This window comes from Boleophthalmus pectinirostris, unplaced genomic scaffold (assembly GCF_026225935.1).
Source record: "Boleophthalmus pectinirostris isolate CB_2022bp ecotype Guang Dong unplaced genomic scaffold, ASM2622593v1 HiC_scaffold_17, whole genome shotgun sequence".
Lineage (NCBI taxonomy): Eukaryota > Metazoa > Chordata > Actinopteri > Gobiiformes > Gobiidae > Boleophthalmus > Boleophthalmus pectinirostris.
Window position 1 is genome coordinate 18,929,138 of NW_026571115.1, and position 144,179 is coordinate 19,073,316.

Genomic DNA, 144,179 nt, shown 5'->3' on the forward strand with positions numbered 1-144,179 from the left:
TTTTTTTTTTCCCCCAAGGTTTTTGAATACAACACCTACAGATGTAGCAGGATCTGAAGAGGAGAATGAGACAATTTGGCAAAAATGTGATTTAGGCAGGTATATGAGGCTGGCGATATGGAGAATGCTAGAAGTAGATTTTACTGTGCAATATATGAGTATACTTTAACATGTGCTAAAAACTAATGAACAGTTTTTAAAAAATTATAACATGCATTAATCTGTCATTACATCTGTAGCCCAAGTATGGGTCTAGACTAGAATGCAAATTCATGTTCCAGTTAGGGTAGCGCCCTGTTGTTATTTATAAGACTAATAAAATTAATTAAATTAATTAATTAATTAAACGATGCATCATAGTCTCAGATGAGTTTGGATGAGTTTAGATCTAATGAAATGGGGCTATGGGGGTACATAGGTCATCTCCCCCGTGGAGCTAAACCGAGCAGCTGCTCTGACTCATCTGACTGAAATGAGACTGCCAATCTGCGTGACCCCTCTGACCTCCATCAATCACACGCTGCATTCTAGTGTCTTGCCCAAGAGCATAAAAACAGTATTCACAGGATTAGGATTCCAACCACCAATCTTCAGTATACTGAGCCTCTGTTGACTATTTTTGATTATTATTATTAGTATTATTTGACTTTTCCAGATGTTTTATTTGCTGGACAAGCAGAGTTAACAACAGAGTTAACAGGCTGCTAAGCAGGGCCCAGGCTTATGTTTCCTTAGTGGAATTTGCCTGTTTCTAGAGCACAGAAGAGTACATTGGACACGTGCTCTGAGAGTGGTACACTGTGGGTCACTGGCTCACTGTACCAGGACAGTCACATGAGGCCTGCACACCTGACATGTGCTATGACTTCTCCAGTTTTTCATTCATCTTATCAGAGATATATTTTTTGAAAGATGATTTATTGTTTGTCTGTAAAGTATTTGTGTTTCTCACACATTCTGGCTATAGTGGCACATTCCTATTCAATATGCAAGAAGTAGTAATGCTAACTTCTCACTATCAGAATAGTCATTTTTATGTCTAAATGTGCTGTTTGCTTTTGTTTATTTCACAACTTGTTTCAGACTGTGGGGGTGAAAATTAGACTGGGGGCCCACCTTGTCTGCTGTATCCACTTGCTGCATACTTGACATGAATGCCTAGCTGTTTGAAATGATGAGAGAGACCAAAGCACTGAATACTGTAAAAGATCAATGCAAAGCAGTATGGTAGTCCTATCAGTGGTCCACGTGCGGCGAAGGTGCTAGTCCATGTGTGCAGTGCTTCAAAGAAATCACGTGCCAAACAGAGAACAGTCAGGGTATAGGAAGTACCTCATTACGCTGCACATGGAGGGGCATTTGCACCATGCCATTATTGCTTTTTAATGTATTCCTCTATTGAAGAAGTGCGTCATTTAGCCCTTTAGTGCAAAATCTTAGTTGGATACAAATATGCTGCCCTAAAATATTTGGAAATACTTTAAAGACTTTGGCCTGTATTGCATGTTTAGTTTCATGTAGTATTGTGCATATTGCACAAAATCAACTTTTAACCCTTGTGCTTATTGAAAAAATGCAGTGAAGGAGCTCTTAACTTGAAAACTACCACTTCATGACATCACAAGGTGGAAAAGAACATGTTGATCTTTGGAGATGTAATGTGAATGAAACAAAACCCAACTCCAGGTATTGTTTTGATGAGGTAATACCATTCTATCATGGCTTAAATCTCACAAGAGTTTCTTAAAAAAAAAAAAAAAAAGGATGTTTCACAAGGAACAAAGCTTTTTCTCTCATCATTAGTTTATTCAAAGTTGTATTTTGAGTGAATAATACATGTTTGAGTAATCAATCAAAGCATTTTCCTGCTCTCGAGGCATATATACTGGGTAAACTTGTTTTCACCTACCCCATATCCCCACTCACAGCCCTGTAAAAAAATTAATAAAATTCAGACCTCGGGTCTTACACACAAAAATGGTTGTGCAGCAATACAGACTCAGTTGTAAATACCAGAAGAAAAAACACACATGGCATGTGCTGCCATTAGAGAAAGTACAGGGGAAAGTACCTGCTGCTGTAGATGGGAGACAAGCAGATGGTTTACAGGTTACAAAGTAAATCTTTAAATGAAGGTTTTGGGATCTGTACTGAAGACTAAATATACATCTAAAAATGTGTTGTTTTATTAAATTTTTTGTCTTATTTGAAGATATGTTTCTGGTGCCGATATTACGAGAGCAGCCCAGTCTCTAGGTTGTACCAAAGAGCACAAAGTAACGAGAGGTTGCATTCGGGTCCCTAAATCATTATGGAATCTCATTTTAGAAAATAACGATTAAAGTCCTGCTCTGACCTACGGCTGTTTCCAAAATGGTGCAAAATAACATTGAAAGTGCTATAAAGTAATCATGGAATAGGAATGGGCTTGTTGACAAAACATCACCTCAGAAACATATTCAGATTGAAGGTGCTTGAACCGTATCAACAGTGCTTTATTTTGTTGTGTAGTGTGGTGTAATCCTGTTGTCTTTAAAACGATCCTATCAGCCACACACTACCATGGGCTGTTTGTAAGAATTGCTTGAGATTAACACTGATTTTGACCTTTTTTCAATATTTAACTGAAGTGCATCAACAGAAAAAGCAAAGAAACAGTAAACAGTATTTGATACATTTTTTAATGTTATATATGTGTTAGGTAGGGTCTGCATTAGAATTGTTAATATCAGTAGTAGATATATAAGGTTATACAATCTGATTTAATTTGCATTGAATGTTACTAAACATGTGAACGAATATTTTGCCAGTTTACTATATGATTCCATTTTTATTTTACTTATGTGCATAGGGATCTTCAAAATGGCCAGCGATTGTCTGATGTACCACACGCCAGAAATCCCATTCCCAATCATAAATGTGTTCATGTCTAAGAATGTAAGTGCCATCTAGTGGTGAGGCAGTGTGTGCTAACCTGAATATGACTAGTCACAGCAAGACAGGATATTGGACTATTAAGTACAGTGTTCATCTACTGCAGCTAAATGTAACAGTCTTGTCCCTACAACATAATTAGACTGAGTGTATCTGGTACAATTATTGAAAAAAAGTTTGTTAGAGTAAAAGTGGTTCTAAACTAATCAGTGAAGTCCACGTGTTTATACTTATTGAGCAGCCTATGTGGCCAACTTAGCTCTGATTTTAATTGGCTGCTGCCTCCTGATTTCCCCCTGAGTCAGTTACTGTCAGTGGAAGTGTGTGTGTCCATGTGTTTCCCAGCGGGTTGCCAGAATCACGTGGAGATTATCAGCCTAGAAGAGCAGACCAGACTCTTGACATTTATGTGTGCAGGTCACTTATGCTCTTCACTGTTCAAGAACTTTGTCAAAGAAAAATAGATGGCAATTTGGGGCTTCAAGTCACGCCACAAATGCTCTATGAATTTGAGAACATTGTGAATAAAAATACAGAAACAGGTGACACACAAATCACGTTTTTGCCTTAAATGTGGATTTGGACATAACTTCGTGGCATTTCAGTGAAGAAAAACATTGCATCTTTATCATGGTACCTTAATCTCAAGGGTGATTTGTTATTTACTCAAGTACATTTATTTGACCAACTGTTTCATAAAATTTTACTTTTTATACAACAAACCTTTTTTCCTACTTGAGTAATAGTAGCAAGGATAGGCTACTAATAGTGAAGTAGGCTGCAGTTGAATTTGGATTTTATATTTCTTTCATTTTGGGTCTAATATTAGGTTGTGTGGATTATTTAATGTGTTGCCATCGCATTATCCTCAAATTATAAATCAGATGTTATGTCCATACAGTTACTCTTCCATTTATTTTTACTTGAGTAACTTATTGGACCACAGTACATTTCTACTACAACAGCCTTGATGGGTAACATATTCTGATTAAAACAAACACACACAAAAACAAAAACTGAGTCCTGCATAGAGCTACATTGTAATGGTTCTCACTAGTATTTCCTTTTAATCAAGTGAGCTCTACTGCATTATCACATTATCTTTAAAGAGCCTCTTCACAATGTCCATGGACACACTCCACTATCCTCAAAATACATGGATAATGGTTGTAAAGTGGCAAGATCTATAAATAATTAAAGACATGCTTTCAATACAAGGTCATTGTTTGTGATGTGTCTAACTTTACGTGCATCTGTGTCATTGTATGAGAGCTTAATGGTAATTGTCTTTTTCCAGGAATACTTTGAAGTAAATCAAAAACAAGTGAAAAGAAAACAGTATAATGAAAAATACATTTACCATGGAGACCCCATAATCTTTCACTTTTGTATGAGATAATCTTTTCAAATTGGAACTAGAGAAAATTCTATTTTATTTATTTATTGTAACTTTTATGCAAAGTAGAAATTAAAATTTAGCCTTAATGTTCTTATCCTGAACAAGCAATGATAGGCACTCCCATGTGAAGACACTGCTGAACACAAGAAAATGTTACTTTTATGTTGTTTTGTTTGTTTGTTTGTTGTTTTTTCTCCACATTTTTGCAAATGATCCGTGTATCCCTGACAATGTGTGAAGAATCCCTTAGTCGTCCAGGTAGAATCCATGGCTATCCATGACAATGTTATGGTCTAAATGAAAAAAGAAAGTTCTCATTGCTTTCAGTTCCCTTCTTATCCCTTCTCCTTATATTATTGGTAAACAAACTTGGAACATGCAGTCATCAGCCACACTGATTATTCACATGTAGACACACATTTATGTCCTTCGTTTTATAGTGGATTAAAGTTATAGTAGCCCAAAAGAAATATTTGAGAAAGATATATAGGCTACACTAAAATGTGCATCAAAGCATGAGCACTGCATTTTTCAGCTGTCTTGTTTTACGTTGTTTGTTTTTTTAAAAAAAAAAATACTCAGAGTAGTACAATACTATTAGGCTGCTACAACTACCATTGGCCTCTACTCTACTCTACTCTACAGCCTACTCGTGGATTTAGTGTTCTGTGAAACTGTGGACACTAGATGGCACACAAAGTCTTTGCAACTTTAAAATATGTTTCCAGTTAGAGCGGAGCAGCACCGCCATCTAGTGGTTTTACTATGTCTGTGCACTTTCAACTTTGTAGATACATTTATAACGTTTCTTCCACATGCCTATACATTTCAACAATTTATAATATAAGTTAGAGTGAAATAATGGAATGGAATGGAAATAATGGCATACAGTTGATTATAATCTTGTACTTTTTGTCGGGTTGAATTAAAGGTGAAATGTTTTGAGCCTTTAAAAATCATGCTGCTGATGTGATCTGTGGGTGTAACACGGGGCTGCTGTGACAGAGTTTTTTAGCTTTAGCCTCAGCTGTTGTTATGAAGTGAGGACCTGCTCCTTCAGACAGCTGCAGGAGCCAGAGGGTACATGTTATTACTGCACTCCTACTTGCGGTGTAGTACTGTAAGAGCTGGAAATTACATTTAAACTGTTCTGAGGTAAAGGAGAGTGTACTCTGAAATACAAATAGGAAGAAACAATGTCACTTATAATCAGCTTTGAATTAGACTCAATATGCATTCTAGCAAGTTTTGAAAGATTCAGATTTATATTTTTGATCACAGCAAAAAATAAATTGCTCATAAAATTCTCAAAACACACACTAAATGTTTTAGGTCTTAATACAATGTACAGGAGATATTCAGTGATGAGAATACATGAACAATTTGACAAAAACCTTACATTTCTAAGTCAGTCAATGATGCACGATCCATTCTGGTATTTTCAGATCTGGTTAAATGTGGCTTTATACACACCTACCTTTTTATATGCAAATTTTAATGGTCCTAAATACTTACATATGTTTAAAATGTAAAGATCCCTACTTTAAATCCAATGCATAGATCTACTTATAATTGAGGAAAAGTTAAGCCATCACCAAAGTATGCCTTATTTTCCACTAAAATGACTTGAATGTGAGGACACATGCAGTGCCAACCTGACTTGTGATGTGGTTAATAGGTGGAAAGCCCCACAGGATCAACTTAAAAATAATTCTTTCCAAGCTTACACAAATCAAAATGTGTGATGATTTTGTTAGCTTAATATAGAAATTATCTTATGACCTTTAAGTCTTGTGGGCAGTGGGTGTGTGGCATCGTAGAATTATGGTGAAAGTTTTTCTGGATTGCGTTCAAAAGTGCTGACGAGGCAAGACTAAACAGAGGGGAGAACAGTTGAAAGATGAGCACATGTGTGGAGTCCTCCTAGGAGCTGTCAGGAGGGATTAGGCCTGGGTACTGTTACACTCACACATGCACGATGGCTACAACACTATCCATATGTTTAGTGTTGTAGATTAATATACGGTATTGTAAGAGCTTACATTTTCATGGTCTCCTCAACAAAAAATCCCCCATCAAAACAAAAAAATTCCCCCCCATAGTTTGGAATAATTTGCATCTATTTTGCATGCGCTTCTTGGTGGACTTTCTCTATTACTAATTACAAATAGTACCCTGATTTTAAGCAAAAATTGTAGCTCCTATAGTACATTAGTCCCCAAAACCTATTTGTGCAATGATTGGTATTAAACATTTACTTTTATTTTAATGACTGCTGGTAGGGATTGAGCCAAAAATGACCAAAAAAAATGCTATAAGCCCCTAACCTTAGATTTGGAAGAAAAAAAAAAAGAAAGTTTTATTGTTTATATTTGTGGTTTGCCAATTAATTTACACTATATTTTCATAGTAAACATCAGGGAAATAGAAATAGCGGTAAAAACATCCTGGTTTATATTGAACTTATTTTTGCTTGTCCAATTCAAATGTTTTTAGCTTTCCTCAGGCCCACTGTAAAATATATTTACAAAACTTCATAATTTCTTCACCCTAATTTTTACACATTTAAGCCATTGTATCATTTCCAAACAAGTAAAAAAGATGTATACATTTAAACATTTTTGTCTATTACAAAATGTTGTCTTCCTGTTAAACATTTAGCTTTGTGATCATATTTCCAAAGCGTTCTAACCTATGGTAACATATTCTTTTCGTCATACATGTGCCTCGCTGTGCCACGTGCTTCCTCCCCTGCAGTCTTGTTCCCAGGAATATCAAAACACAGAGCAGCACAAGGTTTCTTTTAAACATCTCCCAAAAAAACCAAATCACCTGCACCTCGGATCATATGAGTCTATGTTCCCTTTACAGACAATAACAGAAAGGAAAATATATACTCCATTTGCAACTAATATAATTATTTATACTGAAAAAATGATACGTGTTTATTTTTATTTAATTTTTTCCCTTATTCTTTTATAATGCTGGCCTAAGTTTCTTTAAAAATAAAGTCACTATTCACATCCAAAGACTACAAATTCCATGGAAACTATATTTTGGCCAAGAGGTCAAAGGTGACACTCATTAGCTGCTGGAGTATTCTCACTGGACTTTTCTATATTAGCACTTCTTGACAGGATTTGGCTGTCTTTCTTTTAATGGTAACTTTAAAATCCAACTCTACAATTATTCCTGACCATGTGACATTATGGTTTAAAGCTAATATTGGTTTTCCGTTTTCATTTTGAGGTATAACACAAAGTTTAAGGAAAAAACAGTACCAAACGCATGCCTATATCCGTGGATAATAAAGCAGAGAATTAAGGAGAACTTGTGCATTCAGGACTTGATCTTAAAGTTTGTTTAAGGTTATGCAGCCAGTAAGCAGTTATAATGACACCAAACTGATTGTTATGTGATATCCGTTCATGTTGGCTTTGAATCCAGACCAAGATGTCTTTGTTTTGGAGGTTTTGGCCATTGGTGTCCCATTGAGTGGTGTCTTAATACAGATAATACAGAATTGTTGAAAAGTCAACACAGCCCTGTCAAATTTAATTGTGGTTTATTCAGGCTAAATGACTGTAATTGTCCTGTAAAGCTTTTATTATGGCTAAAATAGGGAGCGGCACTAAGGCTGGACCTCGCTACATGACTTAGCTTGACAAAGTTTGGCTCAACTGTGAATGCAGTGCTCCAATCAAAGTTTCAAAATGCTTAAATTTACTTCAATTTTGGTCAATTATCAGATTCTTCCATGGAATTTTGATATAGTTTATGACAATGTATTAGAAAATTGTGGTCAAAACTTGGTGGGAACTTCTTCTTACCACAAACAAGCACTGTACAACACATAATATGGACTAATTTCCACTTGGTGACCTGTTTTGGGCTTTGTCTTATTTACATAGACTGCTAGGCTAATGTAACTTTACCATGGCCACACGTTTGACTGTTATCGTTTAGCTCAAATATAGCACGCATTTTCATACATTCAAATAAGTGACAGCTCTACTCTGCTCACTGCGCACAGTCAAATCATTATCATTTTTGGACATTAACTATCTTCTCTCAATAAAGTGAACAAATAACCTTCTGCAGTCCAATCATACAGCAGTAGAGGCAAAATGTAACAAAGTAAAAGTTGTAAAGTCCTGTGCGTAAGTTAAAAAATAAATAAATAAATTGGTATGTGCGTAAGTAAAAAAAAAAAAAAAAAAAAAATCAGTATGTGTACTTAACTTAAGTAAATTGTACACTTTTTACTTTTGCTTCACTGCATTTGAGTGAGAGTAGCTGTATTTTCAACTCCATTACATGTTTTAACTGGTCTGAATATTAAAAGTATTTTTATTACAGTTTCAGACGTGCTGAAAAAGATGAGGTGATTCTTTTTAAGTTCATAATTTGAGCAAACAAAATATACAAAGAAAAAGAGCTCGAAAAAGGACTGATTCAGTTGTCTCTGTTGAGCAAAATTTGGCACAAATCTCTATAAAAATCACTACATTTGAAGCCTTGTGAAAGCCTTTTTACTCTTTAAGTAGATTTTTAAACAGACACTTTAATACTTTTACTTAAGTAGATTATATACTTAAGTCTTTTTTTTTTTTGTTGCTCCAGTATCTGTACATTTACTTGAGTAACAAAATTGAATTCTTCTTCGACCACTGTATAGCAGTGATGTTTATATTATAAAACATTCTACTTTTTTCATTCAAGGTTTGCGGTGACTATGAAACAATGAAAAACATGCAGGAAGAGGGTGTATTGAATGAATGAATTCCTAACAAATTAGTTGCTCGATGTTCTCACACTTCTTTTTACAAGTGAGAAACCTGCTTGGAGATCTTTGGTGTTAATGCTGCTTTCCAGAGCCAGGGGTCTAACACTATCAAACTCTCCTACTTCACAGTGTCATGGCAGGAATGAGGTGAGAGGAAAAAAAAAAAAGTAAAAAAAAAAAAAAATCAACCTTTTTCATTCATTCTCACACTCACTCGGCACACCTCTCTTGCTGGCCCCATATTGTTTTATCCTTTGACAATAGATTGGGTTACATAATGAAGCCCCATCCATATCAAAGGCCTGTAGTGGAGGGGATGGACTGGGCCAGACTCCAAGCTCCTTGAGAACGGGCCAAAAGCACATGGGACAGTCCAACTCTCTGCTCTCTGTCATGCCACAAAGCACAGACCACATGTGCTTATGATTGTATGCATTAAACACATATCGCACTAGTCACTTAATATGTTGTGGTTTAGATTTCTTACAATATATTCTCTATGGGCCTGTACTGTAAGATCTAAAGTTACAAGTTGGGTGAAATGTGAGTTAAAGGCGCTCTGTGTAGCTTTTCTGGTGGAGGGTCTGCCACCTGCTTGTTAGTGCTTGGTCAAGATCATGTTCAACACTATGACACTAAACTTAACCATCTCCATGAAGCGAGGTAGTGACACCATCAGGCCAACATATAAAGAGCCTACTCCACTCACAATGTACGGTTTTCAAGATTTTATTTATTTATTTAAGCTCGATAAGTGTAAATCTATACTGTGGAAAATTCCTAGTGCACCTTTAATACAGCACAATTGTATTTATGGTCCAAAGGTCATGGGTCAAGGTTATGTGGTATTCTCTAAAGAATATTAAATGAATCATTAACATCATCTTTATTCCAGACTCATGGTCCATTTTTAAAACAGACAAGGACAGCGACATTACAAAACAAACATTTATGTTTTTAAAAGACAACCATACCAGTGTCTTCACATTTTGGACTGATATCTTATTGCGCTGAATCTCATATTTATGAGTGACATTATTATTTCATTGTCCGATTTGTTCAGCGTACAAATAAAACTGTACATTAAAATTCTTAGTGCAACTTGCAAAGTGTTCACTCATGCAGTAACAAAAGTCTCTGTTGCACTTATCCATCGTGGCCTCCTCAAATGATGATTAATAACGTACTTCATATATATTGTAAACAAACGAAAAGCACATTATACAATATAGCTTACCTATACTTCCAGTTTCTTAGAAGTGCCTGGAAATTAAAAAAAAAAAAAAAAAGCAATGAATAACGCCACTGCAATGTAAAGCTTATGTCTCTCTAACTTGCACTTGTTTATGAATATACAGGCCTACCTTTCAATGATAATGTTTTTGTGACTTAGAAAGTAAGGAACCACATTTGACTAGAATCCTGGTTCACACATGTGCACTTGGTGTATGCAGTACTTTGTCTTGGGTCTCGTCAAAATGGCCATGTTGAGCTGGGGTGCTCCCACTGCGTGCTCTCACAGGTGTCCTCCGTGCCAGCTCTGGTACATTTAAAACTTGGTCCTGCTGTCCACGCGACGCATCCTGCCAAGTCTCTCGCCAACAGCAACAACGCCATCGCACCACAGAACTCTCTCTCCCTCCCTCTTTCCATCTCTCCCTCCATCCCTCTCTACCTGCCTTCCCTTCTGTCCCGTCTTCTCTCCATACTTTGTGTCAAGAGTCTACCTCTGCTTTTACCTACGTGTATTAGTATGAAATATGTTCCTCCCACACGCCACATTCCAGGGTCTCGGAGGATCCCATGTGGAGGATTGTCTCGTTGGTGGAACTTGAGTGGGTGCGGGGGGCTTTGAAAAGGGTAACAATGTGAGTGTGTGTGGGATGGCCCGCAATATGCTAATTCATCATTCACCGCCAGAAAATATGCTCTCCCATTGATATAAAACTCTGCTGAAATAATATTTGGGATACTTTCATTGTTATGGTGAAGCGTCGACACTTAAGATTAATGAGCAACATCGTGTAGTTTTTAGACCTTGAAATAATGTTTTCAAATTTATTTTAGGGGTAGAACAGTTTTCAACAAAATAAACTATTTCACAGGCTTAATGCTATCCTTCATCACCGTGTAAATGGTGAAGGAGGATGTAGCTTACAAATAACTTTTTAAAACACTTGTAGTATTTACTAGACAGGTTAGAGAACAGAGTAAAAGTAGGGTACAGAGTGAGGAGAGACATTCAGCAAGCTCAGCATTCGATTTCACATCTAAACCCATAGAGCTAGAGTCAGTACCCACTTCCCATTAATTTTTCAGACTTAAAAATACATAAATAAATACATACATACATAAATAATAAAAATCAGTGTAAAACTTTATAAATAAGTACACTATTAAAACTTTCCTCTGAATTTAAAGTTTTAAATGTGTTTTTGGACTGAATACAACCGCGATATGTATATTAGTTGGCACACAGTTGGTTAGCTTTTGTTCTGCCTTTAAATTATAAAATATGTACAATATTCTGGAGCCATTATGTATTGTCTAGCACTGCTAACAAATAGTTCTGACAATACCATAAGAAATACATTACACAGACTGGCGCATATTATGAGCAATTAGACTGTTCAATTGTTGAGGATTTGATTCCCATTAATCTTTGCTGTTATCATTGTTTTATAATGAAAAACAAGCATCTTATATTGTAAAAAAAAAAACTTCTTAAGATCCTAAGAACTCACAGGAGCAAAAGTGACATTTTAATAGTAAAAGATCCCAAATGTCGGTTGCTCTGGTGGAACCGCAGCACAGATCTGTCCTGTCTTTGATCAGCAGGCAGACAGGAAGTGTGAGGCTCAGGGAAAGATGGAGGCAGTACATGACGATGGAGGCCCGCCACAGTTCACCAAAAGCACAAAGCTGCCACAATAAAAAACACAGACGTACTTCCCAATCAACAAGTCCTAAAGCTGTGCAGGAAAGATGAGCAGCCATGTCGCCACCACCACGTTCGCGACCGATATGTGCCAAGAGAAAGTGAAAAGGAGTGAACAAATGAAAAAATTAAGTGAAAGACTGCGGACAACTGTTCAGAGAATGCACAAGCACCAGATGTCAAACTGTAACTGAGCACTGTGTGTTTGTACCACTTGCATTGTGTGCACCTGGGACAACTTAAAGCATCTCTTTTTAAGCAAAGGTGAAAGTAAATATATACTTTTCATGTACATTCCCAAACATGTTTGTGTAAGTTTATGTGGTGTTTGATGTGTTTGTGAGGATGGAGTAGTCAACAGTTGGAAATAGAGTGAATAGTAGAATTTTCTGGTGTATTTTGGCACTGTAACTAGTAATTATATCACAAATATAGTAATGATGTAGTATATGTTTAGTAAAAGGTTTTGTGGTACAGTGTTACAAAAAATTGCTGTAACTCACAATTGTGTAGAAGAAGTTGGCAAAGGTTGTACTAAGTGTAGATGTTGTGTACTCAAATCATTTTCTTGTTCGTGTTTTTACTAAGTTGTGTTATAGCAGGACATTTTTTCCAATCACTTCAATTGATACAGTTTATGATTATTTATCTGTATTAAAGTAACAAACTAAAACAAGCTCATAACACAAAGCTGAAAGTTTCTCTTATCAGAAAAGTAGTAAAAGAAATGTGACCCTCGTCTGACTTCCCCTAGTGCAGTAATCCGTCTCCATCTGGCAACAAGCAGGTTGAAAATAATTATTTATTTTTTAATTGTATTTCTTACGCACAAAAAACATTGTTAGTGGACTGCTTTTTTTCTCTCACTTTTTTGAGCACTCAGACCTATGGCATCAAACTACTTGATATACTTTCTTTATGAGTATTTATAATATAGATATGGAAGAAATGAGTCCACTAAATATTACTGGGTTACAATCTAAACACTTTGAAATTATTATACCACCACTCATAGTTTAGGCGAGATTAAAAGTTCACCGTTTATATGTAAAGGATTTACTACCTGCTTGTTTCCGTGAACATGATATTGCTTAGCCTGGAATGTTCCATTATATGGCATTAAACATATCTATCTCCATGGAGTTAAGCAAACGTTATTGGAAAGATCTGAGGCGAAGCAACCCAGCTCACAGTAAAAATACATATTTCTTACATATTATATTTTTAGTAATAAAATTATCTATAATTGAGGAAACGTAACATAAATGCCATACTGTGGAACATTAGACAAAGTAACAACATCTCCATGCAGAAAAATAAATTGGGTCCCTTTAATGATCAAAATTAACGGTCAAAACACATTTTTTCTCTGTTTTTTTGTTTATAATTTAAAACTCCAGTAGTCATTTATTTTTTGCAGTGAAAACCAACTCAGCAATCATTATCTCGGAACAGGATGAGGCCTGGGTATCTGTGGAGGTAGTCCAGGCTGGAACCATGCTTTATGTCCACTTCATTTCACTTGCAAATCAGCACCACATTCTCAGAATCCTCACAGCTCCCGGCTCTCTCCGCTCTTCCCTGACTCAGCCTGACTATTACCAGGCAAGTTATCCCATTCCCAACAATAGGAAGTGGTCAGGTGGCCAAGCACTGGATGTACCAAGTTCAGTTATTTTCTCTGCAGGATCTGTTCTTCTACTGGCTGGGTACCATAAACAATACCAATAAATGTCTTAATATTAATAATCTTGAAGAAAACCTGCAACAAAAACAACTTACCTTTTTATTGTTGTTGGTTTTTATATATTAACAACATTACTCTGATGAAAGTAATAAAAAATGTGCATAGTTGTCAGTTGTTCCCTTAGCAATTGACAGTTCAAAACTACTGTATGTTGAAAATACTCAAATGGAACCTATACAAAGGAAACTGAAATCCATGATTAGGTATGCAAAAAGTATTATCCACATTAATTAAATAAAATTTTATGTAAAACCCTAATAAAGAAGTTGACATTTGTTTATGTTGTTGTCAATGTTTTGCATTTTGCTTTGCCTATTTTTTTTTTTTTTTAATGCAAAACAATAATAATTAATGGAAATATGGTCTCATTGTATGACATGAAACCATCTTAATGTCAAGGTTTAATTTTGTGTTGTTTTGAAGTGATCGTGTAAAATCCCTCGTTTGTATTCATTCATCTGCTAATTCATTCATTCTGATACAGCCCACATTGCATTCCACACCAATTGCAGCTATTTACAGTATAGGGCTTTTGTACTGGCCCAACGACAAACTGTGGACGCATTCCAAGGAAACAAGACCCAAGCACCCTGAAGAGCCTTTTTGCCTCACTTTTATTCACTCGTGTTATTTCTCAAGAGTTCCTCCTGAAACTATTTGGCAAACATAGTGAAAAAAAGACTTTGAGGGAAGAAAAACAACAAGTCGTTCTTGAGCCACCCACACCCCATCTGCTGTGGTATTATCTCCTTTTATTATCTACAGATTATGATATGATTTCTGCTTCTGCTATTGCTAGAGCCTGCAGTCTAAGTTGTTTTTTGTGATATGAGACAGTGATGGGGGGAAAGAATCCGCCCCTTGCCCTTCCATTTTCTGTCCAATTAATTCCTCTTCGGATAAAAGGACACAATGGGGCCCTTGACCACATAATGAATCATTCAGATTCAGCGACGCGGCCCTGGCACTTGGCTTCTACCCGCCGGTGGTTGCTGGCATGCAGGCTTGTGCCAACTTCAACTTCACCAGTCTACTCATTGGACCCCAAAATCAATGTAAACAATTTGAGGAAGAAATCTGTTATCATATTTTTTTGACCGTAGGTGTAACCAAAATTTGAATTTTAATATTTTGAGTCCTTTGAAAAACACAGTTAATGCAGTTCTCTGAGGATTGTTGGATTGTATTGCATAGTAGTTAGATGAAAATGCATTTTTCAATTTTATATGCGTAATAGAAATTTGCTGGCAAACAATATGACAAAAGCGACAAGTTTCAAGAAAAACATATTTATTTAAAAAATCGACAGCAAATGGGTTAGATGTGCACATGTGAATGCATGTTAATACAACAGCAATAATTTTCACAGCCTCTTAAATTTACAATAATATTATACAAACAGATAAGACAGTATTTGTGGATAGAAATTTTACCTAATTCACAGAATATTAAAAGCCAATGTGATAAAGATATCAAAATAAGTCCAGAGTTCTGTTGTGGGTTACCGATTGTGCGCTGACAGTAAATACATTTTTCAATACTGACAATGTGTGGTCGAAGGCACAGATGTCTTGTGCAAGACTGCAACATTAAATTGGCACTTGATGGTTAATGACACAATCTCATAGACGTAGCCTTTACGTTTCTGGTGCTCAGTAACATCACATAGTAAACAGATACAGTCCAAGTATCATGTGTGAGGATTAGGTCATCAATCTGCAGACAGAGGGCACGTCACACTTTGAGTATAGATGTATGTATATTCTCATATAGAGTGTGTACATGTACAGGAGGTCCAGCTGACATGTCACTCACACACTCTGGTGTTACTTTACCCCATTTCCTTTAACCCCACATCATGACTAATCGCAATTTGCCAAGCATAGCTGTCAGACACCTGTTTTGTCCTGTGCACGTCCATTGGTCCTACTCTGTTCACTTGCAACATGGAATGGAGATGTTTCGAAAAGTCGGAATGATGCGTACTGCCCATCATTAGCTTGTTTTCTGATAAACCATAATTGTAAATAATTAAACCCACATTATATGTATCTGTGTAGTAAAAACAAGAACAGAAAACTTAAGACTTTTATGCCAAAATGTCACTGCAAAATTATTATGAGCAATTTAGTTAAGACAGGAAGCAAATGGTCATTAGTGTACCATAGAACTTAATGGAAAATGGCATTGTCCATAGCATGTCCATTGTATGGCTGTCCCTCTGCCTAAGTGCAGACAAGTCAAGCTGGTCCACATACTGCTGTTTCCTGTAGCTCCGCTCTGGTGGATGTAGGAGACATGTCCTCATGGAGGAGTCTGGCTCAACATTGTTCATAGAACTCTGTATAAAATCAGCAGGCACTTGTAGAGAGTTCACGGCCTACCACCATTGTCTGCTCCTTCATTAGTAGTGCATTGATGTCAGTGAGTGCTGGTTGTGACCCTTAAGGCCGGGACAGAGTGGTGTAGACGGGCTGCTCCCAGCTGGAGGCTGTGGGGCTGTGGGTGGGGGCCATAGACAGGCTGTTGAGGATGGGGCTGCTATAGGGCCTCCTGGAGGAGTGGAAGTACGGGTACTGGTACAAAGTGGAAGGGTATCCAGAGTACGGGTTGTAGTAGTTGGAGCTTTGCAGGTCAGTATAGTCACACTGAGAGCTGGAGAAAGAGGCAGAGGCAGCAGAGGCACTGGAGGAGCCAGAGGCCTGACTGCTGTAGGAGAACTCTGAGTGAGAGGGAGAGTGCTCACTGTAATGACTGGGACTAAGCTGCTCTGTTTTTATGTGCAGCCGATGCTGTCCTGCATCGCCCGCTGATGGGGCAGAGGGCATGGTGCTCTTACGGCTCCACTGTGAGGCATTACCATAAGAGGAACTGTACGGAGCGCCCCCTGCAGACTGACTGTGGTCTGAGGGGAGAGCGGCGGCCACAGCATGGCCATTTAGGGGCAGGTACTGGTCAAACTCATGCACGTCAAAGGTCTCCATGTTACTGATGACATCAGTGCTGAGCTCAGAGATGTCCACGTTACTGAAGTCGATGTTCTGCCGCTCCACCAGGCGGCGGCCCTCATGCTTCAGGTCTGACTTTACTCCATGGTGCAGGTCTGTTTTGGGTGTAGTGGGGGGTGTGGGAGGTCCATGAGGCTGCCCTGTAACCAGGAGTAACAAATGTCAGAAACAGAAGAATAAGACTAGCATATAACCAAGTGCCCTATACCTTATGCATGTGTTCTCATACCTGTGTGCTCCACATGGTGATGTCCGTCTGTGAGGCTGCCCAGCCCCATGCCTGGCTCTGCCTTATACATGTGATGCAGCTCTGCTCCAGCGTCTGAGTCGCTCTGACCAGGCTTCAGGTTCTTCCTTCTGCGGGGCTGGTACTTGTAATCGGGATGGTCTTTCTTATGCTGAACCCGCAGCCGCTCTGCCTCATCAACAAATGGCCTCTTTTCACTCTCTGACAGCAAACTGTTGATATTGAAATATTTTGTTATTATTATTATGTATGACAAATTATCCCAGATCAGTGCTCGAAATAAACAAATCATCATAATTATCATCATCATTATTATTATTCATAAAAACTGAACTTTATGAAAAAACTAAAACATTTAGACTAAAAACAAACTTTGATACATTAATATTAGCCCATGTTATGTATGTTACACTTTACTAATAATATGTAGACTATTTATTTGGTAGGGGGAAAAAGTCTGTGGTGAATTACCGCCATAGTTTGCCGAGAGTCTTGCTGAGCTCCGCGTTGTGAAGATGCGGGTACTGATCGGCCAGTTTCCTGCGCGCAGCCTGAGCCCACACCATGAAGGCATTCATGGGTCTCTTGACGTGCGGCTTGTTCTTCATTGAGCCGTTCCCTCGCACGGGCATGGGCACCAGAGACCAGTCATATCCTTTGAGAACCTGAGACACGGCGTCCCTGATGCACGCCGGAAAGCGCTCATCGTCCTCCACGTCCAACTTCTTCCCCATGCCCCCGTGCAGAGAGCCCTGGCTGTCCGAGCCCGCGGGAGAGGACGGCGCATCGGAGTCAGACTCATCCTGGGACAGCGAGCTGTTTGAGCCGGTGGGACTGCACGGCTGCTCACTCAGACACTTGTCATGATCCTCTGACATTTTCAACATTTTGTATTGAAGTTCGGATGAAAATCCAAATATACCAGGACAAAACTCACATCAAACTGCACACGGCACCGCGGCTTCTCTTTTACGCACAAAGCGCGCTTTACGCACTGTGCGTAACGGTAAATTCCACTTAGGAAAGGTGTAATTAAAGTCCCCGTGCGATCCTGGAGTTGCTCCCGTTTGTTTTCAGCAGTTGAGTCTGATGCGCTGTCATTGGAGGAGCGCGCGCCCAACTTGTGGTCCTGACTGTGAGCATTATCCACACGTTACCGCAACTTGACTCGAAGCCCGCAGAGTGTCTCTCCACCTTCAGCCTGCTATTGGCTGGAATACACCACTACTGTTTTCTTATTGGTTACACATTTTTTATGATAATACAGTTCCGTGTTTTTTTTTCTTCAACATTGCAACCACATCTATACTCATATGTCCATGTCTGAATGGAAACAGATCATTGTTGTCATATGAATTAAACCTTTGTATTTTACAGATTTAGTTGCAACCATACCCACTAGAGAATCAGAGAATCAGTATAACATTTATATAGATAATAATGATGGCCTAAAAGCAAAATGACATGACCTTATAATATAGTTGATCATCAGAATAGTCAACAGCATGTTCATGAAATTGATCAAATTGTACTTATAATAAATTAAATAATCATGCAGCTGACAGGAGTTCTCATCGTGCCCAGTTTAGATATTGAAACATTTGCTTAGGCTTAGTGTAAAACATTTTTATCAAGCACTGCAAACTAAATGTCTTTAGTGATAGATGGTGGGAGTCTAAACTGTTCATTCAGAATAACTTTGACTATGGAATGGTTTGTTTACAGGCGTGCACGTAGCTCCAGCTTTATGACAGAGGATAGTAACTTCCTTTGTTAAAGTGCTGTACTGTGGGATTATAGTTCTCTGTGTGTTTGTTCTGCACCAGTCTGCTCCGGTCCATCTTACTTCAGGTGCCGAGAGCTGCTCTGACCAAAACAATGTGAGGACTTTAAGGAGGAAAAGACCTCAAAATATGGTAGGAAATGCGTTGCCTTTTTTAATAGTACTAGCACATGACAGGTGAATGCTCTACATGTGTTACCTGCTTCGTCTGTTGTTGTTTGCAGTAGACTACTGTAGTTCTATTATTTTTTGAACTTTTAACTATTGCAACATATTTTCTTCCTTATGCATTTAATTGCATATTTAAAGTGGAAGTTTTTTGTTTTTTGTTTTTTTTCTTTCTATACATGTAAATGTCGCTGCTAAATGCTGTAGTCTGGAATAACAAAACACAAAAACAGTTCAATGATCATGACTGGAGTGCTTACCTGTCTTGCTTGTGTCTACTGTATAGCTATAATATTTGTGGATTATTATGATATAATTAATCTAAAATGAATTAATAAATTAAGTTTGCTGACTTCCGCTTTAGAAAACCACGGTGCCCAATCGCCGCCGGGAGCTGACGTTGGTGCAACCTTCAGAACAACAAAGAGCCGTGTCGCTGTTGGCCCCTCCTATGGATAGCTGCAGATAAGTAGGTGATTTTTTTATTTTATTTTTTTTTTCATTTGTACCAAAATAACTATGCGACACTACTGAATCCTATGAGCATCACTGATTAAGAAAATAAAAGAACGAATTAAGTGCCGAGCTGTGGACGTGTGCTAGTGGCTGTAAAAGTGGATTGGCAATATGGCATTAAAAATAAGCAAATAAAGAAGCATGCACAAATAAGTCAAAAAAACATTTTGAGAGGGTAAATGAGAAGGGGAAAGAGCTATAACATGGTTAGAAGTAGAAGTAGAAAACTAATGAAAAACAGGTCCAACATGAAAATTATAATTTTGCTTTGCCAAACTGAATTTTTTCTGGAAAAATACATGAAATCATTTGAGTGACAAGAAATCAGCTGTAAAATAAAGCTAGACACCAGGTCATTTGTTTTTTTCATTAGATCTTTATTTTAAGTGGTAAATACAGAAATGCAGTGCTCTAAATGCTTGCATGTGGATATATTTCTAAAATCATTTGCCTGTCACTCAAACACAGGCAGCAGCTCAGTGATGTGTGTGACTGCATGAGTCAGGGTAAACTTGGCAAACGGAGCAGTGTGTTGTGCCATCACTCTCACCCAGACGAGTCCACGGCCTAACCACATGTGGAAGCTGCTCCCATCCACTAACCAGCCCTGCTTCTGCCTCCACCACATCAAGAACGCTATTCGTATCTCTGCTTTCACACACTCGAGAGCAGGGGAACTGAATCTGACTTTAAAATTACCAGAACTTTTGGGGCCGGAATAGACGCTGTGAAGAGGAAATGTTGGTAGATACTGCTGTGTCAGGACCCAAAACCTATGAGTCTGTTGTTTACAAGCATTTGAAGATTTATTGTTCTAAATCTGTTCAAAGGTCTTACATGTCGTTGCCTCATCAAAAACATACCTGGAGTTGTGTTTTGTTTCATTCACACATGTTTTGGTAATTCTATATTATTAGTCTGTTTAGGTCTCAAAACCTTAAAATTTTCTGTACCTTGTGATGTCATGGGGTGGTAGGGCAATGCCAGGGCAAAAATTATGCAGATGATTCTAGTGAATTTACGATGTTTATAAAACCACAGTAGAGGAATTACCAATACAGGAATTATCACATCATAAGGCGGAAACGTTCCAGTTTGCGGGAAGATCTCAGCCTAAATATGCATGATTTGTGTGTTAAACATGTGTGAATGAAACAAAACACAACTTCAGGTCTGTTTTTTTTTTGTTTTTTGTTTTTTATGAGGAAACAGCATTATAATATAGATCAGAAAATAATGTAATATGGGGCCTTTGGTTATGAAAGAAACATTATTATTCATGTGTTATGAGTCAAATACATAACAAACTGAGAAAACAAACACATCGGTGATTTAACTCGAGCACTGCACAACAGAATATTTTGTGATTGTTACAAAGTACTCTATATACAATCAAGTACAAATAAGCTGTTTACCAAAGAGAATAACTAATTGTAATCCTGCCTTGCTGTGGTTTCTGAAGTAAATTTTCCATACATTTTTTCTATAGATTTTAAAAGACAAACTTTAAAATACTGATCGTTTAATGGCATGACAGTTGATTAGTCTATAGGAAAAATGAATTGGAAAAATACTAGGCCACATGAGTCCCATCATATTCCCCTCCAAGAATCTGTTGTGATTTAGTTGATCACATTTAGTGCAATTTTACATTAAGATACAGCTAATGTAATACTGCAAGTAACTTAAAGGTGCATTATGTCACTTTTCTGGTAGAGGGTCCATCAAATACTTTTCTCCATGGAGATTCCTTTGTCTGGAATGTTTCACACTATGGCATTAAACCTTTCTATCTTCATGGAGACCAAACCAGACTAAGTTACAGGCCAGATCTGTGGAGAGGCAAACCAGATCATGGTCAGAATGTCTGTTTTTTTCTGTGTATCTGAGATACAAAACCACCTGTGACTGAATAAATGTACAGTAGAACAGTTTAATGTCATACTGTGTAACATTCCAGGTACTGCAATGACATATCCATAGAAACAAGCAGGTGACGAACCCCCAACGAAATATTTACATAGTGCACCTTTATGTTAAAAAGTAGTGGTGATGCTACAACATACTGAACAATTATTAACACATATATTTAAATATTTACACATTTTCCAGTAACCACCAAAAGATACTGTTCTTCTTCCTGCAGAGACTAGTCTTAGTGTTTCCCATTTGGTTTGTGGTCGGGTGCATTTCCTTGATTGTCTCTTAAGCACAGGCCTGGGACAGTCAGCCCCCAATCACAAACGGACTTATGGGATATAGTGTCAGGAACCTACCCATGTCCTCTGACCTCACAGCAGTTTCATTTTATTAATCCATACTCCATATTACGCTATTTTCTGATCTATAATATCTGTTATAATGTTGTTTCTTCATCAGAAACATACCTGGAGTTGTGTTTTGTTTAATTCACACATGTTTAACACAAACATCCTGCACACTTACGCTGAATTCTTCTTTCAGGCAGAAAATACAGTAAATAAAGCGCCTCACTGTGTTTTTCAAGTCCATACACCTTCATTAGAATCATTTAGAAAATTTCAGGCTTGGAATTTCTAATAAACAAAAGGTAAAATGTAGCTGTTAAGTTGAAAACTACACCTGCATGACAACACAATAGAATGAGTTTCGTTGTTGTAGTCTAATACTGCAGGATCACAATAAAATGTGTGAATGTAACAAAACACAACTTCAGGTCTGTTTTTGAGGAAGTAACAACATTCTAACATGTCTTAAAGCTCACAAGAATGAATTTTGCATACTATAGGACCTTTAATCATGATCCACTAAGTACAGATTTTATTTCACCTTACTAAAAAAGTATAGTGCCTGGAATGTGATGTGTTGGTGGAAGCAGTTTGGAAACAATTAGCCCGAAATCTCTCAGGGTGTGTTTGGACGTCAGCCATTTTTAGTCCAGAAAAAACCTCTCAAGTACTTCCAGATTATTTGCAGTATTCTCCCTAACAGTTTTGCATGGCAGCCGTTTGTGCATATTTATATCAATTAGGGCTCACTGAGTAGTAGCAAAAAGAAATACTTGTGCTCTTGTAGTTGCAGGTCATGTTGTGATTGCTTGTTTCCTTGAGCTAGCCGATCAGCAGACTGTCAGAGGATATCACATGTGGACTATACATTTCAATAGTGTATAATGACTTCTATTGTATTGGAAAAAGCCCTAAAGGTGAAACTCAAGGTCATTCATTGGGTAGTAAGACAGTATACTGGATGTTGGCTTCTTCTTCTGTGTTTTGCCATTCTCTTCCTCTCATCCTGTTGGCATATGTTCTCAATAAAAACTGTGGTGCGCCCAGTTTTCCATATTGTTGAGGTTTTGATGCGTGGTTCTCATAAATCATCTTCCTAATTTCACTGTGAATTAGAGCTCAAGGGCGTGGAAGTGGAACATAAAAAACACACCAAAGTCCGCCCTCTTGAGTTTACGGGAAAGGGGAGGCAGTAGATCCACAATAGATCTATTTCATGGGGGAACACAGCCTCCTAGCTTTGATATAACCCTGTCCAAGTGGTATCTGTACAATAATAATAACTTTACCTGAAATGTCATCATAATTAGCCATGGCAATTAACGTACAGTGTTAATGTTGAACCTGAAACCTTATCAGATCAATATGAGCAATGGAATATTAGTTTCCTTTTCCGATTGGGCTCGCCAACAAAATGTATCACTATATTTTCATGTCTGTGTTATCCCTCAATTGTCCAGGTAGTTTCCAACTGCAGAAGAAATGTTTGTACTGATTGATGACAATTTTGATTTGTTTGTCTTATTGACCACAGCTACAATAGCTTTTATATACATTTTCCTAAACATAAACAATGCAGACTAATAATTTCCATTTAACACAAATATACTGAAATGTCTTTCTCTGTTCTCTATGCTTTTAGAAAGAGGATTTTCTGTGGACGTCTCAGTTAAAATGACCCATGCAAATCATAAACAATTAAAAAATGACTGAATCTCTATCTTGATTAAGAGTGCAAAGATGTGACACAGTGGCAAAGATGTGTATATGATTTCTTTTTAGTTTTTCCTGTATTTAGGTTGCTTTCGAGTATTTTTTGACTTGCCATCCCTGTGTAATGCTTCCTGACATTAAATCAACCGTCACACAAGCCGATAGCCTCAGGCAGAGCAAAGAGGGAACCACTTGCAGCTCTGTACTACTTCACTATTTCCAACTGCATGATAACGTAGACTGATTCACAGACACAATCTCTGAAAGTTAAGTTGCCTAGTGTTTTATTGTATTCAAGCCATGTTATCACAGCTGTGTGTGGTCTATTCTTGTATTAGCAGAAATAGAATTAGTAGGAATTGCCAGATTTGACTTTTAATGGTTTGATCAGGTTTTTTGTTACTTTTATTCCAGTACTATTCATTATAATCATTACCAGTTCTTCATATTTGAAATATTATGATTTAACAGTATTTCTTGAGTACTTGATACAAAGGTCATAGTACTTCCTGGATCCTTTAAAACCGTGCACAGTCGGAGCAGGGGACAAAAGACCTTGTGGAAGTCCTTGTGGAATATTGAACATAAAGAAGCTTTTATTAGACTTGAAATCTTCTTTTTCTCTCTGAGGAATTTCTCTCTTCAAGATGCTTTTTGGATCTGGACCACTTTCTCCTCCCTTCTTCAGCAGTGTTGTTATACAAGTTGCTAATGTAAACTGCAAATAAATCAAAGTATCTGTTCTCAGCTGACAAAATACAGAAATTATATGATTTCTTGTTCACATTAAAATTTTTACACATTTCTTCTAGTCAAATAGATTTTTGATGCTGCACCTGAGGGGCCTACGTAATAAATGTACATATAAAATTAAATAGATGAATATGATCAACTGCCTCATTTGCAAACCTAAGGTGCATGTTAGGCTTCTCTAGCCTGTAGCTCAGGAGTTATCAGTACCTTTCCACACTATTCCAAATAGCTTGCCAAGGGATTTCTGAATTATAAGTTTTGTGCTGAATAAAATGAGTCAAATTTGATTCATTAAATGCCTGCTATCATTCTAAAAGTTTAGTTTTGACCCCTAACTTTGTACATTAATACAAAATGGGTAATGGTTTTATATGCATCTAACTGCTCCTATCTTATATTTACAGATTTTCTTGCGACTGCTAAAATTAATAGCTAGACATTTCATTTTGTAAAGGTAGCTCACTGGAGGAAAAGGATTGGAGACCCCTGCTGTATGTATACTCATGCATGTTATACTTCATTACAGAGGGTTCAGGACCAGGGACGTCAGCTTGAGGTAAAGCGAAACTACCTAGAGCAATGCAAAGAACAGGCCTTCCAAAGGTAATGTGCATTTATGATTTGTTTATGAGCCCTGAAACATTGTTTGCACCCAGGGCTCAGAGCTCCCTCCTACCTCAGCTCCGGGCTGCCGCTATCCACTATTACTGCAATCTAATCAAAATTGCAGTTTGAAATGAGACCTTGTCCTCAAAGGTCAAAATATCCTGCCTTTGCTTTAGAAAATGTTATTCTTGGATTAGTTGATCAGTTCATATTTCAATCTTCTCTTACAATGCGCTCTCTAAACAAAATGCTATTTTTAAACATATATCACAGATCTAATCACAATCACAATCACAATTCGATTTTTTTCCCCTAAAATCGTGCAGTCTTAATGTGCATGTCATTTGGATAAAGTGGTTTAATAATTGGAGCCAGTGACCTTGACCTCCCTCCAGTCTGATTCTGCTTCATTTACAGCACAGTCTGTTCTTTATGACTCCTTTAAAATAGTGCTGCAGTTAATCTCATAATAATGTCTCTCTCATGTTGCCACCAGCCAGTCTAGGTGAGGACCATAGAGACCGTCAGATATGGGGGTGCCCTGGGGTATGTATACGTAGTTGTGAGACCCTTCTAGACTCTTAAATGTGCCATTCTGCTGCTGTGAAGTAATTGACAAGTTCTAATCCAAAAGCGCTAAATCAGTTGTAAGTGAGAGCGCTGCAAGAATGTTTTGTTAATGGGAAACAAATGTGCCACACTTGGTTTGCAGTTGAATGCCAGACTAGTCCTCTATCATCATGTGCATTTTCATACATGCTTTCCATACACCTCTAAAGGACTCATTTAAATGCTCTGAACTTGTTCAACCTGTCGACTTTGCATATGTGGAAGTGTAACAGAAAAAGACATCAGGTATCATATTATTTTATCAATTAAAAGTTATTGTTGTATTTCATTTCTCAGCTGTTGAAACACCAATATAAGAAATTAGGATACTCTTATTATCTTTTTTATGTTTATTTTACATTCTTATGTTTTATATATAGATATATAGAGAGAGAATTTGAGAATTCACACCTGAATAGGTTACATGCATTGGAGAACAACAGATTCTATGTAACTTTTCTAATGGATGTAATTGTGGTGCCAGTAATGTTCCACTGTATAACATTAAAAATATCTAGCTGGAGACAGTGGTCTGCTGACAATAACATTACATGCAGGACAATGATAGTGACTGCTCACTTTGCCTCTGAATGCTGTTAATCAGCATTTTGTATGTGGTTAAATATAATAAAGGCAGCTGATTTGTGTAAAAATGTCTATGCACCGATACTCTTGCTTGCTTTCAAGATCGGCAGGACCAGGGACAATACAACCTGAATGACAATGGTGGCACTCATGGCAACTTGTGGAATAAGGTGGATCCCCATGAGACTGGAAAAATTGCATTGCATTTTTAACTAGAGAAAAATAAACTCTTCCTCAGGATGATGACTGATCAGAAATGAGTGTGGCAGTGTGTGAGTGTTTAATTTCCTCCACATCACACATTTGATACAATTTGACTTAAAAAAAAAACAATGCTTTCATGATTTAAAGCCACAGGAATTTATAAGACACCAGTCATGACACCTGCTGACTGGAGAATAATCTAGCAAGGTGTTCCAGCAACTGATACACCCAGTGATATTCTTGTATGGAGTTTTGAAGTTTGTGTATCCTCCTCTGTGACAATGATAGACCCCGCTGACCCGTGACACTCTTCGCTCTGCGCATGTCTGCACTGTCCTGTTCTGTGCTCTTCTTCTGTGCAGTTGTGTTTGTGGCGGAGGAAGATTACAAAGAGCTGCTTTGTGAGGCCATGCAGCTGCTGAAATCTGACTAGATCCAGCTGAAGAGAGAAGGGAGCAGGTGGGTCAACAACTCCAGGGCCAGTAAATCAGAGCCCCCTCCCCCATAGACACATCCTATACCCATCACATAATACAACAAATAGTATAATCAGTGTCAAAAACAAACTAGCTATGTAACTGTGTGAAATATGACAAAAGACTGGTGGAGTAAGGAAACTCCAGGCATAGTCTTAGTGATTTTGGTTTAGCGGAGAAATTGTATCATCTAATTGTCTTTCATTTTTAAGACATATATTTTGTATGTTGTGTTTTCAAGTTCAATTCTGGAGTGGACCCCAACTACTTTCTGCTCTCCCTATATCCCTATATTCAGCTCTGCTCTATCCTATAAACATACAAACATGTCTAATATCTAAGTAATGTTATTTTTATTATTGACACTCCAAGTTGCACAAGTTTAAATATGATGTTGTAAATGCTGGTTAAATCCAGTTAGTACAGTTTGATGTTATGTGTGTTACAGAAAGGACTTTAGTGGTTTACATGGTTTTGGTTTTGCTTTGTAACGATCAGTGTCCCTGCACAAGGCCATGTTAAGTGTTGTACAAAGTGTAGGGAGATCCTGTCAGCTTTGCTAGGTCAACATGTTTGCAGGTCAGAGAGCTGCCAAGACGGTGGATTTGTGCATCACAATGAGAACAGTGGTAAGATGAGACTCATCCGGCTTCAGCAGCTCAAAGAAGAGCAGGGACTGGAGACAGCTCAGTACCAGAGAGGACAGGAAGTCTGCACTCATATCAGAGTGGATCACATATCACAGATTATGGTAATATGGGGAGGATTTTCAAATTTAATCCAAAAATGACAGACCTATAAAAATGTGTATGTTAAGCAAATACAAATAGAATTGTTACTTTGCTTTATTTTACCTGGAAGAATCTGTGTTGAGCAGTGCTTGTTTCCAAATTTGTTTGTTTTATTTTTTGTGTTTCAGAATATTTGTATGTAATATGTAATATATGATAAGCTGATGCGTCATTACAAATGTATCTGTATATTGTAAATGAATATGATGACGCAGATAGCATCCTTTACTATTCTTTTCAAACTTTCTCCCTTGAATGTTTAGTAATGGCCTCTCTGATAAAGCATCGCTGTGTGCGTACAAAAGTATGCCCTGAATATGTTTGACAGTTTGCTGCTGAGTGAAAGAGCCCACTGTCCCTCTCACTTAGTATTCTGTCTCTGAACACATGAAGCCATTTGCGTCATGCAAGAAATTGAAGGCAAGATAAAAAATAAATAAAAAATCGTATTGACTTCTCAGTTAATTTCCCTGTTTTTGTTCCAACAAATGCAGAAAGTCTGTAAACAGTCCTATAGAGATGTATGTTGGAAACAGAAATGTGTTTTAAACAGGTATTTGAAGCAGTGGCATAAGAAATATGAATGGTGGTTTGCACCAAATATCTGAAAGCCTCTTAAGGCCAGAGTGTACCATATAATTCTCAAATACAAATCTGCAGATGTCTGTTTGATGTAGAGCCGACAAAATGAGACTTAATTTTTCCATTATTTTTGAATGACTCCCAGGTCAGTGGTCCTATCCCTGGGCTGACCCTGCTGATACCATGTCATTTTCATTAGAACAACTAATGGGGATGAATGAGGTAGATCAGTCAGGCTAACCCCGAAACTGTGGGCCTTAGGAACGGACAGACAACTATTCAATCTTTGGATGCTGGATTAAACTTTCCTGTGCTAAAAGGCAGTGGTGCTAACTACTCTGCCACAAGGACCCTGCTTTGTCAGAATCATAATAAAACAAATGATAACGTCAGTCGTGCACAACATGGATTCAGCTATGGTGGTATAGAGATAAAACAATTCCAGTCATGCAAGAGGTCATTATTAGAAACAAATATTGTTTTTAATTGTCGTTATTGAAGGTCTTTGTAGTTTACTTGTATTCACACTTGAAGCTTAAGATACATATCATTTTATGCCCATAGATCATTCTTGCTTTTCTCCTTTCAACCTCCTTAATGCAGGACTCAGTGCATTGTGGGAAACTGCATTGTCAATCATTTCATAATATTTCCATGACGATGAAATGATTGATCTGTAAACACAGAGCCATCTGGAGCATGCGTTTGTCCACATGTTCCAGAGTGTGGGAAGCTGTAGCAGTGTGTCACTGGTCTATGTCACATCACTGAATATTTCATTGACTGTGCAGGATATGTGGGTGAACTTACAGCATTTTGTCTAACTATCAGTCTTGTAATTTGTGTTAATTTAGTTGACATGTTGTAAGTGTGTAACTCAAGTGATTCTGTTTGGCAGTAATGTTAGTGCCCTTCTGCTTAGTCAGTCCTTTCTTCACTCAAGCCTTTTATAATCTCCTCCATTCTCACATCTGCTTCCTGCAATAGTGTCTCGGGGACATTTCCCGTAAAGTGAGGGCATGGACTTTCACGTTTGAAGAGGGGTTTTGTAGTCCTATTTTGTTTTCAGATTTGGTTTTGGGATTCTCCTCTTCCGGAACACTTTGATATGAATAAAAATGTAGGACAGGGGAAAATGTCATGTTCTTGAAAAAGTAGGATAATGGATGTAACTTGATCATGGAATTAGGTAACAACATACCAGCAGTTAAGTTCTATATGGTAAATAAAGTTTAAATACATAAAGGTTTTCTCTTAAAAAATACCTTTTTTCATTAAAATCTTATTTTAGCAGGGAATTTTCTGAGATTTCCAGAGAACAGAGATAAAGAGAATGGAAGTATAAACTTGGGGTGAACTGTCTTCTCGGCACTCCTCCATAATATTATGTAAGATGATTATTGTAAATTCTATGCACTTGTTTCCAATGAAAGTCTCATAATGTTAACTAGAAACCGACCAAAACATGTTCATCTTTTTGTTGTATGTAACAAGTAGAAAACCTGTCCCACCAGAGCAGAGAAAAGGGAAGTGCCGTGTATGCGCGTGTGTGAGGTAACTGTCAAACTCACACTGCTCATTTCCTTATTCTCACCTAGCTGCAGCTCTCATAGTGTATGTGGAGCCGATAAGCACCAGCCCAAATGGGACACTTTGCATTAAAATGGTTTGCAGCGCTCATTTGTTATTCAAAGCTACAGTACACTCTCTTGCCTGTCTCACCTCATACGCAGCAGCACAACCTTTAGACATGTCACAAACTGGGAAAGTTTTGGCAGCAAAATAAGATGCAAACAAAGGGATTTGCATCTAGCACAGGTTCATTTCAGGTGTAAGTAGGTAAGTAGGTGAGTAGGTGAGTAAAATAATCAGGGAACAGCTACTGCACATTTTAAATATTATAGTTCTACTCAAGAATATTTAAACTGACATAGGTGCCTATTTTTTGAGGTTCTTCATCACTAGCTTACTCAGAGTTGTATTTCAATTGGTCAGTATTGTATATGTTTGAGCAATCATTGTTCTGCATTTGAATGAGTTGAAAATTTATGACTTCACCTCCCCTCTATCTACACCCACATATCTACACTTACTTGTAGTTATTCCAGAGATTCAGAGTCCAAACAGTAAAAACACATAGATAATAAAAATCCACTGTCTGCCATCGTGAAATGCCACTGTGAAGTTCTGGAGTTTTGAACGGGAAGTCAAAGCATGTGTTTCTATTAATAAGCCACAAAGATCAATATTGTGGTTTACATGATTCATTATGAATGAATGCATGCAAATACATTAATGATCTGTGTATCTTATAGTTTAAAGGAACTGTATGTAGCCAGCACTCAGTAAAAAAAGTATTTCAATTAAAACTGAACCTGAGTTACCAGTGCCTTAACCTGCAGAGGACACACGTTTTTCCTAATTCTCAGCATATGGACAGCATATACTGCAGCTACAGAGGCTGCACTAGTACTGATAATAATTGGCTGTAGGTGCTGTGGTTTAAGTAGTGAGGATTCAGATCAGAGAGAGTCATTTAAGGTTTTAATGGACGGGATTTCAGCACTGAAACTGGCAACCGAAATGAAGTTCATTCTGCTTTCTGATTGGGTAGTCATCTTGGAACCAAAACACCAATATAACGTAAACAACTTGGTCATCATGCCCAATGTTTTTGTTTTTGTAATGAAGAGTAACTCAGTATCATAGCTATGACATGGAAAAGGTATATTTTATTTGAATATGTCTACCTTGTATCTGGGGACACAGTTCAGTCCTTACGTACAGTTCCTTTGTTTATTTTTCACTCTCAAATGACTTCACAGTGATAACAGTTGAAATGTATGACTTTAGATGAGGGGGGAGGAAATAGTATCTGGTGAAATCCACTGAGTCAAACAGTTAAAGGGCAGTGTATAATAGTGTTACACTATTTTCTGATCTATGTTATAATGTTACTTCCTCATCGCAAACAAACCTGGAGATGCGTTTTGTTTCATTCACACATTTAACACACAAACTCTCCATATTTAGGCTGAGTTCTTCTCTCAAACAGAAAACTCTATTCCACCTTGTGATATCATGTGGTAATACAGGAAGTGCTCTATTTTGTTTTTAAACTCCATACACCTTTAACAAGAATCATATGGATAATTTTAGTCCTGGAATTGCCAGTCTCTTTTGAACTTAAGGTAAAAGCTGTTAACTTGAAAATTACCACTTCATGACATCACAAGGTGGAATTGAGCATTTTGAGCTTTGGAGATCCAGACAGACTATTAATAAAGGGTTATTCAAACATGTGTGGATGAAACAAAACACAACTCCAGATATGTTTTGGATGAGATAACAGCATTATAACATGGCATACATCTCACAAGAATCCATTTTGTCCAATATAGGGCGTTTATTAGTATTTTTAATGATAAGATGTGTTCTTCTTGCACTTGCGTACACTATTGAAAGTTGTAACCATGTTAAATTCGTTTTCTTCTAGTCATACAAATCTCTCGTCAACTGAAACGTCTATGTTGGCAAAGTCCCTCGCTCTGACTCTTTCACTCAGCGTAATTTCTTAAACATAAAATCCAATTTCGCTGCCACCTCCGCAGTAAGCAGTGTCACATTATACAGCACATTGAGAATGCAAATAAAAAAGCAGACAGACCCAGTGCGTCTGGATTTCTCTCATTACTTCTCTGGCTGTATTGTGTTGCCTGCCAAACACACCGCTCTGCCCCTGTGCTCAGTGTTTTTCCGATTAGACCCGTGCGGACATGGGAAGCAGAGCCGTGCCATGATGGGGTTCAGGTGCCAATAATACAGTTTTTCCTCAAGTGCTTAGAACTGTAAAAACTTAAGTTGATTCCCTAAGACTGAAAGTAATTTAGAGGCAATTAAGGCGGTGAAAAGGTGCAGTGAAGTTTGGGGAAGGGAAGAAAATGATGTGGTCTGCTTAGTATCGGCTATGTGTAACTTTCAATTTGGTCATTTGTATTGGGTGAGGAATTACAGGCTGTGGTTCGCTCAGCGCTTCATGGTGTGTGGGAGACATGATAATATTGGTGGTCAGAAACTTTCCAGAGTGGTCCAGTAAAGGAACACTAGGACAAAGGAAGGACATCTTGGAGTCTTTTATTAATTCAGTCAGATATTCCTCAAGTTATTTCCATGGGAGTGGTGGCCATTGGCTATCCTAGGATCTCTATACTCCCAAGTTTTTTTGTTTTTTTTGTTTTTGTGTAGTCAGTAAGAATAATACAGAGACATGATCAGGTATTGATTGCAAAAGAATGCAAAAACCACACAAACGTCTGCTGACTTTTGCATTAGAAAATTGCAGTGCTCAATGGGAGTGAACGTCATCGCAAGAAAGAGCTGTGCAGTTGTAGGTACCTCCGATGGATAGTTGCACATCACATTAGCGAGTAGTGGATTTTTTATTTCATTTGTGCCAAATTCTATGCATATCACCTTTAAGGAAATAAAATTGGGGAACAAAATAAGTACAGAGCAGTGAGTTTATGCTGGTGTTGGTGAAAATGGTGGTTGATCAGTGCAATAACATCTTGAATAAAGGACTATAAAGATTACTCAAACATGCATGAATCAAACTTCAAGAGGAGTAATGAGAAGGAGAAACAACTTTGACAGTTAAAAGCTCTAAAAAGTCAATTTTGCATAATAGGTCAACTTTCAAACAGTTTTTCTTTATTTGATAGGGACAGTGTGTCTTTTGTGACTCATCCTATGGAAAAGTGTCCTTCCAGAGAATACTATGTGATCTTTCCTTGTAGATGGTGTGTCATTGAGTGGGAAAGGCCCATCACGGCTCCACTGAGGCCCCAGAACAGGCTGTTGATGAAGGGCGAGGCTGTTCTTTAGTGCACCTCTGGAGGACGACCACACAAAACCTGACACTCCTTATCTGACATGAACTGTGCTTTCCCACAACAAATGACCTCATCTACTGCCTCTCTCCATCTTCCCCTCCACATCTTCTACTTCCTCCAGCGCTCTGGTCTCCTGCACTATCTGCCACACCTGATTTATGGTGGTTAGTAGCCGGGTATGGCCTCCTTAAGGTCTTTGACAGCCTTCTTGACAGTTGTCTTGTCCTTCATTCAATCCATATTTTGGGAAACCTCTTGCTCTATCTTCTAGTTCTAGACTTCTTAGTTGAAGTCTCATCTGCTCATTCTTATCCTTTCTCATATCATTTTAACTCCAAGCTCTTCAGTCATCTCCAGCAGGGCAGTTTCTACTTTAATCTTCTGCACTTCCTCCTGGTGTGATCTCTTTTAGTTCTCTACTTCTTGTTGGATTCACAGCTTTTCTGTCTTTGAATCTTATGAAGATGTTTGAAGTTTGGTGAAGTAATGAAATTAAATTAATTTACCTCCCTGGCCAATAATAAATAAAAGATTATTTTAATAACATAGTTATTATTGTTATATAATGCATTTTAACACTTCAAAGAGGTTCATTTTGGTCTTTCTTTTTAACAGACCAGTGTGCTGAGTGTGAATTATGTCAAGATATGTGTAAACAACACACTGGTCTGTTAAGAAGAACCTTTATTTGGCATTTTAACACATTTGAGGCATGTCACCATTAAAGGTTTTTAGAATCAAATACTATTATGCTACATTAGAAATTACTTGTGCACTTTTTGTTCTAATCTTTACCAGTGTTGTTACTGAAATTTCAAACTCATATTCAACACTGAGGGAAAAGACTTGATACTCAAAACCAATTCAGAGAGAATGACAATAGCATGTCATTTTTAACATTAAATCATAGTACTTTCTTTTACATTATCATGTAGTCTTATATGTGTAATGCCTAAGTGGTCCAGGTAGATTGCATAATGGTCCATGGGTGTATGCTGGTCTGTGTGCCTTATTCTTGTTCTGATACAGCTCAAGATCATTCTAAAGCTATTCAGGAAAGGTTCATTTCTGTGATTTTTTACTATTGATAACTGCTCAAATGAGTATCTAGTTTTAATTTCAGTTACCTGATTTTCATTACTAGTTTTGACAACCCTAGTCTTCACAACTTATACCTCTTATTGGAAGAAAAAGAAAGAAATGAGTCTCTCTCTTACAGCATTCACAATTGCAAGCCTTTTGTCACAAGTTAACACCTTCAACAGACAGTGAAACAGTGTTGCTGCTCACTGCTAATCCCAATGCTGCATGCCAGTGTAGGATAGGATAGTGTAAGATTTTCCCAGGATGCCATGGGATCAGAGGGGATGAAACCTAGTACGGAGTCATGAATATGCTTCCACTTATCCACAGGCTCCTTCTTCTCCTCTCTCCTTCACCCCATCTCACCCTGCAGGAAGAGTTTGAAGTGGCGCTCTCTGGACCTGCTTTTCTAAAATGGTTTTCATTTTGTTGTGTCTGGTCTTCTTTGGGCTTTGGCAGAGCCTGGATTTTGAGCTGAAATTTAATCAAGCACTATGTTTGCCGCACCACTAGAGCAGTTTTTATAGATCCTCAAAGTGGCTGCCGGCAACTTCTTACAAGAAGCTAGAATCCCAATGAAACCAAAGAATATAATTGTAAACTGCATGCATATTTATTGCATGCATATGTCTCTAAAGGCTCTCAAATGAGTGCATGAAGTAGTGATGGGCAGAATGATACCAAAATATGAATACTAACTGACTGAGGTAATGGATGATTCTTGTGGAAAAATGACAACACTTAAGATTTACATTTCTTATATTTCTTACATTTCTCAATTTCTCGATCAATTTTTAAAAAAGGTTTATTTGCACATATTTTAAATTTTTACATTACTTAAAAAGAAGTGGAGCTTTAAAATCAAGGTAAAATTCTTTAAAGTAGAGGATTCAGTGCATTTTAATACAAAACTCAATGTTATTAGTATTGGATCAATATTACACTCCTTACCGTAGTATTATTTGGCATCAGATCAATAGAAAAATCACTGGCATCACCCATCACTACTATAAAGTATAATGAATGATACATTTTCATATAATAATTAGTTTTATTCTGGTAATTTTCATTAGTTCATTCTGCTATGTAATACAATATTCTCTTTCACTACGCACCATGTTGTTTCTACCTGAGACGTCACCCACACCCACAGCAGTGCAGGGCCAACCAGACCTAAGCAGTGTGCATGTAACTCAAGTGTTTTATTAGCGAGCGGGCTAACATGGCTAATTGCTTCCTGAGGGAGTGCCCCCCTCCTCTGCCCCACTGATTAACGGCTCGTATTATGTGTCCCGACAACTTTGACAGTATTTTTTCTCTACTTTTTGGTCACAAAAAATGTATTATGGAGCACTGCCACAAATCTCAGGAGCAAACCACCTTTCCAATATTTTAGGGAGCAATCAAACCACTCTGAGCCATTTGGATAATGATTATTGTGTATTACTGTTTAATGGGAATAAATGGCCTGCTTTTAGTGCATTTGTATTACTCATACCACAAAAATAATTCATTAAGTCTCTCTTAAAACATTAGCGCCACATGTTTGGTATTTCTGGTTATGTCATGATTACTCCCTCTTCAGCCAAGAAGCTCATAATGTCTGTTTTTGGGTAAAACAGCTCCAAAAGGTTGTAGTTAGTGTTAGTGTTATTTTATATGCCATAGAATATCTCTTTCATTATTGTTGAGGAGATTACGTTACACCTTTTTTTGTTTAAAACATTTTATAATGTCACATCAAATACATTATTGTGCTTTATTTGATTTGCAGACATTTTAGTAACTCCAACTCTAGAGTGTGTCTGCCTCTCACTACTCCATGTCAGCCCGTTGTAACTCATATAGCTCATCCATGATTTTAAAGTTCTTCACTAGACTTGATCACTAGTCCTGATCATTTCAGTGCTCAAGTTACAACCAGTGTATGTAGCTGACTAACTGAATGTAGCTGCTATTGCTTTTAGCATGAAACGTGTACTTCTTCTTCAGTGTGCAAACAGATGAAGGTGTTGTGCGCGCTACTGCTCTATATGCACAAACAGGTAAGGCCTGGAGGCATTTGCAAGTAGCCATCATGCACACTCCTGCTCACCCACTGCACCAGCCTATACTGTAGAGGGACAGAGGAGCTCATTCTCAAACAGGCTCCTACAGCTCCTCTCACACATTCATAGGGTAATAGATAACCCTATGTCATGTCAATCACTATTTCATTTTTGCACAGTTTTTCCTTGTATATAACTGAGATATATTTGTATTACTATATTTCTATTTCTATTTTTTATTTTTATGTACATATACATTTATATAATTATGCCTTATTTGACAGCAGTCTCGCGCTTTTATTCCCACTTATTTTGAATATATCATCACCATTTATATTTTTGCTCTTTGTTATTATAACATATCTCATTTCTTGAACACACAAAGTTTACCCGTTTGAAGTTCACTTTCTAGTTTTGCTTTCTAGTCTAAAAAAACTCCTTTGAAACATACAGTTTTGTTAGAATTTGTCAGATGTAATTTATGTGTACTGTTATGTGGGTCATTGTATATTGGTGTAAGCCTATAAAAGCACTCATCTGGCGTTTGACCGAATAGTCCCAGAAGGAAGAGAACATATGATGAGTTGATGTTGAGTGGGTGGACAACAGCTCTGCGCCTGCTTAGAATTTCCCTTAGTTTTATTGACTTTGATACATGTGAATTACAGACCCTTTTTATTCTTTACTGAACTTTGGGAACTTATTAAAAATGCTCAAAAGCAACACTTGGTTTCCGGAGTCGTCGTGTGTTGTGTTATGTTTTTGATGAAGCTATTGGGATTGGTGAGCAGATGGCTTTGAAAAGGCTGACAGGATGTATCTGATGTGAAGGCCTGGTTTCATGACTTCCTCACCCTCCTGAGTAACATGTCTCTGAAGGTGCAACAGTTCTCGTATCAGGTCATATCATTTCATCATTACATTTGGCTCAAGTACACCATATTAGATATCTTTCATATCAATCTCTGACACTCCATTTCATTGTGCCTTTGGGACAGCGGCCGTAAAAGGGAAAATACCGTGATTAAGTGGTTTCATGAAAGTATATTCATGGATTCAAGTCAAATTTTAACTAATATAAACATTATTCCTTCTCTCATACATGCTGATAAGCTACGTTTTTAATATTCAAAATATGTGTTTTCAATAAATGTATTCAGTTACCCAACACTGTAAAACTGTCACTCACACACCTGATTCATATGGGAAAGGTTGGTGTCTTGCCTAAGTGCACAACCACAGAATGCACTGTTCACAACTGGGCAAACTATTATGTCGGTGGGGAATACCATTATTTCCTATTTTATTAAGCGCATATTAAACCTAATCTATAAATATCAACACGTGCACTTTAAAAGAAGTTTTTCTTTATAGCTCCTCTTTTTATAAAGGTCAGAAAGTAGGGCATGTGTCAGCAGGTTTAGCGTATATGAATATGCCCTCTGTTTTGCCCTCACATGTGTCTCGTAGTTGTAAAAGTCCAACTCAATAAAACCAGAATCTTATAACATTTGGTATTTTAGTAGAAGTTGGATACAATTATTCAATTACGTTTGAATTAATCAAATGAAACTTGAAGCAAAGCAGCTTAAACATGGCAAACATGGGTCCAGGCTGGTCCAGAGTCATTTTCGCATTAACACAATCACATTTGGAGATAGATGCAACATTCCTTGGCCTTCCTTATTCGATTAGCCTTAATGTCATAAATGCAAGAATGTACTCTGATAAACAGTTAGCAAATACCCACGCTCACTCCTCCATCCCACAAGCCACATTGCACTCCTCAATCTACAATATGGAGTGTAATTATACTAATTTCTGTGAATTGCATTAGCAGGGGTCCGGAGAGAAGAAAGACAGGCAGTGTTTTAGGAGGAGGGTGGCGGACTGGGTGCACCTCAGCGTCCCAGCGCAGAGGGAGGCCCCATGACCCCTGTCTCCCCCCCCTTCCACTGCCCTCAGCTTTGCTCTCTCTCCATATTTTACTCCCACTCCAGTCACCTCAGACTGCACTGAAAGACTCACAGAAACAGGGTTGTGATGTAAACTTCTGGATAGTACAGAATTTCTTTTGCATATTTTTATTTACTAATAATTTTTAAACAGCAGAAACCTCTTGTTTAAAGGGCTCATATTACACTATTTTCTGATTTATGTTATAATGTTGTTTCCTTGCCAAACATAGCTGGATTTGTGTTTTGTTTTATTCACATGTTTAACACACAAACCCTGTATATTTAGGTTCTTAGGTTCTTTAGTTCTTCACTCAAACGGAAAACACTCTGTTCCACCTTGTCATGTGGTAATTCAAGAAATGGTCTGCTTGTCTTCAATAGAAATAGATAAGTGTAATCAATATTATACTGTGGAACATTCTAGGCAAAGCAATGGCATCTCCAGACAATCAGATGACAAACGCTACACCTGAAAAGTTACATAGTGCATCTTTAGTGCAAATAGCTATGGTGTTTGGCTTTTGCATTATTCTTGAAGATGCCATTTCTTCTTGGAATTTAGTTTATGGGAATTTAGTTTATGGGAATGCATGGTTACTCAGTGATAGGACTCTCGCATCACAGCGTCAAGGTCTTAGGTTAGATTCCCAAACTAGACTGGACTATGTGGAATCTAAAAAACACAAGATTGGCTCATTGTTGGTGTGCATAGTGACTCTTTTACATTTTATTGTATTTTGACAAATCAAACACCTTACCACATCTTCACAAAAAAATTTAAAAAAATCTAAAGGTCCTGTTATGCAAATTGGCTCTTGTGAGCTTTAAGCCATGTTAAAATGTGGTTACCTCTTCAAAAAATACCTGGAGTTGTGTTTTGTTTCATTCACACTTGTTTGAGTAACTTTATTATTAGTGATGATCCAGTGGTTCTCGTGAAATTGTAAAATTCTGCTGAAATTCACTGAAACTCAGGATTTTCTTCACACACATTACAGAATGCTTTAATCGCTTAGGGCTTTGACAATCGACAGGTATTTCCCAACCCAAATCTTTTGATACCTGCACTGACGCTTTTGCTTTTTGGTGGTGTGTTGGGATTCTGGTACACGAGCCATGTCGACTGAATGAAAATTAGCTCATCAGTGGAATCATCATCATTAGATCATCAGTGCATATTCGCTCCTAATTGTATATTGTCAAAAAATAAACAATAGAGATAGATTGTAGCCAGGGCTGCACACAGCCACTTAGAAGCCATCAGGGGCAGCACACAGCCTATCAGCAACAGTCAGGGCTGCATGCAGTTGACTCAACCTCTCTACCAACAGTTTTAAATATTTATCAGAAATTAACTTCTCAGTATTCTGTTTGAGTGTAATTTTCAGGACATTTAGGGCTGGATTTGGGATTTGGGATAACAGCTTAGATTTTGGGACTGTCCTGAATTTTTCGAGACTTCTGGACTCCCTACTCACATCACAAGGTGGAACAGAGTGTTTTTGTTTGAGAGAAGAATTCAGCCCAATTATGCAGGGTTTGTGTGTTAATCGTGTGTGTATGAATGAAACAAAACACAAGTATGTATGTATGTGTAGGTATGTCTTTGATGAGGAAACAACATTATAACATAGATCGGAAAATAGCCTTATTTGGACCCTTTAAACTCCAAGTATTTCATTTTGTTGTGGAAATCGTGAATGGTAAATGCTCTTTGGCACTTAGAGGCAGGTCAGACAGGCCTGGCCCGGGGCTGTGGTGGTCCTGGTAGATGTTGGGTGTTCCAGTGGGAAACAGGCGGCCCTCCTCAAAGACATCATTGTCCTGCTGAGGTCACCAGTGTACTACATGAATAAATCAAAGAGGAGAGATCAAGAAGGGGGAAGAGTGGGGATTCATATAGCAATAAATCATCCACCCCCAAACTGAACAATAAATAACTTTGCATTTTTAGCATATTTCCTTTTGGTGAAGTTGTTTTCTCTACCACTGTAATAATGAATCAGATGTGTTAGGCCTAATCTGTTCATTTATGTCAGTGGCTTTATTTGACTTGATTTGATTTGAGACTAGAATTTTCCCTGAAACCAAGGTTGTCACTGATGTTTTGTAATTTGATTTTGGAGCTGTATACTGTAAATCTTATTGACATATTAAGGCTGGGGCTAAATATAGGCAGCTGTGAAATCAAAGATACTAAACTGTCTTCTGGCCTTATATGGCATGACTTGCTCTCTGTAAACATATCAAGGACATGCCATACATCTTGTCTCTTATTATCTGATGGTTTTATCTGGAATAAAAATATTCATTCCGCCAGGGTAAATGCAGCAGAACATATTTTGCTGCTTGACATCCCAGGTGTGTGAGTGTCCCATACAATAACTTCTTATAACCCCATGCATCTGGGCTGGCACATACAAGAGCCTCTGTCCTCCAGCCAGACTCAGTTTGATTCAGTGCTCACTACAGGTGCCACACATCTGCCCCTCGCTCACATCTGCTGAGGTTTGGATAAGTCCACTCAGGGCTGGACTCAAAGACCACACTAACTACATCAGTAGCCACAAAACAAATTGCCTTCAGTGGCTTCTCTACCAAGTGTGACAAGTTAAAAGGATTTTTTTCTCCACAAAATGTCCTCATTATTTGACCAGGCCGCAAGTTCATGAGCAGAGCAGCAGTGGTTAATGGACGTCTGTGTTGCCGTGGGGATGCTAAACAGTCATCACAGTGTTATTGCATTGAACAACCCCCCAACATCTTTCACTAGCAAACACGTCGTGCACATAAGCATGGCTCTGTCTCACTCCAATCACTGTTGGACTAACTCTGAAAAAAGTTTGCCTTCAATATAAGGGGCCATTTACAAACTGTTTTGTATAGGCTAAAGGGGCATTTGTTGTGCCACCCAGTTTGTTGATGCCAATATTTTGGTGCCTATAAATTCTATGATGAAGCAATAAAATAAAATAAAAAATACAATAATAATAAATAATAATAATAATAATAATAATAATAATAATAATAATAATAATAATAATAATCTATTATTATGCTTATGTACATTCTTGATACGTATTTGTGATTGCTTACAGGAATTTTTCTTGTTGTTTATTGTATGTTTTGTATGTTGTTGCTTTGCAATATGATGTTAAAAGAGCAAATTCCTGTTACATAGCTACATAGTGCACTTCCTCTGTCACCTGACTGGATATTTGCATGAGGAAGTATCGTGTACAGCACCTGTGATACATATATTTAATGTTCACTAGTCTCTGTTTTTCAGCTTTTGTCTTTGGGTGGTGGTAATGTTATGAATTTTCAGACTTTAGTCAATATGTTTTTCTAAACAGCCCATTTGTTATGTTTGCCTAAATAATAAATTCATGAATTAATTAATACACTATTTTTATTTAATTATTCATTATTAATACATTTCCTCATTCAATTCTGTTTCCAGTTATGTCTATTGGGACTAGCCTATGTAATCATTCAACAATAATTAGGTTATGATTTGTAGGAGAAATGGATTAAGGGGAAAGGGGAAAGAGTGGGCGTTTATATGAATGGCTTTAGATTTAGTTGACTGAGTGGCAAAGATAGAAGAACGCACTAGCTGACAGCAGAGAGGTGGCAGGAGGAAGTAGTAAATGCTGATTTTGTAACATACATACAATTTCAGCATTTGTTGTGTGAGTCCATCAAATGTTATTGTAACTCTTGTTGTGTGAGTCCAGTGTATGTTATGATAAGTGTTGTCCAGGCAGGTCAGGTGACAGTGCTCCCCCTCCCCGTGTCCCTGTGGGTGGCCTGTTTCTGGACTCTGGGAGGGTCATCTCCGACAGAACATACTGCTTTAGGCTACAGCCCCATGGAGCCATGGGGAATGTTTGTTGGCTGTTGCGTGGATCCTCACATGTGTGCGCACTTGCTGCTTCTGTGCATGTTTTTGGACTTCCTGTGGACATTTGAGCGGGGGAGCAGAAGATGGGGGTGAGGTGACCTTTGACCCTGACCACATGTCCCGGTCTGCGAGTCGATCACCCACACTTCCGCTGGAAACGCCTCTGGGCTTCTCAGGGCCCTTGAGGATCTGCTGAGAAACAGGCTCATCATCATCATAAGACCTAAGATTTTTATTGGAATACTTAGGCCACATATGTGTATATATGCATCAGTGATCATTATTTTCATTACCAAACAGTCTCCATTGCTTTGCCTTTTCCTCAGTATGGCTTTTAGCTGAAGTTTAAGTTTGTATAAAGTGAATTGACTCAAAATATGTAAAAAAAAAAAAAAAAAAAAAAAAAAAAAAGAAGGTTTGCATTTTTCATGCATTTCATGACTTACTTCACTCATGCTAATTATTAAAATATTTCAAAATATAATCAGATACTGTATTTGAATAATATAATATAGTTTAAGTGTGTATTCAAACAGAACATACTTTCATTACACTGCTCTTTCAAACCCAAAATCATATACCTCTGTATTTTTTATACAGGTTGATATGAGTCTGGTCCCCATGCCCTCTGTAATGTCTCAAGCCCAGTGAAACGTGATCGTGCAATCAGATTAGTTTTTTTCAGTGACGCATATGAAACGAAGGAGCGCATGGGTCACCCATCATTTATATATTAAAAAAAAAAAGAATCTCACATAGATTACCAGAGTTTAATGCTTTGCTCATTGCAGAAATCTATAATATTTTTCAGCACCCTTTTTTTTTTTTGCGTCATTTTTTCCAGGTCAGACAGACCATTTCCCTCATTGGCTAATCCACCTCTCAATCAAGCCTATTTGAAAACAGATTCAGTGGTGACCATCTGAACATTATCTTGAAGTATTGAAGAAGTGTGTATTCTGGATCCCAGGCAAGCTGGTATCAGATTGGTCTCTTGCAAACAGTGTTATATACGCTGTTTTCTTAATCCATCATATTATTGTTTAAGATAATTTTCTGTCACTTATCACCACCATCTTCAACTTTGGCTGACCCCTTGACCCAGTGCATCTCTGGGAACACCGTGGTCTCTGTGCACTCACTCAAATAGCTGTAGTCACCAGTGCGAAAGAGGGCAAAGAAAGGCAGCCTTTGACTAGCACTAATCACAACACGTAAAGATGCTGGTCCTTATCAGTATCTGAATTACAAATTATTCAATTATATACATGTCCTCTTCCACTGCCGGTAGTGTGGACTATTTGACTAATATGGTTAAATACAGTTAAATGACATAATCACAGTGGGGGCAATTAGAGCAATGCTTGTCAATAAAAAGGCCAGTTTGTGCTGGCAGAGTGTGTTCCCCTCCATGCTCCCATTTTCACTAATTAAATGTAGGGGTCTGCATTTTGGGTTATTGGATTTATTTGGGTTGATTAGCTGCTGGCATTGACTGATGGTTGGAACAGAGAAGTTGGTGTGCTGGTTGGAGACAGAGTGATCTTGCAGCATGGCGGTGCGTGCATTTTTGTGTCATCTCAGTCTCAGTATTAACTAAATACTACTGAGAAAGAAAAGCAGCCAGGGCCAGTGGGGTTTCTTTGTGCTGATCCAAAATTATTTTGAAGGCACAAAGTAATGTGTAAGAAAGTTACCAAATTAAACATAATTCAGAAAAGTAACTTTTGGATTAGTCCTGATCTAGACCTACATGAAGATGCACATATATCATTATAGTTGGTTAAGGAATCTTATAGTGATGTGGTATAAGTACTTTGAGGAGTTGAGGACTGTGTTGGGCAATAATTACAAAGTAAAGGTGTTTTTGTTAACACAGTAATATAATGTATTACATCTGAACAGTTATTACTGGGTAAGGTTATTATTGCCATTCATAGTGCATTACTTTCTATTGTCTTATTCATAGACATTAGACTGTAAAAAATTAAAACAGCTCGTAGATTATAGTTACAATGTTGTGGGTCTGAACTAGAATAATCTAGTTACTTTTCCAGAGTAAGTTGCCCTACATTGATAGAGGATTTAAAACACACACACATATACTGTACACACACACACACACACACACACACACACACACACACACACACACACAGTTTGGTGGATTTTAGTTAAGTGAATAAAATTGCTCTTGTGAGATGTGGCCAAGAAGGCTCTGGTGAAACCTGACAGGTCATCCCACATCAGATGGATTCACAGAATTACAAAGTCACAAACAAGTATACAATGTGCATTTCAGTGTTTATTCTTGCTGTAAACATGCTGATTGCCATGGTGATTAGTGAGTTTATTTGCTCAGGGTGTGACAGATTGGTCAGTTTGTCACAGGTGCTATAAAAGTTGTTTCTTTGGACACGGCTCATGAACTGTGCAGTTAGATCTGGTCCACTGTTGGCCCTCTTAAATAAACAGAGGAGTGTATGTTGACAATATTGCTCCAACTTCAATATAAAGTCAAATACCTTATAATAAATAAATCTATATTTTCAGATTCTCAATGTCACAGTGCTTTGAAATTATCAAATCATCATATATTATTGCTATTATTATGATTGTGTATTATTTGGAAAGATTTCCTTCCTGTTTCCTGACATGACTTACATTGAATTATATTATAATTGGTGAGCTCTCATAACAAGTGAATTTCTCATCTTTTATCTTTAGAAAATGTTAATGCTCATCTCACAACTTCCTCTTCTTTTTTTTTTCCTGGTGTTCCCGTATTACACAAAATTGACTCTTGTGAGCTTTTAGCCATATTATAATGTATATACAGTATATACATATATATTATAATGTATATACAGTGTGTTTGTAATGTGTAACAACAGTCCATCTTTACTTTATATGACAACCCAATAAACAGTGCGTAGATCTTAATAGTAAATATATCTGCTCTACTCTCAGTGCTTTATTTAGTGAGACCCAACAAATGTCCGAACCAGGAGACAGAATGTGATCCACTGCGAGGCAGGGGGCAGTATTCTGAGTGTGATGTCGTCAGTCGGTGGGGGGCCGTGCTGTTCCTTTGACTGCTCTTTACAGGAACAGAACATTTTAAGACTGCACCCGGACCACAAAACACACACTTTATTTATATATTATTTCAAACTCATGTCTAAATGAAAATTATTGAACCAATCTTAGCAATTATAGTAGCAGTCAAATAAATGAGACATGGCTTCAAAAGTCTGTGCTGGATAGGTGCCAGGCCCTGAGACGTGTCTGTGGCATGAGGTAGTGCATTGGCCCAGTCTCCAGACAGACTGGACTCAGGTGGAGTTTGGAGCTGAGTGTTTACGAGACTATACACTGTTGAAATCCAAGTAATTGTTTATTACTGACCACAGCCAATGGCATTCTGTAGTTTGTGGAGCCCGTGCCTTATAAAAATCAGCTTTGTTTCCTGTCTGGGTTCTATAGTCCACAATCAAAACATAAATATAAGAATTGTAGCGATGTTTTATATTAATGTGTTTTTTCTACCATTGTAAAATATGTTATTAAAAATTATTAGGGTTTCAGTGACACTCTATTGACTTGGCCTGTAAAAATCTGGACTGCAGTCAGTGGGGGAAGATATTTTAAAGTGTGGCGCATGTTCCAATAGCCACTTCCTCAATCAGATGGTAGAATAAATTGTACCCATTAGCAAGGCATAGTGGTCTTAGAATAACAGGGGTCTTGAAACTCGTTAAAATGGCTCGGTTTGGTCACACACTTACCTGTATGGGAGTCTGGCAGACCAATTAGATCCTGTTTTAGAAGAGACCCTCCATCCTCGCGCAGATGGGTGTAAGAGTGCGTCATTGGCCATGCACGTGGACCGCGTCACAGAGCAACGCTAACCCACACAAGCTGCCATTACAGTTACAACAATCACACACCCAGCTGGGGCTCAGATAACTGATTCACCGAGCTTTGTTGTTCTGGTGAGCAAAAAGACAGAGAAATGCATATGTGAAGTTTTGTAATCACACTGACATAGCCACGTCAGTCAAGAAGAGCACTGGGTAATTAAGTATTTCAAATTAATCACTGTAACATTTGTATTATTTAATGTTTTTTTCAAGTTACTACTTTGTGTTGGTCCTGTAAATCTGGATTCATAAAAAGAGTAGTGCTGGTAATGTATCCAAAGTTAAATCTATGACAAATTATTATGCCTTTCAGTAATGTCACCCTCATACCAAGAGTGTCATGTGAAATATTTAATGGAATATTTAAATGGAACATGGAACAAAAATGGAGGGGAAGTATACACTGTACAGTATTTCTGTATTGATCTGTGACGTGTTTTTAACAGTAAACTTTCACTTGATATTGTCTACTGCAGACATGTCAAACTCAGGCCCGGGGACCAAATTTGGTGTGTGATATAATTATATTTGGCCTGCAAGATCATATCAAATATGTATTAGAGTCAGCCCGCCAGCTGCAGATAGACTATAAAGACATTTATTTATTAAGACATATATTTATTTAAAATGTTACTGCTATTTTTTATTATGCTTGTTCGGGATTCAATGTTTAAGCAAAACTATTATTAAACATTTATTTTAATAAGAAAAGGTTTAACATTACTTATCTTGAAAGAAGAGAAAACATGCAGATGTTGTTGAAATGTTTCAGTAAATATTTAGTTTGGCCCACGACTTAATCCCAGTTTTTAATTCTGGCACTCTGTGTGTTTGAGTTTGACACCCCGGTCTACTGTAATTGTAAATCCACATTTTGAGCATTTTGTTATTGTTTTCTCTTGTCCTAGGTTAGTATAGATTCTAAGTTAGGCTATTATCAAAACTAGATACTAATTTGAACAAGTATCAGTACATAGAAAACACATTTGACCTTTCCTGAATAGTTTCCTAATGGTCTTGATCTAAATTAGTTTTATGTAGAAAATGTCATTCTATTTTAAACATTTTTCTGTGTGTGGAATTTGAGTTTGAACATTTAGAACCATGACAACACTACTCAAACCTAAAAAGAATATTATTATATATTTCATAAACCTAAATCTTGTACCAAAACTCCATAATAAAGTGAAATAGTGCAGAGTAAAGGAGCTCAGTCATTTGTGCCGGTCCACACAGCTGCACATAACTGCTCCTGCTGCATCTGTCCCTCATACATCCGTCAGTGCCTCCACATCTGTGCACCCCCCTCCTTCACCCTCTGTCCCCCTCCACCCTCGCACACCCTCCACACGCACACATATGTTACGTTTATATGCTTCTTGGGGACATTGCACAGCGTGGGCCTTGTTTGTCCCATTCCCCCGACCTTACTGCATCTGTAGGTGTTGTTGGCTCTGTCCTTTTTGTATTTTCCCAAAAGCTTTACAAAATCACTAACTTTAACTTGCGTAACTTTTACTTAAATGTTAGTCTTAACCTATTTTAACCCATATCATATCTTGAAATCATGTTGTTATCTAATAGTATACAATTTACGTCACCAGGACCTGATTTTTGTCTCTGTAAGGGAGGCAGGTCCCCATAATGTTTATATAGACTGTAAATGGACACAGCTAACCTGCTCGCTGGCATGTTCCAAATAGGTAGTGTTAACGGGGGCAATTCTGGCTCTGTCGACTATCGTTTCTAATTGACTCTATATTGGAAAATTTTCACCCCTCTCTCTGTAACTGCTGCAGTGAGCCTCATCATTTTGGTATTAAAATATCCATATTAACCTGCTCTACCTGATCCTGGTGTTTGTATTTTGGGGTTTTGTCCATATATAAATCATTACTTCTACCATTGAACTATATAATCATTGTGAGCATCATTTGACCGGAGCTGAACGCTATGGTGTATACAGATTTTAGTCCCCATAATGTAATAGATATCCCGTCACATACACGCACACCCTCCATACCCCACAACACGCTCCCCTCGGCTGCTGGCCCGGTGCCACCCTCCCCTGGACGCCCAGCTGACCGCTAACCTCACAGCGCTACAGTAGGGAATGTGATCCACACTTTTATTTTAAGTGTCTTTTTGATTGAGGGGAAGATGGGGCAACTGCCTGACTGCAGCTAATGGGTCTAATCGCCAAGTCCTTTCACAGTGACACATGCGGAGAGAGCAGCAAATGTGGCATTATGGAGTATTTCTCATCTGTCCAAAATGTGACTTTAAGAAATGAGGGGCTGACTTCAAATAACAGATTGGTGATAACTCAAGCATTTTGTGCTAGTATTATGCATGAGGCAAGTAAGTTGAGTGGATCAGTGGCTCCTTTAAATGTCAAATCAGGTGCAACAGGACAAATAAATAACATTAAATGTTGTATAAGCCATGTTACAATGTTGTTACTTTGTCAAAAAAAAAAAAAAATGGCCAGAATTGTGGTCACAAGGTGAGCTTTGGAGAAGAAGACAAACTAATAATGGAAGAATACTCAAACATGTGTGAATGAAACAAAACACAACTCCGGGTATGTTTTTGCTGAAGTAACAACATGGCTTAAAAGTTACAAAAGTCAATTTTCAACTTTATTGAAATATTTTTTTGTGAAAGAATGTAGATCCTCTTAAAATCCAAATTATTTGCTTTTGCTACACAAAATAAAGGTGACATAACTGGGTAATTTCTTTAAGTGAATTTTAAAACAATTAAATTCGCATTACTAATATAATAAAATAGAGTGTGAGGGTTTGTTCATAATTGTATGTCAGACAGCCTGCGTGCCTAACTTGATGTGATAATGTTGATGATGATGTCTCAGCAGACCCACCACTCCCCCTCCTCTCCTCTCCTTCTCTCCTCTCTCCTCCTCTCCCCCCGTCACCTCCAGCTCACCCCTGGCCCGAGGTCGTGAGTCACCAGCGCAGGGTGAAGTGTGAACAGTGTGGCCCGGGACAGTGCAGAATGACTCCTATTGTTACCCACAGGCCCGAGGCTGCGCTCCCACTCAGGCAGCTATGACCATTTGGACGTGTTTGCAGCCAAGAGTGTCGACGCATGTGGACATGATCATTTGTTTATTCTGCAAAACTTCGCCATGTGCTAAAGTGTGTCCGCACGAGCACGTCACCACGGCAACAAAAGCTTTGAGATGCTCATTTTCATTTGGCATCTGACCTGACACTGACTGTGTGAAGCCTGCCACAAGTGTATTTGTTATTGCAGACTATGGCAGATACTGTACACTAGTATTATTGTAATGTTACGACAGTTTTCACATGTCATTTGTAATAAAAATCTTTATTGAATGTTTAACTTGATTCAGATCATCATAGTAAATAGTGATATGGCAAATTTAAATACAGCATTTTATAATAATATAACACTTTATAATAAATGCACTTTTAATAGCCTTAATAAAACATGAACAAAGACTTAATTCATAATAAGCAAATAGTTTACTAGGAATGATTCAGGCTCTGTCATTAGTCTTGTTCATGCTTTATAGAGACTAACTGTTATTGTTATAAAGTGGGAATACGGTTGTAAATTGGTAGTAAAGAGTTAACCTCTCATATTTCTTTTGCATTCTTCTTGGGTTCAGAAAGTGGGGCGAGGATGAAAAAGTCTGTAATAAGTTTGTCCAACGCCAAACACACTGCCAACAAGCCAGCCAAGACAGGATTAAGTATACTGGATAGGTTTACTCATTTTGCCCCTAATCTCTTATTCCAAAAATATAACAAACGTTTATTTTAATATTTTTCTGAATATGTAAATTATGACATAGTTACTTATGATTTGGGAGTGAATGAAGTCTCTCTTTCGTTCTTAAAGGTGCATTGTGTAACTTTTCTGGTGGAGGGTACGTCAAATGCTTTTCTCCATTGAGATGTTATTGCTTTGTTTGGAATGTTTCACAGTGTGGTATTAAACCTTTTTAAAATGATAGAGACCAAACCAGACTAAGTTACAAGTCAGATTCGTGGAGAGGCGACCCCACTCACAGTCAGAATTCCTGTTTTTCTAGATATTGTTGAGCTATAAAACCACCTAATTGAATAAATGTAAAGAAGAGCTGCTTAATGTCACGCTGTGGAACATTCCAGGCAGAACAAAGACATATCCATAGAAAAAAGCAGGTGACAGACGCCCAACCAAAAAGTTACACAGCGCACCTTTAAATCATCGTTAGCAGTTAGCAGATACTTAATACTACTCCAAAGTTGCCCACACGTTAGCACAGACACACCTGTCACCTGCTTTTATATAAATCCAGTCTGGGTTATAGCTTTTGGATTATTAAACTGTAAAATAATTTTCGTCTCACTTCATCATTGCAGATTGTGCGTAGACATAAGCAAAAACATTCAGTGGGTTCATTAACACTGGAAATGGTTCTGTGGTTGTGCAGAAGCTATCAGAAGTTCTTGGCCACGTGTTGAGTGCAATAATGGTAACAGCTCGGCCCATACTCTCATATAAGACTCCCCAAGTGTGAGGTGTGGAAAGGGCTCTGGCAAAAAGCCTGACCACAGCATTCAATGAGCACTTTGTCTGGCCAATTCACAGCCACCGTACCTGTATGTTATGGAAACATGGTAGCGTTGTCACACACTGGATTTAATAAAATTGTGTTTCTAAAATGAGACTTCTCAGCTATGGTTATGTGGAAATACCCCACCTTTTGGTTTTATAGTCATGTAACCCTCTGTGAGAAACAACAAGGTGATATAAAAAAAAAAAAAACTTGAAATAAAATAGGAACACCATTTGAACTAAATAACGAGTCAGTCCAATAACTACTGCCTACATTTGTGCCACCATATTTATGTATTTTGAATTATCACATAGAAGAGATGGAACTGCCAAATATTACATTTAGAACCATTAGTTTACACATGACTTTTATGATGTGCAAATTAGTGAATTTTGGAAGACTGTAACATAGTCATCAATATAGCTTATAATTCCATTTACGGCTTACTTGTTTGGATAGATTTGCAAGACCACTATTATTTTACTTACTTATAAGTACTTAGTTTTATAAAGTTATTCCATCAACACAGACTTCAACAAGTGTACTCAACAATATTGTATTTGCTAGACTGATGCTGTACACCACTGCAAAACAATAACTTTCTTATTTGCTGTATAATTTTATTTAAAGGTTCTATATTGTGCAAAATTGACTATTGTGAGCTTTAAGCCATGTTAGAATGTTGTTTTGTTTCATTCACACACACACACACACATGTTTAAGTAATCATACATAATGGCTGTAAACATCTCAAAATGCTCTGTTCCACTTTGTGATGTCATGACATGAACAGCTATCTTTTACCTTTTGTTCAGTAGACATTGGTTACTCCAGGGCTAAAATCATCCAAATGATTCTAGTGAAAGTGTATGGAGTTCAAAAACACAGTGAAACACTTCTTGTATAAGACGACATCACAAGGTGGAACAGTGTTTTTTGTTTGTGAGAAGAAATCATCCTAAATGTGCAGGGAATCTGTGTTAAACATGTGTGAATGAAACAAAACTAAACTTTGAGTATGTTTTTGATGAGGCAACAGCAACAACAACATCAAAAAATAGCATAATATGGTCCAGTTTAAGAGTACTTTTTTGTACAGATTTGACGCAAACCCTGGTAAACTGATACTTCCACGGTGAAGGTTTGAGTATGGCATGGCCCACACTTTGTCCATCACATCACAGCCTTTTATTGAAATGCCTGCATGGTGTACGGCAGTTTATTTCTGATAATGACTAAAGCAGACTAGGTCCTGGCAGCCGAGGGGACCCGTGCCAAAGTGGTGAAGGTGACTGTGGTTTTGTACTTGGTTTCCTGACTGTTAGGAGCTTATACAGTTTCATGTCTGAGGCCAGTTGAGCAGTGTTTTAGGGCATGTGTTTACAGCAGGAATGGTGGTGAGATTGGCTGCCTTGTTATGTGGCAGCGTTAGTCAATGTTTAATCCTGTGTTTTCTTGAAATTATCCAGAGCTCATTAAACAACTTAAATATAGTTGGAACAAATTGTGTATAATACCAACGGTAAAAGCCACTTACTAAGTATTTACATGAAATCGTATGAGACAGAGATCAGTGTCTCGTCAACTAAAATATTTTCAGTATAGTTTTTTGTCATATTGTTATGTCACAGTCTTGTATTTTCGCTGACTAAAACTAAAAAAAGGGAACATAATGACTAGATGACGAAATTACATGCATTTTAGTCAACTAAGTGTGACTAAAATGTTTTTGTTGACTAAAAATCAGAAAATGTTTTAGTCAAAATACAAATTAAAGGGACCATATTACACTATTGTCTGATGTATGTTATAATGTTGTTTCCTCATAACAAACATCTGAAGGGTGTTTTGTTTCATTAACACATATTTAACCCACAAATCCTGCATATTTATACTGAGTTCATCTCTCAGACAGAAAACACTTGTGATGTCATGTGGTTATACAGGAAGTGCTCCACTGTGTTTTTAAAATTCATACACCTTCACTAGAATCATATGGGTCATTCCAGGGATTACATCATGACAGAACAAAAGTAAAAGCTATTAACATAAAAACTACTGCTTCATGACATCATAAGGTGGAACAGAGCATTTTGAGTTTTGGAAATGTAAACAGACTAATAATAAAGGATTACTCAAACATTTGCGAATGAAACAAAACACAACTCCAGGTATGTTTTTGAGGAGGTAACAACATTATAACACCATTCTGACATGGCTTAACGCTGACACGAGACAATTTTGCATAATATAAACCTTTGAAACTAAGAAAATGAACACTGGTATGAGATGATACTGCAGATCAGCCACATTGGGTAGCACAGTCCATGTTTATCTCTGTGTATGCACTAAACATATGACAGCACACATGACCCATCCGGCTCCATCTGATAAAATGATGAGCATGTGAACGGAAGTCATTATCTTTCAATGCTGGATTATTTTATAGTCTTAAGATTTCCTACAGAGTTTGTAAAGAACCACCAAGGCTAGGATTCTTATTGATACCAATCTCTTGCTATTTTTTATTACTACTTATTTAGAAGCTTGTTACCATTTTTGAGCTACTGTGTCCAAGTAATTTTCCTTGTGGATCAATAAAGTCTGTCTCAGGCAATATCCGAAAAAAAAAAATCATATTTAATCACATTTTCTTTCATCATATTGATCAGTCTTCAAATTTTGATCCAATTATTTTTTTCTTTTTCAAAACAAATTAATTTGCTGATATTTAACACAAAAAATAGCCAAATTTCTTCCTTCAAAGTCTAAACTTTTTTCCAAACCGCATGCTTATACTGAGAGAGGATTGGCTGTAGAACTCTCAATAAAAAAATATGGTTATGATGATGATGATAAGAGATGACGTGAAATTCTATTAACTACTCAGCCCTACCAGAGGTGCTGAGAAACTGCTTGTGTCTTGTAATAAAATTAGCGGCAGTGACGTTAGACTGTGCAAAGGAGGTAGTTAAATGAGGAAGGTAACAGGTAGCGCCCTACAGGTGGCTGTTTGTTTATTCAGGACTGGGTGTTTTCACAAATCTATTACCAGGGGACTCTGACTGAGAGGTGTGCGCCCCGGACTTCCTGACTTGTCAAAGAGCGCACATTGTGGTTAAACTTGGGGTGTGACAGAAAATCATCATCAAATGAGTTACTGCTACCGGTGATTTGTGCTACAATAGTTTCTTTTAGTTCACTTAGAACAAGATTCTTTTAGAGGGGTATACACGTTCCGGGCACTTAACTAAGAAATTAATTTGATGTTCAGTAGTTAGTGAAATTTCTATATTCCCTGTCTATGTGATTGTGTGGCCATATGGCAAAAAAAGGAAAAAAAAATAGATGGACCATTTTCACAGTTTCACTGTGTCAAATTTTTATGAATTAATTTATTTAAATTTTAGCCCTTCCTTCCTTTATAGTACATGGTATTGAATGGCTGGTATCCCTGATAATGATAAATGTTATTACTGAAACTACTGAAGGCCATTAACACAAAAAGAATAAAGCAGAATAACCACTGTAAACCATTTTAAAGTAAACAGCATCGTTAAAATAGCCAGGCTGGCACCACCTAGTGCCTCTGCTCAATTTCATTTCTCTCTAGCGACTAGGTCAGGAATCAAATACTATAGATGGTTTCGTAAAAACCCTGGAAGTCCAAGTTCGGACACCAGCCAATCAGCGAAGAGCCATATTGTCAGTAGTGTTGTCAAAGATTCCAGAGATCAAGGATTTAAAGCAAGAACAAAGAGAATGTTTGGTGAATTTCATCAAGGGAAAACACGTTATTGCCCTTTTTCCTATGGGATTTGGGAAAAGCTTAATAAACCAGTTAGCCCCGTTAGCGGCGCATTACATACGTGACGACCAAATAGCAACAATTGGTTAAAGGATAAAAAGTACCCGCCTACTGTCAAACAAATGAATTCTAACACTGCAAGGTCAGATGGTTTCTACGAAATGAAACGAAGTGAAACCATCTGATGAATCATTAAAAGGCCTGAGCTCTAACAATCATATAGCAGAATGAACCGATAAACAGCCATAGAAGTTATTTATTGTACCTAGCTCAAATCTTATCGTAACTAAAATAACAAAAAAATATGTCCATTATTGCAAAGAAAATGTGCACATGTGAAATACTGAGCCCAAAAATATATTGTTCCAGCTTTCATATGTTGAACAATAAGTTGATATTAATTCTTACCGTGACAGACCTAGCAAGATACACATTGTACTTTTCTCAAATATTTTGGTAGTACATGTGAAAAAAACATGTTTGCCTATCTAATCTAATTGTACACAGCAGTTTTTCTAATCCGCTTTCAGGAATTGAACTTATGACATTTGGATGCACCATGAAACGATTTGTCATTTTTTGGGTCGTGATCGACGTTGACAAACCTCCCCGAAGCAGACCGTGATGACAACTGCATCTTCTCCTCAGGCTTTCTCCCTCTTGTCCTCATATTTATCTTGACTGTTGTACGGCTAACACATGGAGGGGGACAGAGGGGGGGGGGGGGGGACATCTGAGGTTTATTTAGTCTGTCCCAGAGGACTGTGGTCAAACTCTGCATCTGAAGCTAACAGCAGTGCTTTCTGTTGGGCTGGCGTATTCTCACACACTCCCATACAAACTGGCTGGAGTCCGCCCATCTGTCTGTCACTGAGGCAAAGTTTGTCCACTTTTCTGACCAGAACCTCTTTCACTGGATGTAGTGATATAACTGTATCAGCTCCCATGTGGAATTTCTCGATATGATTTATGATTTTTGTAACTAGTGACTGAAAGTTAAAACTTACATCGTATTTTATTTTCTTTTTGTCTAGTGCCTTGATGATTGAGGAAAGTGTAATCTATTCATTTTTCCATTCATTAAAATATATGAAATTCAAAGTTGTCTATTAACGGACGCTGCTTTACAGATAAGCAATCCAGTACAACTACAAATAAATAAAATCGCCATTAAACACTTATAAAATGACAAAACGTAAAAAATGTAACACAAATGTTTTTTGTTATTAACTATAACGATTGTGCGTTATCTTCCAGGAATCCTCATAAAATTCTTCAACTAAATCCTTGAACTAAACACAGTTCCAGATCTACAACAAAATAATCTCCTTATTTCAAAATATGTTAGTCATCCCTCTAAAATTCCCATTTCTAAACAACCTTATCCTGTGTATCTCTAGAGAATAGATTCCAAAGTGGAAATACATCTAGAGAGGCAAACCAAAAAAACATACCATAGTTTAGTGCAAATAAATGTTTAGTTTTTTATTTTGCATTATTTATCTGACAGGGCAGTGATCATTGTGTGGTGAAGAATGAGGGTATAATGTTGAGTAAAGTAAATAAAGCAGTGAGTGAGCGGTGGGATTGTTTTCATTTTAATTGTAGTTATTTACGTATGTATGTATTTATGCATATTCTTTATTTATTTATTGCTCTGTTCTGTTTTTAAAGTCATGTAAAATAATGTAAAAATAAACATGGGGAAATACATTGCAAACTGTCACGTCTCATGACGCTGGAGCAAGCATGCAAGCTTACACATTTTCATCTGTACTACAAACAATCAGCACATGCCAATTGCACCATTTTAGCCCTTTAAAGGCACCAGTACTACTGCCATTTTTATGTACAGTGTGTCCTCACTGCAGTAGTCTGTTGTGTAGGCCTACAGTACAGTACATGTTGCTTGGTGAGAAACGACTTGATCAGAATCTGCAGAGGAGTTGACTGGTGCCAGGAACACCAACCTGCTTCTATTCTAACATACAAACTATGCACAGGAGCCCAGCTTATATTGCCAAAACACACATTATTGCGAGTGGTGCCAGATCACTGCACTGCCAAAGCTTTCACAGACCAACTGATTTGTCTTTGTTAAAATGGCAGTTAGCAGAGAGCATATAACAACTTAACAAACAGCATTCTTACATTTGTCAGATGGACACTTTGGGTCATTTCCAGTGGATGTACTTCAAATTGCTCACACTCCATTGTTGATTTCATTTAGTGGTACAAGACGCAAGAAAATACCTTGGGGGATTTTTAAGATACACCATTTTAGTGCAATGTGTATGTATGAAAAAGGAAAGTAAGTTGTTGTGCATAATAGCTAAGATTTCTGTTTGAAATTGATTAATAATTGTGCCTGAACTAAAATGTACTTATCTGAAATGTTTAGTAACCGTCGGTGTTGATGTGTTGTCTGGAAAAAGGAAAAGGGGGCAGGTAACATAAGATTACTCTTCTTTCTGCTCCTTTTCATTCATTTCTTGTATGTTTGATATGTGTCTTTTTATACTTTATGCATGAAAAAAATAAACAAATACTAAATACTAAATTGTATGACAAATAATTGCTTACACATACACACATACAAAAGATGCACATGCACATCTATATGTTTTATGCCATAAGTACATGTGGTTGTTATTTAAATGATAATGACATAAAAATATGGAAATTAACTGAAATGTTGGCCAAATCGCCCTTTCTTGTAGTTCTAAAGCAAATATCTATGTATTTATTAATAGTTTCAATGAGCCAAAACAATCAAATGCTGAGTATATGTAACTTCTCTGGTGGTTGCTCCTCCTGCTCCATGGAGATGTTATTGCTTGGCCTGAAATGTTGGACATTAAACCAGTCTAATACTTGATTTCATTACATGTGTTTTTATTGCTCAAAAAAAAAAAAATCCATTCTTACTGTGAAAGGGTTCGTGTCTCCACAGATCTGACCCGTAACTTTGCCTGGAGGCATCACCTAGACTTATGCCATGCTAGGGAACATTCCAGGGGATAAATTAATTACATGGAATTGTGTACAAAAGAGGACAAGCAAGTGAACCTTCATCAGAAAGTTACACAGTGAACCTTTATATAAAAAGTAATGCATTATTTGATATTTGACAACAGTATATTTCAGTTGTATTCCCTGTGCAGCTGGCAGCTATTGAGCTCTGGTCAGACAGGTGCCCTCCGAGTCCTATAACACGGATGTAGTTACACCATGACCCCTAATAGGAAGTGATTTGCCGCCGAATGACCTTTTATAGTGGTTGCTTCCTGTCCCCGTGTTGCCTCGCAGGAAGGAAGGATGCGGTCTGCTGTCCTCGGGCGCTGCTCTCTCTCCTCAGACCAACATGAAGAAAAACTATTATTGATTCCAGACTTTTGAGTTTTTCCCTTTATTTTGTCCCTCTCATCTCAACACCCACTTTATCCTCTGTCATCCTTTTCTCTTCAGTCTTTCCATGCTCTGGTGAGATGAAATAAACTCCACGGATGTTGAAGTGTCACTAATCTTTGTTGATTATACTCGAGAGGGCCAGTAAATGCAATGATTTACAGCTATTTGTTTTCGCCGTTTGTTTGTCTGAGTGTTATTTTATTATCACAATGAACATCTTTTAATGTGGTGTACGGTCCCGGGGTCAGGCTTCTGCGTTGAGTGTCTGGTCTCTTAAATGATGTACATGCAGAAGGAATTACATGGCAACATTTGGGGATGGTTAGGATGTGAACGGGGACTTCCAGACGCACACAAAAGATCAATATCAAATGTCTTTGTTGTTCCTTCGACTGATCCATAAAGCACTGAACAAGTACAAAGGTCAAAGGTTAAGAAGATGATGAGCCGATGTCAGTGTGTTATAAGTACTTCAGTTCATTTGTAGAAATAGTAAAATGCAAAGTATCACCATCACAGTTATAATTAGCTAACTGCTGGAACTGTTTTCAGTTTATTGGTGCTGCAGCTGCTGTATAATACACTTGCTTCCTCAGTGATATATTACATTGAATCTCTATAATTTGTTGCTGATTTACAGGCAATTTAGACTTTTCTGAAACAGTCAAATTTTAGAGATTTTAGTTTGAGCAAGAATAAGTTGAAACATGTCCTGACAAAGAAGAGACAACAAAAAAGTAAGTTTCTGCACTCCTACAGGTGTTCTCAATGACAATGTATCTGCATTGCCACCTAGTGGTAAAGGTCTACCATTGTCTCACCAAAAGGACACCCAAGCCATAATATAAATTTTCCACATTTTACTGTAAAAAAGTGAGGCAATGAAAAGAGAGAGAAATCACCTACTTAAAAGTGTCTAAATTGTTTAAACAGGTGGTGTGAAATCAAATTAAATTTCGAAGGACCTTTATTTTCCAGTTGGTGAGATTTTGTGCAAAGGACAACTTGTATTTACTTTTATTTTAGAATGCACATTATACATTTTTAAGCATTCATCCTCTAATGACACTGGGCAGGCACCTTGGTCAATGCAGCCTGTGTCCAGGATGTAAAAGACCAAATCATAATAAATGTTTTTTGTTTGATTGATTGTTTTCATTGTATTATTTTGTTTGTATTGTACTGTGTGCATTGTATTGTACTGTATGACTAGTGTGAACATGGTCTGGAGCACTCTCTGATTGGTATGTGCTGCTCAGCATTAGCTCCAGCAGCACCTGTCTTTCTGATAATCCGGGCACATCAAAGTGCAACTGCTTGCATAATTGTGTTAGCACGTTTGTTTGGCTAGAAACTCAATCTTTAGTTTGCTATGGTGTTTGCAAAGTGTTACCACCGACCTGTAAGAAGAGAGAGAAAGAGTACAGAAGGTCCTAAACCCCAAAAACAACTGCGGGCTACAGGCTGGGCCCTGGCAGGCAGCGCGCGGTGCGGCGGCCCAGGAGCAGCTAATGAAAAAACAACAGCGCGGTGAAGCTCGTGGAGGCGCGGGGAGCGCGGGGTCACCTCGGACAGTGGCTGCAGCGCCAGTTGTCACAGCCTTAATCCTGCCTGTCCAATGACCTCACCGCTGCTGCTTCTACTGGGGCTGCTGCTCTGGAACATTATGGTGCAAATGTGAGTGCGTGACTTTTCTTAGTTCCATTTAAAGTGTGGAAGTGTACTTTTAACCTCTACTTCAGTAAAAGTACACAACTGAGGAAAAGGTAATACCGTTGTAGATTCTATCACTGTTTGTTTCCTTTTCAAAACCAAAAATACTTGGAGTAGCTTACTGTTAATGGTATTTCCAATACAATACAACTTTAATTTAGTGTTGTATTTAACGTTTATTTAGGCCTGCTTTGTTAAAGATTGCTGTGTTGTAATTGCTTTAGCCATTGTGCAGTGACTCTGAGCGCCTTTATAGATATAGATAGATATAGAAAAAGACATTACAGGTACATTTTATTTCAACATACATGCATGTTTCAGTTTTCCTGTATTCACACACAAATACACCAATGTACTTGAACAAGCAAGGTGGTTGAAGTGTCTTGCACAAGGACACAATGTCAGTTTGCACTGGTCCAAGCGAGATTCAAACCACTGAGCTCTGGGTCCCTGAATCCACTGCATCCCACATAAGTATTCTTCACAATGTACCAAGCCACAGCCCAGATGGAGACTTCACAGATGCAGCTCGGGTAGATTTTGTACTTAATACAGAAGACACCTAGTGCTGTGCATTATCACTGAATGTGTTATTGTTACTAAATACAATCCTAGCAGAGGAGACAACTGTCTCATTTCATTGCATTACAGGAATCTATTGCTCAACTACACCTTGTTACTTGCTTAGTTTGGATCTAGTTACCTTGCCACCCACAGCAGAATAATTTCTAGTAAATTAAACTGATGATTAATTAAAGGTCTTATATTACACAAAAATGACTTTTGTGAATGAATCAAAGTACAACTCCAGGTATGTTTGTGATAAGGAAACAACATTATAACAGATCAGAAAATTGTGTAATATAGGCCCTTTACCAATATATTGTGCCAAATCAGAAACAACACCCCATTATGCACAAACAAGTATAAGCAGAGCTGTGATATAGGCTTAAGTCAATCCCTCCTTGACAAGTCATTACCAACTGTTTAGCATAAATATTTTCAGTAAACACACTAAATCCACTGGTGCCCAATATTGCACCTACTATATGTAACATAATCCGCCGCCACATTCAATCTCAACATTAACAGGCGCAAACACAGATGTACATACTGTCCAAGATGGGCACACATGGATCGACTATAGTGTTTGTGAGAGGGAGCCATGAAAATAAAGGGACACTTGCTTGTTGGCACCTCCCCCAATCACACACGCCGCCTCCACTCCTTCATCCCAGCTGTCACAACTGCAAAAAAGCTCCACAAATACACAGACGCACACACTCGGATTCGCACTCACCCACACGCAGCTCACACCTTTCCCCGCGCACCACACAAGACTCCAGTTGGTGCCCGCGTGCCCACTCCCGGCTGCAGCCAGGGCCAACGTGTGTGCGTGCATGTGTGTGTTGCTCTGTGTGGTGTTGTGTGGCGATTTTGTGGTGTTTGATCTCAGATGTGAAGCCGGGGTCCACCGCTGGTCCTGGGATTGCGTGATATTCTGTTACGTACTGTCGTGAATGATGGGCAGAGCAGTGCACTGTAGAGAAGAGGTTCCAGTGATTACATTACAGGAGAATTTTAATGTCAGATGGTTTTCTATAATTTTTCTTCTCTTTTTATCCGGGGTTGGGGCTGGCACAAAGAGTATATGCTGACATAGTTGTATTACATTAGCTAAGGTAGAGGGAATTGATGGGATGAGGCAGAATTAAAGATGAGACAAGAGATTGGATCCATGACAACAAAACAAGATTTTAATAATTAATTTGTAATACATACATTGTGTGGTTTACAATTTTAGCTCACTTTTTAAAAACATTTTTCAACGTAATATTTTTGTTGTCATTGTGTTTCAAATATAAACATCTCAAAATAAATCTCATGAGGTACGATAATGTTCCTCATGTATTCAATAAAGTAAAGCACGCTATATATGACTTACAGAAAATTTTCTTTAAGGCATATTGAATGTTACATATTGAAAAATACAAAGTAAAACATTAACAATAAAACATTAACATTAACGGTAAAATGTTCAAGTTCATTTGTGGATTTTGCAGAAGTTTGACCAAGCTGCTATACATGTGATTGAGGCTTGGGTCTGTCTCACAACATAATGTTATGGTGCTGTTCTGTGGCATGTTCTAGAGCCAACAAAACAGGTCTGTGTGCTGCATGTGGGCCCTGTGCCACAGTTAGGGCAGCCTCGCTCTCATATACAAACTGGTAACGCATAATCCTAATGGTTGTGTTGCCATGTGTTATCCTGAAGCTAAAAAAGTGCTCTGTCAGAGAATCCTCTCCCTTTGACAGAGCCATGTGGGGCCATAAATCTGTACACAGTGCAGGAGAATATCATTTCAGGAACCACCCCGGATAGGTGTGAATTTATGGCTCTGACATGAACACAACTGTCTATTTCTATTCTCTGTTACAGCCACCAAGCAAGTTTAAGAGAGGTTTAATAAAAAATACAAACTCAATAGGGAAGTGGTGTATTTGTATTTTACACAATTCATTTAACAGACCTTGGCTTTCATAAGGACTCACTTATATTGACCCCCCACTGGTTTAAATCACAGTGAATATTAACCCTGCATCAGTGTGGAAACTGCATAGGATGCAATGATGCAATTGACAAGAAAGACTGTTTTTGTTTTATAAAGAGGAAATAGTGCTGAGTGCTGCACCGTTACCATTCAATGTAAAGGCTCGACAAAATGAGGACATCCAGAGTGAAACAGGTGTAAAGTGACACTTTCACTACAATATGGCAGATTTTATATATATATATAGCCTATTAATATTCACTATCCATCAATACATTTGTATTACATTCATAATGTGTAAAAGTATACACCTCACACCTTCCAGGCACACACCACTGCAATACAGTGAACTGCACGTAATACATGCATTTTGTAAATACACACAGGCACACAAAATACATCTGATTATAGTAATTATTTTATTAGTACCCATGAAATATATGTCTGCTCATTCTGTACATTCTCCTTCATTTGTAAAGTTAAATGTATATGTCTGGTTGCTTAATAATACTGTGAAATGTTTTGCATGTCTGGCAATTATAAAATTAAGATTGTTTTCTTTCTTCAAAAATTACAGCTGATATGTACTTCTTCCAGATTTGTGCAAGACAACATAATAACTATAATACAAATAACAGCACCCAAGGCTCCATTCTGGAAGTTTCCCTGTCACCATTACACACTGTCCCTCATTTCACATGCCTCATGGACCCAATAAGTGCCAGGCTGTCCCAGTGCACCGAGGCCTGCTCTTGCCAAGTCCTGACAAACAGGGTGAAGCTGGCAGGATGCCCTGCTCATCTCCCCCTCGCCCCGCCCTCCGCCCGGGCAGCTGAGGAGGAGAGCTGCCAACACAGCAACAGTTGCTGTGAGTGTGGTTGAGCGATGGCTGGACTGCTGCTGCACGCCCCCTGCCCGCGCTCAGGGCACCTGACCTGGGTAAACTGACAAATGCCTGGCCCAAGGGTGCGGCCGCAAGTGCTCTGACCCCCTAGTGCTTATAGAGTGACCTTTATGACCAAACATGCACAAAGCATTTGGCTATGATTGCAACACTATCACAGGCACACTTCTAACCAACTCAGTTTACAATAACAATAATCTGTTTCATTTGTTTATGCGCAGGGCAGTTGGCGGGGCAAAAATTCTGTTTATGTTGGAGTACATAAACAGAATTTTATGTCATACATATTATATAAAACCATACATGTGTCATACACATACATATAGATAACATATACAGCTGTATTATGTTTAACAGCATAGTTTTGTAGATGCCCTGAACACTCGCACAGATGCCTAATGAGCTCCTAATGAACATGTCAGATTAGTGTGAGTTGACACAGTCTTGAATCTGATTTTGAGACTGCTCTAACTATATGAGCACATTGGTAGTTCAACATAAATACATTATCCAGCTTAACATAAATACATTATTCAGCTTCTTTATTTTTTTTTAATGATTCCTAACATCTTAACATGGCTTTCCCTTCAATCAGAGAAAAAAAGTTTTTTATTGGGACAGTACTAGTATATATTATTTTTTATTAAAGATGCATTTTGTACCTTTTCTGGTGGAGAGTCCATCATCAGTTTGTTTCTGTGGAGATATCATTGCTCTGCCACATTAAACAACTCTGCCTTAGATTTATTGTATTACAGGTGGCTTTATAGCTCAGAAATACCTAGAAAAACAGGCCTTCTGACTTCTCTCTTTCTTCTCCACAGATCTGTCCTATAACTTGGTCTGATATGGTCTCCATGAAGATAGAAAGGTTTGATACCATCTTGAGAAACATGTAGAAAAGCATTAGATGGACCCTCCATGAGAAAATTTAAACAGTAGTAGTGCTTTTATATAGTAACACACAGCTTTTGGTGGTATTTGTATTATGTTGTATGTTACCTTGACATCCAGAGTACCCAGAGTAAAGTTACCACACATCTTGCTACTATGGCGTTGCATGTACAGTACTCTCATGGACAAAATTAACTTGACAAGGCTGCTGCTGACCCTGTTCCCTCCAAAACACCCAGCTGTTGTAGCAGAGGACAGCTGCTCCTGTGGCAGAACCAATCTCAGCTGTCGAGGTGTCGCCGGGGTTGATGGGTAAGTTTGGAGTCCATATTATCTACAACACTGACAAACACACACTGGCTCATGTAGGCTGTAGTTAGGCTCAGTCAGGTGGACAGGGGAAAAATGCTGACTGACACATTTCAAGACAGAGGTCACAGTTGTTGAAGTGTTTACAACTGGATTTTTAGTACACTATGGAGCACAGTAAGACCAGTGTTAATGTATTTAATGTAGTTATTATGGATTTTACCATGTATACAATTTTAATGAGCGGTAAGTGATGGGTCAACAAATAAACTTGGTGTAAATTAGTAACATTTGCTTGATCCAGTGATTTATGTAAATTCTGTAAGGCAGGCCACAAACGTACAACTTAAATCATAAAGGGGTCACTAAACAAACATCACTTTTTCTACACATTTTAAGATGTTTGTAAAATCCCTCACTCCTCCAGGTAGAATCCATGACAAAGGAGAAATTAAATTTGTCAACTGGACGAAATTTGTTTTTTGATCAATACACATTTTGAGATAAATTATAGATTATTTATCCCTAAATTATATAACCACAAGTACTAATTTTTATTTTTATTATTCATTTATTTTTAAATTTTAACAAAGTTCTTGAAACTCCTGGTGAGATATTGGGCTATTTTATAAGTTGGATTGAACGTAAACTTTTGTGACACATCAAAGCCTTTACCTCTTGCCCCTGAAATACATTATTAACATGTTACATTTGTTACATTATATATTCCTACACATCTGTTTTTCAAATATAAGGAAATCCAGAGTGAGTCAAACTATAGACAGATTTTGTCGTAAATCCATATTTGCGATTGCACTCTTGAAAGTTCTTTGGCTGTCTCCAGTAAAGTTAAAGTATAGTTGTCAAAAACTCTACTTACACATGTTCACATACGAATGTCTTGTGTTAGTCATGGACCACAAGTGCAGAGGTCAAAGTTCACGGTGGTTCACTTTTGCCTGGATTCACTTGTGTGGAGAAAGTGGGGTTCTGGGCTTGAATCTTCAAACACACTGTAATAAAGTTGGACAGTTTGGCTCTGGAACACAAAAGCACAAGTATTATGCACAATATCCATACAATATTGCATAACAAAAAAGAAAAATAACAGCATGTCTTTTGTGACCACAGAGGATTTGACTGTAATCAGAAAGTGCTGCCGTTCTTTGTCACAAATCAACCCAATATGTGGACTATGGTGCTTGGGATGATCAAGAATATTATTTACAAACATGAGATTTGCATTATAATAATAATATAATAGATATCATTTGACAATTATATCTCTTTTGAATATATATCCTTTAATTTTATGTTGTTGTTTTTTTTTTTTATTTTAATTGTAGTATAGGCCATATACACATAAAAAAAATATTGGCAGAAAAAGAAAATAGTAATAGTTTAAAAATGTTGTTTTATTTTGTGAGTCAAAGAATATAAACCACATACAGTAATTTAATTGTGCATCATTATAATGTTTTATAACAAATAAAGCTGTGAAGTGAAGCGTGTATATTTATCATCATATCGGTACCTAGAGCGTTCACCCACCTAATAAATTATATACAATACATTTGTCTCCCTCTTGTGGTTTAATTGTGAAATCACAATTCAAACATATTCCACAGGTGGCTCTACTGAGTATGCAAAAAAGATAAAGTTCCTGCTTGAACATCTTCCTTCACCGTGACATCGATTGACCCCATTTAATATCCAATCTTAAGTATAAGTAAATTCAATTCGATTAATTTCTCTCTTCTCTAATTACGTTTTCAGCACCATGGACAGGGCCAATTTGTCCTTGCCTCTTCAGAGCACTCTAAATTACATAAATAAAGACGAATACTCCAGTTTTGAGTTCTGTACACAAAGACAATACATTAGTAAAATACATCAGACGTACAGCGCCCCCATGTCCTGCAGAAGCTGGTAAAAGCCAAATCCTGATTTACACGAGTAGTGCCGACGCTCCTGTCCTGAGAGGAGGACCGTGCGCGGAGCAGGAAGCGGCTCAAGCCTTGTCTGTTTGTTCATTTTTCAGTACCTTAGCGTTCGACCATGTTGTGATGACAAAGACTGAGAAAATCTTTGTTTCTCGCTAGGTTAGGATACTTTTCCGGTTTGTGTTTAGCGCGCGTTGAGCAGTTTGCTTTGGTGCGACTTGCTTTTGAAGTCTTTGTGAGGTTTGAACAGTCAAATCTGCCCGATGTCTCGCAAGAAGACGGCCAAAAGTAAAGCTGGAGCGAACACCCCGTCCACTGGAAGCCCCACCGGGAAAAGCACCGGGAAAATTACGAAGAGTTGCCCTGGAATCGCGCCCTTAAATGGGGTAGTGCATCCCAGCAGACCTCCCATCAGCAACAGCAGCGAGTTTTATGACATTGCTTTCAAGGTAAATCTATGTATTTTCTTATATTACTAAAACACAGAAAATATTTATTTTTTACAGATAAGTTGCATAGCTTGAGCGAGTTTCATTGCGTTGTATTGGTGATTGACTGTGTTGTTTTGATTGCATTCACTTTTACAACCACGTTTATTTACAACAGTAAACCCCTGGCTGCAGCTGTGTCAATAGAGGATCGATTTGAGGCGCCTGTCACTTTTCATCAGCCAACACATTATCATCATCTGTCCTTATGTTTAAGCTTTACAGTATTTCACTCACTATAACCAGGCTGCATATGGACTAAGTACTTCACACAACATCCACATATTACAGTGGAAAATTCCAATTGATCATTTAAATGATTAAAAGGGGAGGAATTTTTACTATTTTGACATATTATTTGCATTGTAACTAACTTAAACACATATGATTGATATTATATTTGCATAGTTCATAAAGCATGGTCTACATCTCCTGCATGTTGTTCCATCTGCGTTGTTCCATTAGTCTATTTATTTTATCTACATCCTCTCTGCCCCAACAGGCTCAGGGGACTTCAGTGTCAGTTTCCTATAACCTCATCAGAAATAATCACATCAAATATTTAACCTCATTATAAGCTAGAAAAACATGGTTTTACAGTACAATCAGAAATAGAATCTTGTGTGCTGGGACGTCATTCATTTAATGTTATTTTAGTTATAGTGCAAATTAAATAATGTTATGCCTCTGCAGGTGATGCTGGTAGGAGACTCTGGTGTGGGGAAGACTTGTCTCCTGGTTCGCTTTAAAGACGGAGCGTTTCTGGCTGGTAGCTTCATCTCCACCGTGGGCATTGACTTCAGAGTAAGTTTAAAACATCACACCAGAAAAATAACACTTGCAGCATCGAAACAGGGCCATGTACTGTGAAATTGGAGTGGGCAATAGGGGCTTTCTGTACACCAAATTCTATCAAATGGGGTATATTGATTTTTTTTTTTAAATGACTGTGGCATATTTTCATTTTATTGCTCTCTGGTTATCAGGGGTGCCTCTCACGTACCAGTATGTACGTAGAAACAGCCTGTTCATAGTGAGCCAAGACCAAACTTGTTCTATAAATCCAAATAAATTCCAGTGTCCAACCAGCAGTCAACTGTGCACCTCATATCACTTCTTTTCATCTGGGATTAATTAAGCATGTTTATCCTTTTTAATGCACAAAATATCCCTTATAGTTAGACTGATACACCATTGTAAATAGTATGTACTTTCAGGTCTTTTATGGGATCCAAACTGGCTCATGCCAAAGAGCCATTCAAAAGACTGGCTCTTTGTATATTTATTTATATGAGAGAAGCCACTATGAGAACTCAGTTATCTACAAAATAATCTGATAAAAATGACCAAGGCTCAGATCTGTTTAAAATACTGTAGTTCCAACTGAGAGTGGGAGTGAGTTTATTCTTTGAAATTATGCATAATCTAAATAAAACTAAAATTTGTCACATTTTTATATATAAATAGTGCTTTTCCACCTACATCAAGGAACCACTCCCATTCCTACACACACACACACACACACACACACACACACACATACACACACTCATATGCCAGTGTACGCAGACTCTCAACACAGACCTTAGTTCTTTTCAAAAATGAGATTTGATTCCAACAGTTAACGTTAAGGAACCATTGAAAAGAGCAGACTCATTCACTAATATCGCATCACTAATTCTAAGTACTTTTGTCATGATTGTCAAGTTAAGTAAAAGAACTGATTATATCAAAAGAGAAGTTATGCCTTATTTATTTGATGAAAAACTAGCTCTATGGCCTTTCCATCATTTCCACTTGAGGTAGGCAAAAAGTGTGAAAAACTCATAAACTCTTGTGCTTTCTCTGCTCTTGTGTCACACTGACTTTCATTGTGTATCACAGCAACATGAATAATTCTTCCTCTAGATGTTTTTGCCAAGAAATAGCCAATGATATTCAAAATCCGCTGTGTCATCATATTTGTAGACATTACTCTTGTTGTTCTCTCCATCTTTTGTTGCCGTATTAAATCCAAATAATGATAAATCCAAATGATTTCTTTCTTTATTTTAGGACTCATCTGCAGATTAATAGATTTTTTATATCTGTGATGCAGCAAAAAACATTTTATGTTTTTCTATCAGACACGAACAACAAAACAAACATCAATTGTGGGTATTTTTAGATATGACAATTTAGGTTGGATTCTTGGTAGAAAGCAATTGACTTTGTGCTGGGATTTGATGGGGTTTGTTAAGCTTTTCTTTTGCTTCTGAGATTAAACCTGCACCTCAGCCTTGTTAAAAGTGTGGTTCATGTTCCATACTTGTTTGTCTCATATCCTGTACAGAGGACGGGGAAAACAGAGGAAGACAGTTGTTTTCTGTCAGATATGTTGAAAATGCATTATGTACGTACGTATTATGTACATGGTGCACCCTCTCCTATTTGTCTATCGGCTTATACTGTCTCTTAAAAGGCTCATATTACACTATCTGGTTTATGTTACAATGTTGTTTCTTCATCAAAAACATAGCCAGAGTTGTGTTTTGTTTCATTTACACATTTAACTCTCAAATCCTGCATATTTAGGCTGAGTTCTTCTCTCAAACAAAACCACTTCCACCTCATGATGTTATGTGGTAATACAGGAAGTGCTCCACTTTGTTTTTAAATTCCATACACCTTCACTAGAATTGTTTGGATGATTTCAGACCTGGAATTGTCAATCTCTATTGAACAAAAGGTAAATGAAGCTGTTAACATGAAAAGTAAGTCTTCATCACATCACAAGGTGGAACAGAGCACTTTGAGCTTTGGAGCTCTAGACAAACAACTAGACTTGTGTTTTTGATGAACAACATTCTAACATGGATTAAAGTTCACAAGAGACAGTTTTGCCTAATATAGGATTTTTATCTAAGATGAAACATTGCTTTACCCTCAAGGTTAGTCCTTTGTCAACATTATTTTAATATTACTGCTCTTAATTTGATCTGTATGGAGCAAACTTACTACATCTTACTTACATAAACTTACTTACATCACATGTCACTGAAAAAAAGTCTTGCATATTTGATAAAAGGTGCTTAATATCTTAAAAACACAAGAAATGAGCGTACGCAGAACATAATTCCATAATTTGACAAATTACATTTGAATCTATCATACTATACTTCTTTGTTGACAGTCTTCAGTTGTAGTACCTCAGTGGAGTTGGAGAGATAGAGAAAAAGTACAACACTGTTGTTTTGGTCGTGCCTCTTAAACATATGGGAGGATGTCACACCCTGATCACAGATGTAGAAGCTGTTAATGAGCCAATAGCACTGAGCAGCAGTGTCGGTTATACTTCTGTCACTTCATTGTCTCCTTTGCATTGTTCAAAACAGATAACATCATGTTCATCCTCATTCGACTCCAAGAGGGTCTCCAATTATATAAACCATCTTTTAAGATTGTGCTAAGTATATGTTGTTATTCATACTTTGCAGAGACATCACGCTGGGGGTGTTGTACATGTATATGTACGGCAGAATGTTCATTAGTTACCATGGTGATACAAGGCATACATTAGGAACCACTGCCAAAAATGTTTTAAAATAATCTGAAAACTCAAGAAAAAATCTAAAATGGATTTAAACAACACAGGAGCCTGTGAATAATATGGGTCTTCATGTTTAGGTGTTTGATTTTCAACAAAAAGGTGAGATTGACTAATTGAAAACTGTTGGCTAATGCTCGCTTCATGTGTGAGATTTTTTTTTTTTTTTTTATAGAATAAAGCTCAAATTAAATAGAGCAGTGCCTACAGTTAGCACACCCCCAGGGATTGTTGATGACATCAGCTGCAAAGTAGCAATTGGCTGTAGGTTTTTTAGGAGTTTTTTTTACATGCATACACACAAGTATAGAGTGACAGTAACATTTGATTCGATTCACAGAAACATAAACAACAACAACAGCTCAAAGAAGCTCTAAAAACTGCAGTTGCAATTAGTCGTGGACAGTTTGTGATGGGCCCTTTATCCATGCTGTCTATTTTCATTCAATTACGCAAACTGATGCTTTCAAGTTCTTTTTGACACCATGTAATTTAATAGAGAATCACAACGCTGCTTGATAGCACTGTTACTTTATTTATAATTTGTACTTGCAAACCATTTTTTTAAGATGTGCATATTTTAATGTTATGTCCTCTTAGTTTTAGTCTCATGTCATAATGTCCAGTTAGTGTTATATCCCTTCTGTGTTTCTGTGTGTGGTGTGGTTGTGGTTCTTGGTAATTAATGAAAAGCAGCTTTGCCTCCTGCTGTCCGAATGTCACTGGGACCCAGAAGCGAGCCCTGAGGAGCTCCATTAATTTTTAAACAGGCCAGGAACGTGGTGGCAAGCAAATAGCCCACGTCTCTGTCACATTAGGAACGCTGAATAAGTAATTGTACTGGATAGGCTTGAGCTTTTTAAAATTTATTCATTTCCTTGTCTGTTTGTTTGAGATTACTGAATGCATTTGCGGCGTCAACACCATCTCACAAATGCCTTGAACTTATACACTCCAGAGGCAGTTATAATGGAAGTATTGCCTGACCCTTATCTGAACTCTATATTCAAATATGAGTTTGTGTTGGATTCCAGCTTGAGGTTGTACTATAGGGATACATTCCAAAACACATGAGTTATCTCCACAAACTAATTTTGCATATTCAGCAAGCAAAACCAATGAACCACTGGCTGGATCGAGAGCATCTGAAGTGCTCTGTTTGATTGCTGTAGCCTGATTTATGGAGATGGTTTTGTCTACAATGACCATCCTAATTAGCTGCATAGGGGATTGACATTGGCTATGAGTCTGGCCCACGTAAGGGATGTATGTAGTGATGTAATGGAGGATATACACAAATCTGACCTGAATTTATCCTGTTGTTAATAAATAATCAAATGCAAATTTAATATCAAATGTGAATTATTGTGTAACATTTAAAATTCATGTAGGATTGCATATAATTATAGTTTATAAATATCCATCATCATTCGGGTTGTACTATTTTGTATGGGGCCGATCTTGACAGTAAATAAGTTCAATACGGAAGATAAAGCCATTTTAAAGCCCCCCTGAGAGAGTCAGTGCATTGTTGACTTGCTGGTGCACATGAAAATTGAACATTTTACACAAATGAACCGACTTTATGTCCCCCCCCCACCAACACTCACTGCATGCACCACTTTTATACTAGGCAATGTGAGTAGAGTGCCTTGTCTTAGGACAAAATAAGATTATTTTATGAAGCCTATGATTTAAAAATAGACTGATTTTATATAAACTATATTTTTTTCAAGGTTTTGTATTCCCTGTTTTCAAACATGTTGCTATATGATCAGGGAACAAATATTGTAATAATCATCTCTTGCACACCAGTGATTGTACAGGGAAACAGTTCAAATCGTGAATCCAATGCTCACTGACCCCATTCACTACAGTAAGTGCTTTAGTCTTTGTAGAGTTGCTCCTGTCCTTGCCAAACTGTGTCCACTACTTACATTACATGACAGCGAATGTGTTCTCAAAGAAGTATTACCCGCAAGCTTGAACTGACTAAAACCACTCAAAATATGAATATAATAATGGTATGAACCTATTTTATGAATCATTGAATATTTATAGAATCTTCAAAGACAATTTAATAGTTTTATATTTGGGTAGAAATCCCAATTCACTGCTCCACTGAATGTGAATATTTATGAGTTTGTTCCCACTGTGACTGAATTAGCAAAAAACAAGCAAAAATATGCAGTCTTCTATACTGGGCCTGATATTTGTCATCTTCTCTTAACATCTCCTGTCCCTGCTCCTGCTGTCAGACCATCTTTGGGTGGTGAGGTTTGAAAACATTACCCAACCCAAACTGAACAAAACTGAAAATACACAAGATAATTTTTCATATATTTCTTCCTGTAAATATAGTCCTTTATAACATTATTGTAGTATTTTATATTTGTAAGAATGCACCAGTGACCAGGTGTTGATTAATGAGAGACGGGCCATGGGCTGTGGGGCAGGCTCTCACCCCAGCACTGATTTATCTATTTATGTCACTGTCTCCCAGAAGGGCTCTTTGTTGGCTTTTAAATGTCTTTTATAAATACTGACCTCGGGCTGCAAAAAAAACAAAAAAAACAAATGGCACAGTCTATTTTAACAGGTTACTTCACAATATATGAAAACATTAAAAAGTGTGCAGAATAGTTACAAGGAAGGCATTATTCCCCTACTCCATTTTTTCCCAAAGACTGGGTCGCGACCCTCAGGTGGGTCGCAAGAGTTTTCTGGGGGGTTGCTTTGTCACGATCTGCATGTCAGTTTGCAATGTACAGTTGCATACATGGATCTGTGACCTTATCGTAATTCTGGATAAGCATTTGATCAGAATATCCTGTCCTCAGTAGAGCCAGTGTTCTTGTGCTTATTCCTTTCATTACTACATATTTGTGTGAACTGGGATTTTCTGTGCTCACAAAAATGAAGCCAAAGCACAGAAACAAACTGAATGCTGCGCCTGATCTGCTACTGCGCTCTCCTCCTGCACCCCAGACTGGAACGTGCCACAAAAATGCAGACAGGCCCACCTATCTCATTAGAAATATTGAAATGTTAAGACATGTTTTGTATCAATTCTAATCTTTTCGCAATTATTTTATTGACTAATTTGTTCCAATATTGCTGGTTCAACTGAATGTTGAAAAAAAAAGAAATGAGCTACATTCAATGTCCAAATAGGCAACTTATGGATCCCCTTTTATTGCTGGTTCTATTACTGTTTTTCATTGTTTAAAACTTGAGTAATACTAATTGTTCAGAGAGACTCGCTCACCCAGTCAACAATAAAATATCCTCATTAATGTTCAATAATGGTCAAATCCACGTTTATTTTGTGACTTATGAATAATGTTTATTGACTTGGGTCACAAAGTTTGGGAAACACTGCACTACACAGTATAAGATCATTGTCAACATCCACATTACCTTGTTCAAATAAACCACTTCTACCTCTTTTTCTGCCTTTACAGTTATGTACTTCGAATCATTATGCAGTTTGATTTAATTCTATCTTGCCTAACAACACTGAAACAAACACAAGAGAAAATATGTGCAGACTTTTAATTACATAAAAGCAAAGTTAACTGGTAAAGAGAGGTAACCTACCCCTGAACTAAACTTTGTAAAACCTGTAAACTTCTTGAAAGAAAATCTCTATTGCCACTTAAAAGTTTCTTGCTGTTTTTCCAGAATAAAGTCATGAACATTGATGGAGTCAAAGTCAAGTTGCAGGTAAGACTATTATTTTTATTTATTTATTTATTTTTTACCATAAAATCTAAAAATGAAATAGTTTTGATTTTGATGCTTGAAGTTATTGATGATCTGATATTATGTTATGCACAGATCTGGGACACAGCTGGACAGGAGCGCTTTCGTAGTGTCACTCATGCGTATTACCGCGATGCTCATGGTGAGACTCACATGCACAAAACCACAGAAAAAATTAAAAATAAAATAATAAAATAATATAATTTAATTCAGTTTATCTTGAATTGTGAAGGCTCTGTCAGTAACTTTCTGTCTTGCCCCTGCCCAGAAAAGTTACATAGCATAACTTAAAAATAAATGTATCTTAAAGAAGTGAGGGTGTCATAACAGCATTTTTACACATTAGTTCCCCTCCCCTGTTTTTATAGATATACTACTTTTGCTTACAAAGACAACATTGTTTTCTTCATAAATTACTTTCAATTATTGTCAGTCACACAACATAGATAAATCTCAATGGTATTTTTCATCATGACCCAAACTTGTTATAGGTGAGGCATATTTATCTCTGTTATATTTGACACTAAATATTGATGAATGAAAATAATGAAAGCTCACAATGAGACCAGCTGCACAAGGCCAACACATATAGTATGATGGAGGAGCTCAGTTATTATCAGAGCCTCACTGGGGCTGTGGATAGAAGAAATATTGCTTAACAAAACTTCTATGGATATGCTGTGTATAAATATTTCATGTTTTCTGGTTGTTGCTAAAAAAGGTGATACTTAATAGGAAATAGAAAAGAAACTTGCAGTGAGACCTTATTGTGCACTTTTGCACAGTCTAATTACTTTACTGAGTCATACTTGTAGAAATTTACAGACATGTTTTAGCAAGATTTTGATCAATTGATTATTATTGGGATAAAAAAATAGAGATATTTATTTTTGTTAATATTTGTAGAATGTTACGGCCCAGCTCGCTAGGGTAGGGGAAAAAAATGGAATAAATTAAGTAATGTTTAACTAACAGGAATGTAAAAGACAAATTAGCAAAACAGGCTAAAATAGGTACAGAAAATAACCTAAATTAAGAAACAAAATAGCAGGATTAACATACGAGTTTTGTGTCAAAAAACGGGCCATGCAGGTGTAAACAAAAACAAGTGATTAAACTAAGGGACACACAACAAAACTAAATCAGAAGTGCCCCAAAGTAAAACCACATAAATCCACAAACAGAATTAAGTGACAAAACAAAAAGGCACAAAACAGAACTTAACTAAACCAGTGTCTAAACACAACAAACAAAGTCAGACACATACTAGTACAAATGAGTGACTAACATGAAAGAGACACACACAAAATGGCAGACTGACCACAAAGACCAACAGTCCAAACAGGTGTGGAGCAACAACTTCAACAGGGGGAGGAGCCTGGAGGTGAGGCAGGATTGGCCAGGTGTAGAAGTACTCCATCAATTAGGGACCAGGGCCCTCACAACAGGAATCCATGGGGACAATAAAGAAATTAAAACACACAAAACAAGTCAAAGAACTGGAACATAGAGATTGACTGATGGGTTCTGTCATCGCCAGTGCTGATACCGATTGTTTAGAATCCAGATCAGCCAATGGTTGATAAACTTGGCAGATATTTTTGGGCTGATATGTAGGGCAAAACTAAATATCGGCCTCTGTTTATGATTTAAGGCCGATTGCCAATATGCATGTGCAAATATTGGCTCTAAATCAGGGGTGTCCAAACTTTTTTCATCAAGGGCCACATATCTAAACACAGATGAAGCAGAGGGCCAATCGAGGGCTGTAGACTGGTGCTCAGTACAGTGAATAATTGAAATATGTGCATTTTTAACATGTTAGAATGATCCATCAGTCTTTATTCATGCTAAGATCCTCAAAACCACACACTAAGTATGAAATATTGGCTTTATCAAGGTAGATTTTCCAAAAACTTGCAGTAAAAAGTTATGTTTTAATTGATGCAAGGTAATTTGGGCCAATTCTCCTGGAAGCCTGAGGGCCAAGAAAAGTTTGTCTGAGGGCCGCATTTGGCCCCCGGGCCATAGTTTGGACATGCCTGCTCTAAATGCTCTAATAGGCTCTTAACAGAAATCTCTAATTTCTTGTGTATAATGTAGCTCCAGTTGTTAGGCATTACGGAGAGTTGTCAGAATACACATCATACATTAAAGAGCCCATATTCAGTTTGTTTCCTCAAACATACCTGGAGTTGTATAGTCCTGTTTTATTTATTAAAGGACTTTTAATGTAGTCGGAGTGCCTTGGATGTTTTTCTTTTTAATATCTGGAGTTGTGTTTTGTTTCATTCCCTCATTTAACACACAAACCTTATGATGTCACGTGGTAATACAGGAAGTGCTCCATTGTGTTTTTAAACTCTATACAACTTCACTAGAATCATTTGGATGATTTCAGATCTGGAATTGACAAACTCTACTGAACTAAACGTAAAAGGCAGCTGTTAACTTGAAAAACTAATAAACCACGATTGCTCAAACATGTGAATGAAACAAATCACAACTCTGCATTTGTTTTTGAGGAGGTAACAGCATTATAACATGGCTTAAAGCTCACAACAATCCATTTTGTGTAATATAGGACCTTTAAACATCAACAACTCCTGTCATGATGTAGAATATTTTGTATACTGAACTAAAACCTGTTCTGTATTCAGTGTTCATCAACAGTTTTGATTGATTCACCAATGAGGTTTTGTTGTTCTGGGGGCTGGTTGACTGAAACAAAACAGCATTCATAAAGTTATTTTCAGTTGCTCTCCCTCCCTCCTTCTTATCTGAGCTTTCATCTCTTCTGCGTCAAGTCTCAGCCCAAGTGCCTTGCTAATTCTTGCCTTTCATTTCCGCTGCCGATTGTTCCTCTGTGTGGTCTTTGCCTTTTGTTTTCTCACAATAATTCTAATCAGACTTCATTCAAACTCTCAGAAGTAAAACATAAACAAACCTTTGTAGGTACATATGTAATAATATTTTACCACAAAGGGTCATTGAAAAGCTCATTGAAAAACAGAAGCCACTGTACTCTATCATTTTCAATATTTCTTTTTGTGGTTGGGCAACGCCTTAGGGATAAATGTTTGCTATATTGAATTGTCTTATGTATTGACCAGTTCTTAATTTCATATTTGTGTGTTGTAGCTTTACTCTTGCTGTATGACGTCACCAACCGTGCATCCTTTGACAACATAAGGGTAGGACAAGTTTGCTCTTTTCTCTTTATCATTATTTAATATTTGTATAATTTTAGAAAAAAAATTCATACTTTTCCTTTATTTATTTATTTACTTATACTGACTAGAAGAAGTAAAACTACTAGATTTATATATGAGCAAATTTGTCTTGTGATAATTTTACTATTTTACACACAAACCCTACAGTTCTTCTCTCAAATACATACACACATACATACATACATACATACATACAGCACTCTGTTCCACCCCTTGTGATGTCATGTGGTAAAGACATGCTCCACTGTGTTTTTAAACTCCATACACCTTCACTAGAATCATTTGGATAATTTCAGCTCTACTGAACTAAAGGTAAAAGGTATTTGTTAAAGGGACAGTCTGGAATTTTGGACATAGGACCTCATTTCCTAGTTAGCCAGAGTGTTGGAGACATGTGGAGACTTTTTAAAATATTCCATCCAGCCCTTGTATTTGCAGAGGTCGCTGGTGCTAGGCTAGTGCATGTCAATGGGCATAGTTAGCCTGCCACTAAAAACAGTCTTACCCACTCCACAAAGCACCCGAAGCAAAACAATTATAACGCCAGACTGTTGATGTAAATGTCTGTGTCGATAGAATAATTTAAGAAGTAAAACCAACCTTGCATTTGAAGGAGTTATGTCTGAGCAGCAGCAGTGAGTTGTACTTCCCGATAGAAAGCTTGGCAGTGGCGGATTGATATCACCGAGCACTTATCTTATTGTCAAAGTAAAATTCTGCTGCTGCTGAGAAACTAGGTCCTCAACATGCAGTGATTCATGCGATGCAGGGTTAGTTTTATTTCAAATATTATTCTATTAACACAGACATTCACATTGACAGTCTGGCATAACAAACAGATTTGCTTTGGGTGTTTTGTGGAGTGGGTAAGATGGTGTTTAGTGGCAGGCTATCTATGGTCATTGACATGCACTAGCCTAGCACCAGTGACTTCTGCAAATACAAGGACTGGATGGAATATTTTAAAAAATGTCTCCACACGTCTCCAACACTCTGGCTAACTAGGAAATGAGACTCTCTGTCTAAAATTCCAGACTGTCCCTTTAACTGGAAAACTCTCTACTCGCTTTCAAACCAAGGTTTAGTTCATTTTCATACTTGACCATTTTGGTTTCTCAATAGCGTTCTTCCTCAGAGTGGTCACTTGATGTTGCTGTGAGATGTGTGCGGTTAGTTGATGTAAACAGGTTTTCTCTGCAGTCCGCCATCTTCATGGCACTATCCCCGGTGTGAGTTTTGTGAGGTTGTTGCCAGTTAAAAATGGTCAATGTGTCAAAACCATATTTTATGTTCTATATATTGGGATGTACGTGCATTTGCTTCTAACATTATGCCTGACTCATTGATGCATCAACCCTTACATTCACACAGACACCAAAAACAAAATGTGTCATGCTCAACAATACAGTAGGACTTGGAGGAATGGGAGTAGAACCATTATCCTTTGTTTTGACAGTTTGAGATCTTATCTTAACTTAGCTTTTGAGAGAAACTGACACATGTTAAGTTAAATCAGGATAGCAAAGGATTAACTGTGATTTATTGGCAGTTTGTGTGTCCTGCCCTGGATAATAAACCCTTTTCTCCTGCCTCTTATCTGCACTGCATCAGTTTGTGTCTGTCTCCATGGAGATGTATTCAGATTTAAAGCATTTATCAATCAAAGGCAAGACTTTTATTACAGTTTTGGTCACTACCCTTAAACGACTAGGAGACGGCATTAGGAAAACATGCAAACTCAACACTAGGGACTACAATGGGTTTCGATGGTCCTCACAAACTGCTGATCTTTGAACTCTTCACTAATGGGCTAATGGGATTCACGAGGAAGAGTTGGTGTGTTGTGTTGTACTGCATTCAGTTAAAGAGCACATAAAGTGGGGGCCTAGTACTTTTTTGGCATATACTGGTAATTCAGCATAAATAAGATGTAATTAAATTATTTGGTTTGTTGTGGTGGTTTAAATAAATATGGAAATAAATTATAAGACCAATTAAAACTAATACATACGTTAAATAGTACATATCTCTGCTTACTTATTACTACTAATAGATATTAGGCATTTGCAAAAAGATGGATAATGACTTCCAGATTGCAGTTGTAATGTTTTGATTTCCATTGTCCAGATGACATTGAAAGCCTTGGACCAGTCCTGGATGAATAAGGGATTATTCCTATTAGTTTGCCAGAAAACAAAAAGTTTAAAAGAAAAGGGGGTGGAGGGGGTGGGGATGAAAGCAGTATTAAACTCACTTCTAGTTTAATGAAAAAGTGAGATAGTATTTCTCATTATAAATAAATTTGAAATGTTATAAATCTTGTCAGCCCCCAATTGCAGCTGTCTGTATGTGCCCCTGACCTCAGTCTCTCTGTGTTTGGTGAAATGAATGAGCAGTGAGCTGCAGAAGCCTGTGGCACAAACCCGCACTAACTCATGGAAATGAACACTAATGGTGATGAATGCCGCTCCAGAGCACAGCCACAAATACAGGGCTACATCACACTGTTCCTCACCAGCTTCACTGCCTCACACTGGGCTACAGGGAATCATTAGTGTCCATGGGTCTGTCCATTATTGTAGTGAATATATCAAGTTTGAAAAAAGTTGACTTTATTATGCCCTGTCCTTCCCAAAAGGACAGGGACTGTGACTGGATGTGATTTTTGTTTTTCATATTGATCGATCATAATTCAATCGATCGTAATTCATAATTAGATTTTTTTTTTTCCTTAAAAATTGCTTTTAATATTAATTTCATAAATGAGACTTCAGTTTAGTTTAATCCATGAAACATAACACAAAAAAATCCTCCAAAGTCTGAGCTCCAAGCCACATGCTTTACAGAGGACTGGCTGTAGACTTCTCAATAAACAAGAGCCACTCTTACGATTGACATGAGACTATTAAATCTTGCTTCAATTAAAATTTTATTAATCACACAGGCCCAAAATGCAGTATTTTATTTCTTTGTAGAATTATATTTGAATGCATTGGTTTCAATGTGGAAAAGCTATGAACAGGAATACAGTTGTTATACTAAGTTAGAGCAAGATTCCAGTTTTACCTGCTGGTGGTTTGGAGGCAGGCATTGCTGTTGTCTGTTAGTGGACACTGGCACGCTATAAAAGAGACAAAGGCTCATATGTGAGCGCTCATTCATCTGTCAGTGTCCTCCTCTGGGCCCACACTGGCATCAAATCTAATGGTGACCCTGGTGCCCACTCTGAGCTGTTAGCAAAATGTCAGGCACCGCCACAGCAGATGGTGATGACACAAACTGTCAGTACATAATGTTTCATTCATACAACAGTCACTCAACAGTATCTGCATCTTAAGATCCAACCTCATCTGATCTGTTCAATTTGTGTAAATTATGGCTCTAATGTCAAGCTCTTTATATTGTATATTTAATGTATTTTTATGAGAACTTAAAGACAAGATAAATAAGATCATGAGATTTTCAGTTTTGTTGATTTAGGCAATAAGTCTCATTGGCTACAATTGTATTATGTGACTAAAAAGAGAGACAAGACAATGGATTACAAAATCAATGCGGGTTACGTGAAAAGCAGGAAAAAGAGAAAATTCCGTGTTTATGATCTTAAAAAATAAATGAGAATTATACCTAAAGACTCTAAAGTACAGTCAGTACCTTAAATTCCTGGTTTACAGCATTTTGAGGTTTGTCAGCAACTTTTCAGGTCTTTGATTAGATCCTCTGCATGTGTTTGTGTGTGTTTGTGTGTGTGTGTGTGTATGCATGTGTGCTAGTGAGCGAGGCATCTCACCTCTCATTTCACTTGTGCTGTTGCTGATGTTCTGCAGATCACAAAGGCCTTCTGTTTTTCACAAACTTCAGAAGGAAGCACCTGTGAAGAGGCACAAACCCAACAGTGATTGGCTGACTGTGCTTCTTTTTTTATTATTAAACTCAAAATCAAAGGCTTGTTACTCAACTCTGTCCAGCTCTGCATAATCCCATTGTTTTTCTTGTGCAGTCAAAAGCTCTGATAGATGTTCTACAATGATGCAAAGCTTTTTGTTTTGCTTTGATACTCTCCAGACTATTTTGGGTTAGGAATTAGGGCTGAATCATTTCCATAAAACATATCTTAAGTACAATATTAATTTTGATTAGATTGGGCTGTATAATTATAAATCAACATTCAGTTTACAGTGCTTACTATGTACTATGTAACCTGCTTGTTTCTGTGGATAATTCATTGCGCTGCCTGGAATGTTCCACAGTATGACATTAAACAGCTCTGTCTTACATTTTTTTTCATTTACAGGTAGTTTTACCTCAAAAATGCCTAGAAAAACTGGCATTCTGACAGATCTGACCTGTAACTTGATCTGGTTTGGTCTCCATGAAGATAGAAAGGTTTAATACTATACTGTGGAACATTCCAGACAAAGCAATAACATCTCAAATGAGAAAAGCCTTTGACGGACCCTCCACCAGAAAAGTTACACAATGCACCTTTAAATGGAGAATAAATATTTGAGATGGCAAAACTAACACAAGAATGCTTTAAACTACAGGCATTTTTAGCGTTTTGCATGATATGACCCCATGAATACACAATATTTTGTTTGCTCTTTTTGGCCTAAGTAATTGCAGGTTATCTTCTTTCAAACATTTAACCCTTTACTTTTTATTCATAAAGTAAAGTAAAGTCAGGACCAACTCTTTGACCAAGATAGAAGCATGTGAACTAAGTGACAGGGCGTCCATCTTGGTCATGGCTGATCTGTGAGATACTGGCCCACAACTCAGGAGGACGACGTGATAATGAGCGTTGCAGATGTGCACACACACCTGCAGCCTCGGCCCCCCCTCACCCCGTGCCCCTCCTCTCCCCCCCGAGCCTCAGCCCCTTCACTCCACACATGTATATTTTAGAACTAAACGATGGTTGAGTGACACATCTGCTCTATTATGAAGAAGCACACTGAATTTGCATTTTACTCGCCCACTTGACATTTTGACCTTCCTCTGTACATCCATAAAATTAAAGCATTATTATGTTACATTCTTGGGCGGAAAGTATAGAGAACTGGGGGGCTCAGTTTGGGGACGGAGGGAATTGAGGGCTGGGAGCCACCGCACCGGCCCAAATTTGGCTAGGTGTTCAATAAAGGTTGAATGATTGATTGGCTGAATGAATACTGATCTAAAATCAACTTGAAGCTTCTAAGCCTCCTAATGCCTCCACTCAATTTCATTTCTCTCCAGTGACTAGGTCAGGAATCAGAATACACTAGACAGCTTGCAAGAACCCCGGAAGTTGTAGACCGCACACCAGTCAATCAGCGAAGAGCTGTGTGGTACAGCACAACAGTAAACAAAGCAATCGAGATGGATGTAGATGAAGCCATACATTCTGTGTTGGCAACAATTCCAAGATCGAGGCTTTAAAGAGGGAACAAAGAGAATGTTTAGTGAATTTTATCAAGGGGAAAGACATTACTGCCTTTTTTCCTATTGGGTTTGGGAAAAGCTTAAGCCAGTTAGCCCCGTTAGTGGCGCATTACATATGTCACAACCAAATAGCAGCGTTTGGGTAAATTTAAAAAAGTACCCGCCGTCGAGCGAACAAATCCTAATGCTGCAAGGTCAGACAGTTTCCACAAAATGAAACCGGCTGATAAAACAGGCTAAAGAAACCTATCTTCATGGAGGCAAAACCAGGCTAATTTACAGGTCAGATCTGTGGAGAGGCGACCCCGCTCACAGTCAGAATGCCTGTTTTTCTCGATATTTTAAAGCTATAAAACCATCTGTAATTGAATAAATGTAAGGTAAAGCTGTTTAAAGTCACTGTGGAGAATTCCAAGCAGAGCACATCCAGCACATCCGTAGAAACAAGCAGGCGATGGTCCCTCAACCAAAAAGCTACATAGTGCACCTTTAAGGAACCATCCTGTAATCTATGGGTGTCACCAACTTGTACTGCATGCACAAAGTTCTCAAATTAAAAACTGCTGAAGTGCAATTATAACTTCCAGATAGTTGGCATATAATAAATACTTCTGTCAGCCATATTGGATCTCTGGAGACTAGGCCTACTTTCCCCAGTGTTACTGAGACTTGCCTCAGTCAGCTCCACAAGTTGTAGACATCTCCGCTCCCTCTCCAGAGCGAATGCCCCAACTGATCAAAGTTTGGCAAGAATAGCATTGTCACTCCAAGTAAGGCTGCTCAGATAAAAGGAAAACAGAGGGGAGGTTAGGTCACGCAGATAGATACTCAGGCTTCCAGGGGCACATAGCTGTCAAGTAGTTAAGTCATTGTTTGTTATAATGTACTTATTTTGTCAATCTGTGCCACACAAAGCAACTGGTAAACATTAAAATATTCAAGAAATTAGTTTTTAGTTCTATATAAGTATTCAGAATAGTACAGAGTAGTAGTGTCAGGAGTATGTATTGCCATGGTACTTCAGTTGCAGTCTCTCACTCTGTTCTGGCAACTGTCTTTCGTTTGTTTAATTAAAGGTCTTATATTATGCGGAATTGACTATTGTGAGTTTTATGCAATGTTAGAATGTTGTTTCTTCATCAAAAACATACCTGGAGTTGTTTTGTTTCATTCACACACATTTGATTGACCCTTTATTTTTAGTCTGTCCACATCTTCAAAGCTCAAAATCAGAAACTCAAAACATTTTTCATCCAGGGCCCATTTAAAAGAGAGGACCATAGACTGGTGCTCATTGAATAATTGTAATATGTACATTTACAAGTTAAAATGAGTCCAGTGCTTTATCCCTTTCTTTATCTTCATAGTTTGGACATGCCTGCGCAAAATGCTCTGTTCCACCGTGTGATGTCATGTAGTGGTATTTTTTAAATTAACAGCTACCTTTTGCATTTTGTTCAGTACAGATTGGCAATTGAAGAGCTGAAATCATCCAAATGATTCTAGTGAAGGTGTATAGAGTTTGAAAACACAGTGGAGCATTTCCTGTATTGCCACATGACATCACAAGGTGGATGTGGAGTGTTTTCTGTTTGAGAGAAGAAATATGCAGGATTTGTGTGTTAAACGTGTGTGAATGAAACAAAACACAACTCTAAACACAAGTTTTAGATAAGGAAACATCATTATAACATAGATCAGAAAATAGTATGGGCCCTTTAACAGGAATACACATGGAAAATCTAACAAAATAGGAAATAAGGAAACCCCCTAAAATGTCTCACAGATTCCACGAAGTCAAGTTTAAAAAAACACACACACAAAAAAAAAAAAAAAAAACGGAAATATATTCATTTTAGTCAGTAGCTATTTTTTACTTTTTATCTAAACGAGCCTTGGTGAATCTTGGTGATTTTTTTTTTTTTAAATCCCATTTCCAGCAGGAGCTACACACTTTTTTCAAAGCACTAGCAACAGAAAATGTGACAGCATATTTCTTACTCTTGGCGTTAACAACTAAACCCTAAGCACTTCATAACCCCAAACTGAAATCAAACCACATAAATTCTCACTGTGATGTATGCTCTAGTTGCAGTGCTGTCACTGTGCAAGCGCCATCTGCTCTTCTTTCATCTGCACTGATCTCTGATGCTTTACTCTTCATCTCCCCCCTCACTTGTTGTCAGGCCTCTCCTCTTGTCACATCAGCTCCTCTCCAGCTGGGAGTGTCACCAGCAGGGGGCAGCTGTAGAGGAAGATGTGCACTTTGTGAAAGTTTTGTTTTCAGGTCAAAGAAAATATTAGAAGGAGTTAGCTGACTTAGACCTAAATCCTGCTTATGGTAAAGTTTGCATGAGCTGTAAATAAGCATGTAATGTAAAATCAACTTATGAGGTTTTATGATTTGTATTTTGGGTCAAGAAAATGTTTGGCTCTGAACATAATTGCAAAAAGATCACTCTGGGTCAAACACTCCTTTTTCTAAAATAAAAACACTCAACATGACAATCTGCTGCTTACTATAATAAAATGCCACAATGAAGAGGCGGGGTTATCAGCAGAGAATAAGCTGCAGTTTTGAAGTCACTTGTTTAAGAAGATTTTGTTTTGCTGAGAACAAAATGTAAAACAATGAGCTACAGATGTGATAGTTTATTTAAAAATTTTACCCAAATATTTTACAACTGTTTAGCAGAGTTTATTTTTTGGCAGATTGATTAAGTACTAAAAAATAAAGTAAAGACACCACACAGGTTATCAATTAGACTGTTTAAAATTATATTCATATCAAGATTATGTTACTTTTTGAAGAATTCAAGTCCCACAGTGGCTCATTACATTATTTAACACAGCCGTTGACTACAGACAACCCCTGCCCTGCGATAAACGCTTTGTCATTACTTGAATTAATTACTCAAGAGCAGCTGAAAAATATGCAGACAGTTCATTAAAAAAGACCCCATCACTGTAGAACCATTTGAATGCATTTAAAATTAATTGCTATTACATGTATTTTCAAAAGGGAATCAGTTTGCAATTTCATATGTTCATCACAAGAAGAGCACTATTAAAATGTTCAAAGTTCATCTAGTTACACAAAAAATAATCAAACGAATCAACTTTACTGTAAGCTGAATGTTCACCTATTATCTGAATAACAACAGAATACATTTGAATAGACTATTCAAGGCCTTTCTATGTTTCTGCTCTCTTTGTCATCCATTAGAGAGATTTAGTTTCTGAATGCCATGCCTGCTCTTGTGTTATTAGATTATTGCTCGACTTGTCCTTGTCAAACCCCAGACATGGTCTCCTCACTGACCCTTTAATGGGACATTAGTATTGGACTCTTGTGCATGTGGCCAGTTTTGTTGTCCCCTGTATTGTGTCTAACAGCTGTCTCTCTGTACTTGTTACTAGGCATGGCTAAGCGAGATCCATGAGTATGCACAACAAGATGTCGTGCTCATGCTGCTAGGAAACAAGGCAAGGCATTGTGGGTTGTCTGTCTTCGTTGGTAGAGGGATTAAATTTTCTTTAAAAAAAACAAACAAAACAAAACAACAAAAAAAAGATTTATGTTTTTCTTTACCAGGCTGATTCCACACATGAGAGAGTGGTGAAGAGAGAAGATGGTGAGAGACTTGCTAAGGTAAATGACACAATGCCAACACAATGTCACAGGTGATGGAGAGCATGTACAGTTATAAAGGCCACGCTTAAATTGTGTGTGCCAGAATATGTTCAATAAAATGCTGAATGTTTTCTGTTGTGCAGGAGTTTGGAGTCCCCTTCATGGAGACCAGTGCCAGGTCTGGTCTAAATGTGGAGCTGGCCTTCACTGCTGTGGCAAAGTGAGTTGTTCACAGACATTTCTAGCAGCTTTCAGAAACATTTTCTACAGAAAAAATAATGAGTGTCTGGTTACAGTTTCATAATAGCCTTGGTCCTCTCAATAAGTTAACACGAATACAGTTCTATTGTAACTTTTTTGTACAAATGTGAGAATTAGTTTGGGAGAGTTAATATTTACACTATAGCTGTACTTCGATAATGTGTTCACTCAGTTATTCTGCCCTTTCTTTACATATTAATAGTGCTTGCCAAAATAAAACAAAAGTTAACTCCAGCTAGCAACCTGCTTGCTACACCATGCTAATAATCAGTGTTTGCTTTTGTTCTGATAGAGAGCTAAAACACAGGTCTATGAAGGATCCCAGTGAAACGTTCAAGCTCCAAGAATACGTCAACAAAGAGATGAGGGGGACGAGCTGCTGTTAGACCCCAGTCGGCTGACCTCACTGTCTTTCTGCATTTGCAAAACAAGGACAAAACTATTATCTCCATAAATACAATTCTTTGAAAACATGATGCTGTTTTAGATTCACCAGTATTTTCTGTATTTCACATATCAAGCTATAAGCAAGAATAAGACATGGCAAAAAAGGTGAAATCATTACATGTCTCTTGTGCAACATGATCTCAGTGTGGTTCATTCTGTGCCATTTGTACTTCTACTATTACCACCAGCATACCACCACTTTTCATATTGGAAATATGTATTACTTTATGTATAGTGTAATGGTGCATATATATATATCACTATTTCCTGTAAAGATACCTATCTCAGACTGGATGCAAAAAACAAGACATATGTTTATATACATTTTCATTTTAATTAGATTGTAATGAATGTTTGCTAAGTTAAAATGTGATAGGAGTATACATTATCTGCATGTTACAAACATGAAAAACATTTTATATTAAATGTGTGTGCAGTTTGACAAGTAACATTATTATAGTATATATATATTATAATATACTGTAATGGTTAATCTATTACAATAGCTTAAACAATTTTGTTAAAATAATGTCAAATTTCATATCAGCTGAAACAACTAAAAGAATAATGACATGGAATTACTGATTATCCTACAATATGGACAAATGTAGCGAAGACATAGTTTGAATGTTCAGTGTTCAATAAGCAGTATATACTTGCTCTATAATCCTGACAAGACTGCTATTGTAATTATTATTTATTTTAATTTATTGTAACTAAAGATTATAATAAAATATGTATTTTATTTTGTATACACTTTTGTTTGATAATATATTTGGTACATTCAAGGATATTATAGGATCTATAAAAATACTGTTCGAGTCTGCCAGTTTGAAGAAAAAAAAAAGAGAGAAAGAAAACAGTTAAATACTTGAAACTGCGCCTTTATGTGCATTATGTTATGGTGGAATATTTCACAGTATGGCATTAAACTTAACTTACTTAACTTCCCCCATGAAAACAAGCAGGAGACTTCACCGGGTCAAGTTACATGTCAGATCTATGGAGAGAACAGCCTCCTAGTGAATGTTTTTGAGTAATAAAAACACCTGTAATTGAATAAATGTTTAATGCTATACTGTGGACTATTTCGAACAAAGTTTAAACATCTGCATGGAGACCAGCAGATGGCAGACCCTCCATCTGAAATGTTTCATAGTGCACTGTTAAATAAATGAAGAACACCCCAAATCCGGTAAATGACAAAGCAGCAGGATTTGGACATAAAGTATTACCCTTTTACATAGAGTAATGACTGAACCTGATCTGATAATAAATAATGATATAACAGTAAAAGTAATATTGTATTTGAATTATTTCTTTAGTACTGTTTGTATTTTCTTTAAAATATACCCAAGTGGCATTGACTTTGCTCCACATGTGAAGACTGTCAAATGGATGGTCATGGTTTGTGTTTAAAGTAGGCCTCCACTGCAACAAAACACAAAAAGACATTAACACTGTGTTTATTATCTAACACCAATTTAATATAATTGTACCTTAAGTGCTCTACCTGCATATTCGTGAGGCAGCATTGGTCGGTCCATAACAGTCTGAATTGCATTTATCCAGTCTCTGTGCTCTTTTTCAGTCTCACATGCCAGAAGGAACATCCTGTCTGGGGTTACTATGGTGATACCAAACTGCCAGTGATTTCCTTGGATGTTTGATGGAAAGTCAGGAACCAGGCTGTAGCTGTTTTCTTTGCTGCCTATGAACACCTCACCTCTTGCATAGGCATCCTAAATGTGGTAACTCAAGGTTAGGGTGACCTCTGTTGGTGGAGGTATGCACTTACAACTTTTTCTCACCAGAGGATCTTTGAAGTACATGAGCCTCCGGTCGTCCATTGTAAACCATCTTTTCTTGAAACCTTCTGTGTGCTGTAAAGATAAAACACCATGTTGCATAATAACTACGTATAACTGAGTAAACAGAACTGGACTGTAAATATGCATTACCTTTGGGCCTGTTTTCTCCATGTAACCCTCCTTTATGAAGTTTCTGGTTAGTTTTGGCAAGAGCTGGGCAAAGAGCAAAGACTACTATCATACCATACAAATGTAGACAGAGTTAGATACCAGTGTGAACAGCACACTTTATTTCACTGTCTAAGTAGTGAAATTTGACCTCTGCATTTGACCCTTCAATGCCGCTGGGGTAACCTGTCAGGAGCACTACTACAGTGCAGTGTCATCTCCAGGGCTTGATCTAGGTTTGTTTGTTTTGTTTGTTTGTTTTTTTTTTGTTGCCAAAAAAACAGTATATGAATATCTGCCGCTTGCTACAGTAATATGTCACAAAGGGACAAGGCTTCTCAGTTCTCCAGTTTAGAACAGGAAGTCAATGGACCTGTTTCTATTGCTAAATATAATATTAAATAATGCTGTGTGTGTGCAGTTTAATACTGGATATGTAAAAAAGGCTTTTTGTTTCTTTACCTTTATTTTTTATTTTTAACCCAATGTGTGTGTGGATGTCCTCACCTCAGAAACAGAGGCTATGGGAAATGCCACCTGAAGGTAATGAAACCTGGCAGCACGAATGGCATTGAACCAGTCAACCATTTCCTGAACAGTGGATGTTAAGAATTATGGTTAGTGCTATAATGTGACTATTACTTATACCTTAAACATAACTATTACAGTGACTGCTACAGATACCTTGCCATCTTCATGATATACAAATATATTCCTTGTGCTGTTTTCCTTTAAATAAGTGATCTGTAAGCCATGGGCAGTGCCAATTTTTGCAGGTTGAAAACAGGCATTCACACTTTCAAACTTCATAATGGCTTTGGGTTCTCTGGCCTGGAAAGATCAAACAAGTAACAAAAATATCTGAGAACAAATACATTTAAAATGTAAAACAACCCACATCATGTTTGTTGAAGTACTTCAAAACACCCTCTCGTTCAGACAAAATGAACTTTCGACTGAGGTATTGCCCGTTGTCTCTGCCACGTTTCCATAAAAACCCCTCTCTGTAACCTAGCAAAAGAAAACAAATGGACATGTACACAACTGTTACTCCCTAAAATGAAAGGAGCACACACACACACACGCACGCACGCGCACACACACACGCACACGCACACACACACCACACCACACAAAGTTTCAATCTGACATGTGCCTTCTATTATGGGATAATTTTACACAGAAACCGTGATACCAGAACTGGGGCAAAGCCTTGGTTTTTGTATTTTAACCACTAAAAACTACTACAGTTATTTGCAGTTACAGTTGTCACAGTTTGGTTGACATAATTACTTCAGCTCTGTGACCGACTGCTTCCTCTTTGGGCAATAACCATATCACTCACTAAAACACATAGACCAAAGTGACTTTCTATTCAATGTATATAATGAGATGTGTTTCTGACTACTAACTTGATATCTAGTCTGTCCATTTTGGGGTAATGCAAACATTTTTTATGTGTTTTTGGAGAGATGGCTTATCTCTCCAAAAATACAATACAAACTTTTGTTTGTACAAATGTTTAGGCAATGTTTGGTTGTAAAACAATGATTTCATCAGTTCTGTGGTACAATGCTTTCGTCGACCGATGAGGACAAAAAAGTGGGAGGGCTAAATCATTCGCAATAACGCACATTATTCTAAGAACAGGAAGTGGTCTCTCAAGACTAAAGAGATCAAGTTTGTTCTGCAGATACATGTGACAATACGGTGAGATCATGCAAAAATACTGACTCTGTAATTACAATCTAGTCTAAAATGTGAGATGTGCATTGAATACATTTAAACAAAAGAGTTCATTCTTTGGCTGCGACAGACACAAAGAACCAAACACAAGACTCTATTGAGAAGGACAAAGGCCCAAGGAGAATGATATTTAGCTGTTACGTAAATTCCATGAAAATGCAACAATATATTACAGTTGTAATAATACATGTTGCAGGTTGTCCTGGTTTGTGTTGTGGTGACTTAACAGCAAATATACTGGTACATTTTACAACATGGGAAATGGGGTTAACTCAAGTTAATCTGAACTTTTTTTTTACTTAAGGATGTGAGTCATTTCAGAAGAAAGTCTACAATAGCAACACACTCAGTAGAAGAGACACATATCTCTATTTTCAGCACAGACAATGTCCATTGCGGTGAGATTGCTACATGATGGGTTTTGCCTTTTGCAATTGTGTAATTGTATATTTGAGTAAGTGTATATTGTCAAGACAAAATTTAAAATTAATTAGATTGGCACATGGCAATAGACAGAGTGAGATGTATGAATTTCTCTAATACTTACTGAATAAAACTACTTTTGGGTAGTATAGTAGGCTATAGTTTAGTTTACCATTAAATGCTTCAGGTTGTGTGACAATGAACTAATTTCACACTCATAACAGTTTTGTTTATGTTTTTAACACTGTGCTTCATACCTGCAGTGTATGGCTCTTGCTTCTCCACATTAATAAACTCCTTCCTCTCATACTTTGCTCGGATCCATTGTTCTCGAAGAAGCCTAGAGAATTAAAGTGAATAATTTGGCTTGATCCAAAGACCCACACTAGTGGTGTTACAACATATTTATTACATTAATCTATATTTATTACATCTATCTTATAGTCTCACCACATTCACTATATATATCCTTCAATGCATTATTCTGGTCAAAAGAAACATTATTAAACACAAAACAGAATTGATTTTGAGTACAGTAGCTAAGGGATATTTTCAACAACCGCTTTGTGGCATGGAAACCCTAGTAGAGTGACATTTTTCAGAATGGCATAGAAAGCTTACATGCAGTCTTTGTATGATGGTCGATAATAAAACGATGGAACTTGCTTTTCATATTTGGCCCTGGCAGCATCATTTCCCACTGAGCCCATAAACTGTAACAATAAAAGACGAATGCATTAGCATTACAACTTTTGTGAAAAAAAAATATATATATATAGTAATAATAATAATTTCTCCTTGATGCATTTGAATGTATTCCCATCTGTAGCTCCTACCTCTACTTCAGAAAGACGCCAGGGATCAAGCAGCACAGACTTGATCTTACTGATCTGGGCAATATTTCTGTGGAGCCCAGAACAGCTTTGACACACAAATACACCCAGTGTGTACGAAGCCCACTCTGGATCTGTAGCACAATTATGAAAAAAAATGTTAAAAAAACATTTCTGCACATGGACTCACTATTATATGGAATAAGTTCAGTTCTGGTAATTTATTTGAACAGCATGAAATATTATGATATCAACATGAAATATTATTACATATTGGCAAATAGGAAATGAGGCCTTCTGATCTGGTTTCAAATTGGTTATAGCTTGTTTTCATAAATGGTTAAGCAAGAGAATATTTAAACCTTTAACTGGATTAAAAAAAAAAAAATGATGTGGCTTCCTGCTTTATAATCATATCTAAGCATACATAAAGGATGTGCATGTGTACAAAGGAGACAAGGAGCTTTATGTATGATAGTCACGCCCACATTTCTGTAATGTAAGCCACCAATTAGGCAGTAGCCTATAAGATAAAAGGGTATTAATCAAAAGAGTTTGTAGCCTAAACTATAAATTTACAAATATTAAAAATGTACATCTCTGCCCTGTTCAAAAGCGCAAGATTTTTTGTATTTGACATCCAATAGTTTGAATGATGTTGACATTGACGGTGAACTCAGTAATCTATGCCTAAATGTATATAATTAAAAATCTAAAACAGGATAGCTAATCTAGAAAATTGTGCTTTTTGGGGTTTGTGCTGCGATTTTAGGATAGAAGCGGGTCAAATAGCCTAAGTTAGGCTCTTAACAACGTATTTAATTAAATATTGCATTTTCAAAGAATAAGCGAAAACAGATCGTTACCTGCCGCTCCACAGTCCGCGCAGTGGTTGTTACCAGGTTTCCTCAAGAGCTGTTTAATGCGCTGCCTATTTTGCTCTTGGTCTACTGCCATAGTTCTCCCACAGTGGTTCAAAATCGCTTATTTATCACTTGTCACACTTGTCCCTCATGAATAGTGTGCCGAATTTTGAAAGAATGTCCTCGTTCCTCTGGCGTACATGCCGTGAGAGCCATTTGACAGCGAGGTAAACTTTTGGACGCTGTATTCAGATCTGAAGTGAGACCCCTAGTGGTTGGTCTGCTCCTTGCTCCTACACACTGCTCAAACAAATAAATAAATAATTTATATACATTATTGGGAAGGTTACTTTTAAAATGTATTCCCCTACAGATTACAGATTACATATCCCAAAATGTAGTTTGTAACGAAATCCATTAAGTTACTTAAGGTAAGTAACGTAATATGAATACTTAAGATTACTTGATTTGCTGTAGAGAAACAAAGACGAGGGAATCATAACATAAGAAGTTTTGTCTGATAAAAGAAAAGAAAAGCATAGACTTTACTTAACCAAATTAAAAATATTATTGATAGAAGAGGAGGAAACATCGAGTGCGTATACATGCACATCAATAACCCGGTTATGATCGGGTTTTTTGAGTATCACGGTTTCTTAATGGTGCATGTATACGCAGTAACCCGAATACTGACATAACCGGGATATGGCTAATAACCGGGTTACTGATGTGCATGTATACGCACTCACTGTCCGCATGGCATGGTTTAGTCCTGTTTTAGTCTTGTCTGAGACACAGTTTAGACCTGGTTTTAGACCTGGTTTAGTCTTGGTTTAGTCCTGGTTTAGATCTGGTTCAGACCTAGTTTAGACCTAGTTTGGACCTGGTTTAGACCTGGTTTAGACCTGGTTTTAGTCTAGGTTTAGTCCTGGTTTAGATTTGGTTTAGACCTGGTTTAGTGTCCGGCAATGAATGTAGTCCGAAATGTGAAAACAGGCAAATACCTCTGTGTAATCCATTTATTTCAACAAAGTAACTGTAATCCAGTTACCACTCACTGAAACAGTAACTGTAACTGGATACAGTTACTCATAATTTGTACTCTGATTACGTTATTTACATGAGTGCTTTTCCTATTTGGTCTGAATTTTAATGAAATAAGTAAAAGTTCCCTTTGTCCCTTTGATATTACTAAGAATGAATGAGAAGAAACACCATTTTCATTAGTTTAATATGTATTACCCCCAAAATTTAGACAATAACAAGGATAGTCCCAAGTAACAAAAATGAACAATGTCAGTAGCGGGTGTTCCCACCTTTTGTCGTAATGTCAGCTTGACAACGGCTTCTCATGCTCCTCACTAGCCTCATGATGTTGTTCTGAGGCAATGTGTTCCACTCTTCCACCAGTGCTACATGCAGTTCCACCAGGTCACGTGGAGGTGGGCTACGATCATCCAGTCTCTGCTTCAGCTGGTCGCAGACATGCTCTATGGGGTTCAGGTCAGGGGACAGTGCTGGCCGTACCATATGAGGCACTCCGACTTCCTGAAGTCGAGCTGTGACAATTCTGGCAAGATGTGGTGGAGCATTATTATCCATGAACAGAAAGTTGGGGGGGTGCTGGCGGAATTGCGGATGATGATGGGTTCAATGAAGTCTCTGAGGTAAGAACATGCAGTGACTGAGCCATCTACAGCAACCAAATCTGTTTTGCGCTAACTGGTGATGCCTGCCCAGACTGTTGCACCTCCTCCACCAAAGCGAACCCTGAGGACCATGTTGACCTCGGCGTATCGCTCACCTCGCCTTCTCCAGCAACGCTGACGACCATCATTTCTTTGCTAAGTGACCCGACACTTATCAGTGAACAGGTCTGAGTCCATAGGTTCTTAGTTACTGGTCATCGTTGCGGTCTGTCACTCATGAGGCTCCACTCCTGGGTCTGTCACGAACTCTGCCAGTAGTTCTGTGTCTTGATGCAAGTCTGCTGATGACACTTTGAGACACACCAAGTTCACGAGCAACATTTGACTGCTTGCCACTGACCCAGAAGGCGCGGTATGTCTAGGTGGCGCTACTCGTCTGTTAAGTGACGTCGTGTGTTCATGGCCGTTTGAATTGTGGACTTGGAATGACTTGACAATACCAGCTTTTTATACCCACAGAATGTTGAAATTGATGCCACATTAAAAAGGGTTTTGGCTTCAATATGTAAGACACACTGTACACAGTGAGACCATTACATGGAAAACACAAAATGAGGTGTGTCCGTCACCCCAATACAATTGCCTCCCTATCCCAAAAGTTTCTGAAGTAAAACAAACACCGTATATATGACATTCACTGGCTCTCTCTCAATATCCCTAACTTAGTTAGTAGCAGTATATATATACGCAATGTCTTTTTTTTTGGAAATAAAATTTTTATAGACACCCTGAAAATCAAAGTGAAATAATGATGTGGCAGGCTAGTCCATTTTGCCAAAATTAAATTTCTGCTACTCAAAAATCTCAATATCTTGTGTGCCACATGCTCTTATGCATGTTTGACAAAGTTATGGTTTGCTCCTAATGCGATAATGCATGGTGTCTTGTGGGATGTCCTCCCAGATCTGTGTAAGGCCATCACTGACCTCCTGAGTCTGAGAAGCAAGCTGGTGGCGTCTGATGGACCCAAAAATAATGTCCCAGAGGTGTTCTGTCGGGTTTAAGTCAGGTGACCGTGAGGGCAATTCAGTTTTAGCAGTCCCTTCATCCTCCAGGTACTGCCTGCATGCTCTTGCCACATGAGGCCGGTGTCATTGTCGTACATCAGGAGATACCCAGGACCTACGGCAATAGTGTAGGGTCTGACAGTGGGTTCAAGGATTTCATTCCAATACGTAATGGCAGTCAGGCTGCCATTTTCTAGCCAGTAGAGGTTTGTCTGTCCCTCCATGGATATGCCTCCCCAAACCATCACTGACCCACCACCAAGCCTCTCATGCTGAACAATGTTGCAGAGCGTTCTCCTTGTCTTCTCCAGACTCTTTCATGTCTATCATAGGTGCTCTGGGAGTCAGACTCGCCAATTCTGGTGCCATTTAGCAAATGCCAGTGGAGCTTCACGGTGCTGAGCGGTGAGCACAGGGCCCACTACAGCGCCCTCAAGCCACCCTCATGAAGTCTGTTTCTAATTGCTTAGGCAGAGACATTCACACCAGTTGCCTGCTGGAAGTCATTCTGTAGGGCATGGGCTGTGCTCAACTTGTTTCTCCTGCACAAAGGAGCAGATATGGGTACTGCTGATGGGTTGTCCAGCTCTCTTAAGAGTCGGCTAAATGCCTGTCTCATGAAATCTCCTCCATGTTCTGGATATTGTGCTGGGAGACACATTAAATCTCCTTGCCACAGCACGTCCGGATGTGCCATCCTGGAGAAGTTGGGCAACCTGTGCTACTAAGGAATGACCTCATACTCTCAGTAGTAATAATCACTTCAGCTAAAGCAGCACTAGTGGAAAACCAGTAAAAAAAAAAAAGTCCAAGAGGGAGAAACTTCAAATGACCTCCACATGAAAAAACAGTCCTGTTTTAGGGGCTGTCTCATTGATAACACTCTAGTGCACCTGTTATTCATTTCCATTAAGAGGTGGCATCCTTTTGCTCCTAAGACATTATCCTGTCCATATTTGTATAGCTATCCAACGCATACATATATACATATAATTATATATATGTGTATATAAACTGATGTGTTCTCAAAGAGTTCCTTAAATTTTTTGAGCAGTGTATATGTGATCATAGACCGTATTCAGTACTCACATGATGGCTATATACAGGATTTTATCATGTATTATAACTATATGCGATTAGATACAAGACTAAAGCATCTGGGAAAAGGAATACTTTTAAAATTGTCAATAGTAAATGCATCCAAACTTTTTTTATTTTATTTCAGAAAGTATTAAAGAAATCATACATCACTAAAACAAACATGTAATAATGTGTAAGGTGGTAAAATTTGTATCAAAAAATATTCTCAAACAGTAGCAACTAGTATTTCCCCATATTATATTATTATATTATGGTAAAAGACCAGTTGTCTTAAAACTAACGATGCCAAATTACACAACAAAGAAGTCCTTGAAGACTTAAAATTTAAAAAAGAATCTTAAATCTTAAAAGAGAAGAAAGAAAAAAACATTCACTATCTTCAGCTGAGCTTCTAACACGAATGTTTATCTGGATGAATTTGAGCTGGAACGAGAGCGATGGCGCCTGCGTCCTGCTGACCTAGAGCGTGAGCGACGTCGTATTGGCGAGCGCCTCCTCGGAGAGCGGGATCTTTAAACAAACACATTAAAAGAAGAAATTAAGAAAAAGATGCTTGGACATCATGGCCAGTAAACCGAAAACATACCGCCTCCTCATGCGTGGTGGGCTGCGGCGCCACATGGGGGGAGGTGGAGGCATTCTTCGCTGTGGTGAAGGTCTCCGAGGTGGAGGTCGGAAGCGCTGAGGCAGTACTGCTGCAGCAGTTATTTCTTGTCCATCAATTTGGCCTGTATGGATCATTAAAAATCGAAAAGCCTTAAGTAACATAACCTTTTATTGGCCAACATTTGATGTATAAATGTGTACAACAATTTATTCTTAAAGGTCCAATATTATGCTAAATTGACTCTGAGCTTTTAAGCTTGTTATAATGTTGTCACCTCATGAAAAAAAAAATACCTGGAGTTGTGTTTTCTTTCCTTACCAAGTTTGAGTAACCCTTTATTATTAAGTTTGCCCAAATCTCCAAAGCTCAAAATGCTCTGATCCACCTTATGATGTCATGGTAGTTTTCAATTGATTTCTGCCTAAATATACTTTGTGTGTTAAAAATGTGTGAATAAAACAAAACTCAAGGTATGTTTTCAATGAGGAAACAACATAGCACAGCAATAACATAGATCAGAAAACAGTGTAATATGGGCCCTTCAATGTTTTGCCTGAAACAATAAAAGATAAATAAAAATAAATACAATTACCTCCATCCATGTGCTTGAGTGCTTTCTGGGCCTCTTCTGAAGTTTCAAATTCAACATAGGCAGAGCACCTGCTAAGGTGAGGATGACTTCTGTCCATCAGCAAATCCACCATTTTTATTTTCCCGTAAGTCGAAAAGATCTCCAGTATATGTTCCTGTGTTTAAATATTTACATAGATTTGTAATTTTTAGACTGCCCATCCTGAATTTAGTTTAATTAATTGACATGTGATTTTCCATTACTGACTTTCGTGACATTTCGTGTCAGTCGACCTATATGAACCTTTGTTGGTTTTGGGGTTGGACTTCTTTTTCGTCTTTCCTTCTCATCTGCTTTTTTCTGCGTTTTTGACCTATTGAAATAAGTAATATTAACACAAAACCAGCACAATTTATCAAGAGAAAAGAGTAGAACTGAGGAAAATACTAACGTTGAACGCGACCTGCGTCGGTTATCATGGCGTCTTCGACTTGGACTAGGTGACCCAGATGAACTTGAAGAAGAAGAGGAGCGAGAACTTGAAGAACCTGAGCGACTGGAGCCAGATGAACTGGACCCACTGGAGGAGCCTGAGCTGGAACCAGAGCTGCTGCTTGAAGATGAGCTGGACCTGGTACCAAAAAGATTAACAATATTAACTGCCCGGTGTTCACCAAAAACAAACGATTTAAAAACTGAACCCATGAGCAAACCTGCTGCTGCTGCTTCCAGTAGAAGCACTGCGACGCTTCCTCACTTTGTCTCGTCCTCGTTCTTTGTCTTCATCCTTGATATTCTTTTCCTTACCCCTCTCCTTTGTTTTTTCTTCCTCTTTGCGCTTTGTCGGTGATGGGGCCCTAAAATAAATTAATCACGTTTTAACCATTTATAGTCGGCGAGCACACTGAAGTGTCAAACACACGTGTAAATATGGAACAAATGAGAAGAATGAAAAATAGTCACTCCAATATTACAAGAAAAAAAACCAAACAAACAAAACAAAACAAAAAAACACACAGTGATACGACAACCAATCTGAGAACGACTGAATTCATTCAGCGATCCTCACAGCAAGTTCTCTTGGATTAAAATAAGCGTGCTATGTCTTCAGCGCAATGATTCAATCATAAAATGCGAAAGAAAATCTTATAGATTTGACACAAAATGACTTTGCTGGCTCACTGTATATTTTTACACTTACATATCGTTCTTTCTTTCGATCGACGGATTTTCAAGCAAACACTTGCAGCCAAAGCGTCGCTTAGTGATGACGACACACAGGAAGTTGCGTAGGCACAAGAGCGCCACATACAACCCCAACAAATTTGTTTTCTTGACTTTACTGCCTGGGCAAATTGGGGTTGTCTCACTATATTCAAGCTGTTTTTATGAAATAAGAAACACGCCCAAGACTGCGAAAAGCTTTTTTGCGGTGAGAGCCTCTCTAAAATCGACAACTCATAGCCATTATCGTTAGCTAATTCATTTTATAACGCAAGCCACATAAAATCATAACATGGCACTGTTAATACTGATTATTGAGTGCATTAAAGTCACAGTAGAATAGACCTAAAGTATGCAAGACATTGTCGAATCGTCGCCGGTCCTTTTTTAAATATTAATTTAAATCTCATTGCTCAATAGGAAACCATGGGTCGGCTTGATGATGCTGCCAAACAAAAAGTTGTGGAGCTCCGAAAGGCTGGACTGAGTTTCCGTAAAATTAAAGCTGAATTGGAGCTAGAGAACATCAAGGTCTCGGCACAGGCTATTTATCTGTTCTTGAGAGAGTTTCAGGGAAGGCCTCCGGGACGTGCTCGCCCTTTGGAGATCGGAGGCTCATTCAACCCTCAGCTGCAAGCTAGGAGCAAAGGAGCTCCAGATAAATGGAGTGGTATTCATCTTCAAAACCTCATACGGATTTCCTCTCAACAGTCACAGAGTTCTGATTTCATGACAAAAACTCAAAATACAAGTAGCACAACCCCCCCAGGGTCCTCAGGGGAATGCAGTAGTAGCAGAAGTAGCAGCATCAGTAGCCAAGGGCAAGGATTTAAAGAAGAAAATGACATTAAGATTGTCAGTGTCACTTCCCTTTCACAGACGAGCCAAAGTGTTGTTCAGAGCCCTGTAACAAAAGCTGCAACAAGTGTAGCATGTTCCACAGGAGCAACTACTGCAACACTAGTAAGAAGAAGGGTCAGTCCTTCCCCTACTACAAACTCAATGTTGGCTGCACGTAAGAGGATTTTGGATAAAGCTTTATCACACAGAATAAAGGTACATTCTTTAATTCAAGTACAAATGTTGACTATATACATATAATCATATATCATTATGTATCATCATGTATCTTTCCAGTCTTTCCAGCAGATGGCATCACTGATAAGAAGAGACCCAAGTAGTTTACAGGGACCTGGTTTGAGAAATCCTGTTCAACAACCATCTCACACCTATAATTCAAATGAAAGGGTGAGAGACATTACAATTCCTAAACAAACACCACTCTTTGTGAACAAAGTATTATATATATTTATACTAATTTATGTCTGTGTATTTACAGGCTGTTATGGAAAATCAGTCTGAAGGGGTAGGAGGAACATCAGCTGTGCATTACTCTGTTCAAAGACCTAGTGTGTCAGTTCGCTCACCTCAGCCTCCTCCTCCTCCACGTGTTGGCATTCGTCTTCCAAGTCAATCAGTGGCCAAGTCATTATCTGCAAATTTACGACTGCCAACCTCACTTAGCAGTCATTCAACTAACCAAAACGAGGGGAATTCTAGTCCACAACATACTGTTCAGGAGTCAAGAGTGCAAGCTATTCTGCAGGACCAAATCCAGACCTTAAGCTCCGAAGTGCGCAGTCTGGGAATGGCGGTAAAGATGTTGGTCGAGCAGCAGTGTCGTCTGGAGCGGGAGCAGGTGCAGCAGACAAACATTCAGAAGCAAATCCTCAGTACTCTTCAGACTATGTCCTCCAAAATGGGATTTTGTAGCGCAGTTCAACAGCAACAAAAAACGCACTCACCTGCTGCTTTGAAATCTACCTCCTATAATCAAGACACTTTTACATGTAGCCAAGGCACTTATACACAGTGCAGCCAGTCACAACCAAGCTTCAACTCTATAAATGCTTTAGAAACAGTTGAACCCTTTAAACTTCCTGAACTCAGTCCTACCAGCATGAATGGTTTTGCAGCATGTAGTAGTGCTGAGAGCCTTCCGCTTATCCCTTCACCATTGTACCAACAGCAAGCCCAAGCCCACATGTCAGGATTCACACAAAACTATGTGTCTGCTTACAACCAATCAAATAATCACACATTTTCAGAGAATAAACTGGCAAATTTTTCAAACAGCTGTGCAGTAAGAACCTTTCAGGACTGTAATATTTCTTCTGAAGTGGTTTTGCCCATGAGCAATTCTGTTCAGGATCAGGTAAATAGTATAAAAGAGGAAGGCCCTTAGCAAATTCCAGGCCAAGATGAAAATTAAAAGTTGAGTGATGTATAAACTGTAGCAACTGTTAAAAATTCTTTCATTTTAGTATAGACCTTATTGTTGTTAAGCAAGTACTCAATATAATTTTATTGGTATTTAAAAATATATGGCTTTTGTACTCCTTTTATATACCACGCAATATGGCAATAAAAGTTACATTGCTATAATAGTATGATAACATATTTCAGAATGTAAGCTAGTCAATAAATCAGTGAATTTATGTTTTGCTATTTATTATAGTATGTAAAATGGGTTCTTCAGAGCTCACTAAGACCAGTGCTTGATTAAAATGTGTAGAACTGACATTGCAGGTGAAAGATCAAACTTTGTTAATTCCTAAATCAAAAATATAAGTTATAGCCAAGCCACACTAGTACATTGATCTTGTTTTGTAGTGTTGTGTTGTTATCAGCGAATAGTTGCACACAGCTCATGGGGTGATGTGGTGAGAGTGAAACCCACAGATGGGGTCAACAGTAAATCTTCCTCTCTAACTCCAGGTGCAGGGCTGAAGCGAAAGCGCTGGAGAAGGCTAGTGAAGATCAGAAACAACTCCATTTTTGCCAATCCCTCTCCCAAACACGCCCTCCGACCTGCAAAACAGTTCCAGTTCATTGTATTTATTATGGTTGAAATTTGTCACCAAAAATAATGTCTTTGTTATTAACCTGCGGAAAAGGGAAGAAAAGCTTCTCTCTTGATGAATTTACCATCTTTGTCCAGGAAATGAGATGGGTTGAAAATGTGTGGATTTTCCCATTCATTCTCATCATAAAGCACAGAGGCAAGGAGAGGAATTACAAGTGTATCCTAGGGACAATCATTTTGTAAAGTATGACATTTTCTAATGTTTTTGGTCATCACAATCACAAATATCACACCTTTTTGATGAAGTAGCCCTGAAAGGTAACATCTTTGCTGGTTTTGTGAGGAATGGACAAAGGTAAAATGTTGGCGAATCTCTGCGTCTCATGTATGACTGCATCAGTGTAGGGCAGATTTTTCCGATCTTCAGCACAGATTTGGCAACTTCCTACTTCTCTGTCGAGCTCCTGTTGGACCTGATCTGTAGACAAATCACAACTGTATGATGTAAAGGTATACTATGTAATTTCTGGTGAAGTGTCTACTATCTCCATGTCTCTATGGATGTTATTCCTGCATCTAGAATATCCCACATTTTGGCATTAATCATCTCTGTATTCAACTACACATTTAATTGCTCGAACCTTGTAGATAAAAAGATGTTCTGTGAGTGGGGTTGCATTTCCGCAGATCTGATCTGTACCATGGTCTGGCAGTGCCACTTTGTCTCCATAAGCTTAATATCAGCATTAGGCCAAGGAATAACATCTCCACAGAGACAAGCAGGAAGCATAAAGCATGAATTCAAACTCAAAGAAGCCCCTGGTTCTTACTTTGGATGTCTGGATATTTGGCCATTAATAGTAACCCCCATCTCACTGTAGCTGCAGTGGTGTCTGTGCCAGCTGCAAACAAGTTGGTTACTGAGTATATCAGATTCTTCTCATGGTACTGAGTCATCAAAGTGTGTAAATCCTAATGCAGTGTTGGAATAGAGAAATGTTATATATCAAAATAAGTTAAGAACACAATATAAATTTTTCCAGAAATGCTGTTGCAACCTCTGTTTTTCTTTTTCGCATCAGAAAGCAGTCAACAAAGCCACGGCATAGCTCCGGGTTTAATGTGTCTTTCAAATTAGTGATCAAGTTTTGAACATCATTGACAGTTTCAGCAACATTTGTCAAAATCTTCTTCCGGTTTTTTACCCAGTAGCACAGCCGAGGAAACATGTTGTACAACTGCAATGCAAAAAAGTGGGGTTGCTACTTAAATATTTGACACCAATTAGAAGCACTAATATAGGTATAAATAAATGTTAAGGGTTGAACAGAGTTACTAATTGACAATACTGGTAGTAGGTATAAAGGAATAAATTACCTGTACTGATACAGAACCTGAAAGCCGAATGTTCTCATTGGCTCTTGCCACCATGTTTTTGAACCTTGGATCATTATATTCAAATCTACTTCCATAAACAATTGATGAGATTATGTTAGATGTGGCGTGGTTCACTGGCCGTGTTGTATCAAACGGCTGTCCTGCAGGATCATAAATGGCACTTATGTTCACTATGGATAGTCTATGGGGGTAGAGAGTGAGTCTTAATACCTTTATGCTTTTCAAACTCCTGTATCAGGTAGTGGCACTCTTCAACAATTTTATCCTCTGCCAGTCTTTTGCCCATCCCAAAGTCTCTCAAAGTAGTAAGTGCAAACCTTCTCATCTCTTTCCATGTTTCCCCATTGGTAAAAATAATTCCTGAAAATAGCACATATTTAAATAAATTAAAAGAGGTTTAATGAAATAATATACAAAATGATTATGTATTTAGGAATAGTTGTGTAAGTCCTACCATGACCCTGAGATATATCATTAAAGATTTTAGAGGGGCCTCTGTCACCAAACTCCTCTGCAAATCCAACTAGAGCCTCTTTGACTGTTTTAAAACCGGCTAGTACCACCACTTTGTTTGGTCCAAAGTAGACTGTGAAGATACTCCCATATTTCTTTGACATCTAAGGTGATGTAAAATTTCATTCTTAATTAAGAGAGTAACACATTATCTGCAACACAGATGTTAAATTTACCTCATGAAGGGTAACAAACGGTCTCTTTAGATCAAGCTGCAACAGGTTGCCAAGCAGCGGCCAAGGCCTTGGTCCTGGTGGCTCTTTCCTTGATTCCCCACCTGTGAGACTGTTGTTTATTATGTACAAAAGTAGGATCAGAGCTATAGTCCCCAACAGGGAGGTGAGACTGAACAAGTCTAAAGAATAATCCATCAGGATAGAGGCTTTCTCTGCTGTTGTTGCTGCTGCTGGTGGTACTGGTATGGCTGCAGTGTGAAAACAAATCCAGAATGTCCCTGCACAACCTGTCCACACCCAGTTGAAACTCAGTAGAAACCACAACAAGGACAGCCGGGGGAGTTTTCACCTGTTCCTGAAGGTACTAAGAGGTACTGTTTATGACTGTTCAGTCAACACCCAGGCAAACCAGTTTGAGAACTGTTGTGGCTTGCACTGTGCGACGACAACAGAAAACAATGCCAATGCAAACTACTTCACAATCTGTTCATTGCATGTTTCAAATGTGTCTCTGGAAATAACTATTTCTGCCCTAAATTTGGATTTGTCATAGCAAGGGCATCACATACAAGCCCAACTAATTTGTTTTCTTTACTTTTTTGCATGGGCAAATTGGCCTAGGCTGGCATCCCCCATCACTGTATGCGTACTCGGTCGGCAAGTAAGGACATGAAAGCAGGACTTGGGGCGGGAACTGTAATGTGGATCTGAGGTCTTCAGGTACGTGGCCAATAGCACTGGTCTCATTACTAGCCCAATGGAGAAGGGCAAATCCAGGAGAAGACAAGAGGGCTCTTATGGCAGGGACACTCTTCAGTCCTACTGGTGAAGATCCAGTCTGTCAGTGTCCAGCGCTGGGCTTCCCCTTTCTCACAGCATCTGAAATGCCACCAGTGTGTATTAAACACCCCATTACACCTCACCTTATTCTTGTAAGGAGTTAGAGTTCAGGTTTGTGAAGAACATTGTAAGTCATGACAGTGGGCTGTGTGATTTGAACATGACAGGTGAACACTTGATTGGAGAGATCTGTGTTCACCTGTCATGTTCAAAGACTGAAGGTCAGTCTTTAAACTCCACCACAGCGTGTTCTGAAAGAAACAATATGCACAACAACAGTTGTGATTATAATGTACACATGTTTAGTTATGAAAGTTAATCAAAGTAGGTTAATACAGTAAACTTACAGAGGGTCTGCCTCTACATTTACTACATTTACTACTACTACATCAATAACTAGAAAAGCACTCAGAGAGCGCAGACCTCCGCCAAGGACTACCCCCATTTTTTATGTAAATTGCGATAAAATCAGTCTTCTGGATCAGATCCGGATCAGCCTTTGGAATATGAAAGAGGATCCCATTGTCCATCCCTGAGTCAAATTTCATGGGGTTTGGTCAATAATTAACCGAGATATTGAGAAACAAAATTTTTGGCCCCATTTACCACAATGTTAACTAAAATTTCAAAGTGATCCAGAATCCAGGATTTCTTCCGGATCACCCCCAAAATGAAATCAGTTCTTCCTTTTCACATTTCCAACAAATCCTGAAAATTTCATCAAAATCGGTCCATAACTTTTTGAGTTATGTTGCTAACAGACAAACAAACAAACAAACAAACAAACGCCGGCAAAAACATAACCTCCTTGGCGGAGGTAATGAAGTAAATTTACTACATTTAATACATCAAATAAGAGAAACACAAATATCAGTTTGGATCATTTCAGGCCACAGTGTTTAATACAAGTGCAGTATTTACCTCCAGAGGGTCTTTATCATGCCCTTATGTCCATCTTCTTATTAAATACAGTATATTCTGAAACAGAGATGAAAAACATTATTTAACTCATATGAAATACTTTAGAGCAGTATAGCTAAACTCATTTGTTTTAGTATGAGCATGAGTATGAGAATGAGACGTATTTCACTGCTGTTAATATACAATACTCTACTACATTTACATTTACCACATTTAAAATATAATAATCAATTTATGATGGTGTTCATAGTCAATATCAGTGTAATTTAGATGTGACACATCATTGTTCATGTCAAGATGTCAGATCTTTCACTGAAAGCCTGAAGCACCGTCTCAAGTCCCATAACAGAAAGTTAGAGACAAGTCAGATCTGGCTCTAAACTAAATCCTCACTGTCACAGAAATCATTAAAAGTACTTACTTCTGATCAGTGTGCAGGACTCCTGATGGGGACACTCAGCAGAAGGACAGGGGCTCCTGATGTCATCTGGGGAAAAACAACTTAAGTTTTGGTTGGTTATTTAACGTTAGCTGTTGTTAAAAGTTGTTATTTTTATTACGTTACGTTATTGTATCAAGGCACGTTGCGTTAAATTATTGTATTAAGGCACCGACATGACTGCACTTTAGTCTCAACTCAACAGTCAACACTCTAGTCTACACAAATAATATAACTGTCTCTTGTTAAAAACACAATCAGCTCAGACACCGGTGTCACCGCCGCTCCACAGCCGAGAGGAGAGCGCCGAGAGCGGCATCCAGCCAGAACCGAGCCTGTTAGACACGACCAATAATCACGAAGCAGAGTATAACTCTGTGATTGTAAAAAATATACAAGAATATAAGTAGCGTTATATAAAAATGTATTTGGACTGGGATCTACCTCAAGAGATGGAGTTATCCTGACTCCTGACCTCACATCGTCTTCATCACGTTAGCTGCTACTGTCGCTAACTTTCCTACTGCACTCGTCAAAACTGATAAAATACACACAGTCACAGATGTACACACACCACAATGTAACGTTAACGTTATGTACATTAATGATGACTAATAAAATAAACTTTTAAACAATTACTTACAGTTAAATCCGCGGACAACAGGTGGATGCTGCTTCTTTCCACTCAGGTCCCGATAACGGCTGATGAGTCAGTGGCGCGTCTGCGCAGCGAATCCGAACCGGTTTAGTCGCGGATCCGAGCACTGATAGTACAAATCTAACAAGTGTTGTGTTAAAAGTACGTTCACAGTGCGGATCTAAGATGAATTAACCGAAGATTCTCTCTGTAACAGTAGGCCATCCAAGGGTTAGGATTAGCAACAGTCAGAAAGCGAATACGGAACAAATACGCAGCGGTTCCGCAAAGCGGAAGGACTGTAGGGCGGATTTGGCGGATCGAAAGCGGATCCGCTGCGGATCCTGATGCTCGTAGGGCAATAATGTAATAACTGTCTATAATGTAATAATTTTTATGTAATAAAGCCAATAATGACAAAAATAACTTTCCAGTAATGTAAGAAAATATCTGAAACAATCACGTAATAGCCCGATGCCAAAAATTTAGTAGGCCTAATTTATTACATTATTGGCTGGTTTAAAATTGCTGCTAGTAATGTAATAACTGTAATAATAATTTATGAATATTATTAAAAGGGACAGTATAGGAACTGTAAATTAATAATAAAATCACCCCGATATATCACCGACATTAAGGAATCATGATATATTTTTTTTGATAATACTTTTATCACTGACCACACACTGAAAAAAAGGTTGCTGGATTTGCGTAAAAAGTTATGGAGAGCGGTTGCATGCAATAAAATTATGTTTAGGCTTTGAAACTTTTTTCAAACCCCTCTACACATATTTTTCTCAGAACATGAACATCACTTTTTCATGTTGATGAAATTTGAACAAATCATGCTGAATATGCATATTTATCTTATGGTACCTTATCATGAAATGTATAAGTATGTATAATTTAATTTAATTGATCTAATTCTGTAAAAGAATACAAAAACAGTCTTTAGTTTTCTACAGATCTGTATTGTCTTAAACAGAATCAAACACAAAGAGAGCACAGGGACAGAGATACACACTTTGGAGCTGGACAGTGTGAAGATTTATTCCAGTGAAGAAACTCTGGTCTCTGCCTGTGGACACAGGAATAACACATGATGATTACATTCTGATGATCTACTCTGTTGTACATGTTTAAATACACTTATAGCAATTATTACTACAATAACGGACCAGAACAGAATCACAAGAACATTAGAACTGTATCTGCAGAAACAAAACTCACCATGTGCTGACGACTCTGAAACAAACACATTCAAATCTTTGTACAACTGTCACACTGTTGTAGATGGACAGTCAAAGACAATTTGTTTCAAGGAGTCCTTACATTAACTCTAATTTCAAATAAAACACCACAAATATGTTTTAACTATGATGACATTCTAGGCCGGAGAAGCACATAATAAAATCTTTGAAAAGTCTCACCTCCAGATCAGCTCTCATAATCCTCCTGCTCCACACTGTGTGTCCTCTGCTCCTGTATCTGTCCTGTGTCCTGTTACATTTGAATTTTCCCTCCAAAGGTTTTGGTGAGGAGAATTCCAGAGGGAGGAGCCTCACCAGAAATTATAATAAAGTCATGTTTCCTCAACCTGATTAAAACATACAGGTCTAACATCGGCCACAATCAAGCGACCTTTGTAAGATTTAAACATGCTTGACTGAGAAACGTAAAAAAGTGATGTTATTGTTGTCAAATTTGTTTTTGCAACTTGAGCAACCCCTCTCGGACCATTTTTTCAGTGCAGTAATCCAGCCTGAATATTACCTTTCCTATATAAATTGCAGCCCTCAAGTTATGTTGATGTTGTCATTATGTGTATATTATGTGTTTTGGACTGTTGTGCCACCCTCCACCTGTCTGATTTCGGCAACCTATAGCTGGGGCCCTCTTGTCCGGGGTAGGTTATACTATGCTCTGCAGTATTTCATACGTGATTGCAGTACCAATTTTGGCCACAAACTTACTTGCTGTTCCTGTAATCTTTTAAGATTTATTAATTGAATTTAAAGTGTCACACTCTCTTTCTCTAGTAAGTCTGTGCCTCTTACAGGGAACATTTATTATTATTAGGGGTTTGATATATATCTTCCTCCTTAGAAATTAGGACTCTTTGTTTATTTAACTTGATGGTTACAATTATTTCTATTAGCTCCTAGACATTCAGGTGCTGACATACATGTATAGGTTTGCATATTCAAATAATTATCCACATGTAAAGAGCACAATGAAATGCACAATGTAAGCCAAGAACATTAAAAAGAGAAAGTAAAATGAAAAATGTCCTTCACTTACTAAAAGGTAAAATTTTAAATGATAGATGGTCATGCTACAGAAAGTTCTTACTCAGGATGTTTTAGAATTTACTTGTTGTTTATTTGGTGTTAGTCCAAAGTGACAAAAAGTGGCTTTGGACTTTATGTCGCAGTGTGTGACAGTATGCTAGCTATGCCAGCATATACTGGACTTTTTTTGTTATTAACAATTATGGCACTTGGATAAATAATAATAATAATAATTAAAGCCGCGTGCGGCGATGGCGGCCCGGCGCGCACCGCCCCCCCACGCGACCTCCGGGACTCGAGACAGGCCCGGCACGCCACTCTCTCTTCCCGACATCCGCCCAGGCCGACAGCTCGTTCATTATACACATAACATAAGGCACCTTTAAATATTTGAAGGAGTCATTGCGCCCCTGCTGGCCAACATTGGAAAATGCAGCATGTCCATAATAGACTGTCTGACTTGTAATCATACATAGAATTAAATTCCCGAATTTGGTACAAATCCAATAATGTTGAGGGGTCATGTCTATGGTAGGGGGCGCTATAGTGTTCTCTTTTCATATGTTTTATAGTGTATAATATTCAGGCTGAGATCAGGCATTATTGCCAAAAATTTCAGCACGATCCGATTAAACATGGGCATATAATAATTTTTTGACTATTTTTGGGGGGAGTCTTTGCGCCCCTGGTAGCCAACTGTGAAAAATACCCCATGTCCGTAATTGACTTTTTTGCTTGTAATCATGCATAGAATTGTATTTCCAAATTTGGTGCGAATCCAATAATGTTGACATTTCATGTCTATGGTAGGGGGCGGTATAGAGTCGACTTTTCATATGTTTTATAGTGTATTATGTTTAGGCCGTGATCAGGCATTATTGATTCAAATTTCTGCACGTTCGGACTAAGCCTGTGGGTGTAATTATTTTTGTACTATTTTTTGGGGGAGTCTTTGCGCCCCTGCTGGCCACTGGTGAAAAATGCATCATGTTCGTAATGGACTTTTTTGCTTGTAATCATGCGTAGAATTTAATCCCCGAATTTGGTACTAATCCGATAATGTTGACGTTTCACGTCTATGCTAGGGGGCATTATAGAGTTCACTTTAAAAAGATTTCATATTTCATCACATTCAGGCCTGGATCACACAATGGTGATTTGAATTTGAGCTCTGTAGGACAATGCCTGTGGCCGTGACAGGTCACCGAAAAAACAGGAAATAAAGGCGTTATTTGCCGGCGTGCTACGGGTGAAGCGTAAGAAGTATCCCAAAAAAAGTTGAAAATGTCTGTGCGTTTGTGTGTGTAGATGTGACATGTCAAATCTGAGCTCATTTGGACTAAACCCCGAGGACTTGAATGTTTTTGTAGACACCCTAGTCAAAACGGCGCCGAATTTTTGATCAAATATGGCCGACTTCCGGTCCGTCATAGGGTCATGCTCCAATTCATCTTTTGTCTTGTGTCATAGTTCTCTATCACTGTCCCGAATTTCATTTCCCTGTGACAAAGTTAGCCTGTCCCCATTCCCATAGGGGTCCAATTCTAGGCGGCGCTGTTGAGTCGGGTCACTTAGGTCATTATTGTGATGGCCATTTTATGAAATTTTTTGCCGGGCCAATCGATCTGAACCCCAGTTTGGGGACTTTTCGTCGATGTTGAGGGGGTCAAAAATGCGATCGTTTGGTCGGAAAAAGAATTAAAAAATAAGAAGAAGAAACCGGCGAAGAACAATAGCCCTCACCAGTTACTTCGTTACTGGCTCGGGCCAGTAAATAATCAATTTGGGAACTGTAGATAAAATGTACAGTGCTATGTAAACATTAAAAGGCACACAAATCAAAGGAAAACAGAGTAAAACAAAGCAAATCAAAATGACTTAGTGAAGAGTGTGGCACTCCACTACACTATGCCATATTGCACCATTACTTGAATTTTTAATAAAACTATTTTAAGTGCCAATGTGCTAAGGTTAAAAGTTAAAAGGCACGTGTACAGTAATAATAAATGTAATAAAGTTTGTACTCCTCTTCCTTGGGCTTAACAACCACAACAAAATTAATTCAAAACAACAAATTAGTATTAAAGCACTCATGGCGAGGATCCCTGGTCACTATGGGCATGTCACATTTGCTTTAGTTCACATACATCCACTAATAGCATTACCTTGCATTACTAAATGACCCTTAGCATGGTATGGGACATAGACACCCAAAGTAAGAACCAGGGGCTTCTTTGAGTTTGAATTCATGCTTTATGCTTCCTGCTTGTCTCTGTGGAGATGTTATTCCTTGGCCTAATGCTGATATTAAGCTTATGGAGAAAAAGTAGCACTGCCAGACCATGGTACAGATCAGATCTGCGGAAATGCAACCCCACTCACAGAACATCTTTTTATCCACAAGGTTCAAGTAAAAAAAATGTATAGTTGAATAGAGAGATGTTTAATGCCAAAATGTGGGATATTCTAGACCACAGGTGTCAAACATAAGGCCCGGGGGCCAGATGCGGCCCTCCAAGACCTTTAATGTGGCCCTCGGCTGATTTTCTACTTAAATATTTTAATTAAAATATTGGTAATTTCCTGTGGTGCTGAGCATAGCAGCGTCTCCAGTGCCTCTGTACGTGGCCCCTCCCACCAGAGCAGCACAAATGAAGACTTGTCTCTTTCCAAACGCTCTTAAAGGACGATCGTTTTGACTGTTGACCGTGACACCCTCATCAGAAAAACGTAAAAAATGAGAAAAGTTGAGCCGAGTGCAGGATTTTCCAAGAAAAATTGACTTATTCCTATTTGCATACAAGTTCATGTTAAAATATTGTGTTGAAATTGCATTTTTCTTAAAGTTTCAGGTTCTTCATAATAATATAATATTTTGTAAAAGAAAGAGTTCATTTAAGAAGATTTTTAGTTTAAAAATGTTTTGTTTCAAAGGTCATAGATTTGTGTTTCTCTGCACAAATATTTGAACTTATTGTTATTTTTGGGGTTTATATTTCATGAGTTTTCTGATCTGGCCCCTTTGGGATCAAAGTAGGTTGGATATGGCCCCCGGACCAAAATGAGTTTGACACCCCTGTTCTAGACGAAGGAATAACATCCATAGAGACATGGAGGCAGAAATTACATAGTATACCTTTACATCATACAGTTGTGATTTGTCTACAGATCAGGTCCAACAGGAGCTCGACAGAAAAGTAGGAAGTTGCTAAATCTGTGCTGAAGATCGGAAAAACCTGCCCTACACTGATGCAGTCATACATGAGACGCAGAGATTCGCCAACATTTTACCTATGTCCATTCCTCACAAAACCAGCAAAGATGTTACCTTTCAGGGCTACTTCATCAAAAAGGTGTGATATTTGTGATTGTGATGACCAAAAACATTAGAAAATGTCATACTTTACAAAATGATTGTCTCTAGGATACAATGTAATTCCTCTCCTTGCCTCTGTGCTTTATGATGAGAATGAATGGGAAAATCCACACATTTTCAACCCATCTCATTTCCTGGACAAAGATGGCAAATTCATCAAAAGAGAAGCTTTTCTTCCCTTTTCCGCAGGTTAATAACAAAGACATTATTTTTGGTGACAAATTTCAACCATAATAAATACAATGAACTGGAAGTGTTTTGCAGGTCGCAGGGCGTGTTTGGGAGAGGGATTGGCAAAAATTTAGTTGTTTCTGATCTTCACTAGCCTTCTCCAGCGCTTTCGCTTCAGCCCTGCACCTGGAGTTAGAAAGGAGGATTTACTGTTGACCCCATGGGTTTCACTCTCACCACATCACCCCATGAGCTGTGTGCAACTATTCGCTGATAACAACACAACACTACAAAACAAGATCAATGTACTAGTGTGGCTTGGCTATAACTTATATTTTTGATTTAGGAATTAACGAAGTTTGATCTTTCACTGAATTCATGTAATTTTGATCCCAATTTGTTTCTCTCATATTTCATGTGTAAAGAATAATTTTGCAAATCTTTTGGGTTCCATTTTTTTTAATCAAATTTCAGGCTAATCCAAATTTATTTTTTCATTTTTGCAAATTTGACCAGTATGCCTTATTTTTAGTGGGAAAATGCATTTTGATCTGTACAGAGTCTGCATTTATTGTTTTTCATTATTATTATTAGGCCCGAGCGCCAGAGGCTGGCGAAGGACCTATTAGTAGGCCTATCGCAAAGCGATGACCAGGGACCCTTGCCATGATGTAGCAATGCGCCTGAGGTTTCCGAAAATGTATAGTTTGTCGGTCAAAAAAAAGCGGAACATTGTTCTTGTATCAGAATATTCTTCTTCTTTCTTTCTTATTATTTTTCACCCACTGAACAATGACGAAAAGTCCTGGAAATTTTGCCATCTGGTAAAACTTGTGTTTCTCTCACTTTTGGCTATTTCCATTTTCCAAAAATGAACAGATTTATATAATAAAATCTAAAATGGATGCAATAGCGCCTCCTAGGGAGATTGTATGGAACAATAAAATTTTACTTTTTCGTAGACATACAAAATTTGGTACACACATTCGTGACATGGTCTTGATGAAAAAAGTCAATGACGGCCACACTCCATCTCCCATCGTGTTGCCATGGGAACATGTCGAAAATCAGTCCTAGCCAAGGGGACGTCCCAACAAAAACATTGACGTACTCAAACCAAATTTGGTACACAGATGCATCATGGGAATAGGAACAAAAAAGTATATTATGACCAAAGCTGCTTAATCCGTGTATCATTCGTTCATTAGTTTTTCAATATAAAACCAAAAATAAGAAAACGAAAAAAACAACTGTTTTCTTCGTTATTTGTCTCCAAAACCAAAATGAAACTAGAAAAGCACTCAGAGAGTGCAGACCTAGGCCAAGGACTACCCCCATTTTTTATATAAATTGCGATAAAATCAGTCTTCTGGATCAGATCCAGATCAGCCTTTGAAATATGAAAGAGGATTCCATTGTCCATCTCTGAGTCAGATTTCATGGGGTTTGGTCAATAATTAACTGAGATATTGAGAAACAAAATTTTTGGCCCCATTTACCACAATATTAACTAAGATTTCAAAGTGATCCAGAATCCAGGATTTCTTCCGGATCACCCCCAAAATGAAATCAGTTCTTCCTTTTCACATTTCCAACAAATCCTGAAAATTTCATCAAAATCGGTCCATAACTTTTTGAGTTATGTTGCTAACAGACAAACAAACAGACAAACGCCGGCAAAAACATAACCTCCTTGGCGGGGGTAAAAACGGATATGATTCGTTTTTTCAGTTTTTGATTTTGTGTTTAAATGAAGAATGGAAAAAACTGATAACGGCCGTTTCCTGTTGTAACGTAGGTTGACCGTGAGCGGCTTGGGGTTCAGTGAGCAAGATCAAAAACAAATCCAGACACAGACAGGTAGTTGTGTTCCACGGTTTACTTTTGTTTTTTCAATGATTACAAAAGTGCAAGTGCAAAAAGTGCAGGGTGCAAAAGGGAGGCAGGCAGCAGTTTCCTCTCCAGCAGCAGAACACAGACTGATCTTTGAAGGCGCCTTTTATGCCGGTCCTACTGATTGGATAAAACCACTATGCTAAAACAGGAATGGTTAAAATTATCATTAGCGTAAAATTAAAACCTAAATAATTAATAGAACAGAAGAATGCAAGGGCCTGTTAAGGATAATTTAAGGGTCCTGTTGGTGCATCACTCGTGGTCATACTGGTCTCATATTTACTTTGTTTTATGGTGTTTGTTTATGTGCTGCTTTGTGTTGTGTTGTCCTGTTTTTTGATAAAACATGTTACCCCCTGTCCCAAGACAAATTTCTCCCATGGGAGACAATAAAGGATTATCTTATCTTATCTTAAACCTCCATAAAACAACCCAAAACCCAGATAACTATTAAAACCACCAACTATATACATAAAACCCTAAAACCATTACACCAATTAAATGTTAAAACCCATAAACCAATAAAACACCTAACCTAAAACCCCTGTACAAAATGTTACACGTGGTCCAGCCCGGAACCATAAAAGAGGGAGCTCGTTTCCGGGAGACTCTTTTCACACCTGGACAGAAGATAAAAAGGGGAGGTAAGTAAAAGCAGATCCACCATTCATTAAAACACAATAAAATACACTAAACACATCAACACTTAAAACATTCTAAAACAGATATTGCACCATATTTATTGCACAAAGTCAATTTAAAATGTAATTTGTTATTGTCTCCCTTTTCCTCCAGGGACAAGCAACTTCCAATTAAAGTGCTGTGCCTCAGGAATTTAAAAAAAAATGGTTAAAGGAACGACAATAAATATTTTTAAAAACCAGTCGTGTGCAATTTATTTTGTGATGTGCAAATATGTTAAAAGTGCTGTGTGCAAGGAAAGTGCAGTGTTTTAAAGTGCTCTAGTGAAGGGTGAAGGTGCTAAGTGTGGTTTGGGGTAACAAACCAGCCTGTTACACCCGTTTATGTGACTTCCGTGACGCCGAACTTTTGCACCACGTACGGACTGAACCAGGACTGATCCAGGTCCGAGACCAGACCGGGACCAGAGCGGGATCAGAGCGGAACTGAGACCGAGACCAGCGGTCCGAGCGGTTCCGTGTCATCGTCTCCGTGCTGGTTCCGTGCGGGGAAAGTGAGAATGTTCTGTGGACTACAGGTCCGGACGGGCTGCTCCAGTCCTCCACGCTCAAGAACCGCGGCTGGTTCCGAGGTGGTGCAAAGCATCCAAATGACGCTTTCACACCAACGAAAACGAACCGAACTAAGAGCTTTTGGTTCAAATGGACCAGATCCGGGACCAGACCGGGACCAGAGCGGGCCTGAGACAGAGACAAGACCGATACCAGATCGGAGGCTCAGAGCTCGAAGCTGAGGCTTGGACCCCGCGGAGGCTCAGAGTCAAAGCTTGGAGTCCGCCCCAGTCCCGCTCTGGTCCTGGTCTGGTCCCGCTCTGGTCCGCTCTGGTCTCGGACCTGGATCAGTCCTAGTTCAGTCCGTACCCGGTGCAAAAGTTCGGCATCGCAGTCACGGAAGTCACGTAAACGGGAAACGGCCGTTATCCGTTTTTTCCATTCTTCATTTCAACACAAAATCGAAAACTGAAAAAACGAATCGTTATCCATTTTTTCATTTTGGTTTTGGAGACAAATAACGAAGAAAACTGTTGTTTCGTTTTCTTATTTTTGGTTTTATATTGATATATACAGAAAAATCCCGCACACCGTCTTGCAAACTGTGAAATTTATTAGGACAAACCGTGCAACGTTTCGGCACTAGGCCTTCGTCAGGCAAACAGAATTACTATTACTATTACTTATCAAACAAAACTAAACTATCCTCCCAATCTCTATTGCACCCTCTACCCAATGGTAACTACCGATGCGGCAGCTGTGCTCAATGCAATAATACAGTAAAAACTGATCATTTTTTACACCCTCACACTGGTAAAAAATATCCCATAAAAAGTGTTATCACATGTGCATCTACACATGTAGTCTATATGTTGAAATGTCCATGCGGCCTAGTGTACATTGGAAAGACCACAAGAAAACTTAAACAAAGAATAAGTGAACACAAGAGCTCCATCAGAAGAAACGACCGGGACTACCCTGTAGCAGTACATTTTAATGATCAGAGACATGATATTTGCTCCCTACGTTTCTGTGGCATTGAGCATGTCCCCCCTCCACCCAGAGGAGGGGACCATGACCGCATACTTAAACAAAGGGAAGCATTTTGGATTCACGCTCTCCAAACTTTAGCTCCTAAAGGACTCAATGACGATTTTAATCTTAGCATCTTTTTGTAGACATTAGTTTACATCATTAGGACTCTCGTTTTGGGTGGGCTGTATATGGGCTACAGCTTAAGATTCATTGTGTATATATATATATAGATGTGTATACGGCACGACAACATTATTTTATAGTTGGGTGAATGTGTACTATATGTCTATATGTATCCATATATTCTTCTTACTTTTCTAATATTATTCTATGAACGTTATATGATGATTTCATTATTATTATTTGTATTATTATTACACTATATGTTGACTGTCTTTGTTTTTTGAATTATGGGGTTTTGTGTGCACTGTTTCTTTATGACCGGTCACCCTTGGGTGCTTGCCACACCCTATTTAAGATGGAAACCTGAGCTCTCATTCTGTTTGCCTGACGAAGGCCTAGTGCCGAAACGTTGCACAGTTTGTCCTAATAAATTTCACAGTTTGCAAGACAGTGTGCGGGATTTTTCTGTATGTTCTGGGGCTGCTCCCTCTCCTCCAACGCACCCCTCTCTAGTAGTTGATGTGCGAGGCTCTCATTCTCTCATATCGTTGGTTTTATATTGAAAAACGAATGAACGAATGATACACGGATTCTGCTTATACAATATATCTGTACTGGGGCAGGTCAAAATGTAAAAAAATATAAATTTGCCATTACCTCCCAAGTTTTTTTTTTTTTTTTTTTTTTTACAATTGCATTGGTGGAAGCAAAAAGTACAACAAATAGACTTTTTCCACTATTCCACTGTGTTTTTATGTGACTAGTACAATCTTTACTGCCTGATGTCAGAGCAGCGAAAATATACTACTTTAGGGATTTATTTGTTTTATTTTATTTATTTATTTGTGACTAGCTGAATCAAATGAAATTATTTTTATTTAATTTGATTTTTTACAGTTTAACAGGGCTTGTTTTAGGGCCTGTTTTCAAATACCGGAACTGTTCTTACGAATGTTTTACTGCCATAATTTAGATTTATTTTTTTTTAAATTCTTGAATAATATATAATATGCACATCAGAGAAGATTTTGTACTTTTATTTTGGTAGTCAGCAGGTAGGAACTGTTGTTGTTTTGTTCGGTTCCGCTGGACCCCTTGATAGAGACGCACGCCTGGTTGAGAAACAGTAGTGTGTCGTGTCGGCAAACGAAGTCAATTAAAGTTAAAATGAAGTTATGTTAAAAGGTCATTCTACCTTCAAAGTATGGGTCAGCCAGCAGGGATGGCGGGATATTCATCGGTAACCATGGTAACTCGATGGACGCATTAGCAAACACTGTCGCCAAGTTTCAAAATATAATTTATGATCATCTGCTGAGCAGTAAGAGGAATATTGAAACTTTGCAGAACCTTAAGAATACATACAATTTAGATAATAAGGATTTTTATGGGTTTCTTCAAGTGAGGGATTATTTAGAGAATATTAAAACACAAACCAAACTCCCTTTGGGTATACCTGGACTTTTTCTAAAAGCACATAGAGATAAACCAAGATCAAAAGAACATTCACAGTTCTGGTCTCAGGTTAGGAGCAGTACTGAAAAACTTCTCTTTGTTACCTTACAGCACAATTTTGAGACACTGCACCTTGGGATAAGGCCTGCCCATCTTAGAGAACATAACATATAAAAAAATATATTTTTAATATACTACTGGCTGCTGGAAAGAAGTGTATTACGAGAAGATGGCTTAGTGATAACGTTCCTTGCCTTGAAGATTGGATGAATGTAGTCCATACTATTTATATGAAACTTGACTTTGACAAATTGGAGAATTACTGGAAAACTTGGAAAATGTTTGTTGCCCCATTCCTTTGTTTCCAAAAAACTTTAATGAAAAATACAAAATGGATTTAAAGAGCACATTTTCAGGAGCCTGTGATCAGTCTGAACGTTCATGGTCCTGTTTATGAGTTTGATTTTCAACAAAAAGGTTGATTGTGTTGAAATAAAGATCAGATTTAAGTATAATAAAGCCAGAGAGAGACAGAGCAGTACCTACAGTTAGCATCACACCCCCAAGGAGTATTGATGACAGCTGCAAAGTACCAGTTGGTATCATAGATGGTATAGTACAGAACTGCCATACTTGCTGTATTTTTCAGCTCTCATTTCTCAACTTTTCATCACAAACTTACAGTTAACTGATGTAAAACTATGATATTGACCAAAGGTAAAGACTAAAATGGGTAAAAAACAAACAAACTTGGTAACACTATTTTAGAATGGTGCCAGTGCGGACTAAAAATACAGCCATAATGAAAGTAAGTTAGCGCTTCTTTCTCTAAACTCCTTATCACAGATATTAAACACAACATTAAATCCTGATGTGTGACTTTTTGTGATTTTTTGCAGTGACTCCAAGGAAAATGGTTAAAGCATCTCCTAAAGTTGGAGAGGCAACATCTGTTAAACTAAAACTGCTCTAAATAAATTAGATTTGTATTTGTTGGATTCATCTTCATTCTTAGTTTGCTATCTCCTTCCCATGGAGCAAGATCTTGTAAGAGTATTTTACTGTTTCGTCCTCAAGATAGCAGAATGTTCGGTAAGCAACTGCTGAACGAGTGCTGTAGCGAGTCGTTCGCTGTGGGCAAAGAGCTGCTAAAATTGCAATTCTGTTATAGCTCCATAGTTCATGACAAAAGCATTCGTTTGACACATGTCGGTGTTTCAAGTTCTTCATGAATAAAGACCATAAAACACCACGGCCGTCCTCATCCCAAGTTATCATCATAAACTCATAAAACAGCACATGTAGCCTATAACTTTGTACACAACTCGCTGCACGTCAGCCCAGAAGCTCTGAGTTCGGGTAACAGCAGCAGCCAACAGCAGTAAAGACATCGCTGAGCGGTTCCGTGCCGTCCTCTGCGCGCTGGTTCCGTGCGGGGAAAGGGAGAATGCGCAGTGAACTATAGGTCCGTGCGGGTTGCTCCGGTGTAGCGTTGCGGCTGGTTCTGAGGTGGAGTAAAGCATCCAGACAGAAGCGCGAATCCGGTCTGGTTCGTTACTGTTCTGAGCCTCCTCCGTGCACTTGGTTCTTCTCGAGAAAAGCGCTTCTCAGGCCGAGGCACCTAACCACTCCCCGCTCCAGATCATCTGAGCCCGGCCTGAACCGGAGGAGCACAGGGACCTGAGCGCTGTTCCCCTGCCCAGGCCGGGCTCAGATGAGTTGAAGTGGGGCTTAGCTTAGCTAACTACACCACATTTTCTGAATAGCATTCTCTTACACTGGCTATGTCTGAGTGCATACAGTCAACAATGTTTTATGGTCATTATTCATAAATAACTGGAAACACCGAAATGTGTCAAATGAATGCTTCTGTCTTTAACTAATTCTTAGGAGCTATAACAGAATTGCAAACAGACTAGGTACTTTTAGCAGCTCTCTACCCACAGCGAACAACTCGCTCCAGCTCTAATATTCAGCAGTTGCTTACAGAGCATTCTGCTACCGTACGACAACACAACTTGGGGACGAAACAGTAAAATACACTTACACGATCTTGCTTCATGCGAAGGAGACAACACGAGCCCGAAGTAAACTCAAGAGTGGAGAATCCACATTTTCAGCGTGGGCCATGCTCAGGCTGGAGTTGACTGGACCGAGGGAAGCGTGGTTTGGCTGTGGCTGATCTTATAATGAAATCACGTAAAACCATACTTGACGTTTTCACGTTATAACGTGAAAATATCATGTAATAACGTGATAATTTCGTATCACGTAATAACGTGATAATTTCGTATCACGTTATAACGTGATAATTTCACGTTATAACGTGAAAATACCACATCACGAAATAACGTGATAATTTCATATCATGAAATAACGTGATAATTTCACGTTATAACGTGAAAAATATCACGTTATAACGTGAAACTTTTCACGTAATTACGTGATACTGAGCCGAAATATTTTTGGGGGAGTGATAGCAATACACCACCGTACTTTAGACCTGCTTGCAACAAAACAATCTGAAGAGCCACTTGGGAGCCAAAAGAACCAGCAGCTTTTAGTGAGCCAAGCCAAAAGAGCCGGTTCTCTAAAAAGAACTGGAATACCCATCACTGGGGTCTAGAATGTGATGCAAAAATACCATTAAGTCAACCTACTGTCTGTAAATATGATGTAAAGAGGCAGAATAACAATAAATGTTGCCTAAATAAACCCAATTTAAAATCCACCAGAGCCAAACCTAAGTTTTTTAAACAATTCAACATTTACAGTGAATTTTTACATCACTAAATATATCGGCGATTATATCGGCTATCGGCAGGTTCAACTCCCATTATATTGGTTTCATATCGGCTGCAGCAAAATCCATATCGGTCGGGCTCTAGTTTAGACCCATGTTTAAGGTTTAGACCCAGTTTAGTTCTGGTTTAGACATGGTTTAGTTCTGGTATAGACCTGGTTTAGATCTGGCTGCCTTGCAAAAATGTAATTGGAAAAAAAAAAAAACACCTCTAAAATAAAATAATAATAAAAGTAATGCAGCTTTAGTCCGCATGAGGTAAAATGACAAAAATATGTTTATTTTGTAATTACAAATGAGCTTAAAGCCCAGGAGCTGTACAAAGCCCTGGTCTGGCGTTGGTCGGCGCCATAGCGACAGAACGTCGTGCGCACTATATAAGCGGCTGCGCTCTCAGTTGCGCTCCCCCTTCTCACCTGAGAACACTTTTGAACGCTCTGCGGACACTTGTACGTGACTTGGATATTCATCTCCTATTAGCCCCTCAGCGGCTGTAAAACACCGTCTCAACTCGGTATAGCTGCCTGTTGCTATACGTGCTGACGTCTTCTGTGTCATCACAGTTCACTTAAAAAAAACAAGTTTTACCTGGGTTAGGAACCAACTTTTTGGTTCCCGAATGCTCTGATTTCCGGTGTGAACACGTGAGTCGGTTCAAGATTAGGTGCGGGAATACTGCCCATTGCCTTCCCCTTTCACTATTTTTCATTTATGTTGGGATGGGAAACAGTTTGAACGGAGGTTTGCAGTCACACAGATCTGATTCTCTTTAGCATTTATGGAGTTCGCAAACACATTTCTTGAGCCATTTTCCGCTGTTAGAACATCCAACAACCACACAATTAACGATGTCCGAATCTCAAAACTAAAATATGACAATATCAGAACCAGAAACAAAAGGACGAAAAAGGAAACCTTTGACTGCCTAAGAAATCATCCTGAGTTTGCAGTGAACATTTTGTATGTGGAGCACCATCAAAGCAAAATCCTGATCCCTCACTCAGTCTTGGTTACGAATTTAAAAAGTCAACGTCAAAGCGAAAGGCACCAGCTGTTCGCCAAGAAATAACTGCCACTGCAAAGAGACCAAGACTTAATGTTGCTGTAAAACCACAAGAACAAGAAAGTGCGAGCTCAGCCTGTTTGTTTTCTGTATCTCTCACTTAACAAACAGGATCACTCTTTGATGGCGCAATACAAATGTTCGCTGTAAACTCTGGATGATGTAGGCAGTCAAGGTTTCCTTTTTCGTCCTTCCTGTGGATCAACACTGCCCATCACCTTTGCCTTTCACTATTTTTCAATTCCCTTGGGAAGGGAAACAGTATGAACAGAGGTTTGCAGTCACACAGATCTGATTCCCTTTTGCATTTATGGAGTTCGCAAACACATTTCTCAAACCGTTTTCCACTGTTGGGACATCCAACAACCACACAATTAACGATGTCCGAATCCCAAAACTAAAATATGATAATATCAGAACCAGAAACAAAAGTGATATGGTTCAAAAGATTTGAAAAGATCGGCTTTGTCTATAGACGCACCCCACTGTAAAATCAAACATGGTGGTTTGATGCTCACTTTTTCGGAAAATCCTTCCCAGTATGCAATGCACAATGACCGAAAGAGATTCTTGATGTGTCTATTATGGTCACAATTATATACTCTTCACATAAATAGATTATTTAGCTACTTCTCGACTTTATTAAATAATATGAACTTTTGATGCTGTCTGTTTGGAGACAGAAAAGGAACACACAAAGTTAAAAAAACAAAAAATGACAGAAAGCTCATTCCACAAAAAGCAAGGAATTGTGTTGTGTAGATGTTTGTTTAGGCCAGGGGTCTCAAACTCAAATTACCTGGGGGCCACATTAGATAAAGTCTGAGTGAGGCTGGGCCGCATTGAGTATTCGATAAATAGCGGCTGCACGGGAAAAAAGGAGAGAGACAGAACAACACGCAACACACTTTCTTAATCTTTAATAACAGTTCAGAACATGAAAATGTATTCAGAACGTAAGTTTAAACTGATACGTCTACTCTTCTTCTTTTGCCTACTTCTTGCTGGTTGAAACCTGGCAACGATTCATCTTGTACAGCTGAGAGATATTTGGCTTGCAGGAGGAAGCGTATGAGATCCTCAGGATAGATTGAAGATGCTCATCAGTGAGCCTTGACCTGTATTAGGTGCTTTCACACCGACAGTATTTGGTGCCCACCAAACGATCCATTCGAACCAGAAGTGGTTAGCTCAGGTCGTTTGCGTTGGTGTGAAAGCGTCAATCGGACTCTGACCCGGACCAACTCAAGTGGACCGAGACCTAAAAAAAAAGGTGGTCTCGGTTCGCTTGAATCCGCACCAAAGTTGGTCATTTGGTGCGTGTGTTCTTCTGGTGTGAACGCGAACCCGGGTCCAAACCATACACAGCAGGTCCAAAGGAACTATTCTAGATGCATCATGGGAGAAACGCGTCTCCTGCCTGTAATGACGCGCTGTACGACTCCAGCGCAATAACAGATTGTTTTCCAGACGCAGCCGCGATTCATTTTCGAAATATTTTACCAACAATGGCCAATACAGAGAATGTAATACACGAAGATCAGAGCAAGTACGTGCGAACGTGTGGCTCCAGAGTGAGTCAAAAATGGGGAGTGTACTTCTGTTCTGGACCTGCACAGAGGTCCCCGTGTTCCCCGTGATCATGTAGGAACCAGCATTTGTTATTTTAGGCTTTAATTAACCAAATAATTGTATGGCAATAGGCAATCGCCCATTCAATTGATTCACCTTTAAAAAATGTCCTGCTTTTAGCCTAGTGTGAGAAATACAGTCGGACTAGATCCAAACCAGAGTCCCGAACCAGCAGGAGCAGCTCCGGTTCTGTCCGGGCTCAGATGACGTGGAGCGGGGAGTGAAAAGCGCTTTTCCCGGAAGAACCAAATGCGACACCAACTAAACTGGATTCACGTTCTGTCCGGATGCTTTGCACCACCTCGGAACCAGCCGCGGTTCTTGAGCGGAGCAGCACAGACCTGTAGGTGTAGTCCACAGCGCATTCTCACTTTCCCCGCACGGAACACGGAACCAGCGCGCAGACGGCGGAACGTACCCGTTCAGACCCAGTCATTGCGCACTGGTCTTGCTCGCCACCGTCTGGAACCAGCACATGGAGGATGGAGCCTCCGGACCATCTTACCAATGCGCTTGTAGGACGACAGAAGACCAAGAACCAGACTCCAGCGCCGTCCTGAGGAGCTGCGCGCTACGGAGAGCGCTGTTGGCTTCTGCTGTTACCCGAACTCTGGGCTGATGCGGTGAGTTTGTACAAAGTTCTACGTTGCTGTTTTATGAGTTCATGGTGATAATTTGAGATGAGGACGCCCGCGGTATTAACAGGGAACATCAGTATTAGTTACTGTAGATATCACTGTTCTACCGGGATACAGAGGCTCGTTAATCGGACCAGTTTTGGTTCGTTTGCCGGTGTGAAAGCACCACACTGGAGTGTATCCGCTTCTCGTATGTCAAACATGGATGGAAGACGCTTGTTTTTGCCTCGTACTTTTTGCTAACATGTCGCCAAGCCTCTGGAATAGATCAGTGCAGTTTTGTGGTGCTTGCATATTGATGGGACAGCTGTGTTTGCCGCTGAGTGCGCGTGGATTTCGGTGACACATACGTGGAGCTTGGTCATCGAGTTGCCAGCAAGTTACTCACCGAGTGTTGAACAGGTAAACAGACTGTCAAAGTCTTTTTATTTCTTATTAGCCCCTCCAATAAAGGTCCCACACTTATGAACAGGGGAATTCTGTCAGCGCCTCCTCTGCGCTCTGATGCTGTGGTTGTGGGAGCGTAAAGTGAAGTGCGCACACGTGTACCACCATGTGTGGTTTGTTTTGGTTCTTCGGTGACGCCGTATGTGCACGTGTACTTGTATTAACAGATCCACTTAGACTCGTTGCTTCACAACTGCTGTAAATTGAGTTTTGGGATGTAAACTGCGTTAATAATCTGTTGTGAATCTGCATGGGCACCGACTGCAGCTTCATCTGTCAGTGCGGCCCGCGGCAGAGGGGTGGGATTGTGCGTACGTCTACCGCGGGCCGCACTGACATTATTCTTTGGAATCAAGTGGAGGGCCGCAAAAAATCCTTCCGCGGGCCGCAGTTGGCCCCCGGGCCGCGAGTCTGAGACCCCTGCTGAAGAGGATGCTCTAAAAACACTAGCAATAGCCCGACTTCAAATCCTTGTAGAAAGAGCAATATACAGAATCAAGGAATATCGCATCTGGAAACACACCCTCCCTCTAAACTTGTCTGGGACAGTCAACCAGCTGTGGACTGTTTGCTGTGTGATGTCCATGGTCCAGGAACCACTTGATTTAAAATGCTACATCTCTGTTGAATAGTTTTTCCCCCCAGTCACATGAATTTAACTGTATACTGAAAATATTGTAAATATTGCATGAGATGTATGATCATTAATGTATAATAAATTGTAAAGATCAGTCTGTCCTGAAAGTATTGTAAAAATTATTGTAAAAATATATAAATGAACTAAAAAAAAATAATAAAATCTTTTAGTCATTCAGTTGCTTTATTCATTCAGTTCACTTCACTTTCTGCTGGAGATACACATTCATATATGTACCAAAGAAGTACAGGTCCACCTTCTCTTTCTCTTTCATCTCTTTTATCATTTCATCATCCCTCTAGACCAGGGGTCTCAGACTCGCGGCCCGGGGGCCAACTGCGGCCCTCGGAAGGATTTTTTGCGGCCCTCCACTTAATTCCAAAGAATAATGTCAGTGCGGCCCGCGGTAGATGTACGCACAATCCCACCCCCCTACCGCGGGCCGCACTGACAGATGAAGCAATCGGTGCCCATGCAAATTCACAACAGATTATTAACGCAACTTACATCCCAAAACTCAGTTTACAGCAGTTGTGAAGCAACGAGTCTAAGTGGATCTGTTAATATGAGTACATGTGCACATACGGCCTTTTTTTTTTTTCGTGCAACTGCTATTTATCGAATACTCAATGCGGCCCAGCCTCACTCAGACTTTATCTAATGTGGCCCCCAGGTAATTTGAGTTTGAGACCCCTGCTCTAGACTCTTTGAACTGTTAAGTCCCCCTCAGTGTCTGTTATAAAATCGCACTAACTCAATCCAGTTACTGCTAATTGGCCTTGAACCTGCCAGTGGTATTTATGATTCCGCTTAAGTTTTGCCTTACCATTCACTATTTTTACATGTCCTGCCTCAGAAATGCTAGACATGTCTGGGCATTTCACTTCAGCAAGCCCAAAACACGGAATGGCACTTGGGTCATATACCCTTGCATCGGGGCTAGCCCCCAGGTGAGGAGCATCTGGATGAATAACAAATCCACAGCGTGAGACATTCACATGGAAGTATTTTGAATATTGCTGCAACACCTGTGTCTCCCGATCAAGGCCCCTTTTCATTGCGGGAGTTTAGCGTACTCCTTTAAGTATCCGCACTGCAAGGGACTGACCAGAATACTACCCTTTCACATGGGTAACCTCATAAAACCTACTAGGTGTCACTCTAGGCTTGCGTAAAACTTGCCATAATGGGCACTCAGACTGCTCCCGTGTTTGCTTCTCTCTCTCTGCTGCCATCTTGTGTGTCACAGTTAAGCTGTCCAAATGGAGAAACTGTTGGGAGTTTGGGTCAAGGTTTGGAAAAATAGTGGGAAATGTTGACCCCTCTAAAGGCAGTTTAGGGAATGTTGGTGGTGCATCTGGGTGTTGGACGTAATCTCCACGTTTAGGGAGAGGAGGACACTGGTAAGACCGGTGAACCTCGCAGCACAGGCCCAAACCTGGAATCAACCATGGACAGCTGAGATAAGCCATGTAGCACTGAGGATATTAGTGGTTGGGGCCTGATGTTTTTCAGTTTCTCCCCAAGAGACAAGACTTGTGGGTCAGGGAGGGATCCTGAAACATAAAATGTAAAGCGGTCAGTGTTAATTCTTCATTATCCACACATCTCTTGCAGCTTGTTTTGGTTTTTAATTCTGATGTCAAGTGTCTTTCTGGAGAGTATGTTTACAAAAGTGACAGGACAATTATATAGTTACATATAGTTATATTATTAGTTATATTAGTTACTGTAGTAACATTACCAGTGTATGCTTAATAGAGTGTCGATTTGCATACACTCCTGGTGGATGGCTTTGGTTTCCTTACTACCAAGTCCTGAATCGGCTCTGCATGGACCCCCTGGGAATGACATTAAGAAGTAGCCACTGATTGTAACAGCATATTGCTTGTAAAGGTGTAAACACACAGCTTGTGGTAGCCACTTCCCGTCTATTTTTCAGCCAAGTGTGCACCGTGCTTTGCTTTACTCGTGTCGTGGCTGGCAAACAGACTGGAAGTCTATGCAATGTGGTACTGCTCAACACGACTACTATGTTACCTTGGTCCTAGGTCGATGCCATGTTTGAAGGGACACAGGTGGTGGTACAGCTCTCACCTGCAGAGACAGAAGAGCAAACCAGGATTGAAGATGTGCTGGCAGATCTCTAGAATCAGTGTCACTCCAATCAACCTGGAAACATAGGCCCGGAACACACCTCTTACCTTCAACATGCAGTAATGGGTACTCTGGTACAGCAAGGCCACTAGATGGTTGCACAGAACTTTGCCTGCTGTACAGCTGCATGAGGTTGCTTGCAGATCAGCTTTATCAGCTTGGAAAACAATCTACATTAAAAGGCACAACAGTAATAATTTTAGTTGAGGTTAAACTAAAATGAAAATACTGTTGCTAATGATACAAAGATGTAAGGAACAGCATTACAATTAACCAACAATCCTAGGAAATCTGCAACCGCAGTAGAGTAGGAAACCCCTTACACCATTAACATGTTGGATTCAACAAACACGATATTAAAGAATTTAAATGCAAAGTTACATTATTATAATATATTAAAGTTTTCATACCATACATATGTTACAAAGGTTTCATTTTATTGCACATGGCTGTTGACTGACTTGATGTAAACATGCCTTAGCTTCCTAAAATAACCTGCAAATAATGGGGCTGTTCTCGCTTCCTCATTGACCTGTAACACCTAGACCTGACAGCAACCTCCCTGTCAATGATGTTGAACACTGGTGGACAAAACAATGAGCATTAGCAAATTATGAATTATTCACCATAATCAATGCATATACTTTGTAAATACTTTGTAAATAGCTTTATAATGGGCAAAAGAAGTTACTGGGACCAATTAAAGCCCATAGCGTGAGCAGAACCAATGTAACACAGACACAAAAAGATGGAAAAAAAAGTCCGCTTCAAACCCACGACATTTGTGGGTGTGGCATTTGCGGGCGCGCAGTCTGCGGGGCGCGCGTGTGCGACGGGAGAGGGCCATTCGACGCTGCTTGCGGCTTTAATTATTATTATTATTCTGAATGAGCACACGAAGATACACTTAAATTTTACTGTTCTTTTATGCAGCTTCAATCTGTGCAAATAAAGTTTTTAGACTTTGGCTATTTTGTAAATCATTAGAATCCTAAACATCTTGAGCCTGAAGTAACCTTTATGATCGGTCAGTGATTTGCTGTAACCTCAAGCCTTTTCAAATACCTTTGTACACCCATTGAGAAAGTCAAAGTTGGAGGCAGAATTGAGATGAATGGGGAAAAGGCAAACAAAAACAAAAAAAAACTTAACGCAGCTCCATCTTTCATTTCAAATAAGCTTTATTGAAAGTGGCCTCAGTACAGAATTGTGGACCCTCAATTGATTGAGGGTGTGTGCAGTTTTGACCTTTATGGTATAAGGTCCTCATAGCCATGTAGACTCTGTATTCTCTTTGTTTTGTGTCATGTTGCATGAGGTTTTGACAATAAGTGAATTTTCTGGTATACTAATAATTAAGAAACTCAAAAAAGACAACGGCATAGAGCATATATTAATTAAAAAGAAAACATGTACAATATCAGTTTCATAGTACATTACAGCATATGCAATAAATAAAATGTTGTAAATTCCCTTTTATTACAGTTCTTATCAATAAAAGCAGCTTCAACTCCTGTATTTTAATAAATCAGTGGATTCTTTTGCATTGTATTTGTTTTTTTTACATACGTTACACACATTAAACAAAAAAAAATCCAGTAAGCCCCATTCTTTAGGAATGTTAGTGTTATCTTGTATTCATTTCATGAGCCACTGAATGAAGTATGATTTTAGATGGGCTGTACAAGGTTAATTACTAAATACGTTTGCTACTGTCAATAATCTGAGCGCATATACTGACTATGAGGACAATTTCAGTATTTTAGTTATACAAATTGTTTGTAGTTTGAGCAGTTTGAAATTCCTATTAATAAACTGAAAATGATAAACTGAAGCTCATACATTCACATAATGTCGTACCTTCTATCAAGTGTACAAATACTAAAAACATTGTACAAAAAATAATAATTGCAAAAGCAAATCAAAACATGGAGTAATACTTTTTCCAAGTTGGTCAGATTTTTTGCAAGTCTATTAAGTATTTACACTTAAACCTTTTTATGCACGTAGATTAAAAAAAAAAAAAGTTTGATAAGGCAACTGTGTGCAATGATTTGTCTTATATTTTAAGTATAGAATGGAGTGGATAATGATTTTGGTGATCGGTCATATAACCAAAAAAGCACAAAATCAAGTAATAAAATTATAAATAACAAATGAGAAGAACTACACACGTAAACTCTTCAAGAGCAGTAGTAAAAGTAGTTAAAGCACAGTAGGCAGTTTTTTCTTAACGCCCACTGCCTTTAAACATCTTCTGTAACACAGAATAAAAGTGCCACAAAGAATGTGAATAAAAAAGACATCTTGTGGTTGTGAGTCAATAAAGTTCATCGCCACAGTTGCACATAAGCAAACAGTAAAAAAAACATACAATCAGTGGATAAATTACTTCCCTCCATGTGTGCAATGTTGGAACTGCGCAAAGCTAAGAAACACCTGCTCCAGTGAAATCTGACTCACACAATAATCTTCAATGTGATATTTCTCTTTGGCTGATTCTAAAGTGCCAAATACCTGTGGGGGAGTGAAAAAAACATTATAAAGGACACAGAAAACACAGCTGTATTGATCTACCCACTAGTGGAGGTAATGATGCAATGAATTCATTGATCAAATGCAAGTTTTGGTCTTGTCCACTAGAGGGAGACACACTAAAGCACATAAACTTTGTAGGTTACAAAACATACAAAGTAGTACAATTTGTAAAAGAGTATATACCTGGGCCCAAGTAAGTGTTTTGTCAGTCAGATGATAATGTACCATTCCTTGATGCTCATCCTTTAGTTCACTCCCTTTTTTGGTATATAAAAAAAAGGAAAGTTATTTGTACATTTTTTGATCATTCCGTCTCTTGTAACAATACAATACAATCTGATGTCATACCTGGAAATGTACTTTCAATGAAGTTTTTGAATAGCAGGAGGTCGGTGTCTTCCAAATCCACTTCTACATGGACTTTGGCCAACAAGGTGTAACCGCTGCCAAACTTGCTTTTTAGGTGTTGGGGACTGCCAAGGCACTTGAACTGACCATTGACCATGACAGCCAACCTCGTACAGAGAGCCTCACACTCCTCCATACTGGCAAGAAATACAAGAGTAATTATTTTAAGGTACTAACTGTAACTGAGTAAACATGCATTTGAAGTATGTACCTGTGTGAAGTTATAATTACTGCTTTCCCAGACTCTCGTGTGCGTGTGACAGCGTCCCATAGCAACCGTCTGGCAACAGGGTCCATTCCCGTTGAAGGCTCATCCAGAAAAATAACAGGAGGCCCGCCAATCAGAGCAATGCCTGCACTTAATTTCCTCTTGTTCCCCCCACTATGTAAGAATAATTACAATTAAATGATAACAGAAAAAACACATTAACTGTACAATTTATTCATGCTTTATTGTACAGACCTGTAACTACGGACAAGTTTATCAGCATGAGGCTCCAGGAGCAGGGACCTCAGCACATTCTCCACACAGCCAGAGACATACTTCTCTGGTATTCCTCTCAGCCTGGCATACATACACAGGGTTTCTCTTCCTGTCATGTGGTCCAGCACAGCATCAAACTGGGGACAATATCCAATTCGTTGCTGGACCTGCAAATCAAAGATTAATGTTTACAAAAGAAGTATTTGTAATTTAAATATTTTAGGTCAGCTCTTACCTTTTTAATGTCTCTCAGGATGCTGTATCCATCAATGTAGGCATCCCCAGAGGTAACTGTCTCGTCACCTGTCAGCATTTTAAAGGTTGTGGTTTTGCCAGCACCATTGAAGCCCAAAAGACCAAAACACTCCCCTTTACCCACAGCCAACGATAGCCTGTCCACTGCAAGGAGATTACCCCCGCTAGAATAAACCTGAAAAAAATAGAATAAGGTGTAATTTATTCTTTATTTCCATATACATACAATGTATACTATGTACTGTATGTTTTTACCTTGCTGAGCTCCTGTAAAATTAGAGGACTACCCATCATTGACTCAATAACTGGTTGGCATTCAAACACCCTCTTCCTCTCATCAACCACATCACTGTCTTCTGGAAGTAGTGCAGCATTCACCACTAAAGGAAACTGAGAAGAAGGACACGCAATTTAAACATGAATGGTTACAATATGGGTGACTTTTTGATACACACCCAAATAACACAACACTTTTATTGCATTGTTTTGCTAATTGTAAAATCTACCTGACGTCGTCGCATGCAGAATTTGGTGATAAGGCGATGGAAAGTTTTAACAATTTGCAACTCAATGACAAACAGGAGAAGAACAAAGACAAGGCCCTGCACGGACAAAGCCACAAGGAATCGTCCAATACCAGGCGAAGACATTGAAAAGTAGTTTGTTTGATAAGTGATGTCTATAAAACAAACAAATTAACAAATTAGACACATTTCAAACAAGCTTTTTAAAATATTGTTATAGTAAAAAAAAAAAACTTACTCAATTGTGTGCACAAATCACTGCAACGCTCATTAGAGGTACAAAATGACATGAATTCATAGTTTTGATAGAACTGGTTGAACGACATGCCCAGACAGAAGTTGGGAAAAATCAGGAACACCTTGCTGAGTATTTTGGACAAGTACTGTAACTGCAATTCTGAAGAAGGGCAAAGGAATTAGTAATAATAATGTATGTAGCCAAGAATAATTACAGGTTCAACATCACACTCACGAGGAATGTTCAAGATGATGACAGCTAGAAAAGTGGCCGTCCCTGTGATCACATTGAAGATGGTGAGTCTGGTGTAAGCAGAAGCAGGGGTCGAGAAAAAGAAACTGAGCAGGTACATCAAAGGCACTATAGCCCAGCCATAAAGCAGTAATATCAACAACACATCTACAAGGTGGTAGTGCACTGTAAATGCCTTGACTCCAAAACACTTGAATATGACCTAAGGAAAAAAGGAGTGAAAAGTTAAGTTGGAATGATAAATGCCATGTTTCAAAGCCAATTATGCCATTTTCTGATCTATGAGTTTTGTTTCATTCACAAGTGTTTAACACACAAACCCTGCATATTTAAACACTCCACCTTGTCAGGTCAAATACAGGAAGTGCTCCACTGTGTTTTTAAACTCCATACACCTTCACTAGAATCATTTGGATAATTTCAGTCCTTGAAAACTACTACTACATGACATCATATGGTGAAACAGAGCGTTTTGAGTTTTGACCAATAATAATAAAGGATTACTGATACGTGTGAATGAAACAAAACACAGCTACAGCTATATTTTTGATGTGGTAACAACATTCTAAAATGACTTAAAAACATAATTTTGTGTAATATAGGACTAGGACCTTTAAATATATAAATGATACTATGATACTGACCAGAATGAGAAGACATGGCAGAAGGAAGTTGATCAGGTCCCACAATAAAGCTGAAAACCAGAAGTTGGAAAGATACACACCGCTGACTTTCTGGACATGTTTGGACTTAATGGCTGACTCTGTTACTAGCAGAAGAGCGAAGGTGCTCGACAGAGAGGCCATACCATACATCAAGTTTATTGCAATGGCGAAGCTTTGACCTCTGTAAAACAAGCAAAGTATAATTTAGTGTTCAAACTAGATTCTGACACTAAGGGTTTGGTTTGATATTTTATACAGATTTCAATACCACAATGATAATAAGCCTCTTTTATTTTTTTTGACAATAGAATGTAATTTTCAACACAAAATTATCATTACCATATGATTTTATACTAGGGCTGATAAAGTTAGTATAAGACTGTACTGTATATTTTTTATTCAAATAAGTATCTAGTTTCGATACTAGTTTTGTTATTGATTAGTAACTGATTTTCAATACTTTTGACAACCCAAGTATAACTGATGTCATCGATATTATAATGGTAGCTTGAATAATACAGAAAATACATACTCTCTAAGCTCGCTCTTTGCCATTTCTGACATGTTACGTGGCATTGGGTTGTTGGTAGTTTGGATGGAGGCATTGGGGCCAGCTACAAGCTTGAACAGTGCATTGTCCAGCATCATCAGGGCAGTGGCGGGAGTGTGGTAGCCCTGATTGTTGAAGTATGCAGTTGCTTCAGTATAATGGCTGGTCTTGCCTCGAAATGCTGCACCAACCACACATTTCTCATTGAAAACCCCTCCCTCTGCCTTAGCGTTGGCAAGCACATAATCAATGAAGTCTGGAAATGGAAAGTGGCACACGTCAAAGTCTAACTAAGAGAAAAAGCAGTTCATTATTGATTTTGGAAACATACCAGTGGTGTTCATAAATGCTGCCAGCTGTTCAGGGAGCTGGGAGATATAAGTTTTTGCTAATGCCACAGCCAAAGGGCCAGATCGTGGGGGCACAGCTACAGGGACTTTAGTCGGCCCATAGTGGCTCAAAACCAGGTTGAGTGAAGGTGAATCCTGGCCACCAGGTAAAGTTCGAGCCACAACCAAGGCAATGACAGTAAAGATTAAAGGCACTAGGAACTGAGCCACCATGACTTTCCAGTTCCTAAAGCTGTATAAAGCCCTTTTCAGGAACATGGCATAGAACTGCTGCAGGTGTAGCTTTATCTAGTGGAAAAATAAGTATGAAAATATTATGTACACGTTTTATTTATTACAGAAATGTTTTCATCTTCTCTAACTCACCCCAGTGTTGAGTTTGATATTTGAGCAGTCCTCTGAGATTAGAGTCCCACTATCTGTAAAATCAGTCACATCGGTCATACCACTGATACTACTTGCATCGTCTGCGGTCCAGTCGTGGGAGCGCCTTTCATGCTGATATTGCAGTGCAGGGAGCTGGATGGCTTGGATGTCCAAACTAGAGTCCACCAATTTTCCCACTCTGAACAAGCAAAATTATCATTCATTATACTGGATTTTTTGAGGAATTAAAAGCTCTTATTCATGTGCATCACTTTAATGAAACCAAAACACCGATTTAAAAAATTTAACATTTGAAAATATTACAGATTTCTTGTGAGCCCACACAGTCCCAGTGGAGTTTATGTGTTACTTACAGACAAACAACATTTCTCACACACCCACCATGTCTTTCTCCTACCTCAGAAACACCTCCTCCATAGTGGTCACTGATGCTCCATAGCTGGCAATCCCCAGCTCTTCTCTGTTCATCTCCAGCTCAGCAAAGAGCAGCTCAAACCTTTAGCGGATATGTATGGTGTAAAGGCAAAATATATCAGTGAGATGCAAAATAAAGTAAAATTTCAGATTATGTAATAAAATTGTAAAAGCATATTAATTCAAATGTGACCTATGTGCTAAATTCCATTTTGATTTATTCCAAAATATGAAAAGGGATAAAAACACCAGTCCTATTATTTGAACCCAGTCACAAAAATGTTATTTAGTCCAGCTGGGATCATTCCTCTCTTGTTGCTAGGGCTTGGGCTGAGAGCCTGTCTCTCTGTGTGTGTTAGTGGGTCTGACTAAAGCTGGACAAAGCCCTCAGTGACTCACCTGCTGGTGCTTTCTTTGGGCAGGATGTAGGAGAGCTCTGCCCCTGCGCTGCTCTCGAGAGTGGCATTTGGAACATACAGATGCACCAGGCGGGAGATCTCTGACACATTACAAAGGGCATCTTTTACTATGACCATGTGGTAGCCAGCACCTGGAGAAAAGCACAAAACAGTCAGTCACAGGCCATTACAAGTCACAATGAGCAACATTTCATTCATGTACCAACAGTGTAAATATACTCTCTCTCACCATATTTATTTTTTAAGAATAGTGGAGATCCACAGCACTGCAACTCTCCCCCGGCCATGATAGCAATCCGATCTCCCAGCAAATCGGCCTCGTCCATGAAGTGTGTGGTAAGTAAGATGGTACGTCCACGTTTCTCTCCCTGGAGCAGGTCCCACGTGGAGCGTCTGGCGGAAGGGTCCATACCTGATGTGGGCTCATCCAGCATAACCACCTGAGGGTTGGTACTATTAATACTGAAAGAAACATGGACTAAAATGGACATTTCATTCAAGTGATCTAACCTTAGAGTCTCCAATTAGAGCAATGCCAATTGAGAGTTTTCTTTTCATTCCCCCAGAAAGAGTCTTGGCTCGAGCACGTTCTTTGTTCTCAAGTTTTAAGATACGGATAATTCGGTCCACTTCTTCTGGAATTTTTTCTTTGCAGTAGTCTTTTAGCTAGCAAAAAGCACATAATAGTTAGTTGATTTTCAGGATTTACCAATAAAGGACAGGTGCAATGATTACTTGTGCATAGAAGAGCAAGTGTTCTTTGACAGTCAGGTCATCAAAGAGGACATCATGTTGTGGGCACAGGCCCAGGCTCTGTCGAATCAGGGCCATGTCTTGGCAGATGTCATAACCACTGATATAAGCCCGGCCACTTGTGGGTGGGAACAGTCCTGGAGCATGAACACTTTGCATTAGTGTGGGTTGTACATCATTAAGGCTGCGTGCTGGTTAAATGCTTTCACTAAGGCTAATTATTCAACCTGTTAACATGGACAGTGTTGTGGTCTTTCCAGCACCATTGTGTCCAAGCAGCACCGTGATCTGACCTTCAAACATGTTTAGTGTAAGATCCCGTACAGCCTTACGAGTCTTATTGCCCACTTTAAATTCCTGTCAGACAAACATATTTTGATTTCAGTTAAACCACTGACATTAAAAACAATTAAAAAAAAAAAGTTTTAATTGTAACAGTTCATGCCTTACCTTAGCGAGACGTTTTATTTTAATCCCAGCGACAAGTCCACCGGGCTCCTGCTCAACAAACTCTCCTTTCAGTGCTTTTTCAGAATCCTCCTCTTCCTCCTTCTCATTTAACATAGGTTTGCCTTTCCAGTATGAAGGCTTTGGAGACAATGGCAGGCCATGAGTAAGAACTTTTTTTTTTTTTTTTAATAGGTTTTCTAAACATTGTATTTGTTCTAAAATAACACAGAAATCACAGCAGTACTTGACACTGACAATAAGGTTTTTCCAGTTATTGTATTCTGCCTAATGCCTCCCCCTGTAGCTGATATTTAGTGAACTCTGGATTAAATCCCCATGCCTCTCTTTCACTTTTAACAATTTACTGTTCCCAAAAAGTTGAATAGTTGTCCAAAAGTGAACAGAATCTAGGCTACCTTATTTATCTATTCAAAAAGTAAATAAAATGGTTCAATTTATTTTCATTACTATAAAATCTACATAGCATGTATTCTTAATTTCATTCAATGTTGTTAAAATGTAGGTAAAATCTACAATTCTTAACTTTTCCTGGCATGATATGAGAACATTTCATGTTGATAAATAGTATGAGGGTTTTTTGTTCTCCTGACTGTCTCTTGACTGAATTCTTTTTAGCTTGTTTTCAAGATGTGTATTGTCTCTCTGCTTACTGCCAGACTTACCAAGAGAAAAAAATATGGCGGCAGAGGTAAGCCATACTCTCCTGGAAACACAGCCTCCACATAACAAGCCATCAGCCCATACAGCACCGCGTCAAACAGAAGCATAGCCAACACCTGCCCCATTGAGAAGTCATCATCCACGGTCACGGCGTCGAATAAGTTAGACCACTGGATCCCCGTGCCTAAGAAGGTAAAAAAAATTGAGTTAATTAGAGTTGATGCTAAATTTTGTATTTTGGAACTGTAAACTAATTTAATTTAATCTGGTGTAGTCTCACCTTTGCCTTCGAACATCCCAATGAGCTGAGCACCCATAGCCATAGCTACGTTGGAGATAAGGCAGGAGGAAACCTTTTGGGCATGGCTCAGTAAGTCATAACGTGGCCATATGAATAAATAAGGCATGTACGTCAAGAAATAGAGGAAGCCCCCTGCTGCTGCTGCTGAGTTGGCTAGTGAAAAAGACGATAAGTAAAGAAAATTAGTATTTAGTGTTTTTTTATTTCTAGTCTCTAGTTCTTAGAATATATGATGTACGTTTCACAGCTGAACTAGAAATTCCGAGTGTCCAACCTCATGGCATTACTTTTCAAGTACCATTTTAATATGTCTTATTTATCTGCAAAATATTACGATGCACTGCCAACATCAACACTGGAAATTTTAAGTGAATGATAAGGCTAGGGAATTTCAGTGAGGGTGTGGTGTGGACTGTGAGTAGGTTAGACACATGAGGACGGCACTACATACCTCTAGAGAAGAAGGCACTGATCAAAAAACCAAAATTAATAGTAGCCGCGGTGAATGTCAGCAGGAAAACAAATACCAGGCTGGGATCACTGTAGGTCAGCACTGCTCCATTTGAGGTCACCTGTATAGACAAAAATGTGGTTAATGGTTTAATATAAATATAGCACTCTTTAACTGCATATCTGAAAATGACAGTGCATATTAGACGCATTACATACTATGGTCTTTGGAAATGGCATTGTTTACTACTTTGTGTTTTATTTTTATTTTAACTATATATGGGAGTTTATTTAATCATCGTAGTTTAAATAGGGTTTAGGGCTGGACAAATGCTATACTGAATCCTGCTGTATTTGAATCCTAAACCCGTGTTTGAAATGAATAGGTTGCTTTAAGTACCTGTATACAAAGCAATATGGTGACCAAAAGGACAGAAATTGAGTAGAAAAGGAAAAACATGAGGAACCAGGCGCTCCAGTGAAGCCAGTTGCTAAGACCCATCATCCTCATGTACTCCTAAAAGGGCACAGGCAGAAAGCAATGAGCAGAGTTTGATGACTGCTTAAATTGTAAGAACATAACAAAAACATACTTTGAGCTTTCGTTCCTTCTCCTGCACAACAAATCGTACAAGGTTGACTGCTGAGTAGGTGAAACTGAGGACCAGTAGTAAGGGCAGCTGGTTCTGAATGACGAGAATATAGACGTCATATATAAAGGGAGGATAGGGAAACCTTGACATGATGACTCTGGTCTTCTGTAGCAGGCTGTTAGAAGCTGCTCCACTATGAGAACGCATGATGGCTCGATCCACAGCATGCTGTACGGCCAGATAGCCTTCTCTGTAATAGCCTAAAATACAATACAAATTCATTTTAAAATGCATTTTATTTATAAAGCACTTTTCTGAAGACTTAAAGATGCTGCCAAAATGATAAAAACACAGCAAACAAGCAGACAAGGCAAAACAGTCAATGCAGCCTTTTCAGCCGAAACAATAGAACATTTGGGGTATATACAGTATATTAGAGAGCACTTTTATGTGCATCTAGTGGTGAAAAATCTCAGCAGGAATTAACAACTTCTGAAGATTGTCATCACAAGAAGTGATGTGCAGAAGCATAACACTCTGAATTTAAGAAAGTACATTTTCACATCCACAGCTGAGAGAGTGAGAGCATCAAAAGTCGTTGTCAAATCTGACCACTAGGGTTGATGAAAAGGATGTTTTAGACATCCAGATCAACAAGCATGGAATCTGAGATTTGTTCCACCAAGAGACCCACTAAGTTATATCAGTTTCTCAGGTGCTGTTGTCTCAAACATCTTCAAACTGACGATCAGCCACATCTGAACTCACATGATCAAAACAGACTGACAACACAATGATTTTAATTAAGATTATACACACTGCAAAACTTTCCGGTGAATACAGTATCAAAACACTTTGCATAGTTTAATGGAACTCACTGGAGGAAGCGGGCACTTGTTGTATTATTTGTATTAATGGTTCAGGTGGGGAGTTATATTACCAAAAAAGTATGTTTAATTGTTCAGTAAAAAATTGTTATATTAAAAAGGTCAGTGACTGATAAACAGGTGGTAAGCTCACCAGGAGTACCCCCCATCTTAGAATATTGCTCGCGGGGGCCAGGTAGCTGGAACAGAGGGAAGAGGCTCCGCGTATGCCAGTCCAGGTCACTGTTGGGGTTGAACTCCATTCGTTCTGGTAGAGGTGCAAAGCGAGGTGTGTAGCTGAATCGCAGGCTATAGTTCACCTAATATTGAAGAGAGAAAACAAATAAACAATAAACTTGTTCATTATTAACACTTGTTCATTATTATTTTCTACAGTTTTTGTTTATACTTTACTGAATTCATATTGCATATTTCAATACACAACAATGCAAAGTAAAAATATAATAAATAAAATAAGACTACAATTTTATGAAAATTTATAATAGAGGAATAAATACAAACTAATTTAGAACACAACTTATACTGTATATAAATGCAACACTTGGATAAATATACAGCTCTGCTTGAGCAAAGACCATACTGTAGTTGATGGTGAATTATAATCTTCTGTTAAAGCATGAATGTGGCTAAACTTGTGTCGCAAGAACTGAGCAGAATTACATTCCTTTGTTCACTGTTGCTAAATCCAAACATGTACCTTAATGGGGAGGGGCTCGTCATTGAGGAGAGGGTGATGAAAAACAACTGCAGCCAGTATCAGGTGAGACTGTGGATCATTTCTGACAAACTCATCAAATTGATCTTCTGTATCAAAGCCACGCACTGAAAAAAGGACAAAAATGTACAGTTTGTTCATTTGAAGTGACTGAAATTTTGCATATAGAAGCACATGGAGAGCGTAGACCTCTGGATTAGCACTGGTCCAATATCAAATTAGTTTAACAGACCAGGATGTGACTTCATTTAATTAATGTGTTTTATGGAAAAGCTATCTTCGCTCTTTCTCTCAAAAAAGATCCTCTTACACTGGGACCCATCTGTCCACGCAGTTAACAACACTCCTGACACCTGCCCAAGCTTTAAGTGCTAGACTATATTATGACAAAAGGCAATGCAAAAAAACAGTGATGGCTGATAATCAATCCTACACAATGAAACAATAGACAGAATAAAGCCAAAGACAAGGGACCATGCTATGTCAGTGATAAACGACTCATTTTCATTTACAAAAAAATCTAATCTAATCTGTTATCAAAAAGCATTTAGACATTGCACAACCTGAACAAGGAGTATGTGAGTCCAAACTCTGGATCACTCACTACTGTAACATGATCAGAAAAGGAGGACAGCTGTCTGACCTAGCCTACTTTTAACAACATTTAATATTTTGGTTTAGGAATGTAACCACCAAACAAAACCTCCCCTTACAATATCCCAAGGATGTGATTATGGCTATGTCAACAGAAATTATTTATGATTACCATGCTTGGATGTCACAATGTTATATTGCCTGCAGGAAAAGCAAATACAATGCCTTTAAATATGTCAAAACAAGAGAGCTATCTGCCTTGATGATCCCAGCAAAAGAAAACATCAGCTGCATTTAAATGGACAGTGAAAATACAAGGGGAGTTGGTATCTAGCCTGAAGGAAAAGAAAAGTAAAAAGCATCAGTACTGCATCAGGTAAACAAAGGAGGAGGGTGTGGAAGCTTCGGTTTCCTAGCATGTATTCCCAGAGAAACCAGTATTCCCAGGTCAGTGCTGGGTAACATGACATCAGCAAACCACAAATAAGCAAATGGTAGCAGATTACTTCTGCTTCAGCTGTGAGTTGAAACATCTGTATGCGTATCTTTTACCCAATTATGTATGTTACGGGTAATTGGGCTACAAATAAATAAGCAAACTATGAAAATGGCCAATAGAAATTCTCTTACTCCTCCAAGATTATGCGTGAAAAAATTATGCACCCTTATAAACAGTAAAATGTACTTCTCACGCCACAAAATAAAAATACTTTCAAGCAACCAAAAATAAAGAAAATATTTAAAACACCCAAAAGACACATCAACAGCGGCAGTTTTAGCAGGTCTTTTGCTGTGTTAATGCATAAGACCACCATACTTGACCATGACTAGTTATTATCGTTATGCCATCTGAAAAAGACATAAAATAAAATCCATAAAATAAACGATAATATATTTCATCTCTGCTTTACCTGATGGGAGTTTCAGATTGGCACGCACATCCTCTGCCACCTGCCGCACCACACTGGAGTTGTGGGGGATGTATGCCAACTGCATTAAATGGAGCCAGGCATGGGGCAAAGTGTCCACTTGAAAAGATTCGTAAACAGTGGCATTTGGGAAGGTCGAGTTTGGCACCTTCTGACGTAGGCCGATAAGTATCCCCGAGAAGAGCAGTGGCAGGAGCATCTCGATTACAGTGACCAAAATTTTGCGTTTCTGAAAACAAATAAATAATGAGTACACTGTGTTGATTTATATATAGGCCAGACAAGCAGTGTATTTGAATAAGGTAGAAGAAAAAAGAGGAGGTACTTGTACATCTTTTTTAGTTATCGAAAATGCAATATCTAGATACTAACCTGAACAGTTTTAGAATGAGCTCTACATCTGTACCAGTATCAGACCGTGCAGAAATATTCAAAACCATTATTGAGCATCAAATTTATGATTCTGACAACACTACAGTATAATAATTAAATACAGCAGCTTCTTGGACTTTAGGTACGCTAGAGTGATTGGAATAGAAATCAACAAAGACAGTCCAGGATATATAAGGTAAATTTTATGAGTGAACGGAGACTGTGCTTTTATCACACAATCCATGAAATCTATGAGCCACGTTGACGGTTCACCTAGAGATTATTAACAGCAAGACGTCAATTTTTGAAAGGAAGTATAAACACTTTTATTCACAGATAAAAGACAATTGTAGCTTGTTTAAAAAAAAAATAACAAAAGATATTTGCTTTAGTTTTCCTGATCTTTCATATCAGTTTGACCAAACAAGTAAGAGCAAAAGGGACTGATGCAATAAAGTCACTCTCCATGATATGGTAACTGGAATAGCTTCAATTCCCAGTCTTCAAATGTTGTGAAATAACTACTAAGCCAGAGTCAACTAAAGTGTGTCTGTGCTAGATATCTTCAAGACAATAACAGCAAATAAAATAATATACCCATGCATGGATTCTGTTAGGCCTATTTGCTGACATGTTCAAATTATACGCTCTATACATATACATATACATATATAGTACACATACATTCTCATTCAGAGATAAAATAATTGATCTATCCATTAATTTTTAAGTTTTAATAATGTTATAAAGCTCAACTAGCCCAAAAGACATTTGAATTAGAATCCAAGTCCATGTTAATGCTTAAAGTCCTCACAGTATTGATTAGAGTTCATTTTAATTGTATGGTTGAATATTTTGTCTACTTTTGCTTGCACAACACTACCTTGTGATACATATTAGATGTCTAAATAGAACGCAACAAACCATACTTTACCAAGGGTTATAATAACAATAAGAATATGTGAGACATGTTGATGACACTGTTACTAAAAACACACCATATCCAAGTGGCTGGCTAACATCATCAGGGTGCAGACCAAAGCTTCCTCACGAAGAGACAATTAAAGCCTATAATATTTATATCACCTCAATCATATACATATTAAATACTGCCAAGATAGACTAAACATACTGACAACACATAAGCTGTAAACAGCCGGGAAACATACCTGCTGAAGATAGTTTTTCCACACCAGTAGCCTGAGTTGTCTGATGATCGCCATTTTTACTCATACAAAGGGGATCAGAAAGTAGGCTGGTGAGATTGGCTGAAAACAAAAATTTGCAAGAAATTTTAACAATAAACAAGTGCATAAATTCAAGTTGGCTTTAGTTAACAGGTTTCTATTCACTATAAAATAAAATAAAAAGAGAAGTTGATGTTGTAATGTTGAAATGTTGCAGCTGTAAGCATGATGTGGATTTTTTATTTTTATTTTAAAAGAAAAAAGACTAGCGTGTGTTTTAAAGTGCAGACAAGTGACTGGTTTGGACAAAATAAGCAAAATGGTCACATAAAAATAATAACAACAACAGAAGCTGGGGCAGATGAAAAAATATTTCTGAAAATGTATTAATGTATTTGTTTATTTAAAAGGGACAGAACCATGGATCTATTAAAATAACAGACAGAACAATAATGGACAGAACAGAGGCCAATGTTACATTTACAATAGGTACCAAGGCTATGTCTATATTACTCCTACTCAAGGGCTAATCTGCAGATCTGGTCCCTCATATAAAATAGACAAAACCTTACAACATGAAGCACAATACAACAAATTTACAATCAGACACATTAAAAATGGCTTTAGTGTTCACAGGTTTTGTTTAGTTTCAATCACTGTTTCACTTTGCACACTGGGTCAGATCTATATGAGTTTTCATTTCGGATGTGGTGTTCCAGATCTGTGGGCCTTTCACACTAAACATGCTCTGACCATTTTAACATATTTAATGGCTTTATGGTTGTCTAACAAATAGAGTGACAAAATACTGTAACATTTCCTTGTAAACAGAGTTAGCTTTTCTATTGGTCCAAACCATGCAAGGTAAATTCTGATTGGACAATGTATCTGCTATTCGTGTGAAGTCGCATAGATCCTGAGGGTGACTGGATAAATTTACAAAAAGGGCCTATATAATGTATTGAGTCACCAGTTGTAGCACTAAAAATAAATAAAATACATTAGTTATATTATATTCTGCTGTGAACAGACTCACCTTTGTTTGAGCGCAGATTCAAAACATGGATTGTTCAAGCTGTGATCACCTCTTCTTCCTGTTGGGGTAAAAAACAATTCCTCCT

General features: G+C 38.3%; 7 protein-coding genes and 1 pseudogene across 8 annotated transcripts in view; 3 read left to right on the top strand and 5 right to left on the bottom strand.

Moving 5' to 3' along the window:
• Nucleotides 1-15,077: 15,077 nt before the first annotated feature.
• On the bottom strand, nucleotides 15,078-18,179 carry LOC110169707 (transcription factor Sox-8-like). Its single transcript, XM_020935288.2, has 3 exons — nucleotides 17,531-18,179; nucleotides 17,042-17,271; nucleotides 15,078-16,952 (listed from the first exon to the last, which is right to left on the bottom strand). The coding sequence occupies exons 1-3, from the start codon at nucleotides 17,944-17,946 to the stop codon at nucleotides 16,249-16,251; spliced, it is 1,350 nt and encodes a 449-aa protein (XP_020790947.1). The 5' UTR covers nucleotides 17,947-18,179; the 3' UTR covers nucleotides 15,078-16,248.
• Nucleotides 18,180-66,181: 48,002 nt separating this feature from the next.
• On the top strand, nucleotides 66,182-86,918 carry LOC110169537 (ras-related protein Rab-26-like). The gene is made up of 9 exons (XM_020935079.2): nucleotides 66,182-66,500; nucleotides 67,233-67,343; nucleotides 73,810-73,851; nucleotides 73,966-74,032; nucleotides 77,032-77,084; nucleotides 85,971-86,036; nucleotides 86,146-86,202; nucleotides 86,328-86,404; nucleotides 86,738-86,918. Exons 1-9 carry the CDS (start codon nucleotides 66,315-66,317, stop codon nucleotides 86,829-86,831), a joined length of 753 nt encoding a protein of 250 aa, XP_020790738.1. The 5' UTR covers nucleotides 66,182-66,314; the 3' UTR covers nucleotides 86,832-86,918.
• A 288-nt stretch (nucleotides 86,919-87,206) lies between these two features.
• Nucleotides 87,207-94,597, bottom strand: LOC110167599 (arf-GAP with dual PH domain-containing protein 1-like). 2 transcript variants are annotated; one of them, XM_020932968.2, is made up of 12 exons: nucleotides 94,053-94,150; nucleotides 92,740-93,036; nucleotides 91,877-92,007; nucleotides 91,662-91,753; nucleotides 91,298-91,380; nucleotides 89,770-89,882; nucleotides 89,556-89,702; nucleotides 89,379-89,462; nucleotides 88,854-88,916; nucleotides 88,704-88,775; nucleotides 88,406-88,634; nucleotides 87,207-88,323 (listed from the first exon to the last, which is right to left on the bottom strand). In XM_020932968.2, the coding sequence occupies exons 2-12, from the start codon at nucleotides 92,828-92,830 to the stop codon at nucleotides 88,295-88,297; spliced, it is 1,134 nt and encodes a 377-aa protein (XP_020788627.1). In that variant the 5' UTR covers nucleotides 92,831-93,036; nucleotides 94,053-94,150; the 3' UTR covers nucleotides 87,207-88,294. The 2 variants fall into 2 exon arrangements, with proteins under 2 accessions (XP_020788627.1, XP_055008860.1); XM_055152885.1 differs by lacking the exon at nucleotides 92,740-93,036 and having other exon boundaries at nucleotides 94,053-94,597.
• Nucleotides 94,598-96,643: 2,046 nt separating this feature from the next.
• Nucleotides 96,644-99,110, bottom strand: LOC110169243 (RNA-binding protein with serine-rich domain 1). The gene is made up of 7 exons (XM_020934768.2): nucleotides 98,933-99,110; nucleotides 98,445-98,588; nucleotides 98,183-98,362; nucleotides 97,999-98,104; nucleotides 97,753-97,906; nucleotides 97,140-97,281; nucleotides 96,644-97,063 (listed from the first exon to the last, which is right to left on the bottom strand). Coding segments are annotated over exons 1-7 (834 nt in total). The 5' UTR covers nucleotides 98,935-99,110; the 3' UTR covers nucleotides 96,644-96,957.
• On the top strand, nucleotides 99,008-102,867 carry LOC110169441 (uncharacterized). Its single transcript, XM_020934985.2, has 4 exons — nucleotides 99,008-99,163; nucleotides 99,376-100,011; nucleotides 100,093-100,203; nucleotides 100,295-102,867. The coding sequence occupies exons 2-4, from the start codon at nucleotides 99,382-99,384 to the stop codon at nucleotides 101,198-101,200; spliced, it is 1,647 nt and encodes a 548-aa protein (XP_020790644.2). The 5' UTR covers nucleotides 99,008-99,163; nucleotides 99,376-99,381; the 3' UTR covers nucleotides 101,201-102,867.
• Nucleotides 101,450-107,037, bottom strand: LOC110168017 (cytochrome P450 2K1-like). The gene is made up of 13 exons (XM_055152384.1): nucleotides 106,752-107,037; nucleotides 106,553-106,646; nucleotides 106,091-106,156; nucleotides 105,670-105,726; nucleotides 103,909-104,787; nucleotides 103,674-103,836; nucleotides 103,430-103,579; nucleotides 103,199-103,359; nucleotides 102,880-103,059; nucleotides 102,652-102,793; nucleotides 102,115-102,299; nucleotides 101,902-102,043; nucleotides 101,450-101,826 (listed from the first exon to the last, which is right to left on the bottom strand). Exons 5-13 carry the CDS (start codon nucleotides 104,101-104,103, stop codon nucleotides 101,642-101,644), a joined length of 1,503 nt encoding a protein of 500 aa, XP_055008359.1. The 5' UTR covers nucleotides 104,104-104,787; nucleotides 105,670-105,726; nucleotides 106,091-106,156; nucleotides 106,553-106,646; nucleotides 106,752-107,037; the 3' UTR covers nucleotides 101,450-101,641.
• A 1,893-nt stretch (nucleotides 107,038-108,930) lies between these two features.
• Nucleotides 108,931-112,898, top strand: LOC110168302 (cytochrome P450 2K1-like; annotated as a pseudogene).
• A 16,219-nt stretch (nucleotides 112,899-129,117) lies between these two features.
• abca3b (ATP-binding cassette, sub-family A (ABC1), member 3b) overlaps nucleotides 129,118-144,179 on the bottom strand; it is a 15,263-nt gene continuing 201 nt past the window's right edge. Inside the window, exons 2-32 of the mRNA XM_055152573.1 lie at nucleotides 144,095-144,152; nucleotides 143,041-143,139; nucleotides 141,482-141,728; nucleotides 139,959-140,083; nucleotides 139,395-139,560; nucleotides 138,375-138,634; nucleotides 138,182-138,298; nucleotides 137,783-137,903; nucleotides 137,311-137,484; nucleotides 137,033-137,214; nucleotides 136,350-136,487; nucleotides 136,127-136,256; nucleotides 135,882-136,036; nucleotides 135,657-135,812; nucleotides 135,376-135,586; nucleotides 135,127-135,277; nucleotides 134,711-134,809; nucleotides 134,293-134,491; nucleotides 133,908-134,214; nucleotides 133,559-133,832; nucleotides 133,006-133,207; nucleotides 132,344-132,563; nucleotides 132,110-132,268; nucleotides 131,854-132,026; nucleotides 131,603-131,737; nucleotides 131,328-131,522; nucleotides 131,072-131,259; nucleotides 130,820-130,990; nucleotides 130,549-130,745; nucleotides 130,384-130,457; nucleotides 129,118-130,179 (exon numbers count right to left, since the gene is read on the bottom strand). Coding sequence (XP_055008548.1) covers nucleotides 130,051-130,179; nucleotides 130,384-130,457; nucleotides 130,549-130,745; nucleotides 130,820-130,990; nucleotides 131,072-131,259; nucleotides 131,328-131,522; nucleotides 131,603-131,737; nucleotides 131,854-132,026; nucleotides 132,110-132,268; nucleotides 132,344-132,563; nucleotides 133,006-133,207; nucleotides 133,559-133,832; nucleotides 133,908-134,214; nucleotides 134,293-134,491; nucleotides 134,711-134,809; nucleotides 135,127-135,277; nucleotides 135,376-135,586; nucleotides 135,657-135,812; nucleotides 135,882-136,036; nucleotides 136,127-136,256; nucleotides 136,350-136,487; nucleotides 137,033-137,214; nucleotides 137,311-137,484; nucleotides 137,783-137,903; nucleotides 138,182-138,298; nucleotides 138,375-138,634; nucleotides 139,395-139,560; nucleotides 139,959-140,083; nucleotides 141,482-141,728; nucleotides 143,041-143,094 — 5,109 coding nt within the window. The 5' untranslated portion in view covers nucleotides 143,095-143,139; nucleotides 144,095-144,152 and the 3' untranslated portion in view covers nucleotides 129,118-130,050. The remainder of the gene's footprint in view (nucleotides 130,180-130,383; nucleotides 130,458-130,548; nucleotides 130,746-130,819; nucleotides 130,991-131,071; nucleotides 131,260-131,327; nucleotides 131,523-131,602; nucleotides 131,738-131,853; nucleotides 132,027-132,109; nucleotides 132,269-132,343; nucleotides 132,564-133,005; nucleotides 133,208-133,558; nucleotides 133,833-133,907; nucleotides 134,215-134,292; nucleotides 134,492-134,710; nucleotides 134,810-135,126; nucleotides 135,278-135,375; nucleotides 135,587-135,656; nucleotides 135,813-135,881; nucleotides 136,037-136,126; nucleotides 136,257-136,349; nucleotides 136,488-137,032; nucleotides 137,215-137,310; nucleotides 137,485-137,782; nucleotides 137,904-138,181; nucleotides 138,299-138,374; nucleotides 138,635-139,394; nucleotides 139,561-139,958; nucleotides 140,084-141,481; nucleotides 141,729-143,040; nucleotides 143,140-144,094; nucleotides 144,153-144,179) is intronic.

What these genes read in the sequence shown, in the direction of transcription:
- LOC110169537 (XM_020935079.2), top strand. Translation starts at nt 66,315, where the DNA reads ATGTCTCGCAAGAAGACGGCCAAAAGTAAAGCTGGAGCGAACACCCCG. An exon ending in TCATGCTGCTAGGAAACAAG is followed by an intron (nt 86,037 to 86,145) that starts GCAAGGCATTGT and finishes TTTCTTTACCAG; the next exon opens with GCTGATTCCACACATGAGAG. An exon ending in GCCTTCACTGCTGTGGCAAA is followed by an intron (nt 86,405 to 86,737) that starts GTGAGTTGTTCA and finishes TTGTTCTGATAG; the next exon opens with AGAGCTAAAACACAGGTCTA.
- LOC110169243 (XM_020934768.2), bottom strand. An exon ending in TGACACGAAATGTCACGAAA is followed by an intron (nt 97,907 to 97,998) that starts GTCAGTAATGGA and finishes ATTTAAACACAG; the next exon opens with GAACATATACTGGAGATCTT. An exon ending in CCACCACGCATGAGGAGGCG is followed by an intron (nt 97,064 to 97,139) that starts GTATGTTTTCGG and finishes GTTTGTTTAAAG; the next exon opens with ATCCCGCTCTCCGAGGAGGC.
- LOC110167599 (XM_055152885.1), bottom strand. Translation starts at nt 94,338, where the DNA reads ATGGATAATAATGCTCCACCACATCTTGCCAGAATTGTCACAGCTCGA. An exon ending in CCATCATACAAAGACTGCAT is followed by an intron (nt 91,381 to 91,661) that starts GTAAGCTTTCTA and finishes TTAATTCTCTAG; the next exon opens with GCTTCTTCGAGAACAATGGA. An exon ending in GCAAGAGCCATACACTGCAG is followed by an intron (nt 89,883 to 91,297) that starts GTATGAAGCACA and finishes TTCTTTTGCTAG; the next exon opens with GTTACAGAGAGGGGTTTTTA.
- LOC110169707 (XM_020935288.2), bottom strand. Translation starts at nt 17,946, where the DNA reads ATGTTGAAAATGTCAGAGGATCATGACAAGTGTCTGAGTGAGCAGCCG. An exon ending in ACTCTCGGCAAACTATGGCG is followed by an intron (nt 17,272 to 17,530) that starts GTAATTCACCAC and finishes CAATATCAACAG; the next exon opens with TTTGCTGTCAGAGAGTGAAA. An exon ending in TCACCATGTGGAGCACACAG is followed by an intron (nt 16,953 to 17,041) that starts GTATGAGAACAC and finishes TCCTGGTTACAG; the next exon opens with GGCAGCCTCATGGACCTCCC.
- LOC110168017 (XM_055152384.1), bottom strand. Translation starts at nt 104,103, where the DNA reads ATGGATTATTCTTTAGACTTGTTCAGTCTCACCTCCCTGTTGGGGACT. An exon ending in GGAGTTTGAAAAGCATAAAG is followed by an intron (nt 103,360 to 103,429) that starts GTATTAAGACTC and finishes ATGATCCTGCAG; the next exon opens with GACAGCCGTTTGATACAACA. An exon ending in TTTTCTTCCCTTTTCCGCAG is followed by an intron (nt 101,827 to 101,901) that starts GTTAATAACAAA and finishes ACTGTTTTGCAG; the next exon opens with GTCGGAGGGCGTGTTTGGGA.
- LOC110169441 (XM_020934985.2), top strand. Translation starts at nt 99,382, where the DNA reads ATGGGTCGGCTTGATGATGCTGCCAAACAAAAAGTTGTGGAGCTCCGA. An exon ending in CTTTATCACACAGAATAAAG is followed by an intron (nt 100,012 to 100,092) that starts GTACATTCTTTA and finishes GTATCTTTCCAG; the next exon opens with TCTTTCCAGCAGATGGCATC. An exon ending in CCTATAATTCAAATGAAAGG is followed by an intron (nt 100,204 to 100,294) that starts GTGAGAGACATT and finishes GTGTATTTACAG; the next exon opens with GCTGTTATGGAAAATCAGTC.